Genomic DNA, 110,421 nt, shown 5'->3' with positions numbered 1-110,421 from the left:
CCTCTGCATCACAACCCTGCCATTTCACCAAAAACTCTTGGTGATCTTTCCTTGAGGCATGAATCACTCTATCATCAAGGATAGCTTCAACACGCCTTTTCCCAGTTGAATTGGGACCTCGAATACTGGGTATTGTGAGCTGGCTCCGTGAAGGATCCTCCGTGTCTTCCCGAAAAGGCTTCAGGAGGCTGACATGGAAGGCATGATGAATTTTCCACCAAGTTGGGGTATCCAACCGGTATGCAACTTTCCCAATGCGCCTTTCAATGGACAAGGGCCCAATGTATTTTTGCAATAGGCGAGGGTCATGGACCCCCGTAAATAAGTACCGCTTTGGAATTTTGACCATCACTCTGTCTCCTACTTGGTATTCGACAAAGCGACGATTCTGATCAGCATGCCTCTTCATCCTCTTTTGAGCCTTGACAAGATAGATCCGCACTATCTCCAAATCTCGCTTCCACTCTTTTGAGAAGCTAGCAGCTCGAGGAGATTTAGACATATTTGGTGCATTGACTGTGTGTGGGAGTAGCAGTTGTTGTCCGGTAACAATTTCAAAAGCGTTTTGTTTGTACTAGAGCTCTTTTGTGAATTGAAACACAGTTGAGCAGCATCCAGAAGCTTCACCCAATTCTTCTGCGATCCGGTTACAAAGTGGCGGAGATATTCCTCCAACATATCATTGAACCACTCCGTCTGGCCATCAGATTGCGGGTGAAAACTTGAGCTGTGACTCAACTTTGACCCAAGGCACTTAAAGAGTTGGGTCCAAAAGTTGCTAGTGAAGCGTGAGTCGCGATCACTAACAATGTCTTTGGGCAGGCCCCAATATTTGACGACATGAGAGAAGAAGAGTCGAGTTGTATCTTCTGCTGATATATATTGTGGGGCGGTAATAAAGGTAGCATACTTGGAAAACCGATCTACCACAACCAAGATAGTTGTGAGATCTCCGACCTTGGACAATCCGGTGATGAAATCCAAGGAAACGCGTTCCCAAGGTCTCTTTGGTACAGCTAGTGGTTCCAAGAGTCCCGTTTGTGTCAAGCGGTCTGACTTGTCCTTCTGGCATACTAGACAAGTCTTCACATACTGAGCGACGTCATCGGTCATTTGAGGCCAATAATATGCACGGCGAAGTAACGCCATGGTGCGTTCCTCACAGGGATGGCCGGCCCACAGAGTATCATGACATTCCGCCAGAAGAGTCCTTCGCAGATCTCCTCCTTTAAGAACATAAAGTCGGTTCCCTTTCACTTTCAGGAAACCATCTTCCATGTAGAACTGGTGAGTCTTGCCCTGTCCTACCAAATCAAACAAATACTGTGCAGCAGGATCCTTGATGAGTAGATCCTGTATCTGGTCCTTGATGGAGGTGGCTACTTCGCTCCCCCTTAGGGTGGCGAGTAGGCACACCGATGCTAAATCAACTCTCCGACTGAGTGCATCAGCAACATGATTGGTCTTCCCACTTCGGTACTCCAAGTTGAAGTGGAATTCAGCTAGTAGTTCCTGCTACCTAGCATGTCGACCATTCAACTTCGGCTGGGTCATGGAATGGCTAACAGCTGTGTTGACTGTCTTGACCACGAATGGGGTCCCCAGCAGATAGTGCCTCCAGAGGCGCAAGCAATGGACGACAGCCAATAATTCTTTCTCATGGGCGGCATAGCGCCGCTCTGCATCCTTCAGCTTCCGACTCTCGTACGCTACAGGATGCCCTTCTTGTAGCAAGATTCCGCCGAGGGCATAGTCGGATGCATCTGTTTGTACCTCGAATGGCTTGGCCAGATCAGAGAGGGCCAAGACGGGGCTACTAGACATAGCCGCTTTCAATGCGTTGAAGGCCTCCGCTCGCCTGGGTCCCCAATCCCAAGGCGTGACCTTCTTGAGGAGTTCTGTTGATGGTACTGCAATGAGGGAGTAGTTTTTCACAAATCGCCGATAGAAATTGCATAGACCAAGGAACGCCCTCAAGGCGTGGATATCCTTAGGCGGCGGCCAATCTGTGATTGCCTGAATCTTCTGCTGGTCCATCTTGATCCGCCCTTCCTCGATGACATGTCCGAGGAAGTCAATTTGCTTTTGAGCAAAGGAGCACTTAGATAGCTTCGCATATAGTTCATGCTCCCGCAATCGAGCTAGGACCTTCCGCAAGTGCACCAGGTGTTCTTCCAATGTTTGGCTATATGCCACAATGTCATCCAAGTAGACCACCGCGAATTCAACAATGTACTCTCGGAAAACTTGGTTCATCAAGGTGCAAAACGTAGCTGGGGCGTTAGTCAAGCCGAACGGCATAACCACGAAGTCGTACGACCCATATCTTGTCACACAAGTCCTCTTGTGTTCATCACCCTATGCAATCTGAACTTGCCAATAACCTATCTTCAGGTCTATCTTGGTGAACACCATCGCACCACCTAATCTATCGAACAAGTCTGCCATTAGCGGAATAGGGTACTTGTTCTTCACAGTGATTTTGTTTAGAGCTCGATAATCCACACGGAGTCGCATGCTGCCATCATGTTTCTTTTGGAATAGAACAGAGGACTCGTATAGGGACTTGGAGGGTACAATGATCCCTGTATCTAGCATTTCCGTCAATTGTCTCCGAAGCTCGGTGAGTTAGGGTTGTGACATTCTATAAGGCGCCCGGGCAGGTGGCTTCGAGCCTGGCACCAACTCAATTTCATGGTCCACAGTGCGCCTAGGCAGGAGCCGCTTTGGCATGTCTTGTGGCATGACATCTTCAAACTCAGTAGTAGCTCATTCACGGGTTCAGGAATGGGACCCGAGGAGCGTTCTATATCTTCAATGCAAAGGGTTGCCAGGAGCGTAGGTTCATTCCTTTTGACCCCTTCTTCAACTACAAGGCCGAGATGTTCTCAACGGCCATCTTCATGGGCATGCATGGGATAATGCAGGGCTTGGCCCTATTGGTTCCAATCATCAGTAGCATGTCTGCAAATGGGACATGCATGGTGTTGGTTTGCCTTAGGAATTCCAACCCAACTATCAACTCGAAGTCATCTATGATAACCACTCGCAGGTTGAATTTTCCTTCGTAAGGGCCAAGCTTCACTGGTACCTCTTTGGCTATTCCACCCACTGGCTGGGGAGGTGAGTTGCTAGCCTTGACACGGCCTCTACATTTCCCTACAATTAGACCAAGGCGCTCCACCTGAGTCGAGGCTAAGTAGTTGTGGGTAGCACCTGTGTCCATCATAGCCTGAATGGGCTTGCCATTCACCTTCATCTCAACGAACATTAAGGTCCTCTCTTGTTTAAGAGGAGTCTCCTCATCTGCCTTCTTTTTCCCTTTCTTGGTGACTGGACATGGGTCCTTCTTATGGATATCAGCACTGGTCTCCGCTAATGCCTCAAAAATGGAGCCAACAATTGCATTGAAGGCACCTACTGGTTCAGTCTGATCCGCATCGTCTGAGTCGTCATCAGTCCATCATCAAAAGCCTGATGGGCATTATCTGTGCATGTGGGCACTCATTGTTCCAATGGTCTGCCGCAATGACGGCATCCTGAGGGAGGCTTTCTCCCCCGGTCATTGTTGTTTGACGCAGTAGTGTTGCTGCCTGAGGAGGGAGCCTTAGATTTGGTTAAGCTCTGATCTCCCCCACTTCTGCTAGGGCCACCATTGCTAGGCTGGCCCCCTTTGAATCCCGCTCGGGCAAGCGGCTGAGGCCTATCCTTCCGAGCTTCCATTTGATAGTCCCCAAGGCATTCAGCTGCTTGGATCGCCTTGGGCAGGGTAACTACCCTTTGTCTTTGTAGCTCCACAGGGCATAAGGTTTCAACCCTTCCAAGAAGGTAAAGAGCTTGTCTTTGTCCCCCATGTCGCGTATGTTTAGCATGAGCGTGGAGAATTCCCACACGTAGTCCCCCACTGATTTGGTCTGGCGGAGCTCCCGTAGCTTTCTCCTTGCATTGTATTCAACATTTTCGGGGAAGAACTGTAGGCGTATGGTTGCCTTCAGTTCTGCCCATGTCTCGAGAGCATCTTCACCGGCCCTGATGGCTTCGTACTTCACCCGCCACCAGAGTTTAGCATCGCCCTGAAGATACATGGCAGCAGTTGCTACCTTCTTGGCTTCTTCTAGGCCCCCAACAGCATCAAAATATTGTTCGACATCAAAAATGAAGTTCTCCACTTCCTTGGCATTCCTAGCTCCACTGTATGGCTTTGGCTCAGGAATTTTCAATTTTTGTGTCGCGGAGGTGGGGTTTGCAGCGCCCCCGACCTGGTTTCCACCGCCTCGCAGTAGGCCCTGTAAGGCAGCATTGACAACATTGAGCTTGTCTGTCAAGTCGTCAATAGTTTGTTGCATGGCAGTCACCCTATCTGCCTCTTGTGCCCTGTAAGCTAAATCCTCGGCACGCTCCTGTTGGAGTCCCTCGAATTTGCCAAAAATTTCGGCTGCCTCTGTGGCTGCCGTTTGCCGATCTCCCTCGGAGTCACGACTGATGTTTTCTATGTCAACTTCGGCCTGGAGCACCCTGCGGTCCAGGTCATCCAACCTTTGCCCTAGGCTGGTTCTTAGTTCAGGCACCGTATCCATGATGGGCAGTAATCCGTCAACCGTCTGTTCAAGGGCCGCAATGCGGTCCCCATGATTCACCATGGTCAGAAATGGTGGTAATGGCAATGCGTTCCCTCGTCCGATGTCGAGCCTAGGCTCTGATACCAACTGTTACGCGGCGCCTTCCTGAGATTCCTTGGAAGGGCGACGTAAGGCTAAGCAACTGATGTCAGTGCAGTTGCTGTCCGCCAACTGAGGTCCCCTCCGTACGCTAGACTAGATTGTCAGTGCCGTACGGGAAAACCAATGTCAAGAGAAATTGAGAGAACAGGAATGAGAATTGAGAATGAAAGAAAGCTTGATTGCATTAATGAAAGCTATTACAGAAAGGAAATGCGGTGTCGAGGGGGAGAGACACCAGTACAGAGAATTGTTTGCTTGCTAGAAAGTTTTGATTGTTTGGTCCCCCTTAATAATGCTTAAAAAAAATAATCCAAAGCTACAAGACTAGACTTGATTAAGCTAGAGAAACATAATGAAATTACATGGAATAAAACTACTCTATATTTACAATGAAAAAGACTTAGTTTGCTATAAGGCAGAAAACATGGCCGTTGTCGGCAGCATAGTCTTTGGCATCAGGATCTGCGCGCGCGGCATTGTCTGCGCGCGCGGCGCTGTTGGCATCTGCCTGCGGTTGGGCGCTGGCGAGGGATATCGGTGGGGCGACAGAGGCACATGCGCGCTTGTCACTTGGCGCGGCCAAGACCACGGGGCCGTCCGTGGCGCTAGGCATTGGAAGGCTTGCTAGGACGCCACGGGGCGCGCCCAAGGGGTCATGGGGCATGGCTGGAAAGCCGCCCATGACAGTTGATACACCCTCTCAAAATGGAGTTGTTGCGAGGAAGAATAGGCATCTACTTGAGACAGCTCGAGCACTTTTGTTCCAAATGAAGGTTCCTAAACAGTTCTGGGTTGATGCGGTTTCTACGGCTTGTTTTCTGATTAATCGCATGCCATCTAGTGTACTCGATGGTAATGTGCCTTATAGTGTTCTTTTTCCAAACAAGTCATTATTTCTGGTGGAACCTAAGGTTTTTGGAAGCACATGTTATGTTCGAGATGTTCGACCATCTCTTACCAAGTTGGATCCCAAGGCTGTGAAATGTGTTTTCCTGGGTTATTCTCGCCTTCAGAAGGGTTATCGATGTTATTCTACTGAACTTGGCAAATATTTAGTGTCAACTGATGTAGTATTTTCAGAGACTATACCATTCTTCTATGCACCTCCCATTTCTATAAGCCAGGGGGAGGAAGATGAGTGGCTAGTATATCAGGTTACTCGTACTTTGACAGAACAATCAGATGATACTCTTCGATCTCCCAGTTCTTCTATTGAGCACCAATCGACTATTATGCCTTCAGCACCTGCTCCAACTGTGTTAGCAAAACCTCCAATTGTTCAAGTTTATTCGCGAAGGCGAGAGACAAATGATATATGTCCCGCACCAGTTCCTGCATCATCTGATCCTCCTTTGCCTAATCCTCTAGATAACCTTGACCTTCCTATTGCTCTTCGCAAAGGTACACGTACTTGCAAATCGACATATTCTATTGCTAACTTTGTTTCCTATGACCACTTATCCTCTACGTCTAGATCTATGATTGCTTCTCTAGACTCCATCTCCGTACCCAAAACAGTAAAGGAGGCTTTGAATCATCCCAGATATTCTGATGCAATGCTTGAGGAAATACATGCTTTAGAGGATAACCACATATGGGATTTGGTAGATTTACCAAAGGGAAAGAAACCAGTGGGATGCAAGTGGGTCTTTACAGGTAAAGTTAATCCAGATGGTTATGTGGCAAGACTTAAGGCCAGACTTGTAGCGAAAGGGTATGCTCAGACTTATGGGGTGGATTATTCTGACACCTTCTCCCTGGTTGCCAAACTCACTTATGTCCGCTTATTTATTTCCCTAGCTGCGTCCGAGAATTGGCCTTTACATCAGTTGGATATAAAGAATGCATTCCTTCATGGTGATCTTTAGGAGGAAGTGTATATGGAGCAACCACCCGGTTTTGTTGCTCAGGGGGAGTATGGGGAAGTCTGTCATTTGAAGAAGTCCTTGTATGGATTGAAGCAGAGTCCACGAGCTTGGTTTGGCAAGTTCAGTGAGGTAGTTCAGGAGTTTGGGTTGAAAATGAGTAAGTGCGATCACTCAGTCTTCTATCGGAAATCAGCAGCTGGCACTATTCTCCTTGTTGTATATGTTGATGATATTGTTATCACAGGAAGTGACTATGCGGGGATTTCTTCCCTCAAGTCTTTTCTACATACTAGGTTTCATACAAAGGACTTGGGCCAATTGAAATACTTTTTGGGAGTAGAAGTAAATAGAAGCAAGAAGGGAATTCTTTTGTCTCAGAGAAAGTACATTCTTGACTTGCTTGCAAAAACTGAAAAGTTGGCAGCTAAACCTTGCAGTACTCCAATGGTTCCTAATATGCATCTTATGAAAGATGATGGTGATCCTTTTGACGATCAAGAGAGATACAGGAGGTTAGTTGGAAACTTAAACTACTTCACTGTGACTCGTCCAGATATTGCTTTTGCGGTAAGTGTTGTTAGCCAGTTCATGTCTGCACCAGCGGTCAAACATTGGGCAGCTTTGGAACAGATTTTGTATTACTTAAAAGGAGCTCCTGGACTTGGCATATTATATAGCAGTCACAATCATACTCGTATTGAGTGTTTTGTAGATGCTGACTGGGCTAGATTGAAAATTGATAGAAGATATACTACAGGTTATTGTGTCTTTGTTGGAGGAAACCTGGTATCATGGAGGAGCAAGAAGCAAAATGTTGTATCTCGATCCAGTGCAGAATCCGAGTATAGAGCTATGTCACAGTTTACATGTGAGATTATGTGGATACATCATCTGCTGACTGAAATTGGGTTAGAGCATCCAATACCAGCAAAACTCTGGTGTGACAATCAAGTTGCCCTCCATATTGCTTCAAATCCGGTGTATCACGAAAGAACTAAGCATATTGAAGTTGACTGCCATTTTATTCGTGAGAAGATTCAGGAGAACTTGATCTCCAATGGCTACGTGAAGACAGGAAAGCAACCGGCTGATTTGTTCACAAAGGCGTTGAATGGAATTCGAGTTGATTACCTTTGTAACAAGCTGGGCATAATCAATATCTATGCTCCAGCTTGAGGGGGAGTGTTAGATAATGAATGTAGACATAATCTGAATGTAGACATAATCTTATGTAATATACATAGCTAGCATAATTATAGGCATTCACAGCAGATTTATAGGATTTCCTTTTTTATTCTTTCCATAGTTAGGGCTCTATGTACTTGTATATATACTTGTTACTTCTTAAATACAATACAAGAGAGATTTCTCTATTGTATCTGTACTTTACACTTCTCAAGGCATTTGACCATGTCAGTTGTACTATAAAATTAGAACTAAAGACAATACCTATTGCAAGTGGCGTCTGATTTTTCTTTCCACTATCTGCAAACAATCATAATACTGTCAATTAAGTGATAAACGCGATATATAGATGCTGAGGTACATAAAGTAAACCTGACTGGAATTAGGAAAAAATTACAAAACTGTGGTGAGATGAATGGAGGTATGGGAAAATAATAGATATGAAAAGCACACACTATAAGGAAGAAGCACACAGTCAGAAGAAAACCTAGGGATACCTGAAAAAACATACCATGGAAATCTACAAACTAATCATAAGAATTTTAGTAAATCACATTGCCTTACACTTTGTTCCTAGTTCACTTTTATGTTAGCAAGTAATTGCATAATGTGTTTTATTAGGTATATCCATTGAATAAAACGCCTCCAGCATCTACGCATGCAATAGGATGAGATTAGAAAGACCCCTGTAAGCATGGATAGACCACCTATCAACATGGCCATGCAATCTGTAGAACTAGAACAAGCAATGTTTTAGACCATGACAAAAGATTCATCAACTGAAATTTTAAGGTCTCGCAAATCAATAATAGTAAACAGGAAAAGATACTAACTTTTTTCACTCAGCAGCAATAAAAATAAACAGAAACGGTTAAGGAAAAACCCCCAAAACCTCGATCTTCGTATATTTGCTGTAGAGCTTCACATAGAGCGTCTCTATCTGAAACCAAATTCCAAAAAATTAGGAAAAAACAGTAAAACTGAAAAGAAAAAAAATTAGTCTTGATAACCCTAACTTAGTATAAGGGTTTATTGGTGAAATTGGACGGAGAAAATAGAACATCTCAAGTTGAATTTAGGAACAAAACCTGTGGTACTGAAGCCGACGTAGAAAAATTTGAGGGAATAGAATGGAGGTGTTGTTCAGTTCAGCTTCCCATACTGACAATTTCGAATCACAAACTCACAAGCTTTGGCGGGAGAAATGGGAAATTCCAATTTGGAAGATGAATTCTTGGCTCTTGCCAGCACAGAATGCAGATGTTTAAACTTTAAAGCCACTTTAATTTCTAAGATTTTTCAGCTTCCACAAATCATTATAATGCAGAATCTTAGCCAGTCAAATAAGGTTAAAACTTCAGTGACAGAGTTTATCACCATTCCTTATTAATAATGCAGTATCTTAGCCAATCGAATTTTAGACTGGACCTTCCTTGCTTCCTGCGAAAGTCCAGAACTACGAAGACCATCAACAACAAATCGTTTGTCTGATTTAAGAATTCTCATGCCACCTCTAATACACGATAGTAGTAACTTAGATGCAGCACGAAACCTCCCAGCTTTGCAAAGACCGTGCACTATGGTAGAGTAAGTAACAGAATCTTTCACATCCATTGACTCAAACATCTGCAAAGCATGATCAAAGTGACCAGCTTTACACAACCCGTTGATAAAAGAATTCCATGCGACCAAGTTAGAATCAAAACCCATCATACTCATACTGTTCAAATGTTGCAGGGCCTCTTTGAAATTGCCAGTCCTGCACAAGCCATCAATCAAGATAGCATGGGTGTACTTGTCAGATTCCAAACCTTCTTTTTCTGCCTCGTATAACAACTTATAAGCATTATCCAGCTGACCTTCCTTACAATATAGATTAACAATGGTATTAAAAGACACAGTATCAAGGCTAAAGCCACTTGTAATAATATAGCCCAGGTACTCGCTGGCCTCAGTTATCCTCCCAGTTTTAAGTAACATACTTGCCACTGTACAGTAAGCAAAGGTATCATACGTGTATCCTTTCCTTCTCATCTCCGCAAAAATTTTAAGGCCTTCTTCAAATTGTTTACATCTGAAGCAACATTTCATTATTGTCGTATAAGTGATGGCATTCGGGATATGACCCGATTCGACCAATTCGGTGAGGAACTCTCTTGCAGCTTTTCCTCGTCTTGACTTGCACAACCCATGAATAAGAATGTTGTAAGTTACTAACTGAGGGATAAATCCATGACGCTTTAAGCTCCTAAATAACATTAGGGCATTCTCCGTATATCCATTCATACAAAGACCATTAATTAGAATATTGAATGTTGCTGGATGAACAGAAATATCTTTTAAAAGAATATCTTGAAAAACCCTGTACGCTTCATCTGGCTTTCCCAATTTTAAGAAGCAATGCATTAATGTGTTGTAACTCCAAATATCAGGAAGAATACTCATCTCAAGCATTTCATCAAACAGATCAAGACATCGAGACAACAGGCAATATCTTGTAGCTCCAGCAATCAAAGTGTTATACGTAATAACGTTAGGGTTAATTCCAGCCTCCTTCATCCTATGCAGGACGGAATAACCAGCATCTATGCCAACAAAGCGGCAATATGCAGCAATCAATGTGTTGTAAGTGACAACATCTGGTTGTACTCCAATTATTATTGCATCAACTATAACAGCTTCAGCTTTCTCCAATTGTTTGGCTTTACAAAGAGATGCCACGCAAACATTCATTAACCTTGTTGATAATTTATCTTTGATGCTCCACATCTAATCCAACAGCTTAAACCTGATATCTGAAGCATTTTTCGAGTAAAAGTAAGAATTTTTTGAAGAACAGTTGAGCATTTTTTGACTAAAAATTATCAGACAAATACTTCGCAGATATCAAACGTTTTTATAAAGTACAAAAGAATAACATCTTCCTTTATAATAAGCATCCTTTCTGTTCAAGCTGACATGACACAGTGCAATATGAAATCGCTGTTTGAAATTCGTTATTCTGAATAATTAATTCTGATGAGAACATATAAAATGCATAAAATGATCAATGCATATGAAAAAACAAAATTGCAAACACAAAATCACCTATTGGCACACAAAAATAACCCATAACTGGAAAGAATAAATACCTTAAATACAATGAACTCTGTTTCAATGGAGCAGAAAAAATGGGTCAAAAATAATCAATAGCCTTAACCAGACGGCTATCAAGCAAGAAATGAGAAGAAATTTCAAACAGCTCTCTTTGCCAGAAACAGTTGCTGCCGGTAGCAAGTAGGGCTGTGCACGGATGGGATCAGATTTAGTGCATTTCGGATTCCAATTCTAAAAAATGCAATCCGAATCCGATCCGAATTATATCGGATTGTATCGGATTTTAAAGTTTGGATCGGATCGAATTTCGAATCTATTATTATGCCTCAAAGTTAACTAATATATATATTTTCTTTGTAAAAAAGGCAATACATTAAGAAAAATTGATGTTTATGCAGTTATGAGAGTATTATAGTGTCAATATAGCTAAATCTAGCAACTGTAAAGGTAATAACTTGGAGTTTGATGTAAAGTAAGTAACGACTATCCGAAATTAAAGTGTAGTATTTATATATGCCCTATTAATTTCGAATTTCGGATCGGATTAAAATATATCAATATTAATCCGATCCGAAATTTAAAATTTTAATCTGGTTTGGATTTCGGATATCCGATCCAAATGAAAAGCCCCGGTAGCAACACCACCTGAAATTTCAAAAGACTTTCGACGAGTTTTAGCAGAAAACATCCTAAAGTATACCTAAAGGTGAATTACATCCTCAAAGTATCAAAAAGTGAACAAGTTTGGTCCAAAGTTAGTGTTTCCTGATTTGGGAATGAGCTTGTCATCGATGGAAAGATGGGAGTTGAGTATTTCCTTGTTTTTTTGCACCGTTGGTTTTACACGGAAATACTCACTTTGGATCAAATTTGTTAATTATTTTTATAATTTAAGGGCTGGTTATTTGGTTCATGGAAATGAGAAAATAATTAGGGGATATGTGAAGTTATTTAATTTTGTGTTTGGTGAATTTTTTATTTATAAGAATTACTTATAAAGTCATCCTTCAAATTTGTTTCAAAGTTAAAAAAAAGTCAAAGTTAAAATTAAAAAAATAAAAAATATTTACGTAATAAAATTGAGACATGGATCGAGATGGGATGCTAATTTCTATGTGAATGATAATGGGTGGCAAAAGATGGCACATAGATAAATTATGTAACTGACTTTTTAGGATAATTTTTAAAATATTTTTATTATAATAGTGGAGGGAAAAAGGAAAAAATAGGGGGGAAATTATAGTGTAGGGAATTCTCACTACCAAATTAAAAATAGCTAACTAATTGACCTACTAAAAATGTGAGATTGAAAGAAAATAGTATTTGAATTAAGTTGAAAAAAGTGTTTGAAAAAATAAAATTGTATTTGGACTTATATTTTACTTGAAAAAATAATACAATTTTATGAAGGAAAAATATTATTTACGTAAAAAAAGTGATAAACTTTTCAACTTGAGAATCATCGAAACTTCAGTCCAATATATAATCAAAGAATATTTGGACTGTTATAAATAGTTTGTACATTGGATGCTACATTGGATGTCCATGTTGTGAATAGCTTAAAGATTAAATCTCCTATTTTATGTCCATCATTTTTACTTTTTATGCCTATAAAAGGCTATGTAATTGCAATGGAAAGATACACCAAAGTGAAAGAAGAAAAGACTTCCTCCTTCTTTCTATCTCTTCTTATTTACATTTTATTGCATTGCTTTTATTTTATAACACGTTATCAGCACAAAGCTCTAATTTCATTCTTAACTCCCGCTAAGTTGAGCCATATTTATTAATTTTTCACTATGTCAAATTTATCAAAACTTGAATTTGTGGAACTTGACATCACCGGGAGGAACTATTTATCATGGGTCCTTGATGCTGAAATTCACCTTGACGCTAAAGGTCTTGGAAATACTATTATACAAGGAAATGAAGTATCAAATCAGGATAAAGCGAAGGTCGTGATTTTCATTCGTCATCATCTACATGAAGGGTTAAAAACTGAATATTTAACCGTAAAAGATCCACTTGAATTATGGATTAATTTGAAGGATCGGTATGACCACCTAAAACTTACGGTATTACCGAAAGCTCGGTATGAGTGGATACATTTAAGGCTGCATGATTTTAAAACCGTAAGTGAGTATAATTTTGATATCTTTAAAGTAAGTTCTCTATTAAAATTATGTGGAGACACTATCATAGATGAGGACTAGTTGGAAAAAACATTTTCTACTTTTCACGCTTCAAATGTGGTGCTACAACAACAATACCGTGAAAAAGGTTTTAAGAAATATTTTGAGTTAATCACATGCCTACTTGTTGCAGAGCAGAATAATACTCTATTAATGAAAAATCATGAAGCCCGTCTCACTGGGTCAGCTCCATTTCCGAAAGTGAATGTTGTAGCAGCATATGATAAGTTTGAAAGAAAACAAAAAAATTATTGTGGTCATGGACATGGTCGTAAACGTGGACGTGGCAGGGGACGAAACAATTATCGTCATTATGGTGGAAATAAATTGGAAAACAATAAGGGTTCTCAAATTAATCATTCAAAAAGTAAAACTAGTATGTGTCACCGATGTGGTATGAATGGTCATTGGGCACGCATTTGTCGTGCGCCAAATCATTTTGTCAAACTTCATCAAGCCTCCCTCAGAAAAAAAGAAAATAATGTGAAGGCACACTTAACCTTTTAAAATAATGATGATGAAGCAGGTCCCTCAAACAAATATGATTCTAAGGCACATCTTGCATATAAAGATGATGATTTTGGAGGCCTAACAAATATTACTCATTTAGAAGCTGGAGACTTCTTTGAGGATATTGACTGAAGAACTGATCATCTTACTGGGGAATGAAGTTATAAAAGTTGTTATTTTTATGTTTGCAACTAGTTTATTTTTCTTGAGTGTATTTTCCTAATGCATCATGTGTTGCTAGTTTCTACATTCCTAATGTATTTCTTAATATTTTTTTGTTTGTCTTTCATATTTCTTATGATGTATTTTTTGTTTTTTTTTTATGAAGGGTATGAAAATTCTCCAGTCTTCAGTTGGACTCAAGATTAATAAAGATAATAAATGTCTTCTGGATAATGCTGCAACACACACTATTCTAAAAGATAAGAGATATTTCTCTTATTTGGTAATAAAAGAAGCGAATGTTAATACAATATCCGGTAGTACAAGATTAATTGAAGGTTCTGGAAGAGCCAATTTATTACTACCAGGAGGAACAAATTTGGCTATTGATGAAGCACTATATTGTAGTAAATCTCAAAGAAACTTATTAAGTTTCAAAGATATTCGCCAAAATGGCTATCATATTGAGACTACAAATGATGAAAAGATTGAATATCTTTATATTACTACAATAATGTCCGGTAAGAAATATGTGCTTGAAATGTTACCTGCTCTTTCCTCCGGCTTATACTACACAAGTATTAGCAGGATTGAAACACATGCCGTAGTAAACGAGAAGTTTACTAATCAAGATAATTTTATTATTTGGCATGACCGGTTGGGCCATCCTGGTTCTAATATGATGCGTAAAATAATTGAGAATTCACATGGACATGCAATGAAGAATCAGAAGATTCTTCAATTTAAGGAATTCTCTTGTGCTGCATGTTCTCAAGGAAAATTAATTATTAGACCATCAACTATTAAAGTTAGGATGGAATCCCCTGCATTTCTGGAACGTATACAAGATGATATATGTGGGTCCATTCACCCTCCATATAGACCATTCAAATATTATATGGTTTTGGTAGATGCATCTACAAGATGGTCACATGTGTGCTTACTATCAACTCGCAATATGGCATTTGCGAGATTGTTGGCTCAAATAATAAAGCTAAGAGCACAATTTCCAGATTATGCAATTAAGACAATTCGTCTTGATAATGCTGGTGAGTTTACATCCCAAGCCTTTAATGATTATTGTATTTCAACTGGGATAACAATTGAGCATCCGGTTGCTCATGTTCATACACAAAATGGTCTAGCAGAATCATTGATCAAACGCCTCCAATTAATTGCTAGACCAATGCTTATGAGAACAAAACTTCCCATTTCAGTATGGGGTCATGCTATTTTGCACGCAGCAGCACTTGTGCGGATAAGGCCCACAAGTTATCATAAAGTCTCCCCATTGCAATTGGCTTTTGGTCAGGAGCCAAATATTTCCCATCTTAGGATCTTTGGTTGTGCGATATATGTTCCAATTGCTCCACCACAACGCACAAAGATGGGTCCTCAAAGAAGGTTGGGGATATATGTTGGATATGAATCTCCTTCTATTATAAAATATCTAGAGCCGATGACTGGAGATTTATTTACAGTAAGATTTTTTGATTGTCATTTTGATGAATCAGTATATCTAATATTAGGGGAGAAAATAAGCAACTGAAAAAGAAGATAGATTGGAATGCATTATCATTATCCCATTTAGATCCTCGAACAAATCAATGTGAACAAGAGGTTCAAAAGATTATTCATTTGCAAAATATTGCAAATCAATTGCCAGATGCATTCACTGACCTACCAAGGGTGACTAAGTCACATATTCCAGCTGCTAATGCTCCAATTCGAGTTGATATCTCGTCCAGATAATTAATTAAAGCAAATGAGTCTAAGTCATGCTTGAAACGTGGTAGACCAATCGGTTCTAAAGATAAAAATCTTCGAAGAAGAAAATGAGCAAGTGATCAAAGTGAACATAACACAAAGATAGTGGCTCAAGAAGAGCCAAAGACGTAACAAATGATAAGACCTTAGGGAGGTCCAGGTACCTGAAAATAATGAGAATGAAGAGATATCAATAAGTTACGTCTCAACCGGGAAAAGATGGAACCGAAATAATATTTTTATCGATAACATTTTTGCTTATAATGTTGCTGTTGAATAATGAAACAAGATGAGGATCTTAAACCAAAATCTGTCAATGAATGTAGACAGAGAAATGATTGGCCAAAATGGAAAGACGCTATGTAGGCAGAGTTAACTTCACTTGGAAAACGTTAAGTCTTCGGACCCATAGTTCGAACACCTGAAGGCATAAAGCTAGTAGGGTATAAATGGGGTTTTGTGCGGAAACGAAATGATAAAAATGAAGTCGTTAGATATAAAGCGCGACTTGTGGCACACGGATTTTCCCAAAGGCCTGGAATTGATTATATGGAGACATATTCTCCTGTAGTGGATGCTATCATTAGACAAAGAAATTTTTATGAAAGTACCTGAGGGATTTAAAGTACCAGATGCATATAAAAGTTTTCGAGAAACTTGTTCAATAAAGCTTCATAAATCTTTATACGGATTGAAACAATCAGGTCGTATGTGGTACAATCGCTTGAGTGAATACCTATTGAAAGAAGGGTACAGGAATGATCCAATTTGTCCTTGTGTCTTTATAAAAAGGTCTGGATCTAAATTTGTTATAATCGCCGTGTATGTTGATGATTTAAATATCATTGGAACTCCTGGGGAGTTTCCAAAAATAGTAGACTGTTTGAAGAAAGAATTTGAAATGAAAGATCTTGGAAAGACAAAATTTTGTCTTGGTCTACAAATTGAGTATATGAAAGATGGAATATTTGTCCATCAATCAACATACACCGAAAAAATTTAAAGCGATTCTATATGGATAAAGCACATCCATTGAGTACCCTGATGGTTGTGAGATCACTTGATATAAAGAAAGATCCATTCCGACCTCATGAAAATGATGAAGAGCTTCTTGGTGCCGAAGTACCATATCTTAGTACAATTGGGGCATTAATGTATTTTGCCAATAATTTCCGACCAGATATAGCTTTCTCAGTAAGCTTATTGGCAAGATTTAGTTCTTCGCCAACACAAAGACACTGAAATGGTATTAAACATATATTCAGATACCTCTAAGGGACCATTGATATGGGTTTATTTCATTCAAATGAATCCAAGCCATCATTGATTGGTTATGCAAATGCAAGATATTTGTCTGATCCACACAAAGGTCGATCTCAGACGGGCTATTTATTTACAAGTGGAGGTACAACCATATCATGACGTTCGACAAAACAAAATATGATTGCTACTTCTTCAAATCATGCAGAGATAATAGCCATTCACGAAGCAAGTCGAGAATGCATTTGGTTGAGATCGATAACTCAACACATTCGGCAAACATGTGGCCTTTCTTCGAAAGAGAATATTCCAACAATATTGTATGAAGACAATGATGCATGCATAGCTCAATTGGAAGGAGGATATATCAAAGGAGATAGAACAAAACACATTTCACCGAAATTCTTTTTCACTCATGATCTTCAGAAGAATAGTGAAATAGATGTACAACAAGTTTGTTCAAGTGATAATTTGGCTAATCCGTTCACTAAGGCATTACCGACCTCAATATTTGAAAAGCTGATATATAAGATTGGAATGCGTCGTCGAGACATTAAGTGATTTTTCATCAGGGGGAGTAACTACATGCTGCACTCTTTTCCTTAACCAAGGTTTTGTCCCACTGGGGCTTCCTGATAAGGTTTTTAATGAGGCAGTAAGCAATGCATATTATAAATAACTATGTACATCCCAATATTTTTTTGTAAGTTCTTAACGAGGCACATTATCTTACATGGACATCCAAGGGGGAGTGTTATAAATAATTTGTGCATTGGATGCTACATTAGATGTCCATGTTGTGAATAGCTTAAAAATTAAATCTCCTACTTTATGTCCATCATCTTTACTTTTTATGCCTATAAAAGGCTATATAATTGCAATAGAAAGATACACCAAAGTGAAAGAAGAAAAAACTTCTTGCTTCTTTATATCTCTTCTTATTTACATTTTAGTGCATTGCTTTTATTTTATAACATGGCCATTAATTTTTTGGTGGACAAACGTTCATTTTCGGGATGTAATTTAGTAGATATTTTCTTTTTTCTTTTTTACCAACATATTCTGAAAATGGCCACAACCCGACGCAAGCTGCGGCCCATATCGTACCATTTATTAAGTTAGTTACGATTAGGGCTTTTTTCCGCCATCTCAGTACCCCAACAACTCTCCCAGCTACTGCTGCTGTAACATCTTCCAGCGGAAGCGCCATGGTATCTATCTCTCAGACATTTCTGTTTCATGAGTATTAATGTTTAATCATATGTATATATGTGCCAAAAAAATATGTATATATGTGACTTTTAAATTAATAGCATTTTTGGTTTTGCAGGCTTCAGAGAAGAAATTGAGCAACCCCATGAGAGAAATCAAGGTCCAGAAGCTCGTTCTCAATATCTCCGTCGGTGAGAGCGGAGATCGTCTCACCAGAGCAGCTAAGGTGTGACCCTTTTTCCGTAATTTCTTTTTGTTTTTTCGTTTTTTAATGTTGAAACTAAAATTGAGGCTGCTTCCGTTTTGATGCTTAAGGTCCTGGAGCAGCTTAGCGGCCAATCCCCTGTTTTCTCCAAGGGTAAAGTTCTTGAATATTATCTAATTGGCACATTTTTATTGAGTACATTGTCGGTTCTGGGAAATATTAGCGCTGCGCGAAGAACATGTTGCTTGTCCGGGAGTTTGTTTTAGTTTTGCATTAATTTTTCTATCAGTTTTAGTTTAAATGTTTAATAGAAAGAAATGAATGCAAAAATTTCATATAGCCGAACCCAATTAGTTTTCGCATTGCGGCTTAGTTGTTTGATCGACCAATGGCAGTTCAGATGTCAGGTAATGGGGAGTAATCTATTTTTAATTCGACCTATATGCATGTAGACAAGGCCCTTTTTTTCTGCAGTTAGACTAGACCTTGAACAACTACTAGCTTATTTGGTTGATTTTTTTGTAATTATACTGGATATGTTTCTTTTAGCTGCAAGGCATGCAAATAATTTTTGGTAGATGTTGGTTGAAGCCAGTGTTACTCACAATTTGATATTGTGACGTATTATGGATAACTAACTAGTGTCCTGCTATTGTTCATACATTGATACTGGTTATATAGCTGGTGAATGGAATTTCCAGTGATTTGTTTTGTTACTTTTTTTATTGACTCTTTAACTGATATTGTATTTATCTCAGATTTCCCCTGCTTTATCAATAAAACTATTTAATCTCTTGCGTGCTTGCTTGGTTCTTATTAACAGCAAGGTATACTGTGCGGTCTTTCGGAATCAGGCGTAATGAAAAGATAGCTTGCTATGTAACTGTCAGAGGGGAGAAAGCTATGCAGCTACTTGAGAGTGGATTGAAAGTTAAGGAATATGAGTTGTTGAGAAGGAACTTCAGTGAGACTGGCTGCTTTGGGTTTGGTATTCAGGAGCACATTGATCTTGGAATTAAGTAAGGATCATCTTGTAGTATCTCTCTATAGCTTTCACGATTTACATATTTAGCTGCTGTTGCTTATGAGGTGGTCTGTAGCTGGTCTTCCTTTTCACAGTGTAAAACAAGAATATTGTTGTTGACTCTTTTTTCTGAACTGCATAAAAATGGAACTAGACTATTGAGAAACAATTCTTCTCATATTGCTCTCTTGTTTTCTTCCTTATGGTTGCTGTGGTCTTGCTATATTAACCTCGAAGCTTATGCATCTGCGACTTCTTATCTATAAAATGTCTTTCCGCTCCTTAAGTTTTGTCATCTGTTTCACAGATATGATCCGTCAACTGGTATTTATGGCATGGACTTCTATGTTGTATTGGAGCGTCCTGGATACCGTGTTGCCCGTCGCCGCAGGTGCAAGTCTCGAGTTGGGATTCAACACAGAGTCACAAAGGAGGATGCGATGAAGTGGTTCCAGGTCAAATATGAAGGTGTTATCCTTAACAAGTCCTCAAACATTCAGTGATAAGCTTAGAAAGCCAACTTCTGGATCAGTCTGTCTCCTCGCAAGTTTATGTTTATGTATTTTGTAGACCTGCATCTATATCACTCGTAGAGGGAAGTTTTGGAGAGTTTCTGGTAGTGGTATGAGGATGTTTTAGTTCTCATTTTGGCTATCAGATCAATTCAATCTTTTTTTGGTCATTTTCTTTTGTTCCAATTAAATCAGAATCATTCAACTCCACAATCTAGTACAATAGACGCTTTGAATACCTGATTTGTTTGCTATTGTGGTAACAAATTAATCAACTGTTTAAGCGTTGGTTTTTTGGCATGGAGTACAATAAAGTATATATCAATGCTGTTATTGTTACTCGGTAGCGAGCCTTTTACTATTCCGGGTCTGGGTTTTTTTATGTGCTGTACTAATGAAGCAGTTTGTTGAGGGCGGCATTGGGAACACAGCTTGATATAGTTACATCTCTCAATCTGTATATGCACTGTTTGCCCACTCAAGTTTACTGCAATATTTGCAGCCTGTGAATCCGTATGTTAAATAAATGCATCAATTAAGGTAACTGGTACTAGTAAATATACATGTAATTGAATCTAGTACTCTCATGGACTATAGGATCCAAGGCCAATTTCACTACGCTGTTGAGGATCACTTAAATTAGGGCAATTTGCGCCGTACCCTATTTTTATGCCACCTTTTAACCTATACCCTATTTTTAAAAACTATTGATTTAACCAACTAACCAAAAATCCGTAATAATATGACTATTATACCCTTTCCAAAACATATAAAAGATGCATCAAGCATACCCAAAATCAAATTCCAGATCTTCTTCGTATCTCCTCCATCAGTCCGTCTCTCCTGAGATCGCCTCTCGCAAACCAGATTTGAACCAGATTCAAATTCCAAATTCAAAATTACAAAATACATTATAAGTATTCAAATTCATCTTCAGAATTCAAAATAGTTTTTGAATTACATGTTTTCTGATTGATTGATTGAAGTTGTTTGACGAACTTCACTGATATGCTAAATTTGCATTCTAAATCTATTTGACGATGAATTCTAACATTCTAATCCGACAAATATGCTGAAACAAACTGAAGTTATTTAGTTCATATCTAAAAAATTCAGCAAAACGAGCAGGCAAATAACACAACGAAGAAAAAATTATATTAAAATATTATGAGTGTTTGAATATTTAAAACACCTATGCGCAAAAAACTTCGGCATAGGTGCCGAAGTTTTTTAGTTAATATTTAAAAACTTCAACAGGAGGAGCTGAAGTTTTTCTATTACACTGCGTAAAAAAAATATCAATTAAAATTTCATATTGCACAAAAAACTTCGGCATAGGTGCTGAAGTTTTTTAGTTAATATTTACAAACTTCAGCAGGAGAAGCTGAAGTTTTCCTATTACACTCTGGAAAAAAAACATCAATTAAAATTTCATATTGCACAAAAAACTTCGGCATAGGTGCTGAAGTTTTTTAGTTAATATTTACAAACTTCAGCAGGAGGAACTGAAGTTTTCCTCCTACACTAGGTAAAAAATAAAACATAAATTAAAATTTCATATTGCACAAAAAACTTCAGCACATGTGCTGAAGTTCTTTAGTTAATCTATAAAAACTTCGGCTGATGGAGCTGAAGTTTTCCTCCCGCACTATGTATTTTATTATCATTTTTTGGAAAAACTTCATACCAAAAAATGCTTATGTTTTCAGGAATATGTAAAACATTTTTCATATAATTTTTTGTATGCTGAAGTTTTTTTAGTTCGTCTGCTAAAAATGCTTAATATTTTATCGTGCAATATGTAATTTTCGGATAAGTTTTTGTTAATTGTTATGTTATTTTCTAAGTTTAAAAAGAATTTTTAGTTCATGCTTGAAGTTTTCATCAAGCACTGTGTATTTTATTATGATTTTTTGAAAAAACTTCATACCAAAAAATGCTTAATATTCAGATTAGTTTTTGTTAATTCCTGCTGAACTTATATAGTTCATTTCCTCTGCTATTTTTCGACTTTGAATAGAATTAATATTAAAAAAAACGCAGAAAAAACTTAAAACAAAAACTGAATATTTCATTAAACATCAAAAAAGATAAATTAAACTACATAAATAACAAAATAAATATAAATAACAAAAAGAAAAACTAATCGTCCATATCATCATCATCATCGTCGTCATCGTCACTACCAGATGGACGAGCATCTTCATCAGCAAGATTATCAAATCTTGCATACATCACAAGCGTATCAAGGTTGTTGTTAATTTCTTCCAGCTCCCTGTCGTACTTGTGTATGAGCTCATCCAGTTTCAGCTCAAAAGCCTCTATAATGTCTTGCTTGAGTTCTTCCATTATTTGCCTGATGACAACATCCATTTTTTCCTTTTTGTATTTTATTATGTCTGCTAAAATATATGTGTTTGAGTGAATAAACTCACAAGGAATAACGTGCTTATATAGGGGAAAAAACTTCTGCATGGTATATGAAAAGGCAAAGAGGAATTTTAAACGTTGTCTAATGAAAAGCGTGCATGAATGTGATAGGAATGTAATTATTACACTAACACATACCCCCAACGCAATATAATTACTATTTTATGCAATTAATACTGAAACATGCTCAAGTTTGTTGAATTCATTTGCTAAAACTTCAGCCCAATGTGCTGAAGTTCTTTAGTTCATTTCTAAAATCTTCAGCACCTAATGAGCTGAAGTTGTTTTCCCTGCATTTATGAATCCCTGTCATACAACTTTTTCAAAAAAACTTCACCTGATATGCTAAAGTTATTAAGCTTATTTCTAAAAACTTCTGCACTTAATAAGCTGAAGTTTTCTGTGCAGCATTCATTAATTATGTCATACATCTTTTTCCAAAAAATTTCAGCAGAAGATGCCTAAGTGATTTAGTTCATTTGTAAAAACTTCAGCACAAACAACCTAAAAATTCTTCTATTCACTTTCCTAATACTTGCCACTAACATGAATCTGTAGGATGAGTTCAATTTGCGTTGTTATAACTTTCAATGGGAGTTAGACTCCTGATTTCAAATACTTGGATCATGATACAAAACTTATTCTACTTAATAAGCACATATCATTCAATACTTTCCTGAAGAAAATTAGTGAAGTTGCAAATATTGATTCAACAAGATATGCACTAAAAGTATGGTTTGATATCAAACTAAATACAAGCAAAGGAATACTTGTAACTTCAGATGAAGAACTCAGTACATGTATACATTTGCTTACAACTTATTCACCCTACGAAAATTGCCATTTCATCATCGAAATAATATATCCTTCAGAATCTGCAGCATTCAAACAATCGCTTGCATATGCGATAGATTCAGAACCTTTTGCTGATTATCAACATGAAGTAGGACAACCAATAATGGAAGTAGACAACGAGCAACAACCTTCTAACATTACAGTTGCTTCAGAATATATAATGCTGCAACAATTACCCCCTCCTCCAATAAATTTATACCAGTTTGTCGATGACCAAGAAGAAGAAGGACAACTAATAATGCAAATTGACAACCAACACACAATCCAATAAAGCTTTTTGTTACCTCATGCAATGATAAGCAACAACGAAGATGAAGTAAACATGGAGCTTATACCAATAACATCAGATAGAATTGAAGAAATTGCTGAAAGTTCTTGTGCTTCTCAGAAATCAAGAAAAAGAGTGAGGAGAAAGCTGAAAGAATCTCAACCATGTAAAATACTTAGGCACGATGCGTTGCCTGAGGAAGTAAGAGTTGGATCAATTTTTGAGAACAAACAAAACATGACTAAATTTTTTTGCAGCTTGGAGATAAACCAGAAAGTTGAATTCACTGCTGTTAGATCATGTTCAAAGAGATACGAGTTGAAATGCATCATGGACAAATGTGGTTGGAATGTACGTGCTACCAGAATAAAAAATTCCACACTATTCAGGGTGATAAAATATCATAACATCAATGAATGCTCGGTTGATGCAAGAAAATCAGATCAGAAGCATGCTACATCTAATTTTATAAGTGAAAAAATTATAGACCATGTTCGAGACATAAAGATAGAGGTTACACCAGCCTTTGTAGAAAATGAAATAAAAAAAAATTGGAATTGACATTGGTTATCACAAGGCATGACGTGCTATTCAAAAAGCTGTTGCTTGCATAAGGGGAACACCTGAAGAGAACTACCAGATTCTTCCTTCATACCTACACATGATGGTGGGCAAAAACCCAGGAACGTACACAAGCATAAAAAGAGATGCGCAGAATAGGTAAGCAAAACAATAATAACCATCAGCCTGAAGTTTCAAATGTTCCTATTTGAAAAACTTCACATCATATGATTTGTTTTTTTTTGTGTTTCACTGTACAGATTTACTTACATGTTCTTTGCTCATGCGGCATCAATAGCTGGTTGGTCCTACTGTAGACCCGTTATTGCAGTAGATGCAATGTTTTTAAAGTCATTATATCGTGGTGTTCTATTTGTTGCTGTATCAAAGGATGCAAACAATCAAATCTTTCCTCTATGTTTTGGTGTAGCAGATTCAGAAAACAATGAGGCATATATTTGGTTCTTCAGGGAAATGAGAAAAGCAATTCAAGTCCGTCGTGAACTAGTTTTCTTGTCAGATAGAAACCAATCGATCGCAAATGGGATTAGAAAAGTTTTCTTGAAGCTCACCATGGTATCTGCCTCTATCACTTTGAGAAAAATTTAAGGCAAAGACATGCAAAAGCCACGGTAATAGATCTTTTTCAAAGTGCTGCAAGGTCATACAAACGTGAAGATTTTAATCAGTTAATGTCCCAACTCAAAAGTATTGACAAGAAAATATACAATTACATAATGGAAGAGCCTCCCGAGAGATGGGCTCGATCGTGGTTCCCACGACGACGTTATGATATGCTAACAACAAATATGGTAGAACCAATGAATTCCGTTTTACTAAAAGGGAGAGAAATGCCTATTTTAAGAATGTTAGATTTCATCCAAGAAAAGTTGGGAGAGTGGTTTTACGAACGGAGAAAAAAGGCAAATGAAACTTTTCATAGAGTATCAATATGGGCAGAAGAAGAAATGACTAGGAAGATGGACTTAGCTTGAAAAATGTTTGTGAGTATATTTATTAACTTCAGTTTTTTATATCTGTTGCAGTGATTTACTGCTTACATTTAAAAAAAATCATACTTTTTCTTTTTGAAGCAAAAATACACTAATATAGTTTGTCTTAATTTTTTATTCCTTGTTAGGTGTTCAACCTTGACTCAGTGTTGTTTAGAATAAATAGTGAAGGAATCGAATTTATTGCGAACTTAAAGAAGAGAACTTGTGACTGCCTGGAATTCCATATTGATGAATTGCCCTGTCTACATGCAATTGCTGCTATAAATAAGAGATATTTGCAGAAATCTGATTACTGCTCAAATTGGTATTCAAGGAAAACATGGTTGAAAACATATGAAGGACATGTGAATATCGTGTGAGATCAAAAATCATGGGATATACCACAAAATGTACAATCTGAGATCACAAAACCTCATGATGTAGAGATTTTACAAGGAAGAAGACAAAAGAAGAGGCATATACCTGCGACTGAATCAGTACCATTCAAGTTTACCAAATGCAGTCGATGTAAACAAGCTGGGTATAATTGAACAACTTGCTTGTCTTCTCCAGCACCTCATTCATATTCCAAGAAACACACTAAAAAATACTCCAACCTTCAATAATCCTTGGTCTGAATTTAGACTTTCTTTATTGTATGACATAATTGAAATGTGATTTTTTTATAGGAATAAAAAAATAAGCTCTTGGACTATTTTATATACTGCTAAAGTACAAATCACTCATTTTTGTTGCGCAGACTTACAGGTTTGGTTGCATTTTAAAAAAGTACGCAATGGCTTCTGTGACAAAAAACATCAGCTTACAGTATGCGAAATACATATCCTTAAACACACACACACATGTGCTGATTTTTTTCAGTATATTTTTAAAGACTTCAGCACCCGATAAGCTGAAGCTTTTGTGTTGGATTCAATAGTTTTTGTCGTAAAGCTTTTTCAAAAAGATTCGGCCCAATGTGTTGATGCTTTTTAGTATATTTCTAAAGACTTCAGCACCCGATAAGCTGAAACTTTTGTGTTGGATTCAATAATTTTTGTCGTAAAACTTTTTCAAAAAGCTTCGGCCCAATGTGCTGAAGTTTTTTAGTATATTTCTAAAGACTTCAACACGCGATAAGCTGAAGTTTTTGTATTGGATTCAATAATTTTTGTCGTAAAGCTTTTCAAAATACTTCGGCTCAATGTCCTTAAGTTTTTTAGTATATTTCTAAAGACTTCAGCACCTGATAAGCTGAAGTTTTTGTGTTGGATTCAATAGTTTTGTTATGACTTTTAACCAAAACTTCAGCTTAAAAGCAGAAGTCATTTACTTCATGCTTACGTTTTTTGAAACAAAAATGTACTTAAAATTCATGATAAAAGACACAAACATATTTGTATGGCACAAAAGTGAACTAAAAAAATAATTAATGTATATTCACAAAATCCAAATTATGTTCAACCAATCCTCTAATCAAAAAATTCACACAGAGTCTCTTCAAAATCTCCATAATCATGTCCTTCTTGTTCTTCTGGAGCTTCATAGCCGCTATCTTTTTTCCACTTTCCATGAGCCCAAAGATTGGCAACCAATTCTCTCCTGAATGTCAATGACTGACTTTGATCAAAATTGAAGACATCTTCTTTCTTCAACCGCATATCAATAAACTTAAGAGCAAATATACCACAATCAACATTACAAAAAACACATGAAAAAGAAATTGAAGAATCGTTAACACAAGGGCAAAAAATAATAAACATAAGATGCATGGTAAAACATATGTGAAACACGTACTTGTTAGTCTGTTGCGGTGTCTTCATCCACATAATTTGAAATTTTTCCACAGAACTTTCCCCATGAAATTTATTGTGTGCCCCAAAATCCAAGCATTTGAGATAGTGTGGGATCAACCGGGCATAAATTCTGACATGTTCAAGCGCACGATCGTATGTTACACTGTCCATGGAATCATACACATATATAATTTTATCTTTAAAGTCCAAAATTTCAAAAAAGTAGTGCGTAGATGTCTGGCCCGTTTAAGTCGAAATGGAAAGAATACTTTTCTAGCAGATGCCCATGAGATACCATAGGAAAGGTCGAGGCCTTTTACGTAGTTGGCCACTTTTTCATTCGTTGATTCTTCCTCAAACCAACTAAAGTCCGTAAGTGGATGAATAACCGTTTCTTCTTCTTCTTCTTCAGCATGTTGTTTGGATATCCTCTTTCTCTTTGATTTGCTCTTTTTTTGATCCTGCATTCTCTTTTGCTTCCTTTTGTTAATTATCTTCATCTTTTCTTCTGAAGAATGAATACCATCCAGCTTAGTCATATACTGATCGAAAAGTAAATCTGTTACTGTACATCTTGATTTTGGATAACGTGGAAGGTGATAGCAATATTTTTTGCGCAAGTAATATATGCACACATCAATATGCTGCAAATGAACAACAACAAATGATAACATGTGAAAATACCACTATGAAGTTTAGAAAAAATGCATTACAAAACTACAAACAGCATGACAAAAACTTAAGCATATTCAGTTTGAAGTGTTAGGCTGAAGTTTTAGCAAATAAGCTAAAAAACTTCAGCACTTTACTATGAATAAAGCTGAAGTTTTCCAAATTACAGTGTAAAAACTTTGCTATAGAAAATAAGCTGAAGTTTTGGGAAATACAGTTGAAAATCAATTCAAAAAACAAACTTAATAACTTACTTCATCCGCAAGATCAGAGTCAGGATCCATAAGCTCGGTAAAGAATGATTTTGCAATACCAAATCCAGCTAATCTGAATCGATTGGAATCATATTCACTGGCATCCATCTCCAACCACTCTGTAAATCTTTCGATCAATCCACTGTCTTGATTAACATAATAGAAGGGACACCTTCTTGTATTCTTTCCTACTTTCCAATCTTGCCCCCTTTGCTTTTTTTTTTTATAAACTACATAAGGAGATCTCAACCAAATACTCTCCATACGAATTCTTTTCTCTTTTTTTTCTGGTTTTCCTTTTGCTTGCTCTTCCTGCTTTTCCGTCACAACTAACTGCTGTTGTTCAGCAACAGGGGGAAAACTACAGCCATCGTGGCAGATGCTTGACCAACTCCCTGTTGTTCACGACATTCTTGTGTCTCTTCACGAACAACAACAACAACAGAATTACCTTCTGAATTAGTCCCTTGTGTACTACCAAGTGAAAATGAACATAAATTGAAGTTGAGGATATCACTGGTGTCACACATAGGAGAACTAAAAATCTTCCTTCTCTTAGGTTTTGGAAGAAGTTCCGATGCATCAGATGAGATCTGCAAAAGCAAGGAAAATATAAACATAAATAAAGTTGATTGAAAACACACATTAGGCAAAAAAACAACAACTTGTAATTGAATTGCAGAAAATAACTACCTGGTCTAAGTGTTGCGACACAGATGGTGTTTGCATTCCAACAGATCCTGTATATTCGTGCAAAAAAAAAACTAAATAAAACTGACTAAATTTTATAAAATAATACCAACATACTTCACACCTGTCTGTGAGGTAACAAGTGTGAATATATGTATTTCTCCTTTTTCATATAGCTGCATAAGCTCACCAAAGTCTTTTTGAGCTGCCTCGAGTATTTCTGAAAAATCATTCAAAAATATAAAAAGAGAAAATAAAGTATGTAAAATTTAAACTGTAAAAAATATACTTCAATCAAATATAATAAATTCATGATCTATAGAATACCTTGACGTTTGTCTTCCGCTGTGGTTTCCCCAGGTTGCATGTCTTTGTCAATGCCTTTGTCAATATCAACATTTACAGCCTCATTCATTTGTGAACCAACGTCGAGGAGCATTGGAGTATTCTCTGGAAGGTTTTTCTCAACTCTACCTTCATTCAATTCAGCATCATCAGAGAGTTTTTGAGTTGTGTCAATTGAAGCACAACTAGTTTCAACTTCTATTGCATATTCATAAAGAGGGTGAATAGATCAACTAGTTTTTCTATATATATATCATAGAAAAAATTTATACCTGTAGTGAAAATTTCACTACAGGATATTATAAAAAAAAACAGTTAAAACTTCAACTCTAAGAAGGCTGAAGTTAGACAGTCACAAACAAAAACTTTGACAGTTACAAAAAAAAACCTCAGCTCGACAGTTACAAAAACAAAAACTTTAGCTCTAGAGCTGAAGTTCACCAGTTACAAAACAAAACATTCAGCAAAAAAACATGCTGTAGTTTTTACAAAAAACACAAACACATGAAATAAAACTTCAGCTCCAATCTAAGGTATCATTGAAATATTATAAACTTCACACTTTGTACATGTAGTAACAATTTCCTGTGTATCACCACCTAGAAGTTCTTTGCAAATAGCTAGTAATCCTGCATACCGATCGTCTTTCCCAATAGTGCTAGACACATCACTCGCTTTTAGTTCTAAAGTACAAACATATGCTTGATCTCCATTGCCAAACAAATTGCCTTTTTCCAATATCACTTTCCAAAGGACAACTCGGTGCATGTTTTTCAGTGCCAACAACTTGATCATCTAAACCTTTCTCAGTTGTTAACTCTTTATCATCTCCATCTTTACTCTGTCTACAAATACTGGATTGTTCCTCTACACCTTGTTGTTGAACATGTTCATCGACTTCAATAGCCGCTTCCTTATGTGTAGCATTATCATCTACGACTTTACACAATGCATCATGAGCATTATGTTCTTCAGTCTCAACAACTTGATTATCTGCACCTTGCTTGCTTCCAATATTCTCAGTTGATAACTGTGCTTCATCATTTCTATCTCTGCTCAATCTATCAGCACTAGGACGTTCCTCTTCAAATTGTTCTTGAACATGTTGATCGCCTACAAAATTCGTTTCCTCACGTATAGTATTTACATATGCGACTTTATCTAATGCATCATCAACAACATTAATATCTGATGGATGTTCGTAACAGTCGTTCCCCCTATCATATTCTCGATGGTTACTCAAATCAAAATTGCCATCATCCATTCCATTTGATTTGTTGACAATCTTAAACAACTATTCAAACTTCTCATCGAAATATTCCTAGAAAAAAATTACTAACAATGATTAATCTGAATAACATCAGCAGAAATAAAAAGGCTTCTCTATAAATTAGCTTACCTTCACTTTTACAAAAACCGCATCCACAAAAGCAGATCGCTCCTCCTTTTTAAACTTATCAAAAACTTCTTTCACGATTATGCTTCTTTCTTTTTCTGCATGCCTTTGAACCTCCATCGTTAATCTCTAGAATAGACACACAACAAAAATTCAGATATATAACAAAACTTCAGCTCAAAAACATGTTGTACTTTTACAAAACACAAACCAAAAAACTTCAGATCAAAACTTATAGAACATATTGTGTCGAGTAATTCATTGTCATCAAAGTCACTTGTAGAACGGTAAGAACGACTTTGGGTACGAGATGATTCGCCAATAAAAGGAGTTCGATTCGCTTCTTTTGATCGACTCCGACTACGTGGTGATTCACCAATAACAGGAGTTCGATTCGATTCTTTTGATCGACTCAGAGTACGTGGTGATTCACCAGTTGAAGGACCCGCGTTAAGTACCTTTGAACGAATCCGGTTGCATGGTGACTGGCCAATTAAAGGCATTGAATTCAATTCCTCTTCTGTAGGAATTATATCCAATAACCTAAAGCTGCGATATTTCTGTTTAATACAAAAAAGTATATTATGAGAAGAAGAAAACTAATACGTCAACATATTAACACAAAGACAAAAAAAAGTAACTTACTTCATGACTACTGAACATCTCAAAAAGTTCGGAAAATTTAGGCTCTCCCACACATACATAACGTAACATCCTGGGAACCTGAGGGGTATCAAGGTACTCATCCTCTCTTATATACTTCTCCCGAATATCTGGGAAGCGCTCATATAACCAAGCACATAACGGATAAGGAAATCCATCAAGTTTATACTCAGTCGCATGAAATTTGTTCTGCTTGTCCAATGCATGTTTTAGTGAGTAAATGAGCTTCTCATAATCCACATTACCCCAAGGATATTTAGCACAAACCTTATCATCTTCAACAATAGATGCATACTCCTCCATCACAGATGACTCGGTCTTTTTCCCAAATAAAATAGACTCTACAACAAGATTTTTATAAGCTTCACATCATCATCATCGCTCTCGCATACGTGTATGTGATTCACAACATTCTTTGGAATTTCATTCCGAGTCATAAAATCTCGAATATCCTTCAAAGTCACACCCTTGGACTTACCAAAATAGCGCTTTAGAATATTGTTCTCTCGATTAATTAGTTTTTCAACATTATGTGTTGTGATCCGCAAACCACACATAATGTGAAAGTCTTCAAGGGTGAAGGAAACATCATGGCCAAAAATCTTGAAACTAATCGAGTCTCGATCATTCATGAATATTCGAGAAAGACACAGACAATGAACCAACTTCATGCTGCATTTGAAATTCTCCATAGCCATAATGTATCGAAATGTACCATTATGAAGCTTATCCCGTTGTGTAGGAGTCAAGAAAGTTGCAATTAATTTCTTCAAATCGTGGTCCCCTTCCAGTAACCCTTAGAGTTAAACCAATCTCGAAACTCAAAATATCTTTGACCTGGTCTTGTAGGTGGAGGAGTAGAGACATAAGGACCTAGGGGTATTACAGGTAGTCTAAGTGCTTTAGGTGCATTAGCTGCTTTGCGTACTTTAGCTGCATTAGGATCTTTAGGTGCTTTAGGTGCCATCTGTTCAAAAAAGTAAAACATACAAAAAATAACATCAGGACATTATCAAAAAGATCAGTTGAAACTTCAATCTCTAAGAAGGCTGAAGTTCGACAGTCACAAAACAAAACTTCAGCTCTAAAGTTGAAGTTCGCCAGTTACAAAAACAAAAACTTCAGCTCTAGAGCTGAAGTTCGACAGTTACAAAAATAAAACCTTCAGCTCTAGAGCTGAAGTTCACCAGTAACAAAACACAAAAACTTCAGCTCACCAGTTACAAAACACAAAACATTCAGCCCCATGCTGTAGTTTTTACAAAAAACAAAACACAAATTCAAATCCAAAAATAATGCCAAAACATGAAAAAAAAAACTTCAACTCCTATCTAAGGTATTATCACTTTAATAGTATCATCTATTTAACTCTCAATTTTTTTTAAAATTTGGACGTCTAATCACTGAAGAATTTATAGAATTTTCATCAATAACATAAAAACTCGTTCAAAAAACCTAAAAACACAATCGTAAAAGTAAAACTAATGCACTTATCAAACTAAACACAAAGAAACTATTTAATCATAAATACATGACTATCAAAACCAAAACCAGAAAAAAACACAGAAAATCGTAAAATAAAACCCAGAAAATTAATGCAATGTACCTGTGATTAAATCGTAATGTGGGAACAACGACGAATAGCAGTTGAAAAATCAAAACAACGACGAAAACCCTTTGATTTCAGAAAAGAACAAATCAAAAAATGCGAATAACGGGAGAGAGAGACAGAGACAGTAAAGGACTAGCGTATACTTGGAGAGAAAGTAGTCTTTTAATGAAGAGGGGCAAAATAGTCTTTTTAAAAGGTTTTTAACAAAAAAAATGGGTACGGGTGCAAACAGAAAGACAAGGCGGCTACAGGTTAAAAGGGGGCGCCCAAAATAAGGCGCCCCGTGCAATTTTTACCTTAAATTAACTATTAAAATGCCCACATATTATATCTAACTTTAAATTACTAAAACTCCCGAAAGAAACTTGAAGTTGTTAGTCAGCGACTCAGCATCGTTCTTTGGGTGCTACTTTTGTTTTTGAAAATAAAGGCCAAAAAAGCATATGAAACTCATAAGAGAGGGATCGGGGGCGATGATGAAGAAAGCCGAAGTTCCTACTATCTGAAAGGTATTTACATGTAAAGAATAAATTGGTGCAAATTTTCATGGAACGCCCGAGTATAAAACCACGATATTCCTCAGAATCCATAGAAACGTAATAATTCAAATGTATCCTATTTGCCACTATCCTCTGCTCAATGGACTCCACAAAATCCTCTCCTGGATCGGAGGAAGACTTCTCCATGGCTATCATTTGGTATTTTCATTTTTAGTCTCTTCTCTTTCTCTAATCATCTTGTCTAAATTTTCTGGCATCATGCCGCATGTGTTGTGCTTGAAATGGCTGGCTGGATATCTATCAGAATTTCAACTTTCAGTTCTTCAGAAGAAAACGATACACAAAGCCTACTACTGCAATCCGTAAGTTGAAGCTTCTGATTCATGGATACCTTAGAGCTCTGCATTCTATGAGCAGTGACACAGAGCTCTGATATGAAGGAGGGATGTTAGGAGACAATCAGTTTTGTAATTCAGAAGTGGGTCTTACTAATCATTATCATCTCTCAACATTAATGAACCTGTGAAGATCACCAGGGATATAGGGAACCTTCTTTTTGCTCATAAAGCTTGTGAATTGTGATCATGATGTTAATTAGGTAATCTTGATTTCCTTTATAGCTTGTATTAGGTGGCAGGCAAGCTTTACAAGCTATGGTTGAAAACAGATGTATCACCTTGCTCCACAATTAAACACCATTCAAATAAGATTGAAGAAACAGAGAAGGCGGGTAAAGGTGAGAACTTTTGATTGTTTACACATGCTAGTTAGTACCAGGACCAATGTACAAGTTGATTTCAAGAATTTAGAAAAGCTTTTTGTGGTAGTGTGCGAGTGAAATGGCTGCAGAGGGATAATATTCAAGTTGATGATGACACAGAGGGAGGACATCCTGTTGTAGAAACCACTTGGCCTCAGGATACAAATTCTCCTGCACAATGGGCTTTACTAATCAACCAATTGAAATAAAAGGGCGGTCTCCATCTGGAACTACTTATAAAAACATGAATTTGGTTTAAAACCTATAGTTCTACTGGAATCATGTAGAAAAATTATACAACATGAGGTTCCAAGTTAGAAACATATGAGAAATGGGGTCAGTATCTGTGCTTAATGACACGAGTCACCCTCTCGAAGAAAACTGCACACATATTTGCGCCGAACACGATCGTATCCCTCATCCACTCAGGGGCCACTCTCTCACAGGTCCCCAGTGACAGCATGCGGTACACCAATTCTGGTTCTTCAGATGCATTCTTTATCAACGTCAAACTAAAAGAAAGTCCTGCACAAACCAAAAGGATGACTTTCAGAATGTAAGTTCCAGAAGCGCATAGCTGTTATCAATGAAGAATATATCTGAAATTTGGAGTGATTAAGTTCACTTAAAAAAAGAAGAAGAAGAAAGAGGAAAACACCACAGAGCTCAAAAACAACGGATCACACTTCTTCAACGCATAGAGTAATGAGACAATTATACTGTCTTGTAATCCACAATACAAAAATAGGGCAGCTCTTCCTTGTTAGTATGCGTGAACTAAAAAGAGGCAAAGACCATAACGCACATTACATGAAAACCTCAAGATGCTCCTGAAACATAGTAGTCTGGCTAGATGATCAAATAGACTTGCAGGTAATTCACACCCAGAAACCCTATTATTCTATCTTAATCCCTATTAGCACCATGCATGTGTGAGAATATCACACCACATCATTATTAAAGAAGAACAAAGGGAAAATTGGATAATTCAAAATTCTGATTCATCTAATGAAGTTCAACATTAAATAGCTAGCTTATAAGGGGACTAAGTGGCTACCTTTCTAATTTAGTGATTTCTAAAGATTAAAAACATTCAGCCTAGCCCGCTTTAGATCAGCTAAGTTCATTGAGTGGCCAAACTGGCCGAAGTTCTCTTGAGTGGAAATTCTGATTGATAGTCAAAGCCATATTTATTATTTAAAGTAAAATAATCTGATGGTCGAATTGTATTTGACCAAAGATAATTAACTTGAAGATGTAATTACAATTGAGTGCACTATGGTAGCAAATCTAAAGTGAGACTAAGTGACAATCATTTAGCTCAAATTTTACACCATTAAACGTATAGAAGTTCACCACTCAAACAATCCCTGCTAGGTCATTATATAGCAGCAGTCAGTAAAATCACAAAAATAAAATTTAGGTGCCATTTGGTTCAAATTTTTGAAACAGAGTTTTTGCAACAACAAAAAAAAGGTCAACCAAACGCCAAGAAAAACCTTTTCAGTTATCGCAGATAGAAATGAAACTAAAGATGTAAAAATCAAATAATTTCTTATAAACCATCTAGGTTTCTGATTATTCGGGAGCACCATTTCATGTTTCGCTAACTAGCTTCTATTTCCAGACTTCACTTATGGGAATATACTGGGTATGTTGTTTTGTTGACTAGCTTCTATTAATTGAGGCTGTTGTTCACATTATCTCTTGACTCCCCTTCACAAGACAAATTAATATTAACAGCATATCTTAAGGACTTATTCCCAAATTTTTAATTTATACAAACTTTAAAATTTAGTTTTCAATTTAATTGAAAGAAGAAAAAACACAGCAAAGCAGGAAAAGAAAAATAAAATAAAATGGATATACTGCCAACTAGTTATTTATTAGGTAAAATTTATAATTTAGAAAAGAAACTACAAGTTTAGGCCAAATAAAATCAAATAAGGCAAATTTTCGAAAACTATTGAAACTTGAATAATGCCTCTGCAAATTCCAAAGATTTCAGCAAGGATTATAACATATCTACAAATTAGGCAGTAGAAAATGGAATTGAAAAGGAGGAAAGGGGACAGAAAAAAAAGAAGCAAGATCCAGGACTTCAGAGTTCGTCCAGAAATTACCACTTGACTCATGAAGCGCTGATATGCATAATTCTTCATTTTCCGTCACAGTAGAAAATTTCATACTGAGTAGCCACTGAAAAATGTCTTGGAAGATGCACTTGGCTGGAGAGATGTCAGCTGCACCATCACCTAAAATATCACATCCAAATAGTAGTTACATAAGAGGAGATACTACAGACTAAAACAACAATTAACAGTTGGGACAAACCTGAAATGTCAGCATTTCTTCTACAGCAAGCAGGCTGAAAAATATTGTCAGATGGTCAGAACAGTAAAATCCCAACTCAGCTCTACTGCATAAACTAGCATATGTGATAGAAATTGGAGAGTAGTACTGACCTCAGTGTACCTATATGAACTCGTACTAGGTTGTGCAGTTCCAGTTGGAAGTTCTTCCCTGGGAGACAGTGTAACAGCGTCTTGTATGCTAGGCAAAGACTGCCGGCGACGTTTCTTGTTTGCTATAGTTGAGCCATCCAATTCATCTAGAAGAGAATCTCCAACAGTAATAATTTTTCTGCTTTCTCCTTTATCAGTGCTAGCATGGAAACCAGATCTCTCTCGGACAAGTTGTTGAAGTCTCTGAATTTCATCACTAAGTTCTTTAACTGCAGCGTTAGCAATAACTATATAATTATATGGATTTCAAAATTGGACATTTATTCAACAGAGCAGCTGAATACAAATATTATCTCCAAAAGTTCAAACAGGCAGCAAAACCAGCATAAGAAATGCTAAAATCTCTACACAAACGCAATATATAGCTGCCTTTACACAGAAATAAGTGAAGCTTTGACTAATGCATGATGACTTTGCTAGAGTACCCCACATTGGATGAGGGAATCAGCTATAGCCATTCTTCACTTTATATGTTCTTGGTAATTCTCACCTCAAGAACTAGCTTTGGACTATGGACATAATAAGAATTCTACCATGAATCGAACTTACATAGCCAATTAAAAATTCCCAAATTTATCCTTACTCTTCAGGCTGTTTTCCATCAAAAGCTTTTGGTATTGAATCGTCTCTTCATCTTTGGCAACCCTGCATACAGGTTAAGTACACATTTATATTCTTTTCAATATTCTTATTCAATTGAGCAAGCCCTTCCCAAGAGGTAACACCTCAGAGATGCCATTTCACTCCTCAAGTCATTGACTTGTTCGCGTAGTCTGTCATTTTCACTTCTCACGAATTCAATCAGTTGTTCGGCAGCTGGAAGAAACAAAGCTGCATGTCAAGCCTTCAACCAAGTTTCAGCCTCAATGTAATTAAAGATGGGGCAGCTATGAGTTCTCCAAGTAATAGATTTTATCCATAATTTCTTGAATTATTGGATACATATCAAGGTAAGCATTCAAGTATCAACATACCGGCCACGTAATTCGCAAATTTCAGCTCTTGTTCCATATTCAGGTTCTCCAACTCCCTGTCTTTTTCTTTCTACCAAAAAATAAATGAAAAATCTTACTCTTAGTAAACAGGAAAAGACAGCACAGTTCAAAAACAAAAGTAAAAATAAAATTTGAAAAACTGAAGACGACAAAAATCCGCAAAATACCTTGAGCTTAGTGTACGTGCTGTAGAGCTTGGTATAAAGGGCCTCCATCTGAAACCAAAAAGGTAAAAATCAGAAAAAACGAAGAAATGATAACCCTAAGATTGAAAATAAACCTTGGCTGAATTCAGGAATAAAACCTTGGCTGAAGAAACTGACATCGGAAAACTGGGAATGGAAGAGATGTGTTGTTCAAAATTCAAATCAAATGACGATTTCGAGTAACAAGCTTTGGCGGGAGACTGAGTTCCAAGATTGGGTTCTTTATACTGAATGAATTTTAAAGCAAAATTCCGTTTCGCTTTCGGGTCGTGTTGATCCGGGCTCATTTATGGCATAATAACGCTGCGGAATTATTAACTACTAGTAGTAAAATGGACCTACAACTAGAAGTGCATAATTTGGTAAATACCGAATTACCATGCCGAAATCGAAAATTTTGGTATTTCGTTTAATTTTTTTAAAAAATTGGTATTAGATATGGTATTAGGTATTTTAAAATAAAATACTGAAATACGAATCTCATACCGAAATATATATTATATTGCACAATACACATATTATTAATTATAATATTAAATATAAAAAATCTAAAATTTTGCTTTCCTTTATTCTCTAAGTTCATCAATTAACTCTAAGCAAGTAACAAGACATTTCTAATGATCAAATTTATTCCTTTATGTACAGTTTTCTCTCTCTGGGTTGATATTTACTGGTTTTGGATAAAATATTTGTCAATAAACGTTTTTAGCTTTGTACTTTTGAGTACTTTAATTAAGAATATTATAGTCTATGACTCTACGTATTAATTAGTATTCAAATCGAATAAACCGAAACCGAAAGAAGAAAAACCGAACCATACTGAATTTAATTAGGTACGGTATTGGTATAGCATTTTAAGAAACCAAATACCAAAAATACCGAATCGAAATGTCTAAATACCGTACCATACCGACCGACGAACACCCCTACCTACAACCTCTTATATATAATTGACCAAATGTGAATTGCAAATAAAACTGACTGAGGAAGTGTGTTGATAATTGAGAAATAAACTTGACTAATAAACAACTTTAAAAATTTAAAATCTTTTGAAGTTCTATGCTTTGCATCAAATATTTTCAAAGGTGTTTAATATTATTTATAAACCTTAAGGGTTGTTTGATTATCAAAATAAAGATAATAATTCTGGGATACACTTTAAGATTATATTTATTTCATATTTGGTTATAGGTGTTAGCTAATTTCGAAATAAATTTTACACTAAAATAGTGAGACTAGTTATCCCAAGTCTCATCACACCCCCTGGGATATCGTTGTTTACACTAAAATATAATAGTGAGATTAGTTATCCCATCATTATACCAAATTAATGTACAAACGATTATGGTGTTTATCAAACATATTATAAGTTACAAAGTATAAAATAATCTAATCAATTTATAAGTTTATTCATAATTATCTCTTCGACATTACGCATAATAAAAAAAAACTTAGAAAGAGAAACTCTCACCTCTCACTAGACCCAACATGGATATTACAACCAAACCACCGAACATCCCACTTGAACCACCAGACAATAACCCGATGGATGAAGACACCAACCCAGCACACTCCTACAAGGAAATGCTACTAAATAAGAAAGAGACAACTCAAGCTCGGTACTATGAAAATGAACCTTGCATAACCAAGGGAGTCGAAAAGGGCAAAGAAAATATGGGCCCAATCACCCTATCCTGAGATGACAAGAATTGTTTATACCAACCCTGCGCTTCTCCGTTATCATCAAGATCTTTGGTCGGAAAATTTCACATCACCTCATACGCTCCAAACTAATTGATTTCATGGAACCCTTCCAAACATTTAATCTTGATTAACCTAAGATGAGATTTCTTTATAGTCAAGTTTTGTAAAGAGGAGAATTTGATTAAAGCATTGCACCAAAAGCCATGGTTCTTATCTGGGAACTTCCTTTCAGTTAGGAAATGAGAACCGAAATTTGTCGCGCAAGAGGCAACTCTGTCCTTTACCGCTATATGGGTATGTTTACCACAATTGCCTACAGAGTTCTACGACAAAGAGATACTAGAAAAGGTTGGGAGGAAACTAGGGAAGCTACTCAAAATAGATACGTGCACATCTGCCACTTTAAGGGGTTGATATGCATGAATTTGCATTCAAGTACCTCTTGAAATGCCAGTGGAAACATCCATCGCAATTGGGGATCATAAACAAGTTGTGGTATATGAGGGAGAAAGTGTATTATGTACAGGGTGTGAAAGGATAGGGCATACCTAAAAGTCATGTATGCGTAGGCCAAAACCACCAACTCCCTCCCAAGATCGAACTGAATGATCACCATAACAAAATAATATTGAAGGGGGCGGTGAATGGAAAACGATAATTTTCCCAAGGAAGAGGAAACATGGCCATCCTATAGTACAAAGCCAAACACGATTGGCACAGACAAATAATGCAAATACCACTCCAGCAAAAGTATATAGGTAAAGATGTTTGATGTAAACTTTGGTAAGTTCCTTGAAACTAAAAATTCTAAATATAATTCAAAAAGTAATTCCAAGCATTTAAATACACATTGTTCTACTAACATAACTCATACTTCCAAAAAAGATAACCCCCCTCTAAAAGTCAGCTCATACAACAATAACCCAATCCGTGTGCAAAGCAGAAGGCGGGCCCAGTAGGAGAGGACCAAAGCATCAACTCCACAACATGCCCTACCCAAGTAAGGAGTCTCGATTCAACGGCCCCCAGTAAAAAACAAACAATAGGCCCAATGGCTAAAACTAGGGGCCTGTCAACTAACCAAAGAAAGACCCAACCAATCCCAACAACCCCTCTTGTTACAAGGGTTCATACCCACTTGGAGAGCCCCGTTACCAATGATACACCCTACACAACTACTCCACACCTACCAAGAAACTCTGTAGAAACACCCTCCATAGATACTCAAGTGCGTTACTTGTGTATTCACCAAAGCTCAGGTGATTTCACAACCTCCATCAACTCAACCGGATACACAATTAATTTCAAATCTCCGGTATTAGATACAATTATCAAAACCTAGCAGTCGGGTAATAATCTGACCACAAAAACTTAGATGACCAATATCTACCCCAAACCTCTCCCAATTAATTACAATACCAAAAAGTAGCTAAAACCCCCAAAAATGGATCAACCCACCAAGGCACCCATCCTCATAACCTCCACTCCGCCACCGCTGGACCACAAGCCGGCGTCATGGATAGAACTGGCTTTGTAGGGCCATGGGTTGTCCTACAATTTTCAACAGGGCAATTAACCCATCAACTTCATCATCCAAAACACAGCCCACCTAGCAAGGGTAATAATGGAGGCGCTGAACAAAGGTGTGGCGACCTTTGGAACTCAGCTGTGGCAATCATTAGTCTTACAGAGCAACCTCAACACCACACAAGCCAACAACTATCCTCCATCACTAAACAGTCTCAAGCAATAAGCCTTCCACTTGATCCCATTCTTCCCTTACCCACCAACAATAGACCCAGTGTCAATGCCACAGTTTTAAGTGATCGATCAGTGGTCTTAGTAGGAACATTCATCTTCAGCACTAGGGAATCCAAAGACCACCCATTGGGGAACATATAAAGGGAAATAACAAAATCATTGGACATCCTAAAAGGGCAAAAGTCCAAATAGGAGATGGCAAACCAGAACTTATACTGCCCACTGAGGATAGACTTACTATGGCTAGATGCAGTGAGAGCAGTAGAGTTCAATATGGAGTGAAACGAGATCTTAATCTTACTATGCCCAAAAACACTAGCCAAATGTGGATTGGGTCTGGGATCTCATTAGAGCCAGGGGATACTGAAGCCCCTGCTTACACTGACACCAATGTTGCACTCTCACATACCAATATCAAGGAAAAAGGAGATGCATGCTCAGGGGAAGGAAAAGGCACAAGCAGTGGTCTCCCAAACAAACCTCAACCCTATGATGAACTACATCATATGAAATGTTAGAGGGGCAAACAATGCTGAGTTCAAGAGGCACTGCTCAGAGATGATCAAGCTTCACAAATCGTCCATGTTAGTGCTATTGGAAACCAAGATGGCAAACTACAAAAAAACTAGCTGAGGAACTACAGTTTGACCTGCATATCCAATTCCCAACAGTGGGCCTTTCAGGAGACATTGTCATTATGTGGAAAGAATATATCCTCCAGGTAGATGAGGTCTCCACCCCCCAAGGTATCCATGCAATGGTCAAGGTATTACTTTCATATCCCCCATGGTTTTTTTCCTGCTATTTATGCAAGTAATAACCTAGATGATAGGAAAATCCTTTGGGACAGTCTAATTGATATCTCAAGCAGTATTAATGGCAGTTGATTTGTGGGAAGGGGTTTCAATAAAGTGTTAAAAGCCAGAGATAAGTTTGGAGGAAACTACATTAACATTAACAGAAGAAAACCTATTCTGAAATTGCATTAACAGTATAAACTAGTGGACCTATGCTACCAGGGTAGTAAATACACCTGGACTAACAAGAGATATAGGAATAGATCCAACCTAATCTTAGAAAGGATTGATAGATATTTTGCCAATAAATGTTGGATCTCAGAATACCCCGTGGCCTCTGTAACTCACCTTTCTAATACTCATTCTGACCATTGCCCCCTCCTAATAAAGCTAAAACACGACCCCCTTCCAGTTAGCACCAAACCCTTCAGATTTGAGACAACGCGGTGTAGCCACCTTGCATTTCCACAACTCATTCAAGATTCTTTCGCAGCTACCTCAACCCTTATCCCATCATCCTAAGTGTTCAAGAACAATGCCACTCAATGGAACAAAAACACTTTTGAAAACATATTCCATAAGAAAAAGAGATTACTAGCCAGGATTGTTGGGATCCATAATTACCCAAATTACCTGTTTGGTCGATTCCTCCTAAATCTAGAAAACACATTGATTGAGGAACTAAGACTTAATCCTCAAAAATGAAAAGGATTTCCGGATATTGAAATCCAGAATCGATTGGCTCACTGATGGGGATGCTAACACCAGATTCTTCCATACTTCTATCCTAAACAAGAGAAGGAGAAACATGATTCTTTCTCTCGAAGATGAGTCTAGTAATTGGCAACTTGATCCACATGACATCCAAAACTCCATTACTACTTTTTAGTGCACTATATGTATCTTTTTGCACACATAATCATCTATCAATACCACCAACCCAAACACTTAGAGTCATGCACTGTCTATCATCCAAAAAGTTATTTCAAAGCACCAGGGTCTGATGGCCTGCGCCCCTTCTTTTACTAAAAATACTGAGACATTGTGGGGAAGGATATCATCCAGTTCTATAAAAAGTGCTTGAAACCAAAACAATGCACCCTAAGATGAATGAAACCCTCATATGCCTCATACCAAAATTCCCTCAGGCTTCCATGGTAAAAAACTTTCGACCTATAGGCCTATAGAATACTGTCTATAAAACTATGATCAAAATTTTGGATAATAGAATTAAGCCCTACCTATCTCACATAATTGGTCCCAGTCAAGCCAGATTCCTATCCAACAATAGAACCTCTGATAATGCTATTATAGTTTAGAAATATATCACCCAATTTGAAAATATGAGAGTCATGATCTTAAAAATAGAAGTGAAAAGGGCTTTTAATAGGATTGAATGGACTTTTATTAGCTCCTTCTCCATTTCAATCATGGTGAATAGAAACCAAACTCCTTATTTCAAACCATCCAGAGGCATAAGACAGGGGGATCTTTTATCCCCCTACCTCTTCATAATGTGTATGGAGAGACTCTCTAGGTTAATTGATGATGTTGTTCAAGCCAAAGAGTGGTGCCCAATCAACACTAGTAGGTCTGGCCCTAAAATCTCACATCTTTACTTTGCTGATGATCTAACCCTATTTGCTAGGGATGACTCTAGGAATTGCTCCACCATTATCAATACTCTAAACTATTTCAATCGTGCTTCAGGCCAAAAAATTAATATCACTAAGTCAAGGGTCTTCTTATCTTCTAATTGTCACCCTGACTAGATGAAGGCTTACACTGCCAGCCTATCCATCCAGGCATCATCGACCTTTGGAAAATATCTGGGGTTCCCAATTTTCCATAAAAGTCCAGTGAATAGTGACTTCCAATTTATCATTAACAATATGCAATCCAAACTGGTTGGTTGGAAGACAAGCTTCCTAAATATGACTGGGAGAACCATCCTAGCAAAAGCATCATTGAATAGTATACCAAATCATATGATGCAGTTCATCAAGCTTTCCCTCAAAAATTACTAAGGCAATTATCAAAATCCAAAGAAACTTCATTTGGGGCACCACCCCAAACAAGAAGAAGATGCACCTGGTAGGCTGAGACACTATCACCAAGCCTAAAAGCAAATGAGGTCTAGGGATTCAAAAAGCTGTATATAAAAATAAAGCTATCCATACTGGCATTTCTTGGGGACTCTTTCACAACCCCTCTGCGCCAAAATCCTCTTTGCAAAATACTGCAACTAGAACCACATCCTTAAAAATGGCTAAATATCCCATATGACAATGTATCCTCAAATGTTAGGACACATGCAGACATGCTGCCAGGTGGGTGGTTCATAAAGGTAACATAGTCAATTTCCTAAATGACTCCTGGATCCCTAACTACCCCCTCCCCCAAATCAGGAACATGATTGAGGGCCCCCTCATTCCAACTAACCATATTGCCAAAGTGACCACTATTTACGACAATGGTGAATATGATACTTTCTCCATATCTCTAAATATCCCTCTTAACATCAAAAACCTAATCTCATCAACTTTCATCCCATCTAGTTCCATAAAGGAGGATAAAATGATTTGGGGCAAAACCAGCAATGACCTCTTAAGCACTAATAGGTTACCAGTACTTTGGTCATAAGTACTTTGCTTTATGTTTGATGATATAACAAATTTACTATCTAAAACTTGATAAGGAACCTGATACACATTTATAAAGACCTTAAGATCACAAGGTTCTAGGTCGTGACTCAGCATGGGCATGATTCAACTCTTCAGAGTGGAAGGAACAGCTGAGGGAACAGGTCCTTACCAATTCCCAAGGAGACTGTGCGAAGTTAACTCTCTAGCTGGAAAGTTGCTGCTTGCAGATGCTACAGTGCGGGAATAGTGCAACAGTAAACTTTTTAGGGAAGACCTTTTACCTACCTTGCTTACATCATTGTAAGTGATGTCACACAAGTATATATATATATAATCAAGGGAGGTAAAATACATTCACTTGAATACTTAAAGAACTCACTCAAGCTCACGCACATGACCATTCAGCAAGTAAGTGTCAAGTGCTTCAAGAACAAAGAATAAACAACTACCGACCAATTTCCACATAGAGTTATTGTATGTTCTTAGTTTAGTTGTAACTTTGTAATAGTTGAAATTCCTACCTTGCTTGTTTAAGAAGCATTCTGTAGGAAACCCTTGTAAACCTTAAACCTGTGTGTTTAAGTCTTGGCTAGAGTTAATCAAGTTGCAAAGTCTTTGTAATAGAGTTATTGCAAAGTGTCTTGTAATAGAGTATTACAAGTTAGTGAGGGATTAAGAGTTTAATTCCTAGGTTGCATAGGTTGTAATCTAAAAGTTGCTCAGTAGTAAAGTTAAAATCCTACAAGGGTAGGTCGTCGTTTTTAATCCCGTTGAGCTGGAAATTTTCCAAGTAAAAATTCCTCTTATCATTTATTTACTACAATATATGTGTGTGCATGTACTGTTAAATATGATAGAAAATCTGGTTCTCTATAGAGTTTGGTGTGACCCTTATATTCTATCAAGCACAAAATCAGCCTATACCCTCATCTCAAGTAAAAATGTCAACAATTTGGATAGGGAAAACACAAGCTACACGTGGATATGGAAGCTAAGAGTTCCCAATAAGATTAAGACCTTCTTATGGCTCTTGTACCATGGAAGCCTTCCCACATGTAGGGGTGTTAATGATTCGGTTCGGCTAGTTATTTTATAAAATTTATACCATACCAATTTTTCGATTATCCTATTGTGTATAACCAAAATCAGAGTTTTCGAAACCGTCCCAATCATGTTGGGTTTTCTTCGGTATCGGTATGGTTCGATAAATATTTGGTAATTTTTTTTATTGTCATACAAAAGTCACTAGTGGAAATAGAATGCAATAACTTACATACTTTTATAGGACTTTGAAAAACTATATAGACATTTTTACAATTTAAAAGGTGAGAATTAAGAAAATATGAAAGATAACTAGAGTATAGATCCATCAACTATTCTACATCAACGTAAAAAAAATCAAATACAAAAAAAATATAAATCACGTGAGTGAAAAAATATTAACCAAGTTGGGATTCAAGAATAAATTCTATTGAAGATTAAATATTCAAAAGATAAATCAAAATCATATGAAAATGAAACATATTCAATATATTATAGTTTGCTACTCATAATCGCTACAATACCTTGTGTCTTGCTAGTAAACATATTGTAAATAATTTAGTTTAATAGAGTAGCATAATAGGTTTGGGAATAGAATTTTGAGTTAAATTACTTGTTGGCTTGTAATTGTTTCATAATTCCAAGGCCCAAGAAAACATTTAATGCTTTATTATTTTGAAACTTAATATATAATAATATTTTACATCGTAAATTTATTCGGTACGGTTCGATATCTTTTCGGTTTATTTTCATAAAATAAAAAATCTACCCTAATTATCGGTATTGTTATAGATTTATATAAAAACTTACGGTTTTATTAAAAGAAACCTAAAAATTGGTTCGGTACAATATGGTTCAGTCGGTTTAGTCGATTTTTAAATATCCATTGACACTCCTACCCACATGTACTTGTGTCAACTGTAACCCACTTCGCTGCTTCTGCTCATCCGGAATTAAAACAATTGCCCATCTTTGATTTTCCTAACGCAAGAATATTCTGGCAAAACCTAATCTCCAAGAGCACTACCACAACCTTACAGTAAAACCACACTTTCACAAGTATTTCTTGGTCTGACACATGGTCTACCCTCCATAATAAAGCTTTCAACAGTAATCTATGTTGGGAAGACATTTTCCATTTAGCTTCTGGCATCTATTGCTAACTAGGAACAACAACCTCTTCAACAACAAAAAAGATCAGGTCTCTATCCCTAATGTCATAGAAATTGCAATTGAATACCTTACTATTTCATCAGGAAATACTCCCAGAAAAGAGGTTACCATCTAGGTCAAATGGGGTCCACCACTAAGCGGCCAATACAAGTTCAACACTGATGGGGCTGCACTAGGGAACCATAAAAAGGGTAGAGTGGGGGTGTGTTTAGAAACTGCAGTGGTGACTGGGTTCTGGGCTTTACGAGAAGCTGATAACTAGGGATTCTAGTTCATTTTACACTCCGTTTTACATGAGCTTTGCTTAAAAATATATACAAATAGTCCCAAAGGCTTAAATGTTGTGCTTGTTTGCATGGTTTAGTCAAAAAGGTGACAAGTAGTCAAAACTAGCTCAAAAAGGAGTAAAACATGCACAATTACCAAGAACAAGTCAAAACACAGTTGCAACAGACCCACCGCGGTCACAATCCATTTAGTGCAGTCCGCGGTGAGGAGATTCAGAGAGGTGCAAATTTGGAGCTTAAAGAAGTGCGATACGCGGAGGCTTTCTCGCAGCCGCAGAAGCCTATTCGCGGCCCATTTTATGCGGTCCGCAAATAGGGGGTTTCAGAGAGTTGGAAGTTTGGATAATTGAAGCCAGTGCGGTCCGCGAAGCATTTTATGCGGACTGCAATGAAGCCACCGCGGCTGCGGTGCATTTTGTGCGGCTTGCGGTGGCTAGATTCAAAGAGTGAATATGTCGCGCTGCATTTTCCATGGTCCACGGTACCTCTGTAGGGGTATTTTTGTCCAAAAAATTCGGCCTAGTATAAATACTTTCTTTTCATATTTTTAGGGTATCTTTTGTAATCTGTTCGATCCTAGAGCACGTGAGCGACTGTTTTATTCCATTTTGAGTAATTTGTAGCTAGATTTACACTGAATCTTCAATATCTTAGTTTGTAATCATAATTTATGGGTTATTCTTCATCTATTTTTCCGTTTTCTTCCATTATTAGGAGTAGCTAGACCCATTAGCTAGGGTTATGGCTCAACCCTAGTGTAGGCATTTGATGTGTCTTTTGATTTAAGACTTAAATGTTTATGGGTAGTTGATATTTGGACTGATTTGTGTTTTTCATGTTGAATTAGTGGTTGCAAACACTAATTTGTGCCTATTTTACTTGGGCTCTTCTTGAGAAAGAGAGCTTGAGTCTAGGAAAATCAGTCCAACAAGGAATTGGGGTGTAATCAAGAGATTGATAGCACCAATTAAAAGGGTTAAATCTACAGATAGTAATACCCGACTTGAGCCTATATTGCTTGCACAATTTTGACATCCAATTGGTCTTGAGAAAGTCAATTTGGGCAAAGTCACTCAAGCTACCGAGAGGTATAAAGTGAGTAATTCCGTGCATTGGCTATATCGAAATCCCCAACATAACTTCTTTTCCTTAGGCTTTATATCCCGTCAAGTATTCACCTAAGAGAAAATTACTTCCCTAGTGCCTCTTTAATCATTTAGAAAACCTTACAAACAATCATTCTTAGTTTAAATTAGCATATCATTAGCATAAATATTAGAAGTAACAAACAACCAAAAGATGATTGGAAGTGTAATTAAGAGCACTACACACTACTAATTTAGATTGGAATCCAATTCCCAATTCTAGCTCCCTGTGGATTCGATCCCGACCATCTCGGGTAAAATTTGATTCGACCGCTCTCACCACTTTGTAGTGGTTTAGGGTTGGCATCGATCACTTTTTGGTGCCGTTACCGGGGAGCTAACAGTTTTGGCTATCTATCTAAATAGTTTTGTGTATTGTTATTCTTTCCTTCTGTGTTACTAATTTGTGTGTGTCGCAAATTCAGGTACAAATTGGCAGCAAACAACGCACCTCTTGGAGATCTTCCGCCGAGGGAGGAGGTAGATGACAATATTGATGATGAGGTTCCTATAGTACCTCAAGGACAAATGAGAGGCCGTCAGGCCAATGAGAATGTTCCAGACCCTCCCCTACGACCTCCAAGAGTGGCTCCTCGAGTGCTTCCCAACTAAGGATATGCTAGTGCAATTGTCCCACCCCGGATCTGGGGGGGCAATTTTCAAATTACAAATATGATGCTGACATTGTTGGATCAGCGAGGGTATTTCACGGGTGCTCCTCATCATAATGCTTACAAATATCTTAAGGGTCTCGTGGATACCTATTGGGGGATCAAGAAAACAAATATGTCAGAGGATGCACTTCAGTTGAGACTTTTCCCTTTCTCACTTAGAAGGAAGGCATTGGATTGGCTCGAAAGGCTTCCCAACCATTCCATCACTACTTGGGATGAGTTGGCGGATAAATTCATTGCAACGTTTTTCTAGCCGGGGCACATAACAACTTTAAGGGATGAAATTTTAGCTTTCAAGCAGGAGTCCAACAAACCACTACATGAGATATGGGAGAGATATCGGACCATGGTAAAGGAATGTCCCAACAATGATATGACTGAGGCAATGATACAACAGACTTTCTACCGGGGCATTAACATAACAAACCAGTGCATAGTGAACCAACTCGCCGGGCGAAATTTCATGAACACACCGTATGATGAGGCTAATGCTATATTGGATGAAATGGTTGACACGTCCTCCGCTTGGCAAAGTAGAGAAAATGTGCCTCAGGGTGATCCCACGGTCATTCACTTGCACAAAGAGCTTCATGATCATGGGCAGGCAATAACAGAATTAACAACCACAATGAACCAGCTAGCAAAGGCACAGATACAATAGGTTCAAACTCTATGACAAGTAAATACTATGGAGGGTGTCAACATGCTAGTGAACAAAAGAAGACAAAGAGGGCAACAAAACCATGGTAGTTCGGATCAATTTGACCAAGATAGTAGTGGATTCCAAGATGATGGTTATGATGGAACAAATGAAGAAGTGCAATATGTGAACAATTATCATGGCCAAAGGGGCAATTCTTCCAACCAACAACAATGGAGACCCCAAGGCAATTGGGGTAATCAACAACAAGGGAATAGTAATTGGGAGAACAAAACCAAAATGCAAATTGGGGCAACCAGAACACTAATTAGAACAATCAAGGTAATTGGAATGGCAACAACAACAACTGGGGTGGAAATAACAATCAGGGCGGTTGGAACAATGGCAACCAAGGAAATCGGGGGCAAGGCTTTCAAAGGCCCCCAATGTATCAACAACCGAACAATCCACCCCCATTTCCATCCCAAGGTCCTAGTTCTTCCAACAATGAAATAAGGAGAATTGAAATGATGTTTGAACAGATGATGAAGAATGTGGACTCTAATGCTCAGTTGGCTTCCCACAATACTTCAATCAGAAACTTGGAGGTTCAATTAGGTCAAATCTCACAATCTGGGAATACTCATCCTAAGAGGGCTCTACCTAGTGATACGGTAGTTAACCCGAAGGGTGGGAACAATTCCGGGCATGTTATGGCGGTAACTATAAGAAGTGGATGAGGCGGTGATGTGAATGCCTCCAAGCAAAAAGAAATTTTGAGTGATGAAGTTGAGTTGCAAGAAGATGAGATTCCTTTGGTGGTTGAGAATGTGATTGATGAGAACGTAAATGAGGAAGTGAGGATTGATATCCAAGATGCCGAGTTGGAAACTCAGAATGACATGAACCCATCTAGGGAACACGTAATAGATATGCCGAAAGCGGTTGTGCCTAAAGCCAAGGCTCCTTTTCCAAGGCCACCTCCACCTTATCCTCAAAGGCTTGCGAAGCAGAGAAATGAGAATTAGTTTAAGAAGTTTATTGACATGATGAAGAGCTTACCCATTAATGTGCCTTTGGTGGAGGCTCTAGAGTAAATGCCGGGTTATGCTAAATTCATGAAGGACTTGGAGACAAAGAAAAGATCCATGGATTGTGAGACTATCAAGATGACCTACCAAGTTAGTGCAATAGTGCACTCTATGGCGCGGAAGCTAGAAGACCTTGGTGCTTTCACCATTCCCTGCACCATTTGGAGTGCAGACTTTGCAAAAGCTCTATGTGATTTGGGGGCAAGTATCAACTTGATGCTCTACTCAGTTTTCAAGACTTTAGGTATTGGGCAACCGAGGCCGACTTCTATGAGATTGCAAATGGCGGATAGAAAAATTAAGAGACCCTTGGGTATAATCGATGATGTTCTTGTTCGGGTGGACAAATTTATCTTGCTGGCTGATTTTGTGATCTTGGATTGTGAGGTAGATTATGAGATTCCGATCATATTTGGAAGACCTTTCCTTGCTACTGGGAAGGCCTTAGTTGATATGGAAGCAGGGGAACTCACCTTCTGAGTGGGTGATGAGAAAGTGGTCTTTCATATGTGCAAGTCAATGAAACAGCCCAGCAGTTATGAAGTGTGCTCTTTTGTGGATCTTGTGGCGGTAGTTATAGTTGATGATACTAGTGCAATGATCAATGTGGAAGACCCTCTCGAGGTGGTATTGTTGAATCTTGATGTAAATGAGGATGATGTCCGAGTAGAGTGTGTGAATGCTTTACATGGAATGGGCTCTTACTCTTATGAGCCTCGAAAACTCTCTTTGGATCTTGAGAATAGAAAGACCCTACCAACAAAGCCTTCAATCGAGGAACCTCCGGTGTTGGAGTTGAAGTTGTTGCCTCCACACCTCAGGTATGAATTCTTAGGCCCTAGTTCAACTTTGCCAGTTATTCTTTCCTCTTGTCTTACTAACATGCAGGTTGATGCCACATTGGCGATGCTCCAAATGCAGAAGAAGGCAATTGGATGGACCTTAGCTGATATTTGGGGGATAAGCCCCGCATTCTGTATGCACAAGATTATTCTGGAAGATGATACAAAGCCCTCATTAGAATACCAAATGAGGTTGAACGAGGCAATGCAAGAAATTGTGAAAAAGGAGGTAATCAAGTGGTTGGATGTCGGGTTTGTGTACCCTATCTCTGATAGCTCTTGGACTTTGCCGGTGCAATGTGTGCCGAAGAAGGGTGGTATGACCATGGTTACCAATGCACAAAATGAGTTGATTCCTACCAGGACCATCACCGGGTGAAGGGTGTGCATGGATTACCGCAAGTTGAATAAAGTGACCCGCAAGAATCACTTTCTATTGCCTTTTCTTGATCAGATATTAGATCGACTTGCTGGGCATACCTTCTACTATTTCTTGGATGGGTATTCTGGGTACAACCAAATCTTGTTGCTCTGGAAGATCAGGAGAAGACCACCTTTACTTGTCCATATGGTACCTTTGCCTTTTCTAGGATGCCATTCAGGTTGTGTAATGCACCGACTACTTTCCAGCGGTATATGATGGCCATATTTACTGACATGGTGAAGGACATTTTGGAGGTGTTCATGGACAACTTTAGTGTTGTGGGTAACTCGTTTGATGAATGTTTGAAAAATCTTGATAGAGTATTGGCCCATTGTGAAGAAACCGATCTTGTTCTTAATTGGGAGAAATGCCACTTCATGGTTGTGGAGGGCATAGTTCTTGGGCTTCAAAGCATGGTATAGAGGTGGGCAAAGCAAAAAATTGATGTGATTTCAAGACTCCCTCCCCCTACTTCTGTCAAGGGAGTTAGAAATTTTCTTGGGCATGCGGGGTTCTACCAGAGATTTATCAAAGACTTTTCGAAGGTAGTGAATCCCTTGTGCATGTTATTGGAAAAAGATGCCAAGTTTGTGCTCAATGAGGGATGTATGCAAGCCTTTGAACTTCTCAAGCACAAGTTGACCCCACTCCTATTATTACCACACCCAATTGGAGCTTACCTTTTGAGCTCATATGTGACGCGAGTGATGTTGCGGTTGGGGCGGTCTTGGGTCAAAGAGTGAACAAAATATTTCATCCGGTGTACTATGCGAGCACGACAATGAATGATGCTCAAGTGAACTACACGGTGACTGAGAAAGAGCTTTTGGCTATTGTGTTCACAATGGAGAAATTTCGGCCGTATCTCATGGGTGCCAAGGTCATAGTTCATACCGATCATGCCGCACTCCGGTACTTGATGACGAAGAAGGATTCCAAAGCTAGGCTGATGCCATGGGTCTTATTACTTCAAGAGTTTGATTTGGAGATTGTGGACCGGAAGGGTAGTGAAAACCAAGTGTCAGACCACTTGTCCCACTTGGAGGAGGAGAGAGGCCTTGTGATGGCCTATAGATCAATGATTCATTTTCCGATGAGCAACTCCTTTCGGTGTCGGTGAATGGTATGCCATCGTTTGCGGACATTGCTAATTTCCTTGTGACTGGTATAGTCCTGTGTGAGCTCTCTTCTAACCAAAGGAAGAAGCTCAAACAGGATAGTTTGGACTTCTATTAGGATGAGCCGTACTTGTTCAAGATATGCACGAATGGTGTGATCCGAAGGTGTGTCCTGGAGAAAGAGCAATTGAGTATCTTATTGGCTTGTCATTCCTCTCCCTATGGTGGCTATCATGGTGGGGCGAGGACCGCTTCAAAAGTTCTTAGCTGTGGGTTTTTTCTGGCCAACTTTGTACAAAGATGCAAGTGAACTTGTGAAGAGATGCAACGAATGTCAAAGAGCAGGTGGAATTTTGAAGAAAGATGAGATGCCTCTCAATACCATTCTTGAAGTTGATATTTCTGATGTATGTGGCATTGATTTCATGAACCCGTTTGTTAGTTCGTGTGGGAACACATACATTCTAGTGGCAGTTGACTATGTTTCAAAGTGGATTGAAGCCGTGGCTTTTCCCAACAATGAAGCCCAGAGTGTTGTTGCATTTCTCAAAAAGAGCATTTTTAGTAGGTTTGGCACTCCGAGCAATCATAAGTGATGGGGGGTCTCATTATTGTAATCGAGCTTTTGACACTTTGCTTGCAAAGTATGGTGTCAATCACAAAGTTTCTACTCCTTATCATCCTCAGGCGAGTGGCCAAGTTAAAGTTTCTAATAGGGAAATCAAGAGTATATTGTCAAAGATGGTCAATGCAAATAGGACCGATTGGTAAAAGAAATTGGATGATGCTCTAAGGGCTTATAGGACTACTTACAAGACTCCGATTGGTATGTATCCGTACCGGTTGGTGTTTGGGAAAGCTTGCCATCTATCGATTGAGTTAGAGTATGTGATGAGCCAAAATTTCATCACTTGTTTTAGAAATAAATTATGTGTTCCGAGGCGTTAAAAACCTCTTTTAGTATCACCTCGATTTGCGTGCGTAGTTCAGGCACGTAGCCGGAAAGCCATTATGTGAAAATCTGTAAAAAATGATGAATTTTGACTTTAAAATGAATTTAAGTTGACTTTGGTCAATATTTTGGGTAAACGGACCCGGACCCGTGATTTGACGATCCCGGAGAGTCCGTAGAAAAATATGGGACTTGGGCATATGCTCGGAATCAAATTCCAAGGTCCCAAGCCCGAGAACGAATTTTTAAAGAAAATTGTTTGCTGGAATTATTTATGAGTTTTGGAAATGAAATATGTTTGAAATTTGATGGTATCGGGCCCGTATTCTTGTTTCGGAGCCCGGTACAGGTCTTATATGTGATTTAAGTTAAGTCTGTGAAATTTGGTAAGAAACGGACTTGAAATGACGTGAATTGGACCTTATCTGAGAAAATTGGAAAATTTGATGTTCTTAAGTAATTTCATGATTTTGGTGTTAAATTCATAGTCGTTGATGTTATTTTTGTGATTTGAATGCACGAGCCAGTTCGTATGATATTTTTAGGTTGGTGTGCATGTTTGGTTTGGAGCCCCAAGGGCTCGGGTGAGTTTTGGATAGGCCACAGAGTGGAATTTAGACTTAGGATACTGTAGATTTTAGCTGGTAAAAGCGAAGCCTGGCTCGCAAATGCGAGATTTATGTCGCAAATACGAAAGAGCCCAGGCCAGCATTTCCTCGAAAATGCGAGGTACTCATCGCAAATGCGATGCCTCCAGTTTAGCTAGTCGTCGCAAATGTGACAAACTTATCGCAAAAGCGACTTCGCAAATGCGAAAGCCCCTTCGGAAATACGAGAATAACAGACTTCTGGGTTCGCAGTTGTGAACCTTGGTCGCAATTGCGATACCTGCAACATGTAAATTCATAACTTAGACACATTTCAACCATTTTCACACTCTTTCAATACCAAAATACTCTTGGGCAATTTTTCAAAGTCAACTTCTCTTCCAAATCGATTGTAAGTCGTTTCTAACTAGTTTTCTTCAATCTTTAATATCTTTTCACATGATTTCAACTCAAAATCAATGATTTTCATGGGGAAAATTGGGTGTTTTGGGTAGAACCTAGGTTTTTCAAATTTTGGGAATTTGGACCTCGATTTGAGGTCCAATTTCAAAACAAATTATATATTTGGGTTTGTGGGGGAATGGGTAATCGAGTTTTGGTTCGAACCTCGGGTTTTGACCATATGGGCCCGGGGGCGATTTTTGACTTTTTGAAAAAAACTTTAGAAAACTTATTTTCATGTATTAGAATTGATTCAATTAGCATTTATTGATGTAATTAAGTAACTTGTGGCTAGATACGAGCGAATTGGTGGTGGAATTAAGAGGTAAAGCGATAGTTGAGACTTGAATTGTGTTCGTGGCATCGAGGTAAGTGTTTGGACTAACCTTAGCTTGAGGGATTAAGAGTTGTGTCCTATTTGCTATGTGCTGTTTGTTGAGTACGACGTATAGGCATGGTGACGAGTATCTATACGTTGGTGTCAAGCATACCCGTGAGTCTTAAATTGAAATCGTTGTGTTCTTAATAAGTACTACGAATGCCTAAGTTGTTGATTTTCTGTGTTGGGCAAGAATTATGATTATTCTCGTGGAAGTTGCTTATGGTTGGGTAGTGGTGTTAGTTGAGGTTCCTTTGTAAAGTTAAATGTTGGAACAAGTTTGGTTATAGCTGACTCTCTTGCCGGGACGTATTTACTTATATTGTTGATTTCCTTGCCGGGATAGTGTTGTTTTCTTATTGCTCCCTTGTCGGGACTCTTTTTGTGATTGGTGTTGAATTGTATATTGGGATCGGGTTGCACGTTGCAACAATATTATATTGGGATCGAGTTGCACGTTGTATCAATATTATATTTGGATCAGGTTACACGCCGCAACAATATTATATTTGGATCGGGTTACATGCCGCAACAACATTATAATTGGATCGGATTGCATGCCACAACAGTGATAATTGATTTGGATCGGGTTGTGCGCCGCAACAATAAATGATAAAAGTGGTTATTGATTGGTTAGAGTTTCCTTATTCTTCCTGCCGAAAATTTTAGATTGTTCTTTATGTTTTTTTGCTCCTAAGTTACTGTTGGTAAATGATATTCCTCCGCAGCATGTCCCCTCCCATCCTTAATTGTATACTTCTGTTTTATTTTCCGTTGTATATGATATAACTGCACAGGTTTATTTGGTAGTTTGGTCCTAGCCTCGTCACTACCTCGCCGAGGTTAGGCTAGGCACTTACCAGCATATGAGGTCGGTTGTGCTGATACTACACTCTGCACTGTGTGCAGATCTTGGAGCAGCAACATTCGAACCTTAGCTTGGGTAGCTGCCTTCAGTCCAGTTGGAGATTCCGAGGTAGTCCTGCGGGCGTCCGCAGGCCCTGGCATCTCCCTCTATCCCTTCATCCTGTTTCATTTACATATTTCTCAAATAGTGTACTATTTATTTTTCAAACCTTGTTTGTAGTAATTCTAGACTGTCTGTGACGCGTGACACTAGTTATGGGTAGATTTTTGCTTAAGATGTTGTATTGGATACATATTCAAATGGTTTATCATTTTTTCCGCTTGCTTTAAATTTTCGTTGTTTACAATTGTTGATTCACACTTGCTAAAGAATTAAAAATGGGAAGAAAGTAATTTGTCCAAATGGTCGGCTTGGCTAGCTTTCATTAGTAGGCTCCATCACGACTCCCAAAGGTGGGAAATCCAGGTCGTGACAAGTTGGTATCAGAGCTCTAGGTTACATGGGTCTCACAATTCACAGACAAGCTTAGTAGAGTCTGAGGGATCGGAATGGAGACGTCTGTATTTATCCCCCAGAGGCTTTAGAGTTAGGAAAAACTTCACATATATTCTTTCCTGTCATGTGATTTTGTTCTCTCCTTGATAAATTGAAACCTCTACTCTTATCCTTTCGCTAATGGCGAGGTCACGTACAGCTTCTTTAGCTGAGCAGCAGCACAAATCGGTGGCAGATCAACTATGTCTTCGGAGACTTTGTGGAGGTTGGATAAGTTTCACCAAGCTCTCCACTACCACTTTCAGCGGTTCATCTTCTAAGGATCCTCAAGATTATTTAGACAACTGGCATGAGGTTCTCTGGAATATGGGGATAGTGAAAACCAATGGGGTTGACTTTACTACTTTTCGCTTATCTGGATTCGCCAAGACTTGTTGGAGAGATTATTGTTTGGCTAGACCAGTTGGGTCACCAGCTTTGACTTGGGATCAGTTTTCTCAGCTATTTCTGGAGAAGTTTCTTCCTGTCACTCAGAGAGAGATCTACCCGAGGCAGTTTGAGCATCTCCAGCAGAGTTCTATGACTGTTACTCAGTACAAGACCAAGTTTATTGATTTGACCCGTCATGCTCTTCTTATACTTCCCACTGAGAGTGAGAGAGTGAGGAGGTTCATTGAGGGACTCGTTCCGCCCGATCAGCCAGCTAGAGGTGGAGGTAAAGGTATTAGAGGTGGAGGTACCAGTACTGTTCTGGTTTGTAGTAAAGATGCTTCGGTTCTATTTGATCCAGGGTCTACATACTCCTACGTGTCATCTTATTTTGCATCGTATCTGGTCATGCCTAGTGATTCTTTGAGTGCTTCTGTTTATGTGTCTACACCGGTGGGTGATTTTATTGTGGTAGATCGTGTCCGTTGTTCATGTATAGTTGTGATTGGGGGTCTTGAGACTCGAGTAGATTTGTTACTTCTGGTCATGGTTGATTTTGACGTCATATTGGGGATGGATTGGTTATCACCTTACCACGCTATCTTGGACTGTCATGCCAAGACTGTGACCTTAGCCCTGCCGGGTGTGCCTCATTTAGAGTGGAGAGGGACTCCTGGTTAGGGCTGTGCATAATTTGGTAAATATCGAATTACCATACCGAAACCGAAAATTTTGGTATTTGGTATACGTTATTTTTGTATTTGGTTTAAGTTTTAAAAATATTTGGTATAAGGTATGGTATTTGGTATTTTAAAATAAAATACCGAAATACCGATATCGCACCGAAATATATATTATATTAAACAAAACATATAGTATCAATTATAACACAAATATAAAAAATCTAAAATTGTACTTTCCTTTATTCTCTAAGTTCATCAATTAACTCTAAACAAGTAACAAGGCATTTCTAATGATAAAATATTCTTTTATGTACAATTATCTCTATTTGGGTCGATATTTGCTAGTTTTGGACAAATTTTTGTCAACAAACATTTTCAGTTTTGTATTTTTGAGTATTTTAATTAAGAATATTAGAGTCTATGGCTCTATGCACTAGTTAGTATTCAAACCGAATAAACCGAAACCGAAAGGAGAAAAACTGAACCATATAGAATTTAATTAGGTACTGTATTGTTATAGGATTTTAAGAAATCAAATACTGAAAATACCGAACCGAAATGTCTAAATACTGTACCGTACTGACCAAAGAACACCCCTACTCCTGGTCGTTCTACCCGTAGTGTTATCTCATATATGAAGGCTCCGTGTATGGTCGAGAAGGGGTGTTTGGACTATTTAGCATATGTTCATGATTCTAGTGTTGGAGTTCCTTCTATTGATTTTATGCTTGTTGTTTGCGAGTTTCATAAGGTATTTCCTTCAGACCTGCCGGGTATGCCAACCGACAGGGATATTGACTTCTGCATTGATTTGGCTCCGGGCACTCAGCCCATTTCTATTCCGTCGTATCGTATGGCCCCGCCTGAGTTGAAAGAGTTGAAGGAGAAGTTGCAAGACTTTCTTGAAAAATGCTTCATTAGACCTAGTGTCTCGCCTTGGGGTGCGCCGGTGTTGTTTGTTAAGAAGGACGAATCGACGAGAATGTGTATAGATTACCGGCAGTTGAACAAGGTTACAATCAAGAATAAGTATCCATTGCCGAGGATTGATGATTTGTTTGATCAGCTTCAGGGTGCCAAGGTATTTTCGAAGATTGACTTGAGATCTGGCTACCATCAGTTGAGGATTAGGGCATCCGATGTCCCTAAGACAGCTTTCCGCACTCGGTACAGGCATTATGAGTTCCTGGTGATAGATTTGATGAACCGAGTGTTCAGGACTTACTTGGATTCGTTCGTGATGGTGTTCATTGATGATATTTTGATCTATTCCTGCAACCGGGAGGAGCATGAACATCATCTTAGAGTGGTTCTTCAGACTTTGAGAGATAGTCAGTTGTATGCTAAGTTTTTGAAGTGTGAGTTCTGGTTGAGTTCAGTTGCATTCCTGGGTCATGTTGTATCGGCAAAGGGTATTCAGGTTGATCCGAAGAAGATTGAGGCAGTCAAGAACTGACCTAGACCAACATCAACTACAGAGATTCGGAGTTTCTTGGGATTGGCAGGCTACTATCGTCGATTTGTGGAGGGGTTTTCATCTATTGCAGCCCTGATGACCAGGTTGACCCAGAAGGGTGCCTAGTTCAGGTGGTTGGACGAGTGTGAGATGAGCTTTCAGAAGCTCAAGACAGCTTTGACTATGGCACCAATGTTGGTTTTGCCCATAGGTTCAGGGCCATATACAATTTATTGTGATGCATCTCGTATTGGACTTGGTGCGGTGTTGATGCAGGATGGCAAGGTCATTGCCTATGCTTCGCGGCAGTTGAAGATTCATAAGAAGAGTTATCTAGTTCATGATTTGGAGTTAGCAGCCATTGTTCACGCGTTAAAGATTTGGAGGCATTATCTGTATGGCGTGGCATGTGAGATGTTCATGGATCACAAGAGTCTTCAGTATTTGTTCAAGTAGAATGAGCTAAATTTGAGGCAGAGAAGGTGGTTAGAGCTATTAAAGGATTATGATATCACCATCTTATATCATCCGAGAAAGGCCAATGTGGTGGCCGATGCTCTGAGTAGGAAGTCAGCCAGTATGGGCAGTCTTGCTTATATTCCGGTCGGTGAAAGACCGCTTGCTTTGGATGTTCAGGCTTTGGCCAATCGGTTTGTGAGGTTGGATGTTTCTGAGCCTAGCCGGGTGTTAACTTGCACAGTCGCTCGTTCTTCTTTATTGGAGCGTATTCGAGATTGGCAGTATGATGATTCTCATTTGTGTGTCCTTAGAGACACGGTGCAGCACGGAGGTGCCAAGTAGGTCACCTTAGGAGATGATGGAGTTTTGAGGCTGCATGGTCAAGTTTGTGTGCCAAATGTGGATGGGCTTCGAGAGTTAATTTTAGAGGAGGCCCATAGTTCCTAGTACTCTATTTATTCGGGAGCCACGAAGATGTATAAGGATCTGTGACAACATTATTGGTGGAGAAGAATGATTAAGGATATCGTTGCATATGTGGCTCGGTGTTTGAATTGTCAGCAGGTTAAGTACGAGCATCAGAGGCCTGGTGGTTTGTTCCAGAAGATTGAGATTCTTGAGTGGAAGTGGGAGTGTATCACTATGGACTTCATTGTTGGACTCTCACGGACTTAGAGGAAGTTCGATGCAGTGTGGGTTATTGTTGATAGGCTGACCAAGTCAGCACATTTTATTCCAGTGGCAGTCTCCTATTCTTCTGAGAGGTTAGCTGAGATCTATATCCGGGAGATTGTTCGTCTTCATGGTATGCCCGTGTCTATCATTTCGGATCGAGGTATGCAATTTACCTCACATTTTTGGAGAGCAGTTCAGCGAGAGTTGGGAACACGGGTTGAGTTGAGCACATCGTTTCATCCTCAGACAGAAGGGCAGTCCGAGCAGACCATTCAGATTTTGGAGGATATGCTTCGAGCTTGTGTCATTGACTTTGGAGGCTCGTGGGATCAGTTTTTGCCTTTAGCAGAGTTTGCCTACAACAACAACTACCAGTCGAGTATCCAGATGTCACCTTATGAGGCTTTGTATGGTAGGCGATGTTAGTCGCCGGTTGGATGGTTTGAGCTGGGAGAGGCTCGGTTGTTGGGTACGGATCTAGTGCAGGATGCCTTGGACAAGGTCAGAATAATTCAGGATAGGCTTTGTACAGCTCAGTCCAGGCAAAAGAATTATGCCGACCGTAAGGTTCGTGATTTGGCTTTCATGGTCGGTGAGCGGGTATAGCTTCGGGTGTCGCCTATGAAGGGCGTGATGAGATTTGGGAAGAAGGGCAAGTTTAGCCCTAGGTTTATTGGCCCGTTTAAGATTCTTGATCGAGTGGGAGAGGTTGCTTACAGACTGTAGACATGTAATTTTTGACCCTCCCCGAGATTTTACACATTTTTAGCTTAAATATTTAGTTTAGGCCTAATTTCGCTATTTCAATTAGTTTTGACTCTTTTATTTTATTTCATCACAAAAATATAAATTACAAAAAAATATTTTTCATCTTTAGGTTAAAGTTAATTAGTATATTTATATTTATAGTATTATAATATTTAAAAATATAAAAAAATTAGTCTCACTCATAATATTTAGTTTTATATTAGTTTATTTTAATTTAGAGTGAGTTTTACATTTTTACAGATACATTGTATTATTTGATCTTTTTAGCCTAAGTTCAAACCCAAAAGACATGGTCCAACCCAATTACCTTTAGCCCATTACTCCATTTAAGTGCAAGATTTAATCCTAGCCATCTATTTCCTTCTAATTCAATGGTCATCATCCCTTTTCACCTCCATATAAAATACCTAATTATAGAAAACTTACCCAAAGTTTTCAATTCCTAGACCTAGACACAACCCCTAATTTCTAGAGCATCAGCCGCATAACCCAAAATAAGAACCCCAAACCTGTACCTTCTTCTTCTTCAACCTTGACTAACCCTAATTCCTCTTCAATAATAACAACAAGCTTCAGTTGTTGGAAATTCGACCACCCTCTACACAAAAAATGAAGCCAGCCGCACCTAGTTCCCAAAAAAACTCCAGCCGGTATCACCTAACAAGAAAAAAGAAAATGAAGACACACACATACTTGGAAGATTGAGGGAAAATTCCAAAACAAGCATTCACTCCACTCGGTTCCATTTAATCGTCAGGAATTCAGTGGAAATTGGTTTCTGATTTTCTTGCAAACTATATTTTTTGGGATGGATTGGCTTCAACACTGATATGATTGTTCATTGGGTGATGGAGTGCACATATGGCTAATGGTGTTCATGGCAAGGATTGTATTTTTGGCTGAGATGTTTAAACTTTCCTAATCGACTAAGATTTCAGCTTCTTCTTCTGATTTTCGATTTCGAAACCATAGAATCCGACGGAGTTTGATTGAGGTCGTTTTAGTTTCGAGCTTTCCGTCCGCGGTTCATTATATTTTCGAGTTCAAAGCAGTGAAATAATAAATTGCTATAAAGGTCCAATTCTTCAATCTTTTACTCGTTATTATTCTGGCTTAATGTTAGTTGTTGGTTTAGTGATTTGATTATGTGATCTCTTTAGTTATTATGTATGATTTTGAATGTGTTTGCTTATATGTTTGTTTGAAACAATGGAATCCGTTTTCTCTTGTTCTTTGCGAATTGATGGCAGTTGTTGTTTTTGTCCACGCTAATGGAAACAAAAATTATGAAAAAGAGTATTTTTAGTTGATTCTGCTAAAGCAAGAAATAACCGACCTCTCAATATTAGATTCTACTAAGCATAAACAAGAAGAGGATCAAAATATACTTTCTTTATTTCATCTATATATCCTAGTTCGATTTGAGAGCATGACATTTAAATATAAAATATTAATTAATCTTGTGATTCTGAACTAATAGTATGTATTTACAAAAAATTGGGCCCAAAAGTTATGGAATGATATAACACATAAGTTGTTAGTGTTCTGAGTTTCTCATTTTACGTAGATCTATTTTTATCGGTAGGAGCATTCTTAGGCCGACCATATTTGGGTAGACACACTTTTATACATGTAAATGAATCATCGTGACTATGGGTACGGTTCCCGTGACGTAGTTGTGATACATATTTTTCAAATTCAGGGGTACATTTATGTTACCCGGCCACAACAACTAATAATGTTAATAAATTAAACAAGTTGTAGATCGTGGGTATGGTTCATGTGACGCGATTCGCAATGTGTACCAAAACAACAAGTGTACGACAATAGTAAATTGTTCCAGAATAACTCCATAAATAATTACAAGCGGTTAAAAGCTAAAAATACATAATAGGTTTAAAATATGTAATTAATCAGATAATTAGGCCAATAATAATAGTTGAGCGACCGTGCTAAAATCACGAAACCCGAAAATGCCTAACACCTTCTCCCGGGTTAATAGAATTCCTTACTCAGATTTCCGTGTTCGCAGACCATAATTAAGAGTCAAATTTCCTCAATTCGGGATTTTAAACCGGTGACTTGGGACATCATATTATCCCAAGTGGTGACTCTGAATTTAATATAAATAATCCCGTTTCGTTTATTGTCATTTTAATTGGAAAAACTCCCCTATATCCCCTTTCGGGTGATAAAAAGGAGGTGTGACAGCTCTGGCGACTCTGCTGGGGATAAGAACCCAGAATCTCTGGTTTAGGATTCAGAATTTGAGGTTAGAATAACTGTTATAGTTGGCTTTTGTTTATTATCTAATTTTTTACATGTTTGGGCCTAATGTGCTAAATGCCGCTTTTTACTGCTTTGATATTATTTGAACTGTATATAAACTACTACGAAACCCCTCTCTTCTAATCTCCTAGGAAGTGAACGCTGGCGTGACTTCTTTTCTGTTAGTGTCATACCCTAATTTAGAACGAGGATCGGATCAGTTACAAAGCCAGATGTCCTTTTGATTACCGGTACGTTGTCCCCTCGACTCGAGTTGTCCGCTGGGGTAAGTCAGGTCTAGAACAATACACTCAGGTTTTAAACTTAGAATAACATAGCCTCATGCCGGATCCCTAGTAGGAACGCTTGTTTGCATCCGTCTAGGACAGGTGTACCCAAATTAAAAGACCATCCTGATACATCTTATGTGCTACTTGCGTATTTGTCTGTTTCGGCTTGCATGTTGAATGGCTTCTAGAATAGGGAAAGAAAATGAAAAAAAAGAGAAAAAAAAATATGAGAAAATCAAAAAAAAAAGAAAAGAAGGAAAAAGAAAAGAAGAGTGACGTAGGATAGAAAAACACCCGGTTCTGAAAATCATGGTATTCAAAAATCGTGAAACCCCGCCGAAAATTTGAAAAAAAAGAAGAAGAGAAAAGTAGAAAAAGAAAAGACATTTCAAAATAAGTCATATTTCCTCTATTCCGTCAAAACTGACCGAACTACGCGGGTCTGATTCTCACCGGATGTGAGATATGTAGGCAAACCTTATCGGTTCCGGCCCCAATTTTCAAAAAATATAAGAATATTTTCCTTTACTTCCTTTTTTAGAAAAGTTTTTTTTCGAGACCCCAATTTTTAAAAAAATCCAAAAAATATTTTCATTCTTCTTTAGAAATTTTTCTTTAAAAAATTAAAAAGAAAATTCAAGATTCAAAAAAAAAATTTAGAAGTCTTTCTTTCATAATTTCAACATAAAAGTCCAAAAATTCAAAAATATTTTCTTTCTTCTTTAGAATTTTTTTCTGAAATTCCTAAAAAACAAAAAAAAATTGAAATCAAAAAATATTTTCTTTCTTCTTTATAAGCATTTCTTCTAGAAATTCAAAAAAAAAAATTAAAATCCAAAAAGAATTAGTTTATTCACTTTATTTCCGATCTTCCCGAACTACGCAAGATCTGATTCATGTTCTCACATGATACGTAGGCTACCCACGTCAAGTTTGATCAACCATTAAAAAATGAAAAAAATGAAAAATATAGAAAATGAAAAAATGATGATAATAATAAGGACTGACTGAGTCCATTTTAACGTGTCTTTTTTTTTGAATGGTGAAGAAAGTTTGAGGTGGTCGGTTTGTGGTAGGCGGACAACACAAGATCCAAGGAAAAAAGATAACTGACATCGAAGTTGTTATGAGTGCTCAAAAAACTCAGGGTTAGAGAGTTCGACAAAAGTTTACTGTGTTTGAGGAAAATAGAATACTGAAACAGCAAATGACCAAAATGTGTCAAGCATGGGCCAATGGCCAAGGACAACCTTGTCATGAGTCACAATTTGCTACCCAGCAAGAGCAGTACCACTCTTGAGTACCACTCGTACTTGTTTGATCTTCCTGCAAACATTGAGAAGCCTAGCCGAAAGATGGCACATGAAGAAATGACCCAAAAAGTGAAAAGCTTAGAACAACGATTGAAAAACATGCAAGGGTTGGCAGGTCAGAAGAGTATTGCCTTCAAGGATCTATGTATGTTCCCCGATATCCACTTGCCGCCTGGTTTCAAGATCCCTAAATTTGAAAAGTATGATGGACATGGAGACCCCATAGCCCACCTGAAAAGGTATTACAATCAACTAAGAGGTGCGGGAAGAAATGAAGAATTGCTAATAGTTTATTTTGGGGAAAGCCTTACAGGAGAAGCCTCCGAATGGTTTATGGATCAAAATACCGCTCATTGGCATGTCTGGGATGACATGGCTCGGGCCTTTGTCAAACAGTTCCAATACAACATCGACATTGCCCCAGACCGCAATTCCCTTTCAAACCTGACGAAGAAACAAACTGAAAGTTTCAGGGAATATGCCATTAAATGGAGAGAACAAGCAGCTAGAGTTAAGCCACCCATGGATGACCACGAGCTAATCACCATCTTCCTTCAGGCTCAAGAGCCAGATTACTTTCAAAACATGATGTCCGCAGTTGACAAATCCTTCTAGAAAGCAGTCAAAATGGGAGAAATGGTAGAGAATGGCCTTAAGACGGGCAGAATTATAAGTCAAGCAGTTCTCAAAGCCGCAACTCCACTTGTCCAGATTGAATCTGATAATTTTGGTGACACGAGTGAGAAGGTTGAAGAAATCATGATGACATAAGGGTAGATGAGAGGTCTTAGGAGAACGTCTCGAAGGTATGACCAGCCTCGTCTGTTTTCCGATGATGCTCCTGAGCACTACTATCCACCTCAAAACTCACAATACTTTGTTGCTCCACCTCAGTATCTTGTCCAGCCACCAAAACACCCCAGAAGGTGAGCACGAGCATCACAGAATCTCCACCAGCCTCCACAAAATTTTCAGATGCCCTATAACCCATATCCAAGCCAGAGGTATAAAGGGGAACAAAGGTTGAAAGATAATATTAAACCAATAGGAGAGTCCTATGCAAGCTTATTTGAGAAGTTAAAGCATTATGACATGATTACACCCATTTCTCCAAATCATGTGGACCCTTGTGAAAGAAGCTTTGACCCTTTTAAAAGGTGTGAATATCATTCCAATGCCTAGTGGCACAATATTGAAAGCTGTCAGGATTTGAAAAGAGAAATAGAAAGGATGATCCAGGAAAAATTGATTGTGATCCAAGACAGTGACACCCAGAATATCACGCAAAATCCTTTACCTGCACATGATGATACACACTTTATGGGCATGATGCTTGGTGACATGGAGTATGAGAATCCTCTCGTGAACTTGCCGACTGAAATTGGAGAAGGCCATAGTGATTCTGATGAGTAAATTTGTGGCTAAATGTCAAGCTTAGCAATTGAAAAGTCATTCTCTCCTCACTAGGAAGGAATCTTGGTAGCTTGTTTTGATGTTTTTTATGTTATCTAGGTTATTTCAGGGTTGTGATCCAAATTTTATTTGTTTTATTGAGTCAAACCCTTCTATCCTTCTATTCTATTTGTATGAGTCATGTCTGTCTGTTTTGTTGCTATTTTCATTATCCGGGTTATTTAAGGTTTGTAACTCAGATCTTAGGTTGTTTGTCTTGTAGTCAAACTCTTTCATCCTTTATTCAATGAAATACAATTTGTCCTTTTGTGTCATTCCATGCTTAATTCTTTCGCCGCTAGTTCTAGTGACATGACATGCATGCAGAATTTTTGGCCAGATCTTAGAAACTAATTTAATCTGGAGTAGGATAACTAAAAAAATAAAAAAACACTTTTGAGGATGAATAAAGAGTTGAAATACTTTGGAATTAAAGTCAAGTAAAGTTCACCTTCAAATCATTGTGAAGATCGAGTTTGAGGATGTTTAATCAATCGAAGTTTGTTGGAAAGTTCGACATTAAGGGATGGAAAGTGTCTTGTGACCACGACACACCAAGAAGACAGACATGTTCGTCAATGCTATAATCGCGAAAAGATACTATATTTGGCGTTCTCGAGGCTAGGAGGCCCTTTTTCTGCTACCCAAACACTTTATACCCTTTGTCACCCTTTGAGCCTGTGTTATTTCTTTGACCACCCTATTTTGGAATCAAATTTAGAGTCAAAAGTTAAAAAAAAAGAAAAAAAATAAAGAGAAAAAAAGTTCATGTCCCAAGAGTACAAACTGGGGAATTCTTAGAAAGTTCAAGTGAAAAAAATGAAGAAGAAAAAAATTGTCAAAGGTCCATGCCCCAGAAAATAGAAGCTGGGGCAACTTATTTTGAAAACAACAAAAAAAGATAAGGAAAAAAAAGAAAAAAAAGAAAGAAAGATGAAAAATAGTTTAGGTCAGATGTTTGAACTACGTTTGACCTGATTCCTTAAAAAACAAGATACGTAGGCAACCTCACGGTTCGGTCCAACCAAATAAGAATTCAAAAAAAATTACAGAAATCTCCAATAGCTGAAACTGGGGCAATGATTTATTTCACTTTTGAAAGAGTCGATTCCAAGAGTTGTAAGTCTACAACCCCTTTACTTTGAGTCTATTTTGAGCCTTCATGACGTCCTTTCTTTCCAACCCTATCCAAAATCCTTCCAAATAAAGACCTCCCGAGATGCTTTAAAGAATGTCAAGAGAAGCATGCAATGACCAACGGTTGTCATGCGACATAGAACACTGTCAATATGCTCGCACAAGAAAAGCGAAATAAAAAGAAAATGAAAAAAATGAGAGAGACTTGTTGGTGAAAACCCCCCCGGGGCACTACTAGTCGAAAGTGAGACGTGAAGCTGATGCAAACGATTAGCACTAACAAGCCCAACTTCAAAAGAAATAAGAATGCTAAAAGAGAATATTGGATTAGTTTGGTAGATCGGCCGTTAAGTCCAAAATGCATGTCATGATCATTAAGGCTAGTTGTTGAAAAAAAAAACTCTTCCCCTGTCCTTCCCGACCGGGGCATTTCTTGTTAGTACTGTTTCTTTGCATCATTATGTCCTTCACTCTGAGTCAGTCCCTCTCAAAACAAGCAAGAAAAGATTTCAAAATCTGCTACCAACTTTTCAGTTGCACAAAGTAAATTTGGCCAGCGCACTCAGTTGTTACTGTTAACATGCTTTGAGGATTCATGCAAAGGCTCTCCCAAAAGACTCTTGTCAACCAAATTGGCACAAGCAAAGATAACTGGTGATTCTCTCTGACAGACAAATTGCTCAAAAAGCAGGAAATCATTCAAGATATCAGAAAAGGCCACCTAAGAAAAGATCTCCAGTTGAGATAAGGTTGATTGAGCCACAAATACAAATGGTACTAAGTGTGAAACAATTAGGGTTGATGCATATCAAAAGTATCTTGAAACCAACTCAAGCTGATTGAGCATAAGCCAAGCTGCTCAAGACTCAAGGCCACAAACCGACCACCAATTTCAACACTGACAAATTTTTCTTTGTGTGAAACAGGAACAAAGCAATGCAAGGATAGTGGTTAAAAAAAGAGAGGAAAAAGAAAAGAAAAAGAAAGAAGACCCGACAAAGGCAAGTTTTTCAAATCTTTGCCTTTATTTGTCTTGCTAATGTGCATAAAATGTTGCTATTGCACTCACATTTTTCCTCATAGGATAAAAAACCCTAGTCTGATGGATTTTCTCAATAAAAATCTTAGTCTGATGAATTTTTCTTCTAAGATAGAAAACCTAGTATGATGAATTTTCTCCTAGGATAGAAATCTTAGTTTGATGAATCTTTCTCCTAAGATACAAAAAAAAGAAACCTAGTCTGATGAACTTTCTCCTAGGATAGAAATCTTAGTCTGATGAATTTTTCTCCTAAGATAAGAAAACTTGGTCTGATGAATCTTTCTCCTAAGATACAAAAAAGAGAGACCTAGTCTGATGAACTTTCTCCTAGGATAGAAATCTTAGTCTAATAAATTTTTCTCCTAAGATAAGAAAACCTAGTCTGATGAATTTTCTCCTAAGATCAAAATCTTAGTCTGACAAATCTTTCTCCTAAGATAACAAAAAAGAAGTAGAAAAGAGACCTAGTCTGATGAACTTTCTCCTAGGATCAAAATCTTAGTCTGATGAATCTTTCTCCAAAGAAAGAAAACTTAGTCCGATGAATTTTCTCCTAGGATAATAATTTTTTTTTTAAAAAAGTGAAGTCTGAATTTGAAAAAAAGGGTCAATTTTTAGTTTTCTTAAGTTATCAATGTTAGTTTTCTTGAAATCAGGGGCCCCGCCTGGAGAATAGAGTTAGTCTTTACTTTAGTCAAGCTTAGTTTATAGTTTTCCGCAAGCTCAATCACTTTTCGGAGACGCACATCCTAGTCGAGTCATTAATTTTACTCTTATCATTGCATCCTTCATCAGTAGCGTAGGTGATTTATAGTTTTGCTAACAACTCACAAATTTTCCTAGGGCAAACTGGGGCAGAAAAGTTTCTTTTGTTTTGTCTGTTTTGTTGTAGTAGCAGGCGCCCACCTGGAGAACAAGGGAATTCATTTCATAGTTACTTCAAGTTTCAAGTCAGTAGCAGACGCCCACCTGGAGAACAAGGGAAGTCATTTTAGAAATCAGTTCAAGTTAGAAGTAGCGGAAGCTCGCCTCAAGAATGCGGGTCGATAGGGGTCCGAGATAACCAAAAAGAAGTCTCAATCAGGAAAAAAAGTGAATCCAAAGGGCAGAAGCAGAGAAAAGATGTGGACTGCTTAAGACATAATTGAAGTCACAAACTCTGCATGTCCCGTCTTGATCTGAAAAAGTTGAAGAAGAATGAACTAGCACCTGCATCTAGCAAGCGCCAATGTTCAAATCTAAAGTCTGCATGAAGAACCATTCAAGACTCAAGATCAAGCTTCAAAAGACTCATAGATAGGAATCTTGTAACTCGTAGCTGATAGGCTTAGTAAGTCTTTTTAATTTTGATTTTTGATGTAATAATAGGACCGCGGACCGGAACCTTGACGGAACGGAACCTCAATCGGCTCTCTACCTCGGTACTCCATCACTCTTCCTAATTCTGAACTACACGTGGCCTGATTCCTTTATAGCCAAGGATATGTAGGCAGCTCAAATACCAGGGCTCGGTCACATTCTCCTTTTTCTTAGTTTTTGGTCTCTCTAAATAAAGGTCGGGTCAAAAAACCTGTCTCGTCGTTCTTTGTCTGAAAACTCTTCGCGTTTTCAGTCAAAGAGGGGTAGCTGTAGACATGTAATTTTTGACCCTCCCCGAGATTTTACACATTTTTAGCTTAAATATTTAGTTTAGGCCTAATTTCGCTATTTCAATTAGTTTTGACTCTTTTACTTTATTTTATCACAAAAATAAAAATTACAAAAAATATTTTTCATCTTTAGATTAAAGTCAATTAGTATATTTATATTTATAGTATTATAATATTTAAATATACAAAAAAAAATTAGTTTCACTAGTAGTATTTAGTTTTATATTAGTTTATTTTAATTTAGAGTGGGTTTTACATTTTTATAGATACATTGTATTATTAAGTCTTTTTAGCCTAAGTTCAAACCCAAAAGACATGGTCCAACCCAATTACCCTTAGCCCATTCTTTCCAACCAATTAGCCCACTTAAGTGCAAGATTTAATCCTAGACATCTATTTCCTTCTAATCCAATGGCCATCATCCCTTCCCACCTCCATATAAAATACCCAATTATAGAAACCCTACCCAAAATTTTCAATTCCTAGACCTAGACACAACCCCTAATTTCTAGAGCATCAACCGCATAACCCAAAACAAGAACCCCAAACCTGTACCTTCTTCTTCAACCTTGACTAACCCTAGTTCCCCTTCAACAAGAACACCAAGCTTCAGTTGCCGAAAATTCGACCACCCTCTACACAAAAAACGAAGCCAGCCGCACCTAGTTCCCAAAAAACTCCAGTCGGTATCACCTAACAAGAAAAAAAAAAACGAAGACATGCACACACTTGGAAGATAGAGGGAAAATTCCAAAACAAGCATTCACTCCACTCGGTTCCATTTAATCGTCAAGAATTCAATGGAAATTGGCTTATGATTTTCTTGCAAAGTATATTTTTTGGGATGGGTTGGCTTCAACACTGATATGATTGTTTATTGGGTGATGGAGTGCACATATGGCTAATGGTGTTCATGGCAAGGATTGTATTTTTATTTGAGATGTTTAAACTTTCCTAATCGACTAATATTTTAGCTTCTTCTTTTGATTTTCGATTCCGAAACCATGGAATCCGTCAGAGTTTGATTGAAGTCGTTTTGGTTTCGAGCTTTCCATCCGCGGTCCGTTATATTTTCGAGTTCAAAGTAATGAAATAATAAATTGCTATTAAGGTCCAATTCTTCAATCTTTTACTCGTTATTATTCTGCCTTAATGTTAATTGTTGGTTTAGTGATTTGATTTTGTGATCTGTTTAATTATTATGTATGATTTTGAATGTGTTTGCTTATATGTTTATTTGAAACCATGAAATCCGTTTTCTCTTGCTCTTGGCGAATTGATGGCACTTGTTGTTTTTGTCCACACTAATGGAAACAAAAATTATGAAAAAAAGTCTTTTTAGTTGATTCTGCTAAAGCAAGAAATAACCGACCTCTCAATATTAGATTCTACTAAGCATAAACAAGAAGAGGATCAAAATATACTTTCTTTATTTCATCTCTGTATCCTAGTTCGATTTGACAGCATGGCATTAAATATAAACTATTAATTAATCTTGTGATTCTGAACTAATAGTATGTATTTAAATAAAATTGGGCCTAAAAGTTATGGAATGAGATAATACATAAGTTGTTAGTGTTCTGAGTTTCTCATTTTTAGGCAGATCTATTTTTATCGATAGGAGCATTCTTAGGCCGACCATATTTGGGTAGGCACACTTTTATACGCATAAATGAATCATCGTGACTATGGGTATGGTTCCCGTGATGTAGTTGTGATACATAATTTCCAAATCCGGGGGTACATTTATGTGACCTGGCCACGACAACTAATTATGTTAATAAATTAAATAATTTGTAGATCGTGGGTACGGTTCCCATGACGCGATTCGCAATGTGTACCAAAACGACAAGTGTACGACAGTCGTAACTTGTTCCAGAATAATTCCATAAATAATTACAAGCGGTTAAAAGCTAAAAATGCACAATATGTGTTTAAAATATGTAATTAATCAGATAATTAGGCCAATAATAATAGTTGAGCGATCGTGCTAAAACCACAGAACGCAGAAATTCCTAACACCTTCTCCCCGGTTAACAAAATTCCTTATTCGGATTTCTGTGTTCGCAAACCATAAATAAGAGTCAAATTTTCTCGATTCGGGAGTTTAAACCGGTGACTTGGGACACCATATTATCCCAAGTGGTGACTCTGAATTTAATATAAATAATCCCGTTTCGGTTATTATCACTTTAATTGAAAAAACTCCCCTATTTCCCCTTTCGCGTAGTAAAAAAGGAGGTGTGACACAAACTTGCGTTATCGCCGAGCTTATCAGTCGTGCATCCAGTCTTTCATGTGTCCATGCTTCGGAAGTATCACGGCGATCCATCCCACGTGTTAGACTTCAGCACTGTCCAGATGGACAAGGACTTGTCCTAAGAGGAGGAGCTGGTAGCTATTCTAGACTGGCAGGTTCGTCAGATGAGGTAGAAGGGTTTTCCTTGTGTTCATATTTAGTGGAGAGGTCAGCCTGTTGAGGCATCAAACTAGGAGCCCGAGTCCGATATGCGGAGCCTTTATCCCCATCTTTTCATCCATTCAGGTACTTCCTTCTTATGTTCGTTTGAGGACGAACTATTATTTTAGAGGTGGAGAATGTGATGACCCAAAAGGCCATCACTTATTTTAGAAATAAATTCTGTGTTCCGAGGCATTAAAAACCTCTTTCAGTATCACCTCAATTTACGTGCGCCATCCGGGAGCATAGCCGGAAAGCCATTATGTGAAAATCTGTGAAAATGATGAATTTTAACTTTAAAATGAATTTAAGTTGACTTCAGGCAACATTTTGGGTGAACGGACCCGGACCCATGATTTGACGGTCTTGGAGGGTTCGTAGAAAAATATGGGACTTGGACGTATGCCCGAAATCAAATTCTGAGGTCCCAAGCCTGAAAAATGAATTTTTGAAGAAAATTATTTGCTCGAATTATTTATGAGTTATGGAAATGAAATGTGTTTGAAATTTGAGGGTATCGGGCCCGTATTCTAGTTTCGGAGCCCGATACAGGTCTAATATGTAATTTAAGTGAGTCTGTGAAATTTGGTAAGAAACGAACTTGTAATGACGTGAAACGGACCTTATTTGAGAAAATTGGAAAATTTGATGTTCTTAAGTAATTTCATGATTTTGGTGCTAAATTCATAGTTGTTGATGTTATATTGGTGATTTGAATGCACGAGCTAGTCCCTATGATGTTTTTAGGTTGGTGTGCATGTTTGGTTTGGAGCCCGGAGGGCTCGAGTGAGTTTTGGATAGGCCACGGAGTAGAATTTGGACTTAGGATGTTGCAGATTTTAGCTGGTATGTTGCAGGCCTGCAGGCTTCGCATTTGCGAAGCCTGGCTCGCAAATGCGAGATTTATGTCGCAAATGCAAAAGAGCCCAGGCCAGCATTTCCTCACAAATGCGGGTACTCATCGCAAATGCGATGCCTCCAGTTTTGCCAGTCGTCGCAAATGCGACAAACTTATCGCAAATGCGAAAGCCCCTTCACAAATGTGAGAATAGCAGACTTTTGGGTTCGCAATTGCGATACCTGCAACCTGTAAATTCATAACTTAGACGCATTTCAACCATTTTTCACACTCTTTCAAAACCAAAACACTCTTGGGCGATTTTTCAAAGTCAACTTCTCTTCCAAATCGATTGTAAGTCATTTCTAACTAGTTTTCTTCAATCTTTAACATCTTTTCACATGATTTCAACTCAAAATCAATAATTTTCATGGGGAAATTGGGTGTTTTGGGTAGAACCTAGATTTTTCAAATTTTGGGGATTTGGACCTCGATTTGAGGTCCGATTTCAAAACAAAATATATATATTTGGGTTCTTAGAAGAATGGGTAATCGAGTTTTGGTTCGAACCTCGGGTTTTGACCATGTGGGCCCGGGGGGCAATTTTTGACTTTTGGGAAAAAATTTAGAAAACTTATTTTCATGTATTAGAATTGATTCAATTAGCATTTATTGATGTAATTAAGTAACTTGTGGCTAGATACGAGTGAATTGGTGGTGGAATCAAGAGGTAAAGCGATAGTTAAGACTTGAATTGTGTTCGTGACATCGAGGTAAGTGTTTGGACTAACCTTAGCTTGAGGGATTAGGAGTTGTGTCCTATTTGCTATGTGTTGTTTGTTGAGTACGACGTATATGCATGGTGATGAGTATCTATACGTTGGTGTCAAGCATGCCCGTGAGTCTTAAATTGAAATCGTTATATTCTTAATAAGTACTACGAATGCCTAAGCTGTTGATTTTCTGTGTTAGGCAAGAATTATGATTATTCTCATGGAAGTTGCTTTATGGTTGGGTATTGGTGCTAGTTGAGGTTCCTTTTGTAAAGTTAAATGTTGAAACAAGTTTGGTTATAACTGACTCTCTTGCCTAGCTTTCATTAGTAGGCGCCATCACGACTCTCGAGGGTGGGAAATTCGGGTCGTGACAGAGCATAAAGCCATGTGGGCTTTGAGGAAGCTGAATCTTGAATGGGATGTGGCAGCAAATCTTCGTGTGGAGCAGCTTAATGAACTTGATGAATTCTGATTCCATGCCTACTCCATTTTGTCCTTGTATAAGGACAAGATGAATTACCTTCATGATAAGTATGCTTGTGGCAAGGAGTTCAAAGTGGGTGATTTGGTTCTCTTGTTCAATTCTCGGTTACGTCTGTTTTCGGGAAAGCTTAAGTCGAAATGGAGTGGACCTTTTGAAGTGGTGTTTGTGACTCTGTTTGGTGCACTTGACTTGAAGAACAATAATGGGGAGGTTTTTAGAGTTAATGGGCACATGGTCAAGCACTACCTGGGCAAAATTGATGACACCCACATGGTGGCACTGCTCTATCTAAAGTGATTTGATGGTAACCTGCGTCGTGCCACAACGTTAAATCAGATGCGTCTTGGGAGGCAACCCATGTGTCTTTCTTTTTGTTTGTCATTGATTTTCTTTTTAGAATAGGATTTTCTCTTGGTCTAACTGGTTGTGAGATGTGTGTAGGATTGATTTGATGCAGTGCAGGACAAAAATTGGAAAAATGATGCACTCTCTGAAGTTTGGATTGCTACCGTAATGCATTTTTTTAGCCGCAATGGCCTTGTTGCGTGGGCAAAATTTCATTCCGGTCCGCAGTGTTGATTGGTAAAAAGTGAAGGTTCTCTGAAGATTGTCACCGTGACCGCAAAGCATTTCTTGCGGTCCGCGGTGCCCCACAGTGGCCGCAGGCATTTCTTGCGGTCCGCGGTGCCATCATTGTCAATGCTTCATGTGTTAGAGGACCACAGACCATGGTGCATTTCTTGCGGTCCGCGGTGGGTAGGTGAAGTGGACCCAGGTCCTTCTTCTATAAATAGGATCTGAGGCCTTCATTTAAAACTTTTCGCTCATTTGCTTTCCAAATAGTAAAAAGTATTGTTCATCCCTAACCCTAACTGCACAAATTCAACGACCGATTCTCATTCATCTGTGTTGGTTCAAATTACTGGTACTTTTAATCTTTCCTTAGTCTTTAATTTTGTTTTATTTTCTTTTAATTTGTTAGTTCATGTTTCATCTGCTTCCCTTTTTCTTTTAATTGTTAACTTAGGGTTATATAACGCTGTTAGAGTAGGGTTAATTAGTTAAACAAGGTGATTAACTACCTAGTGGGTTGCTAAAATGTTGACTAAGGCTAAAAAGATGTAAAAATTTGAAACCTTAGGTTGGTATTGCTGCTTATGGCTTACCGCGGTCTACGATGGATTTCTTGCGAATCGCGGTCCTTCTCTGCGGTCCGCGATGCCATTTTGTGCGGACCGCGATGGTAAAACTTCAGAGAGGTTGAATGTTGAGGACCGCAACCGCGATGGATTTTTTGCGGTCCATGGTGCCTTACCGCGGCCACACTACAATTCTTGCAGACCGTAGTGGCCTTTATTAGAGAGTGGATATTCTGACCCCCACCTCAATGCGGACTGCGGTACCATTTTGTGCGGTCCGCAGTGGTCCCTTTGCGACCGCACTGCATTTTATGCAGTCCATAGTCTGTTGTCTGCAACTATTTTCTTCTCTGTGCGCAATTACTTTCTTCTCTGATTCTTCTGATAATGTGATACTAACAAGCTTCAACTGAATTCCACTTGAAGAAAATGGTTAAATCACGAGGCGGAGGTGGAAAACAAAAGGGAAAATGAGAGTCCTCTCGGGGTAGGGGACAAGACATGATCAGATTGACCCCCCAAGTCCGGCAGACAATCAAGGATAATAGGAAGTCAATAAAGGCTGCGGATAGAGCTGCTTCCCATTCGGGAAGTGAGTATTTGCCCTCCCCGGGAGGCATCTGACTCCGAGTCAGTGCCAGAGTATGTTCTTGACTGGCCGGAAAGGCGAAGATTGAGAGATACACCTCCGGGCACTCCTACTGCTCAAGCTTCAGTGGCAATTTCTTCTGAGTCGTCTGAGGGCTCAGCTGAGAGCGGTGATGATGTTTCTTTTACCTCACCTAGGATGGCCGTCCATGGTTAGCAGAGTACTTGGCAATCCCAGGTACCACCCCAGCATGGTTGACATCGGGAATCAAAATTTTGAGGAGAACCCTGAACTTCGAGGCAAAAGGGTGGGAGACATTTGTTTGCAGTAGACTAGACCCCACCACTCATGAGAACTCTCTTCCTATCTCCCGGGCAATTTTGGTAGCTTCTATCATGGAGGTGTACCCGATCAACATCGAGAATATTATGTCCAGGGTAATCACACGGGTGGTCAATGAAGGTGATAGATCATACCCCTTCCACATTTCCTGACTATGTACTTTGAAGATTAGGATGTAGAAAAAAGGAAATCGATATGAAGGTGAAACCGAAGGCACCCTTTTCATGGTACAGCCTCAAGGGTGAGGACAACCCCAAAGACGCTAAAGGCAAAGCCACTACCTCTACTGGCCAGTCTGAAGAGTCAGTAGTAGTAGCTTCTTCTCAGCCTCCCTCAGCCATACCAGAGACTGCCCTAGGACCCTCTACTTCCACTGCCCCAGATATCCCCTCATCTTCAGCCTACCTATTGACTGCCCACTGTTTGAGCCAAACCCTTGCCAGTATTAACAACTGGATGCAAACAACCACTTTTAAGCTGTCTGTGCTTTCTACCTCAGTGGCAGCCCAGTTTGTACCCCTTCAGCCACAGGTTCCACAGTCAGTGGAGGATACTCTCAAGGAGCTTCTGGACAACCAGAAGAAGCTCTTTTAGAACCAAAAATTAATATTGGAGGCTGTAGGTTCTCATGGCAAAGCATTGAAGGAGCTGACGAAGGAAACAAAGAAGTTGAGAAAGACTCGGGCGTCAAAGGAGTCAGTGAAGGAGTTGAGGGTGGAAGTGGAGAAAATGAAGGCTGATAACTTGCCCTTGGAGCTATTATTGCATGACCCGACTCCAGTAGCCCAGCCTGAGCCAGAGCAGGAGTTAGAGAGGCTAGCAAAGAGGAAGAGGGTTATTCCCCGAGCTGATGATGTTGTGATAGAGTTGGAGGATCTGCAGGGAGGTTCCTCTAGCCAGCTTCAGGACCTAGTACAGGCCCAGGTCCTAGTGCAGACACAGGTTACAAGGATCCAGTCACAGGTTCCCGAGCAGTACGATGACCCAGGGACCCAGGCTCATGATCCTATGCAGACGGAGGGCCAATAAGGAGTTTTCTTTACTCTTTATTTTATTTTGAGCTATTTTTGGTTAGTTAGCATTGAGAACAATGCTAGCTTTTATTTGAGGGGGTAACCCTATTTGGATGATTTGATGCTTGTAAATATGATACTATTTTCTTTTAATTATGCTTTGATTTTCACTTTTGGTACGTATATAATTTTACCATTTTAGTTCACTTTTCGTACTTTGCAACTTTGGTCTGTATATAAAGTTACTTTCTGATGTATATATTCATTGCCCCTTATGTACATTAGACTAAATCCCCTCTTGTACATATTCATTCTACTTTACGCATTTTTTCTTTCATAGCTTCTTATTTCATTTTGATAGCTTTTTATTTTGAGTTTTGCATTCAATAAGCCTTTGGTTTTCTTAATGCCACGGTTCTTTTCAAAGGTGGAATTTGTGTGAACCGGGTGGCTCTTCCTGATGATGGATGGAATGACAACCTTCTAAAGAGTTTGAGTCTGTTTTCTTTTTGTCTTTGTGTAAATAGTAGTTAGTGAATAATGGTGCCTCAAGCAAAGCTTCACTTGGGCCTAGCACATTTGCCTTTGATCTTATGGTCAGAAACAAATTGTTGTGTATAGGATGGTGAAAGTTGTGACCTTGAGACTCTTGTGTTGGACGATAATCATCAAGTGGTTTTTCGGGACCATTGTGTTGCTCAAATCTTAGCTAAAGTTGTTGTGGACCCTCGACTCTGTCTCTTTAGCAATCCTATAGCTTGTGTGGTGAGAAATTGAATTGCAAGTCCAAGTCCCGTGCCATTAGTCTAGAACTTGCCCTGAATGTTTGCCTAGGCAAAATCCTAAGTGTAGTTTGACCTGAGAAGTGATTATAGGCTCTCTTTGACCCGAATGATATCTTGAAAACTTCCATAGCCTACCAATGATACTATCCCTAGTCAACACTTTTGAGCCATAGCCCTTTTTCTTGCAAAAAAAACATGATACAAGCCTTTACCCGTTCTAAAAATACCTTCTCTTGGCACATGATCTTTCCTTAGCACAAGGAAAAAGTATAAGTTTGGGGGGAGAGACGAGGAATGCAACAAAGTGGTAATAGGTACAAAATGAATAAAAGGAAAGGCAATGAAAAAGAAAGAAAATCAAAAAGTCAAAAAGAATGAACAATGTAAAAGAAATGAAGGGATTCAATAAAAGAAAAGAGATGACAGGTGTGGAAAGTTTAGAAAGGAGAAAAAGTTTTGAAAAGAATACGAAAGAGTGACAGTGTGTCTCTCTAACCCCTAAGAAAGAAGTAAATGACTCAAATAGTCAAGAGAATGCGTGCCAAAATGAAGAAATGAAGTGCTTAAGGGAAGATGGAACCTACTTAGACCAAATATTCCCTACCCTGAACCAAAAACCTTCACTACATCTCCACAAAAGCCCTATATGATCTTGAGTTGAATGAAGCTTACATTAGTGGTGACTCACATAAGGGGCAAACTTATGGTACTTAGAGCCGGACTTATGACCTTTCTTTGAGAAAGATGAGTGTATTTCCACTATCTTCGTTCTAAGTGCTACAATCTAAAAGTGAGGGTTGCTTAGAGAGAGTTGAGGATATATGAGTTTGGGTTCCACAATGACCAAAGTAGTAGAAAGAGTTTCCTTGATGAGTTGAATCAACCCTTGATGCTTTTCTATCGCACTCAAACCATGGTGCTTAAAAGGTTAAATGTTGTTAATGATTCATTTGAATTGAGGGCAATTGTTAGTCCCAATTAATGCTAGATGATGTCACTTTAGGTCAGCTGAATTTTCTTGGTTTTACTCTTAAAGAGGTGGGACTTATGGTACTTAGAGCCGGACTTGTGACCTTTTTTTGAGAGAGATGAGTGTGTTTTCCACAATCCTTGTTCTCAATGCTACAACCTAAAAGTGAGATTTGCTTAGGGAGAGTTGAGGAGTATGAGTTTGGGTTCCACAATGGCCAAAGTAGTAGAAAGAGTTTCCTTGATGGGTTGAGTCAACTCTTGATGCTCTTGTGTCTCACTAAATCTATAGTGCCTAGAAGGTCGAATGTTGTTAATGATTCATTTGAATTGAGGGCAATTGTTAGTCCCAGTTGATGCTAGATGAGGTCACTTTAGGTCAGTTGAATTTTCTTGGATTTACTCTTAATGAGGTGGGTATTATTTTGTTTGCTTGAGGACAAGCAAAACTTAAGTTTAGGGGAGTTGATAACTAGGGATTCTAGTTCATTTTACACTTCGTTTTACTTGAGTTTTGGTTAAAATTGTATACAAATAGTCCCAAAAGCTTACATGTTGTACTTGTTTGTAGGGTTTGGTCAAAAAGGTGACAAGTAGTCAAAACCAGCTCAAAAAGGAATGAAACATGCACAAGTACCAAGAACAAGTCAAAGCATAGTTGCAATAGACCCACCGCGGCTGCAATCTATTTAGTGCGGTCTGTGGTGAGGAGATTCAGAGAGGTGCAAATTTGGAGCTTAAAGCAATGCGGTCCGCAGAGGTTTTCTTGCAGCCGCAGAAGCCTCTTCGCGGCCGCAATTCATTTTATGCGATCCGCGAAGAGGGGGTTTCAGAGAGTTAGAAGTTTGGACAATTGAATCCATTGCGGTCCGCGAAGCATTTTATGCGGACCGCAATGAAGCCACCGCGGTCAGATTCAGAGAGTGAATATTCAAGCCAAAAAGCCTCACCGCGACACCTTCGCAGGGGTATTTTTGTCTAAAAAATTTGGCCTAGTATAAATACCTTCTTTTCATATTTTTAGGGTATCTTTTGTAATCTGTTCTATCCCAGAGCACGTGAACAACTATTTTATTCCATTTGAGTAATGTGTAGCTAGATTAACACTGAATCTTCAATATCTTAGTTTGTAATCATAATTTATGGGTTTTTTTTCATCTATTTTTCTGTTTTCTTCCATTATTATGAGTAGCTAGACTCATTAGCTAGGGTTGTGGCTCAACCCTAGTGTCGGTATTTGATGAGTCTTTTGATTTAAGGCTTAGATGTTTATGGATAGTTGATATTTGGACTGATTTGTGTTTTCCATGTTAAATGAGTGATTGCAAACATTAATTTGTGCCTATTTGACTTGGGCTCTTCTTGAGAAAGAGAGCTTGAGTCTAGGTCCAACAAGGAATTGGGGTGTAATCAAGAGATTGATAGCCCCAATTAAAGGGTTAAACCTATAGATAGTAATACCCGACTTGAGCCTATATTTCTTGCACAATTTTGACACCCAATTGGTCTTGAGAAAGTCAATTAGGGCAAAGTCACTCAAGCTACCGAGAGGTATAGAGTGAGTAATTTCGTGCATTGGCTATATCGAAATCCCCAACATAACTTCTTTGCTTTAGGCTTTAGATCCCGTCAAGTATTCACCTAGGAGAAAGTTACTTCCCTAGTGCCTCTTTAATCATTTAGAAAACCTTACAAGCAATCATTCTTAGTTTAATTTAGCATATCATTAACATAAATATTAAAAGTAACAAACAACCAAAAGATGATTAGAAGTGTAATTAAGAGCACTACACACTACTAATTTAGATAGGAATCCAATTCCCAATTCTAGCTCCCTGTGGATTCGATCCCGACCATCTCGGGTAAAAGTTGCTTCGACCGCTCTCGCCACTTTGTAGTGGTGTAGGGTTGGCACCGATCAGAAGCCTGCCACACACAACAAATACCCAAGCTGAGCTTCTTGTACTATTACAAGGACTGCAAATTGCATAACAAAGGTGTCTAACAACTCTAGAAATCAACTCAAACTCAACAAAGGTAATAAGAATGCTTAAAATAGGAAACTATGTTTATGACTCTATTATCTCTAAATGCAGGTCAATAATCCAAAGATTGAGAGGCACAATGGTGAAACACAACTACAGGGAGAAGAACATGGTAGCTGATCTGCTGGCGAAGGAAGGAGCAAAGAAAGATCTTTTTGGAAGAACAACAATACTGGCAGTTCCTCCGGTATTTGCAAATGAAGCTTTTTGGATAAATATCCTAGGAATTGTGTTTCCAAGAAACATTTTGGAATGTAATATCAATATTGTGAAATTAGGGGTACTTCGTACCCTTTGAAGATGATGTACCTATTTTCCTTTAGTTGCTAATATATCATCCCTCGAACCGAAAAAAATCTCTTAGAGTCGCTAGTTGTATATCTACTATCAGGCAACCAAAACCATTGAACCAGATGCTAAATCCTTTATCAATTTGCAAACTGAATCGGTGTGTTTACAAAGCATAAATTTTTGTCCTTTTTCTTGCCTTTAGCCTACTGTCCCGTCATAGAGGGGAAAAAAGGTCAACATATATTTGCTGTTTGAATCATGAGTAATACTTCTTTATTGAGTAGATTAGTTTTCAAATTTTGGATTTTAATCTCGTTCTCGACTTCGGCAATGGAAGTTTCCAATTAATACCTCCCTTTCCTTTTTGAATTACCATATTTAAGTTAAATTTGGATTCAATCGGCACAAATAAAATAGTGGGTGAACTGTTAGACTTTAGAATCCATATCCATTTAACCAACATACACATATAAACTACAGCGGAATTAATTTAGGTTTACCTTTAGCTATTAAGTGCAGGAAGGGGAAGCATAACCTGGAAAGTGTTTTACCCAAAGCTGTTTTTAGAATAAATAATTGAATTCAGCAAACGAATATATCCAAAGTATTTGAATGAAATATGAAAATAAAATGATGACAAGATTAAAGAGCGAAATAGAGAGATTGTTATTGGATGTCAGACGTTCAAGATATGGCTAAACAAGAACAAAATATAATACCATATCCGCGATATTGTGGATGCTATAAGTAAAGTATTTATAGCCTATTTGGGACGTAACCGTTCCGAATCTCAAGAGTACATGTTGTGTACGTGGCTAACAGGTGGCGTGTTTGCAACGAAGGCGATATATACTTGCTCCGCTCACTCGTTCCATATTTGAATGAATGGTTCTTCAACTCTTTCGACTCTAGCTTCGGTTAGCCATAATTTTCAAGGCGGTATCTCGTAAAAACTAGATATATGTATATAGTGGTCTGCTATCATGGAAACACATATATCTATTTATATTATTATAAAAACACAAATATTAGAATGCTAAATGTTGAACGACAAAAATATCCTTATAATATTGACTGACTTTTATACCCTTCATAAACTAAAGTTTCCTTCAAAGAAACAAATTATATGTTGGATAAAATTGCAATGCTAAATAAATTAAACTATTTGAACGTTGAGTTCCATTCAAAAATAGAATCCTAAATTTAAGTATACTTGATTTATACATATTTAAGTTGGTCAATGATTCTTCCTTCTCATTATAATAATATAAGATAATTTGATCTCACACAAAATTATTACTTGGAAGTTTGAATTATAAGAAACAAACTGGTTCAAAGCAAAGTAAAAGTAAAACAAGAGAAGTTTTCCCTAACTCACGTAGCATCTACCCAAAGCAAAAAAAAGTTTGATTCCAATTGAAAGACAACTTAGGTTGTGGCCTATTTTGATGAATAAAAAAGATGTACCACATCGAAATAGAGTTCCAAAATCCCAAATACAATGCTTTTGGATTTTCGTTCTCATTGCTAATTCTTTTATATGCCCAAATATCAAGTCTAGGGGAATATTTTTTTTTTTTTTTTACGTAATAACAAATGGAGTTAAATGCGTTGGTAGAGGAATCTTTACATCAAAACGAAACTTCAGAAAGAAAAAGAATGAAGTGAAGGATAAACGTATATACATATGTATTGAATACTATATCAAATGATTAATGATGACCCGAATCCATATTTTTTCTATAAAAAATAGAAATAAAAAGAAACTATCAAGAAAGGAATAACAAAATTAAATTTATAAAGACGAAGATGAATCCTATCTCACATGAAAGATGAATAACCAAAAAAACTTAGGCAGAAAAAGCCCATGAAAAGAATTGATTGGCACTTAGCAGTCAAACTTTTTTTTTTTTCATTTAATTTCGTTCGGAAAACTACTCATGCATAATTTATTTACATGATAATCTTATGCGTTTAGATTTTTATTTTTTATGAATATTTAATGGGTTAAACCCCAAAAATAGGATAATTTAATGAAATCAACATGACTGTCATTTTAGTTTCAACTAATTTTTTATATTCTTTACTATAGAGAGAAATAATGCTGATCAAATATAATATTTATCGAGTTTTTTTTTGCATGATAAAAATATCATATCTCATTCTTTTTATTAGTGAGTTTTACTTTGCCAGCAAAGAGAAATACAAGAAAGATGATAAATTATATTTTTAAGGAATTTATTATTGAACTTCCTATATATTTAGTTACAATTAATGTTAGAATAATATGCACTAAAATTTTATTACCACTTTTGGAACGTGCTTGGTAATATTTGACTGAAAATATTCGTACATCGCACACGCAAAGACTAGTACTCTATTAAAAGCATGAAGCCCTTAGCGAAATGTTGTTCGCTTTATTTACCCTTTAAAAATAGATTCACGTAGAACACAATTGTAATTTAAGTTACAATCCTAATATTTAGGATGTTGAAATTAACTAAAATTTTAATTATAAATTCTTTCCTTTCTGAAATTATACAAGAAATCCTAATATTTAGGACTTTATATAAATCCTTTTCTTATTAAAAAATATATTCCATATTGAAGAAAGAATAAATCGAAAGAATACAACTATGAATATTAGTCCATTGAAAAATTAATCTATTTCAACACAAAGTCTCATAAAGAATACTTGGTAACTATAGATGCCAACGACCATTGTTGGAGATTAGTATAAATATTTATACAAAATTATTAAAGTTGTTATGAAACAATAAAAGAACAAGAACATTATTGCAGAGAAAAAGAGAGGGATTTCTTATTGAATTTTGGGATGAATTACAATGGAATAAGACCCCTCTATTTATAGGGAAAGAGTGACTTAGCCACCAAGTAAAAATCCCTAAGATCTCTCTAAAATATAGACATTCACTTTAAATAGAATTCTATTCATAACACTCTCCCTTGAATGTCTATTCAACAAATAATGTGCCTCGTTAAAACTTTAATTAAAATAAAATCCAATGGGAAAAAAAATTTAGAAAAGGAAAAAGAGTACACATATCTAATAGTACGTCTTTTGGTTGCCTCGTTAAAAACCTTGCAAGGAAAATTCAGTGGGACAAAATCTTGTAAGGAAAAAAGAGTGCAACGCGCATTAACTCCCCCTGATGAGAGCATCAATTCACATCCTTGAGCCTTCACATCCCAATCTTGTACACTAGCTTCTTGAAGGTTGACATCGATAGAGATTTTGTGAACAAATCAGCTATATTATCACTTGAACAAATCTGTTGCATATTGATATCACCATTCTTTTGAAGATCATGAGTAAAAAATAACTTTGGTGAAATATGTTTTGTCCTATTTCCTTTTATGAATCCTCCATTCAATTGGGCTATGCATGCTGCATTATCTTCATACAAGATCGTGGGTAGTTTGTCACACTTCAAATCATATTTATCTCGAATAAGATGTATTATAGACCTCAACCACATACATTCTCGACTTGCTTCATGAATAACAATTATCTCAGCATGATTAGATGAAGTAGCCACAATTGATTGCTTAGTTGATCGCCAAGATATGGCAGTGCCTCCATGGATAAACACATAACCTGTTTGAGACCGAACCTTGTGTGGGTCAGATAAATACCTAGCATCGGCATAACCAACAAGATCAGGACTGCAATTATTACCATAAAATAAGCCCATATCACTAGTTCCTTTTAGATACCGTAATATGTGTTTGATTCCATTCCAATGTCTCCTTGTAGGAGCAGAGCTATATCTTGATAAGACATTAACTGAAAAAGTTATGTCAGACCTTGTAGTGTTAGCAAGATACAATAGTGCACCAATTGCACTAAGATCGAACAACCATCTGAGTACTTAATGGATATGCTCCATCCATGTAAAACCATTTCAATACCTTTTCTATGTAGGCAGATTGATGAACAAAAATTCTATTTGGCATATGTTCAATTTGCAAACCGAGACATAATTTTTTCTTTCTGAGAACTTTCATCTCAAATTCTTTCTTGAAATAATCAATTGCCTTTTGGAGTTCTATAGGAGTTTCAATAAGGTTTATGTCATCAACATATACGACAAGTACAACAAATTCCGATGCTCTTTTCTTTATAAAAACACATGGACAAATGACATAATTTATACAACATTCCTTTAATAAATACTCACTAAGACGATTATATCACATACGTCCTGATTGCTTTAGACCATACAAAGATCATTGCAATTTGATTGAAAACATTTCTCGGGACTTTGAATTATGTGTGTTAGGCATTTTAAATTCCTCGGGAATTTTCATGTATATCTCATTATCAAATGAGCCATAAAGGTAGGCGGTAACCATATCCATTAAATGCATGTCAAGATTTTCATGGACAACAAGACTAATGAGATAACGGAACGTTATAGCATCCATAACAGGTAAATATGTCTCTTCATAATCGACACTAAGCCTTTGTGAAAATCCTTGTGCAACAAGGCGTGCCTTATATCTTTGTACCTCATTTTTCTCATTCCTCTTGCATACAAAGACCCATTTATAGACAACAGGCTTAATACCATTAGGTGTTTGGACTACATGCCCAAAAACTTCACATTTCGCAAGTGAATTCAACTCTGATTGGATTGTTTCTTGCCATTTTGGCCAATCACATCTTTGTCGACATTCTCCAACAGATTGAGGTTCAAGATCCTCACTATCTTGCATAATTCTAGATGCAACATTTTATGCAAAGACATAATCCACCACTATATCCACTCGATTCAAATTTGTCTCAAAATCGATTGGATTTATTGATAGTTCCTTATTTTCTTGAGTCTCAAGCTCAGTGATGTCCTCATGAATCTTAGGATTGGTTAAATCGTGGATTTCTTCATGAGGCTCTTTCGTAGTGTCATTTTGATAATTTGTTTTCCTTTTTCTAGGATTTCGATCCTTAGAACCTAATGGCCTGTCACGTTTTAGGCTTTGTTTTTGACTCATTAGCTATGGCACTAGAAGATTGTCCAATAGGGACATCAATACGGATAGGAACATTCTCTGCAGGGATATGTGATTTTGTTATCCTTTTCAAATCCATAAATGTGTCTGGCATTTGATTTGCTATTCTCTGCAAATGGATAATCTTTTGTACCTTTTTTTCCCACAAATAGAGGTACTTGGATCAAGATGAGATAATGATAGATTTTTCCACAAAAATTTCCGTTTGGTTTCACCAATTTCTCCCCTAATTTTGGGAAATCTCATCGAATCGACAGTCTACAAATCGAGTAGGAAATAAATTCCCCGTTAATGTTTCAAGATAGCGAATAATGGAGGGCGATTCAAACCCAACATATATTCCTAACCTTCTTTGGGGACCAATTTTGGTACGATATGGTGGTGCTACAGGCACATATACTGTGCATCCAAAAATTCTTAAATGGGATATATTAGGTTCATGGCTCAAAACTAATTGAAACGGGGAATATTTATGATAATTTGTCGGTCTGAGACGAATTAGCATTGCTGCATGCAAAATGGCATGACCCCAAACAGAAGTAGACAACCTAGTTTTCATGAGTAACGATCTTGCTATTAATTGCAGACATTTAATTAAAGACTCTGCAAGGTCATTTTGAGTGTGAACATGAGCTACAGGGTGTTCCACTTTTATCCCAATTGATAAGCAATAATCATTAAATACTTGGGATAAAAACTCAGCAGCATTATCAAGTCTAATAGACTTAATTGGATTATCGGGAAATTGTGCCCGTAATCAAATTATTTGTGCCATTAATTTTGCAAATGCGAGGTTGCGAGATGACAATAGGTATACATGAGACCATCTAGAAGATGCATCTATTAAGACCATAAAATATCTAAACGACACACTAAGTGGGTGAATAGGTCCACAAATGTCCCCTTGTATACGTTCCAAAATTGTAGGGGACTCAATCCCAACCTTTGTTGGTGATGATCTAATAATTAGCTTGCCTTGATAACAAAAAGTGCAAGAAAATTCATTATTTAAAAGAATCTTTAAATTCTTTAATGGATGCCCATTTGATTTTTCTATAATCCGTCTCATCATAATTGATCCAGGATGTCCCAATCGATCATGCCAAAGTACAAAAGTATTGGAAACGGTAACCTTTTGCTTTACAATAGAATGTGCTTCAATTGCACTAATTCTTGTCCAATACAGGCCAAAAGACAAAGATGGGAACTTCTCAATAACCCTTTTCTAGCTAGGGACATTTTTGGTAATGATGAGATATTCAAGGTTATTCTCATCTATTGTCTCAATATGATATCCATTTCGGCGGATATCTTTAAAACTCAATAAGTTCCTCTTGGACTTGGAGGAGAACATTGTATTCTCTATGACAAGTATTGTTCCCTTAGGCAGAGTTATAGTATCTCTTCTAGAGCCTTCAATTAATTTACTACTACCAGAAATTGTAGTAACGCCTTACATATACTTAAACGCGAAAAATATTTCTTCTCTTTGAATATTATATGTGTCGTACATCAATCAATTAAACAAATATTTTTACAATTGAACTTTGAACCAAATTTACTTTGAGAGATATCCATATTTGCTTCCCATGATTTGACATACAAAAAAATATACGATAAACATTAGTACGAATAACAACACGTTTTTTTCTTTATTTGTTGGTACAAAACTAGTAACTTGAAGTATCATTTTGTTTTTATAATAAATATATAAAATATAAACATTCGCAAACCATAACTATATGTTCTCGGAAGTACGAACACGTAAGGATAAAGTAACAAGGGATCATAACAGATTATGTAATGAAGTATGAATAATATAAGTTTTACATGTAACGTGATTTAACACACATTGTTATAAATAGACGGGGATTCCAATTTTTGGAATTTTTCACCACCTTTTACTTTGCGTGAGTGTTGTTCCTTTTCGAACTTCTCCCCCGATTTCTGCTTCTGATTTTGCTTCTCCGATTCCACTCCTCTCCTCCTTCCCCAGTTGTAATCTCCTTCTTCAGGTTTGGTAGAATATGTTTCGTCGTTTTAATATGTCACAACCTCTTCACGTTCACGATGAAGTTTCCGATGCCACTCCGTTATCGGTGTCTCTACCTCTCGGCGATGAGGAATTCATGGCTGAAGAGTGTGATAGCTTCCCTACTGCGGAGGAGATAGTTCCCAGAAACTCTTTGTCTAGAAATGATTTTTCCAAGGAGCCTGTTCCCGTTCTCGCTTAGGTGATCTCCGAGACCGGACTATCTCATATAGCAGAGCTTCGGTCCAAGTATCGCATCCCCCAACGTCTAGATAGTTCCGGCTGGTGGCGATATCGTAGAGGTCCATCGACCCGGGTATTGCACCTTCTATGTCTACCCATTCTTGATTGGCTATACTCTTCCTCTTCTTCCGCTGGTAGAGGAATTTTGCCGATTTTACAATGTTTGCCCGACACAACTCTCTCCGTACTTGTATAAAACTTTTCTGATGCTGACGATGTAAGCAGAGCTGGTTAGTTGTGAGGTTGATGTTCGTCATCTGCTGCACTTATTTTCACCAAGTTTCTATAGAGGTACCATGATACACCTACGACATCGTGGGAGTAGAGGGTTGGTAGTCAGAATGTTTGATAGAACAAATTGGAAGTTCTGGCACAAATATTTCTTTATCAAGACCGAGCAATTGGTGGTGGACCCTGTGAGCACGTGATTTTTTCCCTACTTGGGTTACTCCCATAAATTCAAGAAAAATAATTTTTTCCCACTATTTGCAATTTTGTGGATTTTGTGGCATTTTTTGTCAACTGTTTGCATTTGTCTGTGCACGTTCATTTTATTTAATTCATGAAAAAAAATACAAACATACCGTGCGTCGGCATTTAGGATTTATTTTCACATTTTAAGGTTAATTATTAAATTAGGTGCTCCATTAAAATGAAAATCACAAAATTGGCTTACTTTTGCATTTCTAGCCTTTTAATTCCAAATCAATAATTTCCCCTTTAATTTAGAAGTAATTAATGCTTGTAAATATTATATTAGGTATTTAGCTTAATTTAGTAAATTAATTATTTTTAGGAGTTTTAATTTAAGTTTTAATTAATTAAGAAGAGAAAGAAAAAACAACAAATGAAAAGAGAGGAAAAGAGAATTAAGAAAATAAGGCTGTTGAGTAATGGATTAAAATGCAAGACCCAAATTCCATTCAACCCAAACAAATTTGACCCACTCCGCCCAGGCCCAACCTAATTCCAGCCTTACCCGCCCGTCTGCCTTAAACCGACCCCACCCGTTCCCAAATAATTCATAACTAAAAGAAGCGAACGGGCGAGCCCTAAGTCCCAAACCCAACGCGTTACTGTTCTTCTTCTCCGAAGAACATGCAAACAAGCCCCAAATTCAGGCAAAATCCATGGCGAGTGAACATCAAACCTCACACCACGCGTTTACCCCTTCTCTATTCTTGCCATTTCTAATGGTTCTGACACCAAAGATCCCCCCTCCTCTCACTCGCTCGAAGGTGAGATATAGCACGCGATTGGAAGGTTCTGAGAACGATTCGTTGGATGAGTGTGAGGCGTTGGATCGATTTCACTGAATCCAAGCCCCACATTCATCAGAGGTTCGTTTTCAAAAGGGTCGTTTCTGATTTTTGTAAAGGGAGGATTACAGAGAATTCTGGGGTAAACAAAATCAGAGGAAAAAAAATGGAGGTTTGGTTCTGAGTTTTCTTAGGTTTTATTCATTTTATTTTCTTTTCGATTTCTGAAAGAGAACGGGAAAATTTTCAATTTTTTTTCTTTTGCTTGTTCTTAGTTTGCTTCCAAAACTCTGAAAATTCGAAGAAAAAAAAGTTCCATTTTCCTTCCATGATTTCCGTTCAAGTGAAGTTGATTTAAGTGAGCTCATCACTATTGAGAGCTGCTGGTCAAGATTCCTTCGTGGCTGCTAAGTCCTGTTTCTTTACTGTTGCTTTGTTTTTGGATTTCCACTACTAAACCTTCTTGTATTCTGCTCTTGGAAGTAGTTGAAGTTTTGCGCATTCAGGTGCATTTCCTCTCCTGTACTACTTTGTTTAGACGGCTTAAAACATGGTTAAGAAGTTCAGTCTTGATTAAGCTAAAATTTATGCATTGTCGACATGATAAGTTACATTTGATGAAACCTGTAGTTGCTAGCAGAGTACGAATCTGCGACACTTTTACTTTCGAATTCTTGCTGTTTGTTCCATTAGTTTAGCTTTGTTTGGTTGAAGCTTGGGTAGTCGTGAAAATGTTAGCCGAATCTCATTCTAGCGACATATTATGTTGTGATTTTTATGAACATTTAGTACATTCTTCTTAGTTGGAGCCCGAAAGAGTTCTGGAAACAAGTGTTGTTTTCTGCCTATTGATAATCCAGTCTACTTGTCACTGTTCTTTGTTCTGCTGAATTGGTGTTGAAACTCAGCTGTGTCGCTGCTTGTATATGTGTAGATTTGCTCTATTTTCTTTCCCCCTACTCGAAAAGTTATCTGCATTGTTACATCTATAAGAATTCCATTCTGTCGTGCTACTAAAAACAACTGATTCAAGCAATGAATTGTGTTGAAATATGCAGCATTTTGGGAATATTTGTTGGGACTGTCAACCTTCTGAAAGCTGCCCTGTTTTGCACTGTCTAGGCAGCTCTATTTCCTACTTTGCTCGAAAATTTACATGCCTTGTTTCTGCTACAAGACTTCTGCTCCTTCGAGCTGTTGAAGAAGTCAATTTGAGCAGTTGTTGGCCTGCCCTGTTTTGCAATGTCTAGGTAGCTCTGTTTCCTGCTCTTGTTCAAATATTCTGCACTGTTAGCCATGGTGTTCTGTTTGGGAATTTAGCACACAACTAGTCAATAGTTGTGCTAAGGCTGACTTCAAATCGATTCGTTCAAATAACTTAATAGTGATAAGTTCTGCTGGCAGTCTTCTTTGTGTCGATGATAAGCTGTAGCATTTGTGCTTCTGGCAGTGAATTTGATAAACTTGTAAGCTTGCTTAAGCTGACCTGCCTTTGCATGAACTTCGATTAGTGTATTGTAAATGACAACATCTGGATTGATTCCACTATCTTTTATCTGCTGGAAAAGCTTGTTTACTTCCTCAATTCTGCCAGCCTTCTCGAGCATATTTATCATGGTGTTATATATTACAATGTCAAGGTGTTATGACCATTCTCATGTCAGTTTTATTTGGCCTCATATTTTGGATTTAAGAACTCATTCCTTAGATGGCATCTATTTTTTCTTGGTTCAGTGGTGATGCAAGTACAGTTAAGTATATATTCCCTTTTCTGTTAGATCAAGTTTAGGCTGAATTATATGGATATGATTTGTTTAGGCAAGGACATTGTTGATGCAGTAGCCCAATTCAGAAGGCTTCTTTGAGTCAGAGCCAGGACATTTCCTTTGTTTGGGGCCTCCAATCCTTTTGTGTGGGATCAAGCCTTGTTTGTGCAATGAATTAGTTTTCCCTCACACAAGCCTTTTGGCTAATTTAAATGGAACCTTTAACTACATTTAGTGTTAATTAATTAAGCCCATCAAGTAGATTGGAGGTGAGTCATAACTAGATAACTCATAGTTCATGGCCCTTCAAGCTATAGTTTGAATATCCTTTAAAAATGGAATTGAGGTGCGCCGCGCCAAGTAAGATGACAAATTGCGTGGCCCTCTTTAATTATGTCTTTAAAAAAATTTAGAATTCGAGGCGTGCCATTTAGTAAATTTCCATGGCCCTCGCAAAGTTAAAAACGCGTAGTTGTTTTAGGTGCGATATTTTAATAAAATTACTTTTCCTAAATTTGGGTGCACATTTATGTGACCCAAATCCAAATACCAACGATGTTAAAATATGTCAAAAATCACGGGTGCATTTATGTGACGTGGTTCGAGACGTGTTTTAATAACGTTGCAATCTTCTTTAAAAATGAATAAAAGCGGTTTAAAGTTAAAATTGCACACAGGTTAAAACCTGTATTAAAAATAGATAATTAAGCCGGATATAATAGTTGAGAGACCGTGCTAAAACAATGGAACTTGGGAATGCCTAACACCTTCTCCCGGGTTAACAGAATTCCTTACTCGGATTTCTGGTTCGCGGACTGTTAAACAGAGTCATATTCTCCTCGATTCGGGATTCAACCGTTGACTTGGGACACCACAAATCTTCCAAGTGGAGACTCTGAATTTCTTAATATAAATCCCGTTTCGATTGTCCTTTAATTGGAAAAACTCCTTTATACATCCCCTTTCGGGGGTGTAGCTAAAAAAGGAGGTGTGACAGCTCTGGCGACTCTGCTGGGGATCGAACCCAGAATCTCTGGTTCAGGGTTCAAGAATTCGAGCTTAGATGAATCGTTTTATTTGGCTTTATTTATTATCTGATTTTATTCACATGTTTGAGCCTAATGTGCTAAATGTTGCTTTTTATCGCTTTGATATTATCTGAACTATATATAAACTGCAACAAAACCCCTCTCTTCTCTCTCCTGAGGAGTGCACGCTGGTCGTGACTTCTTTCTGTTAGTGTCAAATCCCAAATAGAACGAGGCTCGGACAAGTTGCAAAGCCGGATGATCCTTTGGTTACCGGTACGCAGCCCCCTCCTCGGCTCGAGTTGTCCGCTCGGGTAAGCCAGGTCTAGAACAAATAAACCCAGGATTTTAAACCTAGTATAACAATACCTCATGCCAGATCCCTAGTAGGAACGTTTGTTTGCATCATGTGCATATTTGACTTTGGAGACTCATCATAGGGGTTGGGTCTGTCTAGGACAGGTGCACCCGAAACAAAAGATCATTCTGATGCATCTTACTTGCTACTTGTGCATTTATTTGCTTCGGATTTGCATGCTGCCCGGCTTTTAAAAGGAGAGCATTTGGAAAGAAATGGCAGTATGAGAGCTAAAGAGAGTTAATCGCCTGTTTTGAAAAAAAAAAAAATCAATGTCCAAATAGTGTCGAAACTCTGCCGAATTTTTGAGAAATTAGTTTGTTTTATTTGCCAATGGAATGAAAAAAGAGTTTTGTTTTCAAAAAAAAAATTGTTTTATTTGCCCGAACTACGCCAGTTTGATTCTCACAGGGTGTGAGATACGTAGGCAACCCCCATCGGGTCCAACTTTCTTTTTGCAACAAATAATCCAAAAGAACAAAAAATTTACTTTTATTTGAAAATAGTTAGGGTGATGTCATTCTTGTCAGAAATAGCCAAATGTCCCTAAAAGGACGCCGAAATGCTGTTTTTGCAAGAACAACTGCATGTGGTCATTTTTCAAGGTTTTCACCGGTTAGCCAACACAGCCTTAAAATCTTCGTCTTCGAGGTGCTGAAAGACCGTATTTGCAAAACCGGATTTTATTTTTTTTTTGAAAAAAAGGGAAAAGAAAAAGTGTGTCAATTTTGTCTTTGAGTCAAATGAGTCTTGATCTTTGTTTAATCACCCTAATAAATGTGCAAAATGAGCACGAGTCCAAGTTTGCCGATAACAGTCATGAACAAGATCCCTTTGGAGTTGCACATGTGGTGGGAAGATCTGGGAAAATCATAGCAAGATAAGGTCAATATACATTTGGGAGTTCTCACCGGGTTGTTAAAAATCAGGCCCAGAGGAGATGTCATAAATGCTTTGGTTATGTTTTGGGACCCGACCCATAACGTGTTTCACTTTTCGAATTTTGAACTCACCCCAACCTTTGAAGAGATAACAGGTTATATGGGAAGTACTGAAGGGCTGAGGCATAAGTATTTGATCGCTCCAAGAGCCGTTAACTCTCACAAGTTCATGGATTTGCTAAATATAAGCAAGGGAGTACCGTATTCCGAGTTGGAGGATGGTTTTGCTACTCTACGTTTTATATACCAGAGGTACGGGCATGTAGGAGGGTTCAATGATCCGGCAAGCGGGGTTTGTAGCAAAGGAAACCGAACAAAATAGGATGAGCATAGGCGTTTCGCCTTCATGGTAGCATTTTTAGGCCTTGTGGTATTTCCCCGAAAAGACGGGAATATTGATTTGCGGGTGACCAGAGTCGTTAAGGTCCTGATTACCAATTCCAAGAGCATTCTGGCCCCTATGATAGTGTCTGAGATATACCGATCTCTCACAACCTGTAAAGCTGGGGCAGATTTCTTCGAGGGGTGCAATTTGCTATTACAGATGTGGATGATCGAGCACATGTGCCATCGCCCTCAGTATATGAGTTACGGATCCACAGAGAAAAGTTGTATTGAAGAGTTTGACACAAGAATTGCAGGGTTTAAGCGGCAATAGGGTTTTGAAGATTAGGTATCCTGCCTTCGCTCCATTACTATAGGGCAAATAGAATGGACATTGGGTTGACTTCCTGTTGAAGAAATTGTGTATATGCCCGCCAGTGGTCCTTATTTCCTCCTGATGGATCTGCGAGGTATTCAACCTTATGCTCCTTAATGGGCGATGAGACAGTTGGGAAGGTGTCAGGTGATGCATCCAGATGAAGATCTTAGTACGCATGCGGTCGAGGTTAGTTCTAACGGTCAATTTCATGAAGAGACAGTTCGTTCTATTTGGAATGAATGCCAGTACTTGACAGTAAACACTCGAGTGCATGATTTATCTAGAGGCGAAGTCTCACCCGCCTATCTTGCTTGGTATAGAAAGAAGAACACTGCAAGGGCTGAACCAGAAAGACCAGCCAAAAAGCCTCACGTTCAGGAATTCGTTGAAGCGTCACAAGAACAGTGGGCTTGGGTGGCTAAGGAGAATGAGTACAGGGCCACAATAGGAAAATTGGAAAAGCAAATTAGAGAGCTTCAATTCGAGAGTAGCTTGCAGATTGCGACGGATGAAGGGGAAAAGAAAAGGCTAGCCAAAGAAAATGAAGCCCTTCGAGCTCAAATTCAGAAGATGAAAGTAGCGGCAGAAAATCCAGCCCGAAGCAACAGGGATGAAAAACTCATAGCTAACCTAAGGCAGAAAGTGAGTGACTATAGTTTCGATTTGAACAAAGCAGAAAGTGAACTAGCCAAGGCTAAAAAACAATTGGCTAAAAACGCAGACGAACGGGTACGCCTGGTTAAGCAGTTGAGAGAAAGGTACAACGATGAGGTCGCAGGGTTAAAGAAAAAGGTCATCGCCACGGAAAACAAAATGATCAAGCAGGCAAAAGACTTCAAAGTTGAAAGGGGACATTGTTATACGACACTGGCGCAGTTAGAAATAGGTTTACAACAGCTTCAGGAACAAAATTATGCTGCTGAGCAAACTTTGGAGGCTAGAGCCCAGCAGATTGGGCGTTTCTTACAAGAAAAGGGCGTCATAAGAGAGAGGATTAGAAACATCGCTGACTACATCGTTATGAAGTGCCATGTCTGTGAGGATATGACTCGCACTACATTCTTTGCAGCGGTGATGACCTTTTTTAAACAAATAATGAACGACTTGGACCGACTTCAAAGGGATCTTGCACATAGGCCCGTGGCAAGACCGAATGATGTCCCGCGGGCACCAGGAGAATTGATGTACTCGTGATTTTCCGTTGAGTCTGTATTTCCTTTTCTGTCAGAGTCTATAAGTCATGTTGGGTTTGTATTTTCTTTCTGTTTTTGAGTCTGTATTTCTTTGGAGTATGATAGCTTAATTTCGGGGTCGGTATTTTGTCTTTGCATCAGAGTCTGTTTGTCTTTTGAAATTTGTTAGTATTGAGCCTTTGTAATCGAAGCATCTATGTTTATAAAACTGAAAATCCCAAAAAATGTTTTATTTTACTTTCACACTTATCTCCCAGAACTATGCTCGGTCTGATTCATGCGGGCTCATGATACGTAGGCAATCTCCATAGGATTCGACCATAACCAAAAGAAAGAAAAGAAAGAAAAAGAAAGAGAAAAAGGGGGAAAAGAAAAGAGGGGAAAAACAAGAGAGAGGAAGAGAAAAAAAGAAAATAAGATAAATAAGAGGAAAGAAACGATGGAGAGGAGAGGATAGAGAAAGAAAAGAGAAACAAAGAAAAGCAAAGAAAGAAAAAGAAAGAAAGTTGCAAAATGACCAAGCCGGGATGACACAAGCGGCCGAACAAATGCATGATAGAAACGGTTAACTGCTTAGGTGCATTCATCTCTCAAATGTGCGATTACCAACTTGTTGAAAACCTAACCACTAATAATGTTGTTGATGATGAATTGAGTTCAGGCAGGTGGTTAGCTGGTCGACATTCTGGCAACTCATTCATACAACACCCGATCGAAAAACAGGTTGAATATGGCCAATCAGGAACCAGAAACAAGTATTGTCGACCCATCGAAAGAAGTAGAAGAAATGGACGTTAATGCAATGAGGGAGGAAATGTATAAGCTAAAGCAACAGATGGCTGAAATGTACCAAGCCTGGGCGAAGGGGCATCCACCGCCAGTCTATCCCGCTAACCCCACTTATATCCCACCATTGGCTCAACCTCAGGAACCTCCCACTGTGAACTCATCTCTAGCCTTTCCCCTATACCAACAATGCCAAGGCACCACTTCTCATACATCACAAGCTCCTCCACCCAAACAAGTCCCATACCATCCTCCACCAGTCACTCCTGTTTTTGTGGCACCTCCACCTGCTACATTACACCGATCCTCCAGTGAACCTCTGTTCCAAACTCACGACAACCAGTATTATCCCCCTAAACCTACCTTCAAAGTTCCGGAACCCTATTCCTACACCCCTCACCTTGATCTCACAGCTGAAACCAAGAAGCCGTCCAAAAACCCTAAGCAGGAGGAGATGATCAGAAAGGTCAAAAGTTTAGAACAATCATTCCGATACATGAGGGGGTTAGGGGGCCAAGTAAGTGTGACCTATAAAGATTTATGTCTATTCCCCGATGTTCAGCTACCAGCATGGTTCAAGATGCCTAAGTTTGATCTGTATGACGGACATGGTGACCCAGTAGCACACTTGACAGGATTTTGTAGCAAGATGAGAGGAGCAGGTGGCAGAGATGAACTGATAATGGCGTATTTCAGCCAAAGTTTGAGTGGATCGGCGTTAGAATGGTACACTAGACAAGACCACAATAGGTGGTACACATGGGATGATTTGGCCCAAGCCTTCGCCTGTCATTTTCCATATAATCTCGAAATCATCCCAGACCGTCTGTCATTGACAAAGATCGAGAAGAAGCCCGATGAGAGTTTTCGAGAACATGGGTTCCGTTGGAGAGAGCAAGCAGCGAGGGTTGACCCTCCGATGAAAGAGAGTGAAATGGTTGATTATTTCTTGCAGGCTTTGGAGCCCACTTATTTTGGTCATTTGGTGTCAGCGGTGGGCAAATCCTTTAATGAAGTCGTGAAAATGGGAGGCATGGTTGAAGAGGGACTCAAGTCCAACAAGATCATGAGTTATTCAGCGATCAAAGCAACCACCCAGGCCATTCAAAACGGTACTAGAGGTGTACTCGGGAAGAAAAAGAAAGAGGATGTTGCGACGATCGAGTCAGCAGCTTGGGGTGGATCCAGGAACCTTCCACATTACTACAACCAGCCTCAACCCTATCCCCAAAATTACACCCACACTCCATATAGCCCACCACAACATTACTACCCACCGCCAGATTCCCATTTTTCTGTCCATCATGCACAAACTTATACCCAACCTCCCGCTCACGCATAATGGCGTGCGCAGGCTCCCCAAAATCCATACCAAGCTCCACAAAATAACTATCCACCCCCAAAAACCTATAGAAATCCTCCTGGAACAGGTTTTCGACCCAATCAAGCCTTTAAGAATGAGAGGTTGCAGAAGCAGAGACTTTTACTCCATTGGGAGAATCCTATACTAGACTATTCCACAGGCTGAGACAGTTGGGTATGTTGAATCCGATCAAGGCCAAAATGCTGAATCCCCTACCTAGAAATCTTGACCGCTCGGTGAGTTGTAAGTATTGTTCGGGGCCCCCAGGACACGACACAGAGAAGTGTTGGAAACTAAAAATAGCTGTACAAGAGCTTATTGATACTCATCGAATTGAGGTTCAGGCCCCAGAAGCACCAAATATCAACCAGAATCCGCTGCCAGCTCACCATGAGACCCATATGATTGAGTTGATACACAAGGGAATGGAGCCTAAGAAACCCTCGCAGACGGTGATGATGATCCGTTCCAGTGAAACCAGTCCCAAGGAAAAGATAATCAGCGGGAAATCAGTGGTCCAGTTAAAAGAGGTAGACGTCAAGCCGGCTGTGGTAGCCGAGAAAGGGTCGTCAAGTACTGTTGTAGTGAAACCAGAGAAAGCTAAAGTGGTGGTCCCAGGGGTTACAAGTAAACCTGTTGTGGTCATGAAGGGTGCTCTGTTATCATAAAACCAGTAACTCAATTACCGATAGTCAACAGCAAGGCAGTCCCGTGGAATTATGAACGAGTGACAGTAACTTACCAGGGGAAAGAGGTTAGAGAAGAAGTGTGTGAGACCCATGGTTTGACTCGATCGGGGAGATGCTTTGCCCCCGAAGAGTTGAGGAAAGCTAAGACTTCAAAAGATAACCCAGTATTGGTGAAGAAAGCTGTGACCGAGGAAGAAGCAGAGGAATTTTTGAAAAAGATGAAAGTGCTAGACTATTCCATTGTGGAGCAGTTGAGGAAAACACCGGCTCAGATTTCGTTATTGTCATTATTGATCCATTCTGACGAGCACCGTCGGGCTTTGATGAATATCTTGAATGAGGCCCACGTTCCTGACAATCTCAGTAAACCACTTGTAAAAGATAGCTAACAAGATATTTGAGGTAAACAGAGTCACTTTTTCTGATGATGAGTTGCCCGTGGAGGGTACTGAGCATAATAGAGCCCTCTATCTGACGGTGAAATGCGAAGATTCCGTGGTTATTCGAATACTGATTGACAATGGGTCCAGTGCGAACATTTGTCCTCTCTCCACGTTGAACAAGCTGAAAGTGGAAGATGAAAGAATTCACAAGAATAGTATTTGCGTTCGGGGATTCGATGGTGGAGGGAAAGATTCAGTTGGGGACATAGTGCTTGAGCTCACCATATGACCAGTTGATTTTACTATGGAATTCCAGGTACTCGATGTGGCTGTTTCTTATAACCTGCTGTTGGGACGACCTTGGATTCATGCTGCCAAGGTAGTCCCGTCTACTCTGCATCAAGTCGTCAAGTTCGAATGGGATCGACAGGAAATTGTTGTACACGGTAAAGATAATTTATGTGTGCCCAATGATGCCATTGTTCCGTTCATAGAGGTTGACGACGACAAGGGACCGTGGATTTATCAGGTTTTCGACACAGTATCGGTAGAGACAATTCCGGAAGGAAAGTGCGTTCCAACTCCAAAGATGGTTGCAGCATCAGTCATGGTAGCCGTTGAAATGTTGAAAAATGGTTTTGTACCGGGCAAGGGTTTGGGTGCATCACTGCAAGGTATTGTGCAGCCAGTTTCTCTTCCAAAGAATCTGGATACTTTTGGTCTGGGGTTCAAGCCCACAGTTGTAGATGTGAGACGAGCCCGCAAAATGAAACAGAAAGCATGGGCACTGCCAAAGCCAATCCCGCGTCTGTCCATATCATTCGTCAAGCCGGGTGTCAGAAAGCAATTGTTGTCAAAGGTTCCTGGATCGTTGATTGGTGCTGATGGAGACTTGGAGAAGGGACTCGAAAGGTTGTTCGCTGAGGTTAACATGGTTGAGGCCGGAGAAGGGTCAAGCAAGGCAGATGTGCAATTCCTATCCAAAGGGAGTTTCGATAGTGGGTTTTGATTTTCTTTTAGTTGTCTGGAGTATTCCAGGGTCTGTAATTCAGATATTATGTTCCGTCCAGTTGGATGTGTTAAAACGCTGTTATCTTTAAATTCAATGAAATGCAATTGTCCCTTTTCCTTCATTCCTTCTAATTTTATTTTTGTTTCTTCTTCTTTTGTACAGTTCTTTTTATGCTGATATCAATGACATGACATGCATGAGGAATCTTCAGCCCAATTTTAAAAGCCAATCTAACTCTGAAATAATAATACAAGAAATTGAGTGTGATGACGAGTTCGAATTTGATGATGATGAGGCCTATGAAGAAATTAGTAAGGAACTAAGTCATTTTGAGGAAAAGCCCAAACCTAACTTGAACGATACAAAAGCAGTTAATCTAGGGGACCAATATAATGTCCGTGAAACTAAAATAAGTGTCCATCTGGAACCTCAACTCAGGGAGGAGATAATTAAAGCATTGTTTGAATACAAAGATATTTTTGCATGGTCCTATGACGACATGCCGGGTCTAAGCACTGATTTAGTGGTTCACAAATTGCCCACTGACCCGGCATTTTCCCCTATCAAACAGAAGCTGAGAAAGTTCAAAACGGATATGAGTGGAAAGATCAAAGAAGAGGTCACCAAGCAGTTCGATGCCAAAATCATTTGGGTCACCCGGTATCCTACCTAGTTAGCCAATGTTATGCCTGTGCTGAAGAAGGATGGCAAGACCAGGGTGTGTGTTGACTATCGGGATCTCAACAAAGCGAGTCCAAAAGACAATTTCCCATTGCCGAACATTCATATCTTGATTGATAATTGTACCAAACATGAGATTGGTTCTTTTGTGGATTGTTACGCGGGTTATCATCAGATCTTAATAGACAAGAAAGATGCAGAAAAGACGGCATTCATCACACTGTGGGGGACGTATTGCTATCGGGTCATGCCATTTGGTTTGAAAACTGCTGGGGCAACCTACATGAGGGAAATGACAACAATATTCCACGATATAATACACCGAGAAATCAAGGTGTACGTGGATGATGTGATTGTGAATTCTAGAAAGCAGTCTGACCATGTCAGGGATCTGAGAACGTTCTTCCAAAGGCTTCGCAGGTACAATCTCAAGCTTAATCCTGCAAAATGCGCATTTTGGGTTTCGTCTGGAAAGTTGTTGGGGTTCGTAGTCAGCCGCCTGGGTATTGAACTGAATCCATCGAAAGTCAAAGCCATCCGGGAATTGCCACCTCCGAGGAACAAGACTGAGGTGATGAGTTTGTTGGGGAGATTGAATTATATCATCAGGTTCATCGCTCAGCTCACAACAACTTGTGAGCGTACCTTCAAACTGTTAAAGAATGGACAGATGAATGTCATGAGGTGTTTGATAAGATAAAGGGGTATTTGTCAAACCAACCCGTGTTGGTCCCGCCAAAACCAGAGCGACCTTTGATTCTATATTTGACGGTTTTGGACAATTCATTCGGCTATGTATTGGGTCAACATGATATCACTAGCAGGAAGGAGCAGGCCATCTATTACCTCAGCAAGAAGTTCACGTCCTACGAGGTTAAGTATACTCATCTCGAGAGGACATGTTGCGCCCTAACTTGGGTGGCACAGAAGCTGAAACACTATTTGTCATCTTATACTACTTACCTCATATCTCGCTTGGATCCATTGAAGTATATCTTTCAGAAGACTATGCCCACAGGGAGGCTTGCAAAGTGGCAGATCCTGCTCACAGAGTTTGACATTGTCTACGTAACTCAGACTACAATGAAAGCACAGGCCTTGCCAGACCATTTGGCCGAGAATCCGGTTGATGAAGATTATGAACCTTTGAAAACTTATTTACCTGACGAAGAGGTGATGCATGTTGATGAGTTGGAACAAGTTGAGAAGCCGGGATGGAAACTTTTCTTTGATGGGGTTGCAAACATGAAGGGTGTGAGAATAGGAGCGGTACTTATTTCTGAAATAGGGCAACACTACCCTATTACGGCTCAGCTTCGTTTTTACTATACCAACAACATGGCCGAATACGAGGCATGAATCCTGGGTTTGAGGTTAGCTGTGGATATGAGTGTCCAGGAAGTCTTGGTCTTGGGCGACTCGGACCTTCTGGTGCACCAAATTCAGGGAGAATGGGAAACACGAGATCTAAAATTCATACCGTATAGACAGTGTTTGCATGATCTTTGTCAACGGTTTTAGTTGATATAATTCAAGCATATCCCAAGGATCCATAATGAAGTCGCCGATGCTTTGGCTACTCTGGCGTCAATGTTACATCATCCAGATAAGGCTTATGTGGACCCTTTGCAGATTCAGGTCCGTGATCAGCATGCTTATTGTAATATGGTGAAAGAAGAACTTGATGGGGAGCCATGGTTCCATGATATCAAAGAATACATCAGGATGAGAGTGTATCCGCTGCAGGCCACAGGTGATCAGAAAAGAACAATCCGACAATTGGCAAGTGGATTTTTCTTCAGTAGAAGGATATTGTACAAAAGAACTCCAGATCTGGGATTGCTAAGATGCATAGATGCAAGACAGGCCACAACTATCATGACCGAGGTACATTCCGGAGTTTGTGGACCGCATATGAGTGGGTACGTTCTAGCAAAGAAGATTCTCCGAGCAGGTTACTATTGGTTCACTATGGAGCGAGATTGCATCAGTTTTGTGCGCAAATGTCATCAGTGTCAAGTGCATGGAGATTTGATTCATTCTCCACCATCTGAATTACATACAATGTCTGCACCATGGCCTTTTGTTGCTTGGGGCATGGATGTCATTGGGCCAATCGAGCCAGCAACATCAAACGGACACAAATTTATTCTGGTAGCCATAGATTATTTCACCAAGTGGGTTAAAGCGAAAACTTTCAAATCCGTGACCAAGAAAGCAGTGGTCGACTTTGTGCATTCAAATATCATCTGTCAGTTTGGGATTCCGAAGGTAATCACCACGGATAATGGCGCTAATCTCAACAGTCATTTGATGATGGAGACATGTCAGCAGTTTAAGATTACACATCGCAATTCCACCCCATATCGCCCTAAGGCGAATGGAGCCGTCGAGGTAGCCAACAAGAATATAAAGAAGATACGTCGAAAAATGGTGGAAGGTTCTAGACAGTGGCATGAAAAGCTGCCGTTTGCATTGCTGGTGTCACACCTCCTTTTTCGCCCGCGCCGCAAGGGTGCAGAGGGAGTTTTTCCAATTAAAGGACAATCGAAATGGGATTTGTTTATTTAGTTCAGAGTCGCCACTTGGGAGATTTATGGTGTCCCAAGTCACCGATTTAATCCCGAATCGAGGAAAAGAATGACTCTGTTAATAGTCCGCGAACCAAAAATTCGGATAAGGAATTCTGTTAACCTGAGAGAAGGTGTTAGGCATTCCCAAGTTCCGTGGTTCTAGCACGGTCGCTCCACTGTCATATTTGGCTTAAATATCTAGTTTTATACGATTATGAACTTATGTGCAAATTTTAACTTTTAGCCGCTTTTATTATTATTATTATTATTTTTTTAAGAATGTGAACATCATTTAAAACATGTCTTTGGATTGCGTCACATGAAATGCACCCGCAATCCGGAACACATTTTATTCAATGTTTTGGGATTTGGATTTGGGTCGCATGAAATGCACACCCGAGTTTAAGAAGGTAAGATTATTAGAATGCGTGCCTAAAACGACTAGCGCGTGGTTATTTTTGGAAAAAGCCGTGAATTTCGCTAAGCGGCCGATCCCGAGTTCTAAGTAATTAATACATACATTTATGAGGGCCCCGCAATCTACACGTTTTACTAGGCGAGGCTCATCTTATTTATTTTTTTAAATGGACAATCCTAAAATGACTACATTTTTCTATTAAAATTAGTCTCTAAAATAAATAAAGAAAATCCTAATTAATTAGGAGCTTTCAAAAAATTAAGAAAACGTAACATACTAATTGCTAGATTAAGACAAATATTAATGGAAAGGAATTTTACTAAAAAAAAGAATTCGAAATTATAAATAAAATAAGAAATTCGACAACTAATATTCAAAAGAAATCAAATATAGCTAGATTGAAGCTCGCATTGTTATATAAAAAAAACTATTGGAATTAATTATTCACAACCATTTGAAACTAGATTTAACCATAATTACTAAAGCTTATTAGAAAGTTTATTAAACTTAAACATTATCTAGTCTTGTTTGGCCTTAACTAAATTTAGCTACCCATTCATGATTAACCTACTGTTGACCATATTAAAACCTTCATAGCTAGTGAACTTAATCAGTTTTGCCAAGTCGATTCACTAAAAAACCAACTTATGTTATTTTCCTCTTATTCCAATTATTAAACAGTTTGACAGTAATGAGCATGCTTGAATATATACTACCTAATAATCAAGTTAAAGCAAATTATTATTTAATACATCACTACAAGATGCCTAGTTATGCAAAGCGACAGAAATTTGCAGAATAATAATAAATGAAATAGCCTAAATACAATTAGTAAAAGAAACAAAGAAAAAGCTAATTAAAACTTCAAAGTTCCATTCTTCATATGTATTCATGTTTTCACATTTCAACTTACAATATGCCAAAGTTACAGTTGTGTACTTGGTATTGTCAATAAAAGAAGAAGAATGTCAGCAAAGTAGTATGTAACACAGCAACATACAGCAACAGAAAGCCCAACACAGTAGCTTCAACACCTCAATCCAGAAATCCCAGCAACACAGAGAAAACTTGTAAAAATGGAGGAGAAAAATAGTCCGGAAATCTCTCTTTGTTTTTTTCTTTCTAGCTTTAAACTCTCTATGGTGTTCTTCCGCTCTCAATATTTCAGAAAATTTGGTTCTATCTTTTTTACTCTCTCCAAAATGAATTCTGTCCCTGTATATCCAGCGTATCCAGAGTGTATATTGAGTGTATACCGCTCTCTCCGCCCTCTCTTTTTTTCTTCTCTCTATCTAGTTTTTCCTCTTATTTTTGAACCCCCCTCTTCCTAAATTTTCTATTCTATTTATAACAAAATTTCCAAAATTTTCAGATTTGTTTTTTTATTATTTTATTATTTTTTAATTAAAGAAATCCCACTTACAAATTGCTTTTATTTTTTTCGAAAATGAAATCCCACCTTTATTTACTTTTATTTTTAAAATTCCAACTTTAATTACTTTTATCTTATTTAAAATCCCACTTTTATTTTTTTAAAAGAGAATCTCACTTTATTTAACTTTTTCTTTAAAAAAACAAACCACTATCTTTTCTTTTTCTTTTAAAAATGCTACTTTCAATTACTTTAAATTTTTTAAATTTTCAGATACCTTTATATTTATTTTTTAATTCTAACCTTCTTTTGATTTTTTTAAAATTTCCACAAAACTTTTTATTTTTTTAAATTTTCTACATTCTTTTACTTTTTTTAAAAGAGAATTCCACCTATTTTTTTTTATTCAATACTTCCCTTTTTCTTATTTTTTAAATCATTCCCGAAATTATTATTATTTTAAAAATATATATATATATTTTCGGATTTTTTTATATAAAAAAAACAAAAAAAAAAAAATATTAATAGTGATAATTCACCTTTTAATTTTTTTGGTATTTTTATCCTATAATAAAAAGTATAATAAATCTAAAATAATAGTAGGTTAAAACCCCCTAAAATATTTACATAAAAGAAGTGATAAAAAATTAAATGTTGTCAAAAATTAGGTGTTCACAGCTGCCCCTCTTTGCTCGAAAACACGAAGAGCTTTCGGGCAAAGATAAAGTGAACAATGCGACTAATTTTTGATCATATCGTTATTCAAAAGAGGAAGAAAATAAAAAAGGAAAGGCGCAACCGAGTCCTGGTTTTGGACAACCTACATATCTCTAGTTATAAGGGAATCAGGTCGCGTGTAGTTCAGAAAGTTTTGGTAGCTGGGACTACCATGGGATTGCGATGTTACTGTTACTGCTGTTGCATGCTGTTACCACTGTTTTTCGATCTCCTTATTACACCGTTGCTAGAAAGAAAACAAGAAGTTATACTAAGTTATGATCTATGAATTACAAAGATTTATTCTCGAGCTTGATCATGTGATTGTTGCTGCCTTGTTGCTTTGTGTTTCCTCTGGTATTTCTTTACTTCTAGCTCGACTTGTGGTCTTCCTTCTGATTTCTGCTGGGGATTTTTGTTGTAATCCTCTGCTTTACTGACTTCAAATTTCAATGTATTCCCCTGTTCTGCAAGTGGGCTCCTGACTCCACCTTGACTTTTGAAAGATGACACAACCTCCATTCTCCAGGCGGGCTCCTGACTTCTTCAACAATCTTAGAGTTTAACGCCCTCCATTCTCCAGACGGGCTCCTGACTTTCATCAGCAACTTTGAAAATAAAATGCATTTGGCAATGATTTATGAAAATAAATATTTTGGCAATGTTTATACAAGCAGGACCACCCGGGTCGAAATAAATTAAATGTCCTTTTGAGGAAGGATTAAATTCAATATCCTATTCGAGGGCAGATAGACCCATCATATCCTATTCGAGGGAGGATAGACCCATCATATCCTATTCGAGGGCGGATAGACCCATCATATCCTGTTCGAGGGAGGACAGACCCATCATATCCTATTCGAGGGTGGACAGACCCATCATATCCTATTTAAGGGCGGACAAACCCATCATATCCTATTCGAGGGCGGACAGACCCATCATATCCTATTCGAGGGCGGACAGACCCATCATATCCTTTTCGAGGGCGGATTAACCCAAAATATCCTATTCGAGGGCGGATGAACCTAAAATATCCTATTCAAGGGCGGATGAACCCAAAATATCCTATTCGAGGGCGGATGAACCCAAAAATATCCTATTCGAGGGCGGATGAACCCAAAATATCCTATTCGAGGGCGAATGAACCCAAAAATATCCTATTCGAGGGCGGATGAACCCAAAGTATACTATTCGAGGGTGGATGAACCTAAAATATCCTATTCGAGGGCGGATGAACCCAAAATATCCTATTCGAGGGCGGATAGACCCATCATATCCTATTCGAGGGCGGATGAACCCAAAATATCCTATTCGAGGGCGGATGAACCCAAAATATCCTATTCGAGGGCGGATGAACCCAAAATATCCTATTCGAGGGCGGATGAACCTAAAATATCCTATTCGAGGGCGGATGAACCCAAAATATCCTATTCGAGGGCGGATGAACCCAAAATATCCTATTCGAGGGCGGATGAACCCAAAATATCCTATTCGAGGGCGGATGAACCTAAAGTATCCTATTCGAGGGCGGATGAACCCAAAGTATCCTATTCGAGGGCGGATGAACCCATAATATCCTATTCGAGGGCGGATGAACCCAAAATATCCTATTCGAGGGCGGATGAGCCCAAAATATCCTATTCGAGGGCGGATGAACCCAAAATATCCTATTCGAGGGCGGATGAACCCAAAATATCCTATTCGAGGGCGGATGAACCCAAAATATCCTATTCGAGGGCAGATGAACCCAAAATATCCTATTCGAGGGCGGATAGACCCATCATATCCTATTCGAGGGCGGATAGACCCATCTTCAAATTTTGAAATTTTAAGAGTGAACTGTATACCTCTATTATACGGGCGGGCTCCCGACTTCAAAACTTGAAATTGTCTTACCTCCGACTGTTTTTCTTAAAATCGTGTTGTCTTGCTATCTCTTCAAACTTGAATTGATTTCCTCGTTCCTCCGAGAAAATTTTCGACAATGGCAGAAAATTTTCTGCCCCAGTTTTGGTGATTTTCCTTGTGGCATGTTTTTTCGCCATTAATAAGATTTCCTTTTCCTGCTTCAAATTAAAGAAAATTTGTTAGTTTTAAAACATGGTGAGTGGTCGTGCCACTCCTGTTGGGGATGGTTTTTCCCTTTCTCCCTTCCCCGCTCTGTGTTTCATTACGCTATCAAAACTTGCTGGGGATTATTTTGCTGGGGATGAATTTTTCTTTTCTTCCTTCCCCACTCTGTGTTGTCCGACCCTCTTAGAACTTGGTCAAAAATCTGTCGGGGATGCTCCTATATCTCGATGATCTGCTGGGGGCTCTCTTGGAATTAGGTCCACAATTTTCTCAACTGTTGTTTTCCTGTTTTTCTCCAACTTCCCTTGGAAATTTGGTCCTCTTGGGATCTAGACCCATTCATCATTTGGTCTTGCGACCAACTTCTTTTTTTCGCTTTATCGCCTTATCTTTGGCCTGTCCTATTTGCATTTTGCTTTGCATCATTTTGGCAACTGGTAGTAAGCTCTGAAAATCGTTTTCAAAAACAAACTGCTGGGGAGGTAAAGTCTTTAAACCAAGAAATGAAAAAGTAATGATCTCAAAAAATAGAAAAAGAAGAAGTCTTTCTGAACAAATGCTGGGGAAAAGGAAAGAAAAGAACTTATCTGAATGATATAACCGATCCCAACGATTATGTCGCGCATTCCGGATTAATCAACCCAGACTATTTGTATCAATCAACCCTTCGAACGGCCTCATATTGCTGGGGATAAACATGCACTCAACTCTTTGCCAAATGCGGATCCTTTCCGCCAATCTTGTCTTGTTGCCTCATAGTGCCCTTCGAGGGGTTTTTACTAATAAGACTCTCTCGTTTCTCTCAACTCCCGTCGTCTTATGGTGCCTGTGAAGGTTTTCACCGATAAGACTCTCTCATTTTATTTTATTTTTCAGCTAGGGATTGGAGTGCTGCCGATATGACTCTCTCTGCTGGGGATTCTTTTCGGCTATCAGTTCATTTCCAGTTTATGATCCTCTTCTCTACTAGGGATCAGAGTGTTATTCCCGACTTCCGTTTGCATGATTTGACACTTCTCGGATACTGATCGGGAGGTCTTTTTTGGACATCAATAGGGGTTTGTGTGTGGTTAAAAGAAAAAGGGTATCAAGAGGGTTCAAAATCATTTTGATGGGTAAAACATTACAACTCTTGGAATCGAACTTTCTTCCCAAAATTACAAACACAACTTCTGCCCCAGTTTTTCTTGCTTGGGGATTTTTATTTTTTTGTTACACTATGACCGAGCCGTGAGGCGCCTACGTATCCTTCTTTGAGGAATCAGGTCAAACGTAGTTCCCAATTCCTTTGTTTTTTTTCTTGTGACTTTTCTTTTGTCTTTATTATCATTATTTTTTTCTTCTCTTTTTCTTTCATTTTCATTACTGATTCCAAAAAGAGGGGTATGAAAGAATAAATAAGGCTCAAAAAGGGGAAGCAAAGGTTAAAGTGTTTGGATAGAAGAAAGAATTGCCTCTGTCATTTCATTCTCCGATAAATGCTAAGTACAAACAAACAACAATTACAATTACAAGAAATCATACATAATATCTCTTAACTGCGTCAGAATTGATAGCCATGTCGACGCATTTCCCTTCGATATATAATATCTCTTAACTGCGTCAGAATTTTATAGCCATGTCGACGCATTTCCCTTCGATATCTGTTAAACATAAAGCGTCATTGGGCTTGCTCTTTTCAGATTGCGATAATCAACACACACCCTGATTTTTCCATCTTTTTTGGCACTAGCACCACATTAGCCAACCAATCAGGATATGGAGCGACCCGAATAACTTTAGCATTCAGCTATTTGGTTACTTCTTCCTTAATCTTCACACTCATGTCGGTTTTGAACTTCCTCAATTTTGCTTGACGGGAGGAAATGTCGGGTTAGTGGACAATTTGTGAACCACTAGATTGGTGCTTAAACCTGGCATGTCGTCGTATGACCATGCAAAACATTTTTGAATTCAATAAGTGCTTTGATTAGTTCTTTCCTGATGTTTGGTTCAATGTGGACGCTTATCTTAGCTTCCTTATTATCATCCGTATCCCCTAGATTGACGGCTTCCGTGTCATTTGAGTTGGGCTTTTTTTTTCTTTTTTTTTTCAAATTGGCTCAACTCTCTGTTAATTTCT

At 38.3% G+C, this 110,421-nt stretch overlaps 4 protein-coding genes across 4 annotated transcripts; 2 read left to right on the top strand and 2 right to left on the bottom strand.

The window, feature by feature from the left end:
• Positions 1-9,160: 9,160 nt before the first annotated feature.
• Positions 9,161-10,543, bottom strand: LOC104217842 (putative pentatricopeptide repeat-containing protein At4g17915). The gene has a single exon (XM_009768175.2). The coding sequence runs from the start codon at positions 10,541-10,543 to the stop codon at positions 9,161-9,163; it is 1,383 nt and encodes a 460-aa protein (XP_009766477.1).
• Positions 10,544-17,856: 7,313 nt separating this feature from the next.
• On the top strand, positions 17,857-19,952 carry LOC104217841 (large ribosomal subunit protein uL5z-like). Its single transcript, XM_009768172.2, has 5 exons — positions 17,857-17,972; positions 18,092-18,199; positions 18,289-18,331; positions 19,002-19,197; positions 19,510-19,952. The coding sequence occupies exons 1-5, from the start codon at positions 17,970-17,972 to the stop codon at positions 19,703-19,705; spliced, it is 546 nt and encodes a 181-aa protein (XP_009766474.1). The 5' UTR covers positions 17,857-17,969; the 3' UTR covers positions 19,706-19,952.
• Positions 19,953-33,521: 13,569 nt separating this feature from the next.
• On the bottom strand, positions 33,522-37,503 carry LOC104217846 (uncharacterized). Its single transcript, XM_009768178.2, has 9 exons — positions 37,336-37,503; positions 37,199-37,246; positions 37,011-37,080; positions 36,762-36,852; positions 36,620-36,681; positions 35,977-36,245; positions 35,846-35,879; positions 35,635-35,766; positions 33,522-34,036 (listed from the first exon to the last, which is right to left on the bottom strand). The coding sequence occupies exons 1-9, from the start codon at positions 37,354-37,356 to the stop codon at positions 33,849-33,851; spliced, it is 915 nt and encodes a 304-aa protein (XP_009766480.2). The 5' UTR covers positions 37,357-37,503; the 3' UTR covers positions 33,522-33,848.
• A 12,749-nt stretch (positions 37,504-50,252) lies between these two features.
• Positions 50,253-50,675, top strand: LOC138885245 (uncharacterized). Its single transcript, XM_070166166.1, has one exon. The coding sequence runs from the start codon at positions 50,253-50,255 to the stop codon at positions 50,673-50,675; it is 423 nt and encodes a 140-aa protein (XP_070022267.1).
• Positions 50,676-110,421: the final 59,746 nt, after the last annotated feature.

This window comes from Nicotiana sylvestris, chromosome 2 (genome assembly GCF_000393655.2).
Source record: "Nicotiana sylvestris chromosome 2, ASM39365v2, whole genome shotgun sequence".
NCBI lineage: Eukaryota > Viridiplantae > Streptophyta > Magnoliopsida > Solanales > Solanaceae > Nicotiana > Nicotiana sylvestris.
The sequence above is the reverse complement of the archived record's forward strand: the minus strand, read 5'-3'. Positions and strand labels throughout refer to the sequence as shown.

Excerpts from the sequence above, each read along its gene's own strand:
- LOC138885245 (XM_070166166.1), top strand. The coding sequence starts at position 50,253 with ATGGATTGTGAGACTATCAAGATGACCTACCAAGTTAGTGCAATAGTG.
- LOC104217846 (XM_009768178.2), bottom strand. The coding sequence starts at position 37,356 with ATGTCAGTTTCTTCAGCCAAG. Across the intron at positions 37,081-37,198 it reads GCACGTACACTAAGCTCAAG|AAAGAAAAAGACAGGGAGTT; the intron begins GTATTTTGCGGA and ends ATTTTTTGGTAG. Across the intron at positions 36,682-36,761 it reads AGTGAAATGGCATCTCTGAG|GGTTGCCAAAGATGAAGAGA; the intron begins GTGTTACCTCTT and ends ACCTGTATGCAG.
- LOC104217842 (XM_009768175.2), bottom strand. The coding sequence starts at position 10,543 with ATGTGGAGCATCAAAGATAAATTATCAACAAGGTTAATGAATGTTTGC.
- LOC104217841 (XM_009768172.2), top strand. Across the intron at positions 18,200-18,288 it reads GTCTCACCAGAGCAGCTAAG|GTCCTGGAGCAGCTTAGCGG; the intron begins GTGTGACCCTTT and ends TTGATGCTTAAG. Across the intron at positions 19,198-19,509 it reads CACATTGATCTTGGAATTAA|ATATGATCCGTCAACTGGTA; the intron begins GTAAGGATCATC and ends TCTGTTTCACAG.